The sequence below is a fragment of the Salminus brasiliensis genome, chromosome 4 (assembly GCF_030463535.1).
Source record: "Salminus brasiliensis chromosome 4, fSalBra1.hap2, whole genome shotgun sequence".
In the NCBI taxonomy this organism is placed as follows: Eukaryota; Metazoa; Chordata; class Actinopteri; order Characiformes; family Bryconidae; genus Salminus; species Salminus brasiliensis.
Window position 1 is genome coordinate 29,997,007 of NC_132881.1, and position 144,179 is coordinate 30,141,185.

The 144,179-nt window shown below is 39.4% G+C and overlaps 3 protein-coding genes across 7 annotated transcripts; 1 reads left to right on the forward strand and 2 right to left on the reverse strand.

Moving 5' to 3' along the window:
* Nucleotides 1-9,355: 9,355 nt before the first annotated feature.
* On the reverse strand, nt 9,356-24,568 carry pitx3 (paired-like homeodomain 3). Its single transcript, XM_072676921.1, has 4 exons — nt 24,482-24,568; nt 16,263-16,386; nt 12,915-13,120; nt 9,356-9,919 (listed from the first exon to the last, which is right to left on the reverse strand). The coding sequence occupies exons 2-4, from the start codon at nt 16,369-16,371 to the stop codon at nt 9,356-9,358; spliced, it is 879 nt and encodes a 292-aa protein (XP_072533022.1). The 5' UTR covers nt 16,372-16,386; nt 24,482-24,568.
* Nucleotides 24,569-28,304: 3,736 nt separating this feature from the next.
* Nucleotides 28,305-90,160, forward strand: gbf1 (golgi brefeldin A resistant guanine nucleotide exchange factor 1). 5 transcript variants are annotated; one of them, XM_072677956.1, is made up of 41 exons: nt 28,305-28,560; nt 30,145-30,247; nt 31,245-31,311; nt 60,527-60,658; nt 65,244-65,362; nt 65,505-65,613; nt 65,988-66,048; nt 69,509-69,563; nt 69,914-69,994; nt 72,524-72,668; nt 73,560-73,780; nt 74,303-74,471; nt 74,584-74,795; nt 74,908-75,006; nt 75,122-75,316; nt 75,421-75,613; nt 76,101-76,241; nt 76,339-76,427; nt 76,616-76,818; nt 77,346-77,469; nt 78,168-78,293; nt 79,315-79,397; nt 79,487-79,723; nt 79,923-80,016; nt 80,141-80,317; nt 80,567-80,631; nt 80,714-80,840; nt 81,992-82,063; nt 82,188-82,282; nt 82,407-82,560; nt 82,909-83,134; nt 83,220-83,368; nt 83,673-83,922; nt 85,036-85,238; nt 86,032-86,182; nt 86,416-86,546; nt 86,639-86,740; nt 86,924-87,037; nt 87,546-87,723; nt 87,866-88,030; nt 88,164-90,160. In XM_072677956.1, exons 2-41 carry the CDS (start codon nt 30,152-30,154, stop codon nt 88,415-88,417), a joined length of 5,664 nt encoding a protein of 1,887 aa, XP_072534057.1. In that variant the 5' UTR covers nt 28,305-28,560; nt 30,145-30,151; the 3' UTR covers nt 88,418-90,160. The 5 variants fall into 5 exon arrangements, with proteins under 5 accessions (XP_072534057.1, XP_072534053.1, XP_072534054.1 ...); XM_072677952.1 differs by lacking the exon at nt 69,914-69,994 and adding an exon at nt 71,115-71,150; XM_072677953.1 differs by lacking the exon at nt 69,914-69,994 and adding an exon at nt 71,115-71,150 and having other exon boundaries at nt 85,036-85,226.
* A 1,297-nt stretch (nt 90,161-91,457) lies between these two features.
* Nucleotides 91,458-97,501, reverse strand: macroh2a2 (macroH2A.2 histone). Its single transcript, XM_072677958.1, has 10 exons — nt 97,072-97,501; nt 96,008-96,042; nt 95,447-95,633; nt 95,183-95,289; nt 93,827-94,021; nt 93,548-93,649; nt 93,301-93,400; nt 93,030-93,119; nt 92,742-92,916; nt 91,458-92,119 (listed from the first exon to the last, which is right to left on the reverse strand). The coding sequence occupies exons 3-10, from the start codon at nt 95,616-95,618 to the stop codon at nt 91,954-91,956; spliced, it is 1,107 nt and encodes a 368-aa protein (XP_072534059.1). The 5' UTR covers nt 95,619-95,633; nt 96,008-96,042; nt 97,072-97,501; the 3' UTR covers nt 91,458-91,953.
* Between the last annotated feature and the right edge of the window lie 46,678 nt (nt 97,502-144,179).

Here is a 144,179-nt window from a genome sequence, read left to right on the forward strand (position 1 = left end):
ATAAATGTGTCCTCATTGTGCCTTTTTGAAAATTAGGTCTTTTACTTGTTTAGCTGTTCACTGTCACAGACTGGGGTGCCCAAACTTTTGCATGTCATTGTGTGCTTGGTCTATGTAAGGCCAAATACATTAGGGTCTGATTGTAGCCAGTTCGAAGCTGTAACAAATGTCTGTAAGAAACTGTGAATACTGGAATATTCACATCACTGACCTTGCTCATTAAAATCAGCCATGTGCATCTGATTACCGCTTGATATCTTGGGTGACGTTTGATTATTAATCTCTAAACATCTCAGGGTTGATTATTCACTGTGGGTTTGTTTGAGTGTCCTCGACTTGTTCTGAAATGTGCCTTACACCTCAGGCTACACGCCAGGCTGCGAGATTGAGATTATTTTAAAGGTTGGACTGTAATATTAAGACTAATAATTAACAGATTTGGATAACCCTTGCCTTATTTCACACTGAAGGGATCAGGGCAGGTATAGGCAAAGATACACCAAACAGTTTTCTTTTTATAAAATACCAAACACTGTATTTATCAAATATAGAAAATACTGTTAGTGTATCAAAATAAAGTACAAAATGCAGCAGCCACGCCATGCATCAAAATGAACTTCTGTATTTCTGTTTAAAAAAAAATACTACAAATACTTTTCTATTGGCCAGTTTGATGTATCCCTTCACCAATAAACTGATCCAGAGCTTTTCTCTATCTAAAGACACATGCCATAAACCAGTCAACGGATAAAACATTCAGACTGGCCTGATCCCTACATATCCCACATATCCCTGTAATCATCCAGATGATGATTTGTTTTAAAGAAACAGTTTAATGTTCAACTAACAATTTGTTAAAGACTCAAAATTGTATCTTAATTTATCTTCCTGTTTGGGGATGAAGGGCATAAGCAGACAACTGCTAACACTTCATAGCTACTAGTTTCATACCATTACATGAATGACTGCCTGACACATCATTTATATGTCATATTCATAATTAATCATTTGATTACATTAATATATATATATATATATATATATATATAACATAGAAATTATGTGTCAGGCAGTCATTCATGCAATAGAACTTAAATGCATGCATCCTATTGAAAAGCTACTTCAGTTAGGGTACAATCATTTAGCAAACGATTCTTTAGTTATCAATCATCTGACACCCATTCGGAAGTCGAACATTTGAGCACTTCATTAATTATTCTAATTAATCTATATGTTTTAAATGTGACCAGTAATGTAATCAGAAAGTAGCAACTAAAATTGTCCTGGACTCAATTCAACTCTAACCATTTACCCTACTGAGAGCCGCGGAATGCAGGACTCGCCAATATCTACGAATTTTCTTAACTTTATTTTTGAGAACAATCCTATACAAAATGTATACACCAGAGTCATGTTTTTCAACTGTAGAATTGTTCACAGCTGTTCTCTTATAATGATGGATCTCACTGTCCTCAGAACATTGGTGAATTGATAAAAAACTGCATTAGTGGGTTTTGAGAAGAGTTTTTTTTTGTTGCTAAGAGTGGTTGGTGAGTAAAGCCCAGTGATCAGTTCTCAACAAGCCTGGGCCTGGGTATAGTCACCTATCTGTGCATTTTGACGGTCACATAGATCTCACGTCTCACAGAAAGTCTTTTATGGTATTTTGTATTTTGTACTGAAAAAAAACCCAAAACACTCATATTTTGATATTAATGTATTTCAAACACATGTATCATAAATACTGTCCGTCCCTGAAGCTGGGTTGGCTGTGGCCTAGTCATTTCCCATCTTCACTTTGAAAGAGGAGCTTTGGGAGCTCAGTGGAACGACATTTGGTCCAAAAACCAGCAGAGAGCCTCCAGAATCCCTCTCTAAGACCAATATGTACAATGGGCAAAAATGTACGACTCAACAATGCAAATGATCAGAGGGGGGAAATGGATAGGTTATGGCAGAAGAGCACGCTGGACTCTTTTCTAGCAAGCTCTGGAACCAATTTGGAGTCGCCTGTTTGGTTTGAACAGTCCTGCAGCTCCAAAGCTGGAGGTCTAATGCCACTGGCTCCTCCGTGTCTGCGTTAGTGATACTGAAGTACGCTTACTGGCCGACAGATGGCAGCAAAAGGCTTGATGAGTGGAGCATGTGGGGAGCAGCGTGGATCAGACCTGATCTCAGTTCTTCATCCTATCGCTTGTGTGATCGTCTGAGCTCTGTGGCTCTGCTGTCTGTCCTGAGCCATTTTACACGAGACAGTAATGTCAATAAATGAATGAATGGAGGCTGATATAGCTGATATATGGTAGGCCAGCACAGGTTAGCTAGCTAAGTGTCCCTTACAGTATGGAAAGCATAGAAAGTAATTGAGTTTGGTCATATAATTAGGCTGCAATATGCTCATTTCTACACACTACAGTTGATGTAGCTAATTAATGGTGGCTGCAGCAGCTTTGTGCTGTAACTCTGGCCTGATGTCTGTTTACCAGATGTGCATTTCTCTTCATGGTTTAGTCCAAACATCTCACTAGGGCTCGTTTACAGCTGTAAAACTTAAGCAATAACATTAAGTCACTTCAGATCTGTCTATCTAGCTGTGACTCTCTAGCTAACTACAGTTGTATGCAAAAGTTTATGCACCCCTTTTCTTTAAAAAAAAAAATATATTTTTTTTTTCTTTAGGAAACGAACCTAAATATGATATTTTGCAAAATATTTCATTGCGAAATGAAAATGTATATAACGTGTTTAACATATAGATATAGCATGTAAGAAGTGTGTTTAGTACAGCAAATTAACAGTAATTTTGTATTAAAATGTAGAGAAGTCTGGGTTCTCTGTAGAGTCACATGCACATCTCTAAAAAACATTTTACTTTCAATGGAAGTCAATGTAGGAAAAGGTTTTGAGCATTTGTACTGGTCCATTCAACAGTAATTTGCAAAAGATAACTGCCAGATTCCCATGTGTTCTTTCACATGCCACAAGTGAAAAAGGACAAAAAATGAGATACTAGGTTTTTGCATGATGATGACAATATGCATCTATTTTGTCTTAGAAATAGGAAAGTGTCCAAACTTTGTACAACTGTATCTACTGTATCTTGGTGAAGACTTGCCTCTGTCTAAGTCTAATTCATCTAATGAATGAATGTAAAATATATAAAGTTTGTAACTAGACAAGAGAAAATCCGTCTATTTGCAACAAGACAGGGCAAGCTGCTGGGTCTGAGCAAAAGGCTGAACCATCTTAAGGATTTACTTCTGGAATTTTAATCCCACAGTGCATTACATTTGGAGGATGGTCACTGGAGGCAATGGCAAGAGCCCAAGAGGAGAAAAAACTACCTGCAGATAATCAAAGGCAATTGGAGGCAAGCAGGTATTTCCTTTGGATTTTTTTTTTTTTTTTTTTTTTTTTTTTTTTGAGGGATGAAAATACATTCATACTAAATTGAGTTAAAATAAGTTCAGATGTGCAATAAATATTTTAGCATGGCAGCTCATAACAACAGCTCATAAAACAGTTTGTCTAGTTAATAATTCTGGAGAGCCACCCTGACAAACTTTAATTTCTTTAATCCTCATTTAGAACGTAGTATAAAAAAGAAATGACATTTCTTCCACTGTGTTTTTATTTTCAGCGCTAATTATCATGATTAAGACACTCTGTTCAGGCTTCAATAACTTTTATCCCATTTTTCATATTCATTTCAGCGTTGTTCCCTAATGACATGAGTTCACTGTACCATTGATTAAAAAAATGTAATTAAGTTGAGACTTCTAACTATATGTTCAATTAACGAATTAGGCCAGTGCTTCTTGACATGAAGCACAATACCTTTGCTGAACATGAGATGGATTAACTGTTTTGAATGGAAGAATTCATATAAAAGGTGTATGTAATTTGGGGCCTTTTATTTTGCAAATTTGCTAATGATTTTGGCACTTTTAACCATAAGATTATGCATGAACTGGTGTGAACATATTTGATTTAGCTAGAGACTCATTTTATACATTTATTGTTAATTAACAAATGTAGTCCAACCACTTTATGAAAATGTGCTTGTGTTTTTAGGTTCTGAGTTGTTGTTTTTCATGTTAATATTCTTGTTTTTTTAGAGGGTCTAACAATATATTAACCAAAAAGGTTTGGAAATTGATTGCAGAGGTTAGCTACAGAGAATGAAATTACTATCATAATCAGTATTGTTGCAAATGAGACACAGCCTACTGCAATTCAATTAAACTTACACTGAAGTTAAAATATTATTATGGACAAAGACATTATCTTAATTATAAAAACATGTTTTAGAAGTCTACTTTCACACTAAATTGAGTTCAGATAAGTTCAGATGTGCAATAAATATATTAGTATGGCAGCTCATACAAACAGCTCATTATATTGAGACATGACAGTTTGTCTAGTTAATAATTCTGGAGAGCCACCCCGACAGACTTTAATTTCTTTAATCCTCATTTAGAACGTAGTATAAAAAAGAAATGACATTTCTTCCACTGTGTTTTTATTTTCAGCGCTAATTATCATGATTAAGACACTCTGTTCAGGCTTCAATAACTTTTATCCCATTTTTCATATTCATTTCAGCGTTGTGCCCCATGACATGAGTTCACTGTACCATTGATTAAAAAAATGTAATTAAGTTGAGACTTCCAACTATATGTGCAATTAACGAATTAGGCCAGTGCTTCTTGACATGAAGCACAATACCTTTGCTGAACGTGTTATGTAAGAGATGACTTCTGATAATGAGCTTTTTAAAAGGTTTTCATTATTTCATGACTGCAAGTCTTGGTGTGACAAGTTCCATAATATCCTGTTCTTGTAGACCCTGTGATGTACTTTTAGATGAAAATGAATACTAGCATCCAGGTCATAATATTAGATCTGAAGTTTGTACATTTACAAGTAAATAGTTTAAGCATGTTTTAATGTTGTTAATTGTGTGGAATGGCTCTGTATGTATCAAATAAGTTTATTATATTAATTTGTTTAGGCTGTAGTAAAATGTATGTTATGAAATAACATGGAATAATAACCTGCAACACATTATCTCCCTTATTCAGCTGTTCTTTAAATAAGTCTTGTATCTTTATGCTGGCAGTGAGGTTTTTTGCCCAGTAAATAACTAATATTACAATAAATACAAATAACATTCATAGAAAAAGTGGAGATTTTGATCACTGTGTTCATTACAAAAAGGTCCAAATCTGTCCCCATGAGAGTCTAGTATTACGTATTGTTATCTTTTAACGCCTTATTTGGCGAATTATGTTAAATATGTTCAATAGCGTGAGCTGGTAATAGAATTAGAACAATTCCACATGTGACGCTGGACGTCCAAGAGGAATCTGGAACAAGCTTTGTTCTTTTAACTAGCTCACAAGATATGAACTACCTCTTTCAAATGTAATCTTTTACTAGATTTAAAGTTTTTCATTCTTGCGGCTGTACAAGCAAAAATACTGAAACTGCAGAGATTAATGTTTGGCTGCCTATAAACTCTGAACAGTACTATATATTCATAATGAAATATTAATATTAATGTGTCAATGAATACAGACATCTGTCCTATAAAAAACAGTGTTTTGGTTTGTTTAACCATTTCCTTAATTGTAGTAAAGGAAAAACACTTTTTACTGCACTAATATTTGTTTGCATTCATCATTCCTAAGCTTGCTTTGGTGTCATAGACCTTAACAACAGTACTGTGTGTGTGTGTGTGAGTTTGTGTGTGTGTGGCTGTAAGAGGAGAGGGGAATGCTCGCTGTTTCTGAGGTAATCTGTTGATTGTAATTGAAGTGAAAGACGTTTAGTCACAGTCCTGCTTGTATGCCTTTTTCAGACAAACAAGGTAACTGAAGACTGTAATTACATGCTGTGTCCGTCACTCAGCATCAACTACAACTGCTTTGGCTGAGGAGTGATATGGATTTTCTTGATAATGTGTTATTAATACAAGTATGTGTAAATATAATGCTAAATATTATAATTATTATATTTACACAACAGAACAATGCTGTGTTACTGTAAAGTAGTTAAAAAGTAGTAAAAAAAAGTAGTAGAGCTGGTGTGTACCTCTAAATTAGGTCTACTTAAAGCATCACTTTTTTAAGTGCAGTTTCCAATATGATATAAATGGGCTGTTTCTAAGCATGCGATCTCGCTGTTGTAGTTCATGTCCTTGAAATGCTGGCTGTGTCCATGCAGAAACACAGCAGTGAGTGTGTCGGTGAGCAGCTTTAGTTTTTGAACAAGTACAACTCCATGGCACAATCTGAAAATAGAGCTTTTACCTAGCTTTATAGGTAGGCGAAATCTCTGAGGTGATTGTTACTACGCTCACCAGTTAGAAGGATTTTTCAGAGCATGGGTCATGACCATTGTAAATGCGTTCTCTTTCTGGTTCACAGTCTGTTGTGTGGAGTAAACATTGGGGACTAGAGGATATTTACCCTCCAGTGAGATATTGATTCAGAGTGTTGAGAGAGGATCATCAGTGTGACCGAGCCTCATCTCCGTCTGCGGAGCACACTCGCACAGGCAGCTCTTACAGTCGCACACACAGGCTTGCCGGCAGGAACAGTTGAGGCTATTGTCTGTGACCACTCATGTTAAAAAGACGCTTGATCTACAAATGATTTGGAGTTCATAATCTCCCAGGTCTCAAACAGCTACAGTACTGTGCAATAGTTTTTGGCAGTATCTCAGTAGTAGGTGTGTTTTGCCAGTAAAAACACTATGACTTGGTTTCCTAGATAGACAGAAATTAAGCCTTGTCCTTCAGACTCGTCATTTAGAATGCTGTGCAAGGACTGGGCTTAATCCCTGTCCTTGAAACTGACTTTACATAAGTTTAGAAAAAACACTAAGAAACAGACATACAGTACAAATACAGTACAAAATAACAATAGCTTCTTATTTCCAAAGACTATACTCATGCCCATGTAGAAGAACACAGGTTTGACTCTAGTCACTGTATGCATTTGTTCAGTTTTACCAGCAGCTCACCTGATTTACCTTAATGAAGAATTAATTAGATAAACTAGGTCATTGAGGGTGATTTTACTTATACTGAACCTCAAAGAGAGGACTGAAAATCATCAACACTGTAAAACACATTTTTTTTACTTTGTAAAAAACATGTTCAGTGTCAAAAAGTAGCAGCTGAACCAGGTTTATCCAGCTCAATTAAATAGTTGGAGTTTATCTGTGTTTCGCTCAATTTTTATTAAACCTTTATTAACCCTAGTTGAACTGATTTGTACCACATGATGCATTTTTATGTTTCATGTATTATTATGTTTGATTTGTTTATTTACTTTTTTTTAACAAATGGCTGTTCATATGCAACTATTTTCTCAGATGTCTTTTGTACATGCTGTTGTATATATGGTCCCTTTGTGTCTGTGTGTTATTGAAATGTGCTCTACTGTTTGTTATGTTATGAGATGCAGTGTAAAAAATAACATCAACTTAAAATGATGGAAAAGCTGACATCACAAATGTTACTCTAGAAGCCTGTGAAGTCTTTTGATCTATTTTTATTCTATATTGTGAGTATCTATGGAAATATGAGAGGATGTATGATTTATGGAAACAAATCATTTTGCCGTCATGATTTTTTTAAATGATTATTTTACAAATGGTCATGTAGGTTCGAAATAACACGTTTGCAAATGTATCCAGTTTAAGAGTTGTTGTTTTCGTCACTGGAGTCGATGTAAATTACATAAAAGTCGAAGTTATCTATGCGGTGGAAACTTGAAGTCATATGTAAAAGTAGCTGTAAGCGTAAATCAGAATGATTGGTCTGACAGAATTTACAATCTTTTAATGAAACCTAATTTTCAGAACTAGTTCCCCTCTGCTGCTGAGCTCTGCTCTCTGTAAATCAGTGGAGGAACTGAGCTGAAAGGTCTGGAGCAGTGTACGTTTCTGTGAACAGCTGAAGGAACACAGGTTTAGTTTGGCTGTGGCTGCGAGGCTGGGCAGTCCCCACAGTTGTGACACTCTGGAGGGACGCCTCTTATGTGCTTATGTAATGTTGGCCCTGATTCCTCACAGCAGAGAAGGCACAGCACCAAGAACCCCCCCCCCCCCCCTTCCCTCTATGCCCAATGTGGGATGTTCAGGAGAAAGTGCCGGCCACGCTGAAGACCTCTCCAAGCCTGTAGGTCAAACAGATCAGTGACGAGTCAACAGGAACATGTATATCTTTCCCATCTCCCACTCTCCTTCTCCTCCTGTCCGGCTGTATGCCATCACCATGGCGCTTAGATAACGTTGCTATGGGGTTGCAAGGACTTTAAGAGGACACTCCGCGTAGACTACTGTTGACCTGGACCAATGACACATGTGACGAAACATATTTGGAGAGGCGGAATTCTGTGTTCTTTCAGTGTGTTAGTTACTCAAAACAAATAATCCTTTATTTTCCTTTTAATGAGACAAAGCAAGCTACACCAAAAAAGCTTGTTTTATAACAACTGCACTCTTACATACATTATTTTACAGTCATAGACTCCCTTTTTAGAACACCACACAAAACTATATATTCAATGGCTTTTTTTTTTAAAGAAGGTCCTAATTTTCTGGGTTCCTGCAAAGCTGGAACATATTTTTTACTCATGTATCATTTGTTTTTTTTCTCTCAAACTACTCAATTGCTACTTTTCATCTTCCCATTTGACAACAACCTCTGACCCTCGACCTCTTAACCTAGGTGAATGGAATTCACAACAAAGATTAAAATTCCTAAGGAGGTACTCATGGCACAATGATCCAGGTTCTGCTCTTGAGGAACATGCTTATCTCATCTTTAAAGCACTATGTCGTTTCATAGATAGTTGTTGTTTTTTTTTCCCGTCACATACAAAAACAGAAAGTCCATTATGTACATCCATCCTTTTGCCTGTATTGCGAATGCATGAGCCTTGCTTGTTGATGGTGAGAGCATTTTGGACATTTTAAATTGGCATAGGGTTTCATACCAGTGCCATGGAGTCCTCTTCCTTGTAACGCATTCTAGTCATGCAGAAGAGAAACTGTAGAGATCCTTCCCCCGCCCCCCTCCCCCCTTAACAGTTGGTCGGTTCAGCGTCAAAGTCTCAACATATTCTGATGGAGTCCTTTGAGGCATGGTCCAGTGAGAGTTTGTCTCTCGGTTAGTTCCTTGTGAAGCTTATTCCTATGGCGCTCAGTCTTGTTCAAAAAACACATTTTCTTAAGCAGTCCAAACTGCTGGCTGATGCCTCAGAATTCAACGGTGGGTTGGATTGGGAGTGGGTTTGAGGGCAAGACGGGGACACTGGGGTTCCGACGGGCTGGAAGGGGTTCATACGGGCCGGTCCACAGCGTACTGGCAGGGGCTTAAGTTGGACACAGGGTTCTGCACGGCTGGATATGCAAAATTGGCGTGCTGCTTGGCTTTGAGCCGGAGGCTGGCCAGGCTGGAGTTGCAGGTGTCTCTGTACATGTACGGGCTGGCCGTGGTGGCGTAAGGGCAGGCGGCTGCTGACACTGCCGTGTTGAGCGTGGGGCTGTTCAGGTTGTTCAGGTTCCCTAGGTTATTCAGGCCTGATCCTGGCACCCCTGTCACTGCGGAGGGCACCATGGAGGAGGCCATGTTCATGGAGGGGATGGAGCTGGGCGGGGAGAACATGGGTTGGGAGGACAGTGGACTGACGTTCATGGAGTTGAAGAAGGGAAAGCTTTTGGCCGACAGGGGGCTGCTGGCCAAACTCTTGGTAGCCCAGTTGTTGTAAGAGTAGCCCGAATACATGTCGTCATATGGCTGCATGAGTCCATTGAACTGAGCACCAAAGCCATTCTTGCACAGCTCAGCCTGCTGGTTCCTCTCTCGCTTTCTCCACTTGGCACGGCGGTTCTTAAACCATACCTGGATTGGGCAAAGACCAAAGAGTCAAAAGGACATAATGGAATCTTTTTATTTAGGTTTTATTATCAATTACTATATGGTTTATTCTGGTAAAGTGTTTTATTTTTGCATAAAAAAGTTTTATTGCTAACCTTACAATAAGCTTATAATAAAATAAAAATAAACATTATAAATATGTTTATATGTAATATATGCTTATATAAGTATATAACTGGGACAAGGTGCACCTTTATCACACTTTTTGAAAACAGTATTTCAAGGGGAAATTACAGATGTAAAAAAAAAAAAAAACGTTTTTCATTATAAAAGAACTATGCATTATCAAACCATATTAGCTTTGATTTATTAAACTAAATTATTCTTATTATGAGCTTCGTCTGTAAGAACAGAGAGAGGAGGGAGAGAACTTCCTTCATATTAGTCAAATTTAAGACCCTATTTTTAGAGGATGTAGGTGGATTAAAGTTTTAATTGCAAATTTTATAAGAAAATATTGAATTTAGCTCTTCAAAATTTGTTTTCTTAAGCATACACTGAGCTGAATTGAAGAATAAAATGAAAAGGTAAAATCCAATTGTTATTCCTAATAAAACCTACAGTATTTGAAAATCTCATCTAATGCTCATTAATAGGTGGACTTTTGATGATATTATGGTTTCATCTCTGCACTAAGAGTCAGACAGTAAAACGAGCAAATAGAAAAATGTAATCTGAGTGAATGACAGAGATCTGTTTATATGGTGCTTACAAGGGGGTTGAAAGAAAGTAGGTCAGTATCGCCTCTGCGGAACACTACTATACACTACTATGGCTGTGACCAATGATTCATATGGACAGTGGAGCTAGAGTGCAGTATACCACATGACTGGATTGTGGTTGCGTGTATTTTCAACACACATAATGCACGTTTATTTTAAGAGTCAGGGAATCCCCTGCTCTTTGAAACATTCTCCTTTTTTCCAGTGACGTTCATGCTTGGCAATGGTGTTTAAGGCCTCACAGAAATAACTGAATGTCAAATGTTAGCTGGATTGTCAGACTGGCTCTGGTCTTTATTTAGATTCTCTGCTATATTGTGAAAGATTCACTCACCCATATGATACAGTACAGATGTGGCCTACAGCTAGTTGTCAAAACTGGACTTTAAGACTTTATCTATTTCTTAAGTTCTCATACATACAGAAGATCATAATACATAACCGACAATATAACTCCAAGATCAGTAATGCATTTTTTTAATACAGCCAAGTTACTCAGTGACCAGCAGTAGCAGCATGACCAAGGTTTTCTTTAACAAAATCAATCACTACTCTGTGTGGTCCTGTGGCTAGGCCTTCAAAGGCAGCCTGGGTCAGTTTGGCTTTAGGTCAGGGCCATGATTTAGGCTTTGAGAGTGTATTAGGAACACATTCTCATTCAATTGCATAAATCAACATGACAGAGGAAGCATGTGGAATATGTGGCGGGAGCGAGTGTCCAGCTAGGATTAGTGGCATACATGCACGGTTCAGAAGGCCACTGATAGACATTAGGACAGGGGCAGCTCTAGCCCTGTTGTTCTTTCAAAATAACAACCAAGACTGCATGCTATGTGACCTTTCCTCTGTCCAACATGAATTTGATCCATTAGATGTCAGGCAGGCGGGAAGGCAGCGACTGTACTGTCATCCATCAGCCCAGGAGCCCACCTGCTTTATACTTCTACCTCGCTTCAATAACCAGAACTGCTGGCTGTGATTTGAGAGGAATAGCACTGGATTTGCACATGACTTGTGTGTGTTTCTATATGAACACAACTGTATGACATTACACATACATGTGATACAGACAAAAGGGATTTCAGGTCAACTGAAACAGTCTCACACTGTTTGCTTTAGCTGACTTGGCTTTTTTCCAGTATTAAAGCATATTTTATAATTCCACATTACTTAAGCATAAGGTCTTAAATTGATATCCCTTGGTTTAGAGATGCATCTTATTATTTATTATCTCCAGTGTATCTATATCTACTTAAAACCACATGAGAACAAACATATACAGCATAATCCCCTTAAATCTTATCTGAGTGATGATGTAGCTGATGGAGAATATGGAAAGGTGCATTCAGTTTGCTTGACAATTACTTGATTCAAAAGTGAACCTCATTTATTTGCACATTAAATAAAATGTCAATCCAACACTGTTTTGCCTTTCAGCTGAGATATAAACTGAGAATAATTACAATAATATGATGTATTTCTATATTTGGAATGTTTTATACATTTGAATGAAGTATGTTAAGCAATTTATCAATTGGACTTAAACTTATAGAGTCACAAACTGAATCCTTGTACAATTATAGTTATTTCTGTTCTATTATTTTCGCAGTACCAATATTCAGTACCGTTTTAATTGAACTATTGAATAATTGAACTAGACCTGCACAATAAAAAGAAGCTATCCTAGGTATTATAGGATCTGAAATAGAAACTATTCTATTTTATTCTATATGAATCAAGTTTTGAATTAAGTACACTTAGCATTTTTTTGAACCACAGTCAAACTCAGGGATTCAGAAACTGAATCACTGTACAATTGTAGTCATTTCTATTCTATTCACAGCACCAATATTTGCTACAGTTTTGATGAAATGCAGATATACATCACTGGGTAGGATAAATATCACAGGGCTTGCTATATATTATATTGCTATATTATATCTGAATAAAATACATGCAGATTTTTCAACCGTAGTACAATTTAAGGACACAGACTGAATCACTGTATAAAAATATATTTAGCTTTTTCTATTCTGATCACATCATTACTCAGTTGTAATCAACTATTACTTCTTGTACAATGACAATAAAGCAAGTCTATTATGTCTAATCTGTATGTTATATTTATAAAATATCACTCACAGTAGAACCAATGAAATCACGATTAAGCTAAAATCATCATTAAAATGTCATTTGAATTTTTAATTAAAAAGGTGATTTTTATATAGGACACGTACCCGCACTCGTGCTTCTGTAAGATTTGTCCACACTGCAATCTCCTCTCGTGTGCTCATGTCTGGGTAGCGGTTCCTTTGGAAGGTAGCCTCCAGTTCTTGGAGCTGCTGGCTGGTAAAATGTGTCCTCTGCCTGCGCTGCTTCTTCTTCAAAGACCCGTCCTCAGGGTTTGACTCATCTGTCTGATTCTGGTGGGATTTTTCTGTGTCTGTGTTGAACCAGAATAAAAACAACTGTAAAGAGGCTGAACTTTTGTGTACTAAGATATATTTGCACTGAAAAAAACATTGCTCTAAATAGACCTAACTCCTACTACCCTCTAAAATACCAATGTGCCTAAAAGGAAAAATTCAGTCTACATGAGAGAATGTTTTTGCTTGAAAACAAATCCCACCAAAGATAAAGGACTAATGACTGACACAAAAGCAAGGTAAGGAGCTGGACCAAACACTCCTTTGTTATGTCTGGGGCAAAATCCTCTCTCTGTGGGCCAGGGTTCTGCAAACTGAAGACCTCACAGAAGGGGCTAAATTAGCTGGCCACATAATCCCAGGATCAGGCATTAGTGACAGGGCAGGTTTGGAGCTGTTTGGCAAGGACTTAACTGTAGGAGCATTTCTAAATAATAAGAAGGATTTCCAACACTCCATAGTGCCACAATAAAGCAATATCACAGAGCATTATCACATGCCAAAGACAAACATAAAAAAAAATACTGCTACTTATCTGTGTGGTGTGTGGATTGTGTTTTACTTTACGAAATATGTATTGTATAGATGTGCATTTATGTTAATGTGCGTTTATGTTTATAAATGTTCCCAGTTTGGAAAAGTGTATGTATTTATCATTGGAACCTATGTTAATTACAAAGAGTTTATCTGTGCTATGAAAACTTTTAATAATTAATTCCCAATCTTACAATGCTATTTTAATAGCAAAGGACATGCTATGCTTTAATAAAGGACATGCTATGCTAATGCTATTCACTAAAATAAAATAAATAAAAATATGCAGACGTCTTGTAGAAACATAGGGAAACAAAACCACTAATAAACTATGAAAAAAGAAATGCACAAAGATCCCAAAGCCATGGAAGTTTTTCTTTCGTCCAATTACTACTAAACAACATAATTAACATTTATCTTTTTTATATCAAATGTGCTCAGAAGTCTTCCATTTTGAGGGTAAGTTTACATTTTAATATATACTAATATGTTTAATATATACATGTATCTCATGACATGTTGAGCTCTAAAATGAGCTCTAAACGGTGCAGTTCTCACTCCTTTCCTTCCAATGCTTTCTGTTTTTTTCTGATGGGAAGCTGTTTTACCATTTTGATGAAAGCCTGCTGGCTTGCTGTTATGCCTGCAGGCTTGTTAAAGGGAGATTTATGAGTGGTCGCCATGTCCCTCCTCACATTTGGCTCCAATTAAACGTGAATGTATCTGCAGCTTCTCCACTGTCCTTCACTGTCCACAGCATTATTAGACCAATGTTAGCTCATAAAGATGTTTGTAACTTTTTTTTAATATGCCAAATATTCTTTACAAATGTTGAAGACGCATTTTTGTTGCCATGTTTAACAAAATAGCAGCTTATTAACTGCAGGCTGTTGTAAAGTGAATTGTCGCTCTGGGAGGTTTAATCACAGTGTTTATTTAAAGTTCTTATTTATTATTTTATGAAAAGCAGTAATATCTTTATGGGGGATTGTGTCCCCCACTATGGGATTTCAGTTTATGAAAATACACATCAAGTAAATAATCCAAGCAGTGTGGTTGATCTGGAGCATGGTAATGCCAGCAAAATGAACTTTAACTACAGATAGTTTTACTCTGCTTTCCTAATGATCCTTGTAAAAGTTAGTTCTGTTCAAAAGACATTATTATTATTATTCAGCATTTCAGTATGATGACTCAATCTTTTGTCTGACATCTTGACCTTATGTTGAACTGCAGTCTCAGTATTACATTTTTCTCTTTTCTCTGGTTGTTAATAGGCCCCACTGTGTTAAATGCATCTGTGTTTTAAGCTCTCTTCAGTGGGCTCCATAAACTCAGATGCACCCACCTTTCATGTCAACCTCTTATCACTGCCAGAGATTTATTTCTTTGAAGGTCTGGAACTTGATGGCATTTGATAACTGAAGTTTTCCAGCACAGATTCTTAACCTTTATGTTTTTTCTTGGCAGCGTTTTTTTTTTCTTAACATAATTTCAGCTCATCAATATTTCAGTTTACTGATAAACTGATAATAAAGTCAAGAAAAAGTGTTGTTAAGAATTAGCAAATGTATTTGACTGAAAGAATGGAAATGAATTAATTGTTTTAGTGTTTTTTATATTTGTTTATTTGGCACATCAACATTAGAACTTAGTTAAGTTTAGTACATCTGATAAGCAAAGTGTTGTACACAGTTAAAGTTAAGGTGATACAAAGGGGTTTGAGTGATGAAGAACCACTTTTGGCTCTATAAAGAAACATTTCTGCAAAAAGAATGAGTGAAGAACTTCCAAAGGTTTGAAAAAGTGGAGGCAAAGGTTCTTCACATATCTCTTTAACAAAAATGTTTATTTAAGAATCTAAAAAATCTTCTTCTATGGCATTACTCAATTAATCTACTTTAACACCTTTATTTTAAAAGTATAGGTTTAGAGCTGAGCATCTTTCTGCTTAAATCTGTGAGTATCATCAACTCTCAGCTCTGGGTCTTCTGCTAAAAATGTTTATTTAGGTCTGGAAAATGACTACCACTGTCTTAAATATGTCAGTAGTCACTTTGAGAAATCACTTTCTCACTTCTCATTTGTTTTCTACAGATAAACCCTTTTTTTAAACCCTTTGTAACCAGCTTCTGTACAAATATAATCCACTGAAATCTCGCTCTAAACTGAAAATAGATTAATACTATTCATTTTGACGTTGGCGTGTTTTAAACAGTCTCTAACTCTTTTCAGAAACAGCATCTGCGTTCAGTTACTTGAACATCATCAGCTGCTGAGCTGAAAGCCAAATGAAAGAGCTGCGAAGTCCTAATCAGCTCCAGGGTTATCAGAGGTGCCCCGAACGCGTTCATATTCCTGTTTAAAGAGGGTCGTGATGAATGTCTGCCGGGTGCAGCACTGCGTATCCTGGTTATTAAGAACAGACCAAAATGCTGAACAGAAATAACGGAATGACTTTAGTTTAGTTGCCAATCAAATTCTCTCAACGTTTCCTAAACGTTGCTAAAATAAAAGCTAAACTACATTACAGACAGATGTGTCCCCAAACGCCTGCGCTGTTCTCTTTCACGGTGGGGATATTTGTGGTTAGGGAAAGGTGTATGTGTGCCTGTAAGAACTGACCGCTGGTGTCCTGGCCTTTGCAGCTCTGGTCATGCTGAGGAGTCCCGGAGTCGGAGAGTGACAGCGCGGGGCTGCGGGCTTCGGCCTCCGTCAGCAGGTTAAAATCCATAACCCCCTCCAGACTCTGCACACATAGACAAACAGAGACAGCGTTAGAACAAGCTAGAAACGAGTCAAATAGAGCTGTGTTCTGAGGACAGTGCTCTCATGTTCAGCGGCGATGGTGAAACTGTAGGGTTATAGAATTAATAGCGCACGCGGTTTATTTAGGTCCCATTAATAAGCTCAAAAAATAAACTCACAAAAACGTTCAAATCACACTAATTTAACGCGTTCCAGATTTCACTGTCCTCTAAACTGGCTTGTAGTGAAAGTCTGCATCTCGTGCAGCTCCAGACTGGACAGCCTCTGCTTCAGTTCATTTCTAATCCAAGTCACATGAAAACAGTAGCTAATTTTAGACAAATATAGACGAGTTCAGCTCACACTCCTAAACCAAGGCAGGCAGACTTGTATTTGATTGCACACAGCGCTTTAGTGTAAGATTGTAAGTCGCGCGGAAATCACACAGTTCCACTGGATTGAGAAATGAGCCGTTGAAAATGGGATCAACCCTGGGACTGTCAGCGTGGCGAGATATAAAATAGAGCGTAAAGAGAGCGCGGGAGCAACCGTTCTCCTGTTCACTAAAACCTCAATTTAAGTGAAGTGTATTTCACCCAAAAATAATACGAAGAAGAATAAAAAGGAAACAACCCAAACAGAAAAAACAGCCTTTCATAAATCAACGTTAAACTGAAAAAAAGAAAATGCCACGACTAGACAGCTGTATATATTATTATTGTATATATAATATTCCGTTCATTATATTACTGTATATGTAATATATCGTCTCGAATAAAAAAAAAAACCTCTATATCTCCAAAAACCAGGAGAAAGAAAAAATTAACTTTCAATGGAAGTCAAAAGTAATTTTAGATTATTTTATTAATTCATTCTTCAATATTAATTCTTAATATTCTTCAACGAATATAAAAAAAGCGAAACAAATGAGATTATATATATATATATAAGAGACAGTACACGGCCGGCGTGCTTTATGGTATATTTTACTATTTATATTTTAAGCGCAAACACACGACACCCCATCTTTAAATAGCAGTTTCGCGAGGAACGATGGTCCGTAATAGAAGCTAAAATAACAACTCGTATATTTATACAACAGCAGTTAACACCTCTCATATGGGAGAGAATCACTCCCTTAGCGCTCCTCGGGACCCGCTGTGAAGGTGGAGTGAAGCCCACCGCTCAGTTCGCCTAAAGGCTGCAAAGAGCCAGCAGATCATCCTGATCTTAGAAAGCGCACTCTGCTCCACTAAAGCGCACAGGAAATTAAACAGAACTGACCTACCACTGCATAACCACGGATCTAACCTGGCCATAACCCCTCCAGCCCACTGCAGAGTGGCAGAGAATGAATAAGGAGCAAAATGAAGGGATCCAGATGACCTTGGACTTGAGAGAGATGCTATTAAAAAGTTATTCTTAAATTTCCCCGTGACGCTCTGATCTGCCCATAAGCAGTTTATTTAGTTCGTCATGAGGTGAAACAGGCATTCATAACAACTGGAACAACTTTTACAAAACTGCACCAGATCCATAAACTCACTGACCGCTGCTCTGTAGGTCACGTCATCTAAATCTCATGGCCGTCAGAAACATCAATTTTGTTATTTCAGGTCTTTACTTCACTCTTTTTTAGTAAAGATCCTGGCTTTTTTGAAAGAAAGGTAGACAAGGCCTTAATCTTAAAAATAATAATTATATTATTATTTATATTTATATTATATATATATATATATTATCCCAAGCAATGTATAAACCAATCCAAAATGCATAATAAGGTCATAACAAATAGCGTCATTATAGATAATAATGTAATACATACGTGCTAAAGAAGTTTGTTAGCAAATGAATTGCTACAAAACAAACACTTTTACTGATATATATATATATATATATATTTAATTTATATTTTGTTTTGTAGCAATTCATTTGCTAACAAACTTCTTTAGCACGTATGTATTACATTATTATCTATAATGACGCTATTTGTTATGACCTTATTATGCATTTTGGATTGGTTTATACATTGCTTGGCATTAATTGCTAATTGGTTATTCCCCAGTTTAAAAGCATTTAAAAATGATGAAAAAATGAACACATGTCTAAAATACATATTTCATTATTAGAGTATAATGCAGCCAGTGTGTTCTACTACAGAAAGTCGGTGCTCCTGTGTACAAATACCAATAAAAATGCTAAACATGGCCCCATCAAATAAGTCCTGGTTGTTGGGCAACCATCAGTAAACACGAAATATGTTAAATTATGTGAATGTACGAAAAAAAAAACCCAAAAAACAATTGCTATGCATAGGGTTAAGATGATCTGAACATAACCGTGTTTATTTGAATGAGAAATCATGTAGTGATCAGTATTCACAAGGTGGACCCCCAGGGTGAAGATTAGCATGTGATGAGACCTGACAGAGAGGGAAAGCTCACATTGTTCTCAGAGTCAAAAATAATACCTACCACACTGAATGTAAGAAGATCTAATTGATCCTGTTTTCATTTAGAAACAAGCATCTTCGGCCTTCGATAATGAAAAAATGTGGCTTATGAGATTACTGTCTATTGGCTTTCAGGGCCAGATTTTAAGCTTAAACTGAGACTAAAGCTGAAGAATCAGCACTGGCATTGCAGTTTAGTCCCAGACAGTGCTCAATCTAAACAAGGTAGACTATAAAAGATTATACTATACTTAGACATGGACCAATTCTAATATATGGGAAATATGGTGATAATATCAATGCTGAGACCAGCCATGTGCTCACACACCACACACACAGATGCCATACACTATCTATATTCTTAACAGAGTCTGTGATTGAGCTCTTTCGGTTAAATTGTACTGATGATGTCATTCTCTTCTCATTCTCAGTTGTCTGCACAAGCAGCATGTCCTGATTTCTCTCTCTGAGCTCAATGAGATACATAGGTTTGGTTCCTAATGAGCAGTGATTGATTAACTGATGTGGAGGATCAGCTACAAACATCTCATGAAACAAGAGCCACCTATCATCTCGGATTAGTGAAAGATCTAACAGGAACGCATTTAGTCCAGTTTTAGTGAAACACAGCACTCTCACAAGATTTTAAAAAAGACCCTCACTCTACACGAAGGTGCCTAAACAGTTTGCACATTCAGTTCTTCTGCTGCATCCCTTCTAAAGACCTTTTTAGTACCTAAGAATTCTTTTAGTTTGAAGAATGTATTAAAGTGGCTATTAAAGCTATGGACACATAGCGTTCGAAGAGACTGACAGGGGTCTCAGGAGGAATGCTCAGCTCATGAGGGGACTTGGTTACATCCTGAACACACTCGTAGGCGCAGAGACCAAAGTCCCCTCCTGTTTTTAATCTGGCTGGAATTAGTAGGTGACGTGTGCTAGTTATTTAGTTCGGAACAAGGTGTGACTGCCCCCCGCGGGAGGCGCAACGTTTACATTACAGCCACATTAACTCCACACGGAGAGCGGCTTATAGTGCAGCCTCCTTTACTATCCTCTACCACTGCTAGCAAGAGCAGCGATAAAGGAAATCACATTAAAGCGTCTATATTTCAACTCTGACAACGAGCAGTTTACAAGACGATTCAGTGTCAGTATGTGGAAAACACACACACACACACACAGAGAGAGAGAGAGAGAGAGAGAGAGAGAGAGAGAGATAGGGGCAACGTCTTGACCTGGGTTCACCTTAAAAGTCCGCTCATGGCTTTAGCTGAAACCTTTAGCGCCACATCTGAGGGCAAATAGTGATGACAAATATACCAATATATTCAATAATTAAAAAGTAAAAGCGACCCTAAACGATGTTAGAAATATATATAGAAATGTAGAAATATACACTATGGTATATAACGGTATATATATAAATAGCATACCTGGTTAAATTACACCCTGAAGATTTTCAAGTGTAAAAAAAAAACTAAATCCCCTACAGAGACACAATACACACAACTACACATTTTATGTTGCACGATTACTGATTCTTTTCTAAATGTAACCTCCGAAAATATAAAAATCTCGAAACAATATTTATTATTAAACGTAGTATATCAAATATATCGCACTTTATATTTTGTTTTATTTATTAGTGAATTCTATGAAATTACGCACTAATTTCATAGAATTCACTAATAAATAATTGTTCTTTAAAATGTGTATATTACAATATTTTCTGTACAGTATTGATGAACTTAGTTTCACAAAATAAACGGATTTGTATAGTGTCCACATTTTTCCGTTATCCAGCATAATACTAAATATAAAAATATTAATAATGCAGTCTTGTCGTATCCTCAGTTAACAGGTCTACGATTATTTTATGATATATTTGATATTTATTCTGTGCATCAAAACCAGAAACATTAAACAAACACAGAAGTTTCAGAAGATTCAGAAGTTATCTACTAAAAACACATCTTCAGGCCGTTCCGCGGTTTTGCACCAAGTCCTCAGAACGTTTAGTTTTTTAATCTATTTGCGCCAAACACAGAAAATATATTACATAAAATATGCATATTAAATAAAATCGGCCAGAGAAGACTTTAGCCGTGTTCAGGTCTGAACACGCTTCAGTGTTGAGATGTGAACACGCTTCAGTGTTGAGATGTGAACACGCTTCAGTGTTGAGGTCTGAACACGCTTCAGTGTTGAGATGTGAACACGCTTCAGTGTTGAGGTCTGAACACGCTTCAGTGTTGAGATGTGAACACGCTTCAGTGTTGAGGTCTGAACACGCTTCAGTGTTGAGATGTGAACACGCTTCAGTGTTGAGATGTGATCATGTTTGTGTTGGGTACTAAACACGCTTCAGTGTTGAGGTCTGAACACGCTTCAGTGTTGAGATGTGAACACGCTTCAGTGTTGAGATGTGAACACGCTTCAGTGTTGAGATGTGAACACGCTTCAGTGTTGAGATGTGAACACGCTTCAGTGTTGAGGTCTGAACACGCTTCAGTGTTGAGATGTGAACACGCTTCAGTGTTGAGATGTGAACACGCTTCAGTGTTGAGGTCTGAACACGCTTCAGTGTTGAGGTCTGAACACGCTTCAGTGTTGAGATGTGAACACGCTTCAGTGTTGAGGTCTGAACACGCTTCAGTGTTGAGATGTGAACACGCTTCAGTGTTGAGATGTGAACACGCTTCAGTGTTGAGGTCTGAACACGCTTCAGTGTTGAGATGTGAACACGCTTCAGTGTTGAGGTCTGAACACGCTTCAGTGTTGAGATGTGAACACGCTTCAGTGTTGAGATGTGAACACGCTTCAGTGTTGAGGTCTGAACACGCTTCAGTGTTGGTAGGTGAAAGCGGACCGGTCGCCCTCTGCTAGTACAACCGTTTGCATATGAGCATATCGATCTCATTAAAACATCTATCTAATAAGAGAACAGATAACGCGCAGGAAAATCCTCTCATTTTTCAGGAGATTGTCGAGTCCATCTGTTGGTTGGACAGAGGCAGACTAAACGCATTTCCATGCGCTGCGGCATTAGGCTGGGAATTATTCATAAACGCGTCCAGAATTAATTCCTGGGATTAAGAGTTGATTAAGATGTGTGTCACTTTGCTGTCTGAGAACTTATTAAGGGCCCACTCGAGCTGGCGGCAGATGGAATTTCTACCCAATGTTTGTAGATGTTAATTTCTACCCTCCTAACACCCATTTGCATTTGCCCGTGTGTGTTAAAGCGCGCCATTCCCCCTCGTCTTCTTCTCCTACTTCTTTTTTATACCTCTGCGTAACCGTGTAGCACACACACACACACACACACACACACACAGAGAGAGAGACACTCGGAGTGCTCCTCTCAAAATAACAGCGCTCGTGTTTATACACGCTTTATTAAGATTTGGACTGAATTAAGATTTGGTAAAAAAATGTTATTTTTATAGAATATTGCATCAACACGCTGCCCATAATTCAGAAACAAAACCAAACCAGAAAGAGAGATCAGAGATTATGAATGAGAGTGAATTATAACCTCCAGTGGGATGTTTCTACATGACTGCTCGAAGCGGCGCAGAGAACTCATCGAGCTCTGGGTTGTAGCTCTCCTAAACTTTTCCAGCCCAATTACGCAACTTTGAGCTCCCTCCACGCTCCCTCACCTCGGCCGGTGGTCTTTAGCGGTGAGTGCACATGTGGCTGTAGAGTAGGATCAGGAAAGCTGTCTGTAGGACCCGAAGCACAAATGGCTAAAAGCATTACTAACTGGAGGATGGAGGTGGTCTAATCCTTGTAGGATAGAGCTCAAACACGCCCTGCGTGACCCTCTATTAGACTTTATTTACTTTTTGCAACCTACACAACTAACGCAGACTGAGCACCGCTGACGCGTGTAAAGTACAGTGCTTTCACACTCAGGGCTTTTGCGCGTTTTGTACAAACCTTGCCTTCAAAAACTAAACCAGTGTGAGACCCCAGGAAACTGATTTTCCAGCTGCCAGTAAGAATTATATTCAGCAGCTGATAAAAACCACAGCATGTCGGTGAAAATCGGAGGCTCGAATCAGCTTTGTGTCAGATAACAATTATGTATTTATGTATTTAATTTTCATTACATAAAGCTGTCCTCTGATTATTGAAAAAAATGCTTCCTGGCTTTTTTTTGGCTCCCCGATGATAATACGATGATTTAATTATAATTTATTTAGAATCACTTTAAATATCGATGCTTTCGTTTAAACAGTATGTAATAAAACAGCAGCACTGGCAACGATAATAATAATAATAATAACAACAATAATAATAATAAGTAATAGGTCATATTGCGCCTGTCGTTGTTTGCCTATTTTAATGTAAATATTGTCAAAGTCGCGCAGGAACCTTACGAAAAAACTTTAAAAAAAAAAGAAAAAAAAAAAAAAGAAAAAGATTTTGTCCAAAGACAATTTGGAGCATTTCTACTGGTCTATTCAATATCAAATAATCACAACATAAAATTTTCAAATTATGTCAAAAAATGTGAACAGCAAACAGCAAAAATTGAGAAACGAGGTTTTGGCGTGACAGGGACGAAACGCTGATGCACATGTTCGCTTCTTCCTGCAGTGCAGAGCTTTTAATTCTCCTTCACAGCAGTTTTACTAAAAGCTACTGATAATAACTTGTTTGAATTGTAATTCCAGCTATATTTAAACATTCATCTCCTAAATAAACAACCCAAAGGCACGGGAACAGTTGCAGTGGAGAGTAGGTAGTATGTGTGTGTGAGTGTGTGTGTGTGTGTGTCTCAGGCGGTTCCAGAGCACCTGCCACCTATCAATTTGAGCAGATCCCGCAAATATTTTTGACCTCTGAAATATTCGCACTCGGAACAATAGAGTCGCCGGTTATGACAGAGAAAACAGTATTTTAATCATAAATTAATTATTATAAAAATATAAAATATAAGACATATAGCTTAAGTTAAAAAACAAACGGCGGGACAGGAATGTTTTATAGACGCGTTTTAAACGGTTTCCTCAAAGAAATGAATTAGCACTGAGTTTATGGCTTGTTCTGGACATGATGTTCCCCTCTGACTGGACTGTAGATGCGCTGAGGCTGGAAATAAACTGAACCCAAAGCCGGCTAATTCGTTTCAGTTCATCTCAAATAATTAAAAAAATATATAGATTTATCTACACAGAAAAGCGGTTAATTATTGACATGAACAACAATTTAACGCGTGAATGAAGCTCGTTTTATAACGGAGCATTAGCTCAACAGTAGACTGCGCAACCGGCAGCGGACTAGTTTAGCCACAGTCTGTCTGTCCGTAACTTCTAGACTATTCGGCAACTCCAATCAGTTTCAGCTATCCAATCCATTAGACACGAGATACACTGCCTGAGTCTGTACATTAACTGACTGGCCCTGCATGGATGGAGAAGCTGTGTTATCTGCTGTTGCGGGCCGAGAGTTGGGCTGGATGCGCTGCTGCTCCAGCGGTGCACGCGCCTACAGCGTCATTCCTGTCCAGCGCAGTCTTTAATACAACACCACGAGGCGAGACGACCACAGCCCTTCATTCCGACGGGCTTCATCCTTCTGTAAAGGAGCATCACAGAGTTCTCTGCAGACAATGCGGCTTTGTACTTACATCAGATCCCGCTTTGGTGCAAGTAATCCCCGCCAAACGCAACTTCGTCGTGGCTGAACTGCTTCTGTCCTGCACTGATGGAGTCGTCAGCCGTCATGTAGAAAGTTCCCCAGACTGCAAACACGCCGAAAGCAGCCGTTTCTCCCTTCTCGCGCGTTTGTCTGTCATAAGGGCTGCAGGAAAAGTGAATGTTTGATGCCCACGCAGAGGGGGGACTGACTTTATGCTAAATATCTTGTGCGACAGGTCCACGGCAGAGAAAGGACAGCCCACCTCTCTCTCTCTCTCTCTCTCTCTCTCTCTCTCACTCTCTCTCACATCCAGCCACGTTTCGCGCTCTTACAAAGGGGGTAGGCTCCCACAAGCAAGACTGCAAGGCTGTAGATTGGCTTGTCGAGCTCGTTACGCTCAGTCACGTGCTGAAACATTTTACCAACGAAGTAACGCTCGGTTCTTCTCATTTTGTGGACGTTGTGGACCACTTAAGTGAAAAAGCAAGGTTCATTTTAGAACTTCTTTGAGCATCTGAGCCAAAATATGAGGGGTCTTTCATGTCTGGATTTGAAGGACAATGGCAGAGCCAGAGGAACGTCACAAATCACTTTAGCACATCTCTGCTGCAACCACAGATCAAAGCTTCAAGATGAATTTTTGAAGACGATCCTAAAACAGTAAATCACGAGGGACAAAATCATTTGCGTTCAGAAGCCAACACTCAGTACTCCATCAAATTCTCAGTGGGTCTCAGTTGTGGGAAACCAATTCTACACTTAAAATGAATAAAGCGATGCCATAGAAGAAAAGGGTCTTCACCAGTTAAAAGGTTCTTCACACAAATCTATGACAAGCATGGTCCTTAACGGAACCAAACATGGTTCTTCTGTGGCATGGCTCAAAAAACGTTTTGTAGCACCTTGATTTTTAAGGGTATAATGGGTCTTGCAGTTTCCCATTCGCATTGATGATTGTAACGACCCAGAGTTGCATTGTGGACTAATAACTAATAACTGACATATAGGAACTTTCAATGGTGAGTTTCACAGACCAGGTGCTCTCCAGTTCAATTCTACAGAATTCCTTCCGAATAGGTTTCCTTTGGAGAATGCAATGTAGTGTTTATCATGTCATCTGACATACAATATATGTCCACATATTTATGGACACCCCTTCTAACGAATGTATTCAGCTACTTTAGGTGTGCACAGATGTGCAAATGCACACACAGCGCTCGTCTATTCTCTGTAGAGAAGTATTGCCAATAGAATAGGACTCTGTGGAGCTGATAAACATGAACCTATTGGCACCGTGTTTAAAGCCAGGCGTGGGCTAGAGGGGTATAAAGCCCCCAGTGGAACAGTGTTCTCTGGAATAATGATGCTCCATCCAGTAGTTTTGGGATGAGTGGGGGAGTTAGGAATGAGGTAGGGTGGTGATCATCCAACATCCTGACCTCACTACAGTTCTTGTTGCTGAATGCGGTTGAGTCTTCACAGCAGTGCTCCAAAATCTTGTAGAATGCTTTCCCTAGAGACAATTACTCAACAAAACTCCAACAAAAGCAAGATACACTTTTTAATACCATGAATTCAGAAGAAACAGTAAATGAGCTGGTGTCCCCATATGCTTTTGTCTGTATAGTGCAAAGGTCCTGTGTGTTATACCAGTGAGAACTTTAAAAAAAAAAATCTGTGTAACAATAAACATTTTCTTTCTTTTTTATATTTTAAATAACATGTTTAAGAGGACTGAGTTTACATTTTACTCAGCGTGCAGAAACATCTTCCAAAGTACTCTGTTTAGACTTCTATTACCATTGTTCATGCATTTTCAGCCCACCAACACCCCCACAATTTAGTAAAGGTCTATTATCATATTACCTCAAATAATTAAAAATTTGTCATTACAACTTATATCAGCTTAAAGTGTTAAAAAATTGGGATTTTAATGTATACTATTAGAACCTTGATGATAACTTTAGCATTTAGCAACTTATCCTTTCTTGGATAAGATTGTGCTGAAGCACTATCCAATGAGAAAACTGTTTGTCTTCAAAATACAATTCAACCAGCCTCTCAAAATCAAGAAACTCACAGTAACATGTAAAGCACTTTGAGATTTTGTAACTAAAATTAAAAAGTGCTATAAAAATAAAACAGTTTACAGTATTTTAGATCCAATGGCAACTTTTTCAAATGACAGTTCTTTTAAATATGTTCTGAATGAACATGTAAAACCACACATGCTTAAGTGTACTGTGAGTTTCCTGTTTTGGAGTTTTTGGTGGCTTAAGGCTTAAGGGACTGTGTTGAAATCCAGTGAGAAGCTGCAGAAGAACAATAAGCTTCTCAGAACTAAAGCTATTGGCAAACCTTTTCCGTGCACAGTCGTAGTTTAAAGAGCTTCTTACACACACACACACACACACACTGTGTCCTAACTGTACATTAACCCACTGCTCTGTTTTTTTAACAAAAGAGCAGCTATTCCAGCACCATAGGCTGGGGCCTTTTAGACTCATCTCATCATAACTGGCTGCTTTTATGACCTGGCTGTCATCCCATGTGTGTACTGTGTTTGATACTAGACCATTGCTCCTGTGTGACTCCTGTCTCAGCTTACACCAGCATCTAGTAGACATATGCACAATGTGGCTTGCATACCCATAGCACAGCAAAATTCTAGTGTATTGTTTCCTACAGTTTTCAGTTTAGTTTACATCAACATCACAGTTTGTCTTAATGTCACAAAAACATTACATTTTAAATGCCATTTGATCATTATTACATTATTTTTCTCAAATTCTTGAGTTTGTTTAATTATGTGTAGGGTACCATGGGCCTAAATGGCCCCTGAGATGAAGGCCACTATGGATTTACATATATACATACATGCACCAAACATATATGTCCTGTAATATTTTTATAACAACATAATAATACCAAATAACATTTTCATAATATATAATATAATCTCATAATACTTATTGAACTCACAGACATTTAGCAGTGAGATATACTGCCAACAAATATATAATAAATAAATGATTTAAAATAATGAAAGATATTGAGGTAATCAGCTATATTAAGCTAGAGACTACAGGGGATCTGTGGTGCCATACTTGCTGTGCCAGCATGTGAAAAAATACTCTTTTGCCCCAGCTGCTATTTTAAATCGTATCTAAGTCAAAAGAGGGCTCCATTACTCTCTCTTTTAACACAGTTTGTGTTAATCCTTCAATGTATGCAATGTGCAATATGTATGCATATATTCCACTCATTGTTTCTTTTCTGTTTAATGACAAATAAAATTACTGAACCTTGACCTTTCATATGAACGTGTCATGCCTTGCATGGTGCAACCTGTGCAGGCTACCAGTCTTCTGCTCAGTGCAGGATTTACACTGCTTTTACTGCTTGTTTACCGCTGGCCAGCTAATGGACAGCGAGCTGACCACCCCAATAGCCACGTATGATCACGTGTAAGAGGAAAACACTGATGACGTCAAAGTGTGATACCGCTGTAGCGCACTCGTCGCTGGTGTCGTTCAGCCAACCTTGACTGGGTCCCCTTGAGGTGGGTGACGTTGATCCGCCTTTCATTCGCCTGAGCAAATACAACGCCGTTACCGGTGAGGTCATGTATGAACCTACATCGACTTTGTCGTTAAATGCATATGTATGTTCACTCCTCGTGAAAAAACGATATTAAATGTATGTTTTAAACCTTGATGTTCTCGTCTGTGTGAAACAGCTCTCGCACGCGATTGGTCGGCGTGTGTGTCACTCCAGATGAGAGCAGCAAGTTAGTGTGCGCTCCGGGCTTTTCCACGTCAGTAAGTTTACTAGTGCCTCTTGCCGAACAGAGGGAGCTTATTTACACCCTAAATCAGTGCAGAGAAAGCCGGGCATGGCGTGAAATTGTTCGGACTGTGAGGCTTTATTTAACGTCATTTTCTTTTCATGTGCGTTGTGACAATAAAACATTTACATTCAGTTTTTATCGGTCTGCTAGCGGTTTAGCCAGCTAGCCACATCAGTGGAAAGCGTACTGAACGCCATTTTGGATTCGCATCCGGACAGGTATGGGATTTTATGTCCAAACTGACACCTTCATGTAGTGAGACAGGTGCTAGTTTGATGACCACGGTCAGTATTAGTAGTTGCTTTTGGAAAAAAGCGCAGTAACGTTAACTGACAAGCCGTCTGATGCCGTAGACGACTGCTGAGCTGGCTGGCTGGCTGGCTGGCTGTCGTTAGCAAGCCAGAATGAACTCTAGCATAGCTCAAGCTGTGTGCACAGTGCCATAAAAACAGTGTTTATCGGGCAATAAACACGGCAAATATGTTAGTTAACAGTCAGAAACGCAAGGGCTGGGAAAAAAGCCCACTAGACTTGGTCCTGCTTACATTTGTCAGCTGTCAAACTAACCTAGGCCTGTCCAGGTAAGCTAGCATGCCAGATTAGCATGCTAGCTACATTTGCAACAGCTAACCTATCTGGCCAGCCAGAAGAGCTGTTCCTCACTAGATGTTTTTGCTCGACTCATTTCTTGTATTGCTCAACTGGAGCAGATCAGATCAGCTGATAACCGATGGCTGTCAGGCTTACGTTGCTAGTCATTATGCTCGTGCTAGCTAGCTAACTAGCTGCCTGGCCTGGTCTCGGTTCTGTCAGGCTACACTTCAATGAATGCAGTTTGCTCAGTATGTCGTCAAAATGTAGTTGTAGTAATAAACAGGCGTGTTTATTAGACTCCTCATGCCTCCAGTTTCTAGGCCATATTGTGATCTGTCTTTCAGTGATGTTTTGCGAAGCACTGATTGAGTTGGTGCTGAGGGTCTAGAATAGACAGCATTATGAAGTTTGTTCATGGTCTTGCTGTTGCCCTTTCCCATGTGTCAGTGTCCTGTGTAGATTAGGTAGGGTTCACCTTTATCATGACAAGGTTGCTCTCTTATATGCAGATGATTTATTGGATCAGGTGAATCAGATTAGGCTGAAGAGCTAAACGTAGTAGACGGTCCAGAAACTCTTAAGACTGTAAGAATAATGCATGTAAATCTGTGATGCAAGATCACATCTTGTACAGAATGTGAACATTTGCAGTCCAAGCATTTCAAGTCGCAATGTGTTTGTCTTATTATTCTCTTAGGGATGGATTATTATGGAATCTGTGCTGCCTCAGTCCTGCAGCTTAACGTTAACATCTTAATTGGTCTCCCATAAAGCTTCTTCAAATATATTAAACACAGTGTTGAACTGGTGTGGTTTTCATAGTCATACCTCTTGGGCTGTGTTTTGGCAAGAACCTGGCGACTTAGGAAATTTATCATATGCATAAAATCTGAGTATAAGATAAATTTGGGGTCTGGCAACAGGGTGCAAGACTGCTCTCTAGCTTTCAAGGTTTAAAAACAACACAAAATGAACCACTGTCTGGCACCAGTCTTTTCATAGAAACTATTAATTAAAACTCGATATCTGTATTTGAGAATCAATATCTATATAATCTCACACCCAGAAATGCAACCATATGCATTGCTAAAAGTTAGACCTTGGCCTAAAATATATTAGCTTGTAAAATGACAAAATAGTAATTCAATAGTTGTGTTATTACAGTCACAAGCACATAGTCTAACCGTGTTCTTCTTTTTTACTTCTAGATTCACTATGGTGGACAAAAATATATACATTGTTCAAGGAGAGATTTCAACTGTAGTTGGTGCTATCAAGAGAAACTCCAGATGGAGCACCCACACTCCACTGGTAAGTTGCCCTCTATTGTGAAGCGTTGAAATAAATCTAATGTGTTTTCAATGAGTTCCTGTAAAAAAAAATCTATCTATAACGTTTTAAGCACTTCTTAGTTGTGCAACATATTCAAAGATAGGTTAAAGGGTACGGCTTAACTGTACACTCACTAAGCACTTAATTAGGTGTAAATGTAATCATTTCTCTCCAAACAGCCTGACCACAGTTTTTACTGATTTTTAGGAGCATTTTTATGCGGCAAATCTCCCATTCTATCACGTCATGAAGGTTTTCTACTTGACTCATATATGGTGATTGGGAATGCCATTAAAAAAAAACAAAAAACACTGGACTCATTATCATATTCATGAAACCAGTTTGAGACATGGTCAGCAACAGTACTCCAATAGGCTGTGGCATTCAAGCGATGATTGATTGGTATTAACAGGCCCAAAGTGTGCCAAGAAAACATTCCCCACACCATCACACCACCTCCGCCAGCCTGGACTGGATATTTTTCTTTATTAGACAGTTTTGACCATACAGTTTTGAGTAAATGCAAACCAGCCTGTCTCTCCCCAACAATCATGCTTGGCTCAAAATCATTGAGATCAATTTTTGTTTCCTGTTGAGCTGGTCAGTGTGAACATACCTGGAGTTGCTGATCCAAATCTGCATTTAATGCACTTCACTGCTGCCATATGATTGGCTGGTTTAGTTAATTGCCTGAATGAATAGGTGTACAGGTCTTCCTAATAAAATGCTTGGTGAGTGTGTTTCGTGAAACTTCTTGATCTGACTATGTTTAATCTAAGTCCTAGGATGTGCTGTGAGTCAAAGATGTACTGTACATCAGCTTAGATAAATAAATAATAGTAAATAGATCGTTTTTGATTGTAAGCTCAGATAAAGGGAGCTCTCTCAGAATTCCTACAGCTTGTGAAGTTTTTGTCAGTTTATTTTAAGATACATATTGCTGCTGTTTTTGCTTATTTGTGTCTTCTTCCAATAGGATGGAGAGCAGGACCCACTCCTCAATAGCTTCAGTCAAGTGAAGGATATCCTCAATAGTATCAAAGGTTAGACTCATGTAAAAATGTTATTGTAAATGTCTTTGTTTTACTCTCTGTCTGTGCCATAACATAAGGAACAAAACAAATTAAAATGAAAATACATAATTTAAACAATCAATCAATCCATCAATCAAGTAAGTACAAAAACAGAGATAATTAAATAACAGTAAGTGTGACATTAATCTCTTGACCCTGCGTCCTCATATGGGGACATAGCATTTCTGCTTCTCTGCACCATGATTCTACTTTTTTAAAACTTTCACCCTTTGGCCTTTTTTGACCATTTTGACCCTTTTTGCAAAAACAACATCCTTTACAAAGACTAAGTTTAGTTTTTATACTTGTTAGGTCTTACCTATCCAAAATGGGAGAAATTAAAAATGCACACCAAGCAAAGGTCTCAGTCTCAAGAAGTTAATCCATAAACATTGAAATGTTTTTTTATGTATTTAGATATAGATTAATGTTTCTAAATTTATTTACTTACAGATTCATTTATTTCTATAATTCATTCAGTATGCTAATTAGGTCCACCTGTTGATTAATCTTAGAAAAAGCCTTGTGTTCGAATTTTGTATCCTGCATCACCTGACCGAAAATGTATAGTAAGCTGATGTGGAAAACCGCTACAGTTGATGTTTTCGGCTTCGTTGCTGTAGCAGTCTGGTTTGGTGATTGTGTAATTATTAGTCCTGATTTGTATATAATGCTTTTCGCAGCTTCTTTGTGCGTCTTGTTTTTTTTAGCTTATTTCTTTTCTCTACCACAATCAGTTAATTTTTTATGCATAAAACATATTTTCTCTCTAAAGATCAAAATGTCAGAAACCACACTCCCTCTTGTATATATGAATGCTCTCCCGTTTTATAGGACCCTTTAAATGTGACCAATATATGTATACTTAATTTCTGAGAAGTTTTAGGACTATTGTGGGCCTATCCTTCCAGACCTTTACTGCAGGTTAGCGGGGTTTGTAATGAAAATATATGAATATGATAATTTATATTTGAACGTAATTCAGTGTAAAATAGTTAGATTTAAATGTTGTTTATGTCAGATGTGGCTATTAACATTGTAGATATTTGTTTTCTCAGTAAACAACGCATATCAAACCATGAGACAATTTCTTCCAATTTTGAAATACATACTGTAATATATTCAGTTAATCATTACATCTGTGACTTATTTAAAATCGATCTAATCTATCTTTCTATCTGGGTCTGTGAAGAGGCCTATATTGATGCCATACTTTAATAGTTAAGCATAGACCTGCCTATTTAGCATTCACGCATGTCCCCTCCTTCCACCCCCTCCCCCCTCCCTCGCGCCACAGTATTAAAAGTGGATTTAATCAGGTGTGCAAAATATCCACTGAGAAAAGGGATGGCATTTTCAAGTTAGTCAATATTATCTTCTCAGAATTTTATTGTTGGACTTTTAACTCCACCTCATTATTGTAGTAGGTCCCATCGAAACTCTATCAGTGTTTGTTCATTTAGTTATCTAAATGCCTCATAATGAGCAGGACTGCCAAAGTAAATGTTATGCAGTCTTGTGCAAGTGTTCATCTATTTAATAAAATGTAAATTCTCTTACTAATAAATTCTTGAAGGGATTTGGCTGAAAGGGTTCTAAAATTATGCTTTTAAAATTTGGCCCTTGACTGATGCATCTGCCTGCATCATCTTCACATTTCATTTTTGTTTCATACAATACTTATCATATTATGATAAAACTGAATTAGTAAAATTACTATGTAAAGAATGTGGCATTTGTTTAAACCAGCAAGTTGGAAATGCAGAGTAATTGGTATGAGGCGGGTCAAAATACACCATGAATCTTATACCTAAACCACAGCAAATGATACAAGTAGTTGTGAAAAAAGCAATGTTTGGAGGATCTTTTATTTTTGTTGGACCTGTAATTTTTGTTTTTATTTTCAGGGTTACTATTTGATAGTTTGCAGACTTTAAAATTTTAAACAATTGATGAATTCTCTTTCGAGTGGTCAAAAGTAGCGTCTCATTTTCTGATAACACTGTCTTCTATTTTCAGACCTGTAGCAACACATTGAACGCAGATGCATAAACTGCTGTGCGAAAACAAGTAAAAGGACAAAACCAGGATTCTAGAAGTAAAGAACTAAATCTAGAAGACCTGTATAGACTATATTTACATTTACATTTACATTTATGGCATTTAGCTGACGCTCTTATCCAGAGCGACTTACACGGTCACACGTATTACAGATGTGGGCCAATGTAGTGTTAGGAGTCTTGCCCAAGGACTCTTATTGGTATAGCGCAGCATAGTCACCCAGACTGGGAATCGAACCCTAGTCTCCCACATGGTGTGGTAGCTCACTGACAGCTAGTGGACAGCTAGAGGTGACTATGCTGTGCTACACCAATAAGAGTCATTGGGCAAGACTCCTAACACTACACTGGCCTCTGTAATATGAGTTACCTTGTAAGTAGCTCTGGATAAGAGCGTCAGCTAAATGCCATAAATGTAAATGTAAATGTGTTATCTGTTGCGCCACACCAACCACTATGTACAGATGCTGTGCTGAGTGTTATCTGAAAAGTCACAATATAATTTAATTTTTTGTGCAGAGTGTTTAAGCGAATGGTTGTTTTTTAAGTTACAAGGCACAGAGATTAATGTGCTACCGATAGATGCAGATCAGAGGTGCTGGATGCCTGGATCACACAGGACAGCAGAGTAATGCTGAAAGAAGGCAGTTTTTCAGTCAAAACCACCTCCAAGCTAGTGAGGGCGAGCCAGGTCTAGCAACTAAATCTAATGCTGCAGACTGGCAGTACAGTGATTTATATTCCACATCTGCTGCTCTTCATCTAATTAAAACAGACGAATTACACTGTTTGTAATAACCTGCAATTGTTCAAACACTAACTTTAAATATTACTTGATATTAAGCACTAACAAAGCATATTGTGCATCACGTTTAAAACATTTATCATGATATGATAAAATATCAGCTCTAATTTCACCTTTTAAACATTTACTGATCAGATTTAAGATGACTTATGGATTTATTAAGAACTTGATAAGAAGGACATGATTAAAGAAACTGTGTTTTACTGGACATTTAGTGACTTCTTATCATAAGGATAATAATGCTTACGATGTAACCACGATCCACATTCAAACCTGAGTTTTCTTCCTGAGAGTTTCTTTCATGTTGGAGGGAAGAACGTTTTGTACAGATTAGTGTAGTGTCACTTCAGTTTGAAGTCTGAGTGGTGCCTTTCTGTGGCGTGGTCCCCCAGTTATTGAGGGTGCAAAAACTGAAGCTAGGGTTAATACAGACATCTGCTCTGTGCATTAGTTTGGAAATGCCCTGTTGATACAGTGTCAGCTATAGTTTCAGATTTAATATGCTGTGTAAAATAAACTTTACTCAGTAACTCGCCATGCATCTGAAGAGTCACGGTCAGTGTGCCCATACTGATCAATCCTGTGGAATTCCTTTTGTGAAGTGTGTGATAGTTGATGGTTGATGTGACATCCTAGCCCATCTAGCTCAGTGGTGAGGCTCTGTCGCCTCATACCTCAGTCCCAAGCAGCAGCTAGACAGAAGTAATGAGAGAGTTAAAGGGGTAGAATAACTCTGAGGGATGTTGAGTGTTCATAGGAAGCTCTCTCTCTTGCTCTCTCTCTCACTCTCTGTCTCTCTCTCTCTCTCTCTCTCTCTCTCTCTCTCTCTCTCTCTCTCTCTCTCTCTCTCTCTCTCTCTCTCGCCCTCGCACGTTCTCTCTCGGGAGCAGTGTTAGATGGACAGGAGCGGCTGTGTCTGGGGCCTGGGAGGAATCCGCCATGCTTTTTCACCATGAATCCCCCCAGCCCCCCTTAGTCAAGTTAATGCTCATACGCAAAGTTACGTTTGCGCTTTTTTATCATTTTTTCCTTTTTATTTATTTATTTTTAATAGTTTCTTTGAGCTGGGTCAGTTATCAGTAATTGTGCCGTTTGTTCCAGGCTGCTTTTATAGATAATTTATTAATCTTAGATTACATTGATGTGCATTGGAATGTTTATGTATAATGTGTAGTCCTACATTATGGATCATGTCGACTGTCAGACGTAGGCTTGTGTATTTAGGATGAGGTGCATTTCCTGGCTGTGAAAACTGCATCTGGAGTTTCTTCCTCATTTAAGAGCAGAATTTGGGAAAAGAACAATATATTGCTAGTCTGGCCTCCAGAGAGCTCCTTTCTATTCTGATTTTTTTTTTTAGCTTTAAAGACTACTGCTGAAACCTGAATGCTCAAGGCTAAGCAGGATATTTTGGGTCTTAAACCAACTCTTTGGTTAGTTACCTGGTCAGGATATAACCTATTTGCATTTGAACCAGTCATTCACAAGGTGGGTAGATTTAGACTTCAGTATTTTGTTTTAAGTCATTTTATTTTCTTGTGTCTCGTGAGTGGTGTCGGGTAAGTCACAGTGGTCCAGCTGTCTTCTGAATGAAAGCCCATTAATTCTATTCACACTGTGGCCATTTTATCTCTTCCAACAACAAAAGCCTCCGCCAAAGGAAACGTGGATTAGTCCCAGTGGTTTCCTGACCACTTTCTCTGCCTCGATAAAGGTTCTGTTCTCCTTCCTCTGTACTAGCCTTATGATTGGCAGGAGCATGTGCCATGCGGCGGCAGCACGCAGCTGTAAGTATATCATCTGCAGCTTTGGTTGGGTAAATATAGCAGAGGGACTTGTCAGGATGGGAGATGGATTGTTCTGGGAAAGGAAGTGTTGTCTCTTCTTCCACTTTTGGAGCAGGAACTTTTTTTTTTTTCCTTCGTATTTCTGAAACAAAGAGTGGCCTATTCTGTCATGGGTCTCGAACATTGCTTGTATGTTTCCAGCTACTTTTTCTTGACCCAGCTTGGTCGTATTAACAGGGAGATGGTGAACACCAGCTCATTTTCCAAACATGTTTATGGTGTTAGAATTGTAGACTTTCCATAGGTTTAGAGCAGAGATGTACACTTGGAAGACTTCTGAGGTACTTATTTAGCTCCCCCCCCATTCCTTTATGCAGGTGACCATTAACCATAACTTTTATGACTTCTGAATGAAATTGAGAAGGGCATGTTTCTTACAAAGTTAGTGTAAAATTATGCATGCAATTCTTTTGGGTGAGTATTTTTGTGGAGGAAGATTTGATCAGATTAGATGATCTGTCTATTAAGTACTCAAGAAGTACTTTTCATCATTGAGATGCTGTAACTCATATTATTTTTCACTGTTGACAGGGGGTGCCCACTCCTACATGCATTTGCTAATCCAGTGCACCTCTGGAAGTACAAACAAGTGTGATAATGTGACTACTGTATGTGAAAAGAAGGGTGTTGTTTTTCAATGAACAGTTTGTACGCTCTGAAAGACCGACCCTGTCCAGGTCATGGTAGGGCTGTTCTCTAGATCCCTTGCATTTACAAGGAAATATTGGATTTGAGATGTCGACAAACAGCAGATTCAGATTCAGTGGCAAGTTGAATAATATCTGTCGTACGCTCGAATAGTGTGCTACTGAAGAGGATTGTGCGGCGCAGAAAACGGTGTATTGATTGACACCAAGATGTCGGCCTGTTCTTGGCTCACATTATTTCTTTCTCCGCTTTTTATGCAGCAGCCAGTCTCAGCCTTAGCCCGTTAAATCTTTAAATCTTTCTGCTTTCTCTTCCTCCCCCTCTGCTACAATGAAGGTCAGATTTTTGACAAGTCTGCAGAGGAAGCTGAAGGGCTAAATCCCCTCATTTTTATTCATACAAATACAGGTTTGAAGACTGCATGAGAGCTGCTTCTGATTGACAGCTTTCTTTTAACCTGTTACCCCACCTTCATTTCCTTACATCTTTTTTTTCCCCCCTTTTCACTAACAAAATTCATGAGCACATCCCTAATTGACTAGAATCACCTGAACCTCATGACTGATGGGATTCTAATTGTGCTATAGAGTGCACATCATGGTGCTACTTTTCATCACTGACCATTTGGCCTTTTTAATAATTATCCTGCTGTCCCTGAACAAAGGACAGAGCAGAGATCACTTGGTCAGGTCTCTTGCTTGATCAAATTAGCTGTCTCTCTCTTTTTTTTTTTTTTCTTTTCTTATTCAGAGCTCTGCATGCGCCCTTGGGCTACCTCAATCAGCTGACTCACAGTAGTCTTACTGTATGTGCAGTACTGCCTCTCTCTTTCATACATCCATAAAGTCCATAAGTTAGGTTCTGGTCGCAGTTCATATTTTTCTTCCAGCCCCATAATCTCCAATATTTCCGGTGCAGTTCTGCATTTAAAAATGTTAAAAAAGGTTTTTGCAATTGTCACTTCTTAATTGTTTATAATTTCATTTATTGTTCATTTCATTTTAGCATTTAGCGTTATGACACTAACATTTTCTCTGCTTCATGGGTATAAAAGAAGATGGGAACGTATGCCTCTGTTCTAGTGTTTCTTTCGCAGGTTGGCACATGCCATGTGGTGTTTGTGATCTGAGGCTGCTCTTGGCAGTCTTGCTCTTTCTCTCTCACACACTCTTTAGTGGAGCTCAAGGTCAAGTGTGAGCTGTCTTAGGTTCACAGCTGTGCCTGAGTGAGGGCTTCACTCAGTATGTGGGTATACCCTGCACTCTGGAGGCCCTTTCTGCACTTTTGCTATTTGATATCTGTACATATATCTTACCCAAATGAATGGCAAGAACGCGCTTTGGCAAACACGGAGTAAGAAGACGACCCCTAACTCAGATCACTCATCCACGTATGCAAATATGTTTACTCATGGTGGCATTTGCTGGGGAGAAATGCCCTTGGGTGAATTCTTTGAAGAGGTCGGTTGAGGAAGCTGTAAAGTGACTATTTAGGATCCATTTTCTTCTTTTGTGTTTTGCATAGCTGTTGGGAAATCATGGCCTACTGAAGTAAGGCCATTTGTTGAAATGCTTGAACGCTTAAACACCTGAATGTTTGGTTGGGTCCGTGGATTTAAGCTATTGCCTCAGCAGAAATTGAGATTAATCAGACCAAGCTATGCCTTTTTCAATCTATGTTTCATTCAGTGTTGGTGCATCTTTAGCTTTCTGTTTGTGGCTGACAGAAGTGGAGCCTAACCTGGTCTTCTGCTATAGCCTGTCTGCCTCAAGGTTTCACAATTTTGCATTTTTAGATGATTTTCTGCTCACTGAATGAATGAGTTACTGTATCCTTTCTGTCAGCTTGAACCAGTCTGGCCATTTGACCTCTCAACTAGGCCTCTCAGTCTGCTGACCTGTCCCTCACTGAATGTTTTTATTTATTTCTTCATTGCACCATTCTGAGGTCAAATCTTAGTGCTGAAAATGTCAGGGGATCAGGAGTACTATAAATACTTAACCCAGCTTGTCTAGCCAAACTCTTTTACACACTTTTACATTTTTCCTCATTCTGTTGGTTTATGCGAGCATTGACTAAACAAAACCCTTCCTTTTATGTTCAGAAAATCATGTTGTTTGTCAGGAGAATAATTAAATATTGTCATATTGCCAGCCTCTACATTACATTGTCTCTCAAAACATCCAAATCAAACCTTTTACCAACATATATTTACCCATAACCAGCATGTCTCTTGTGGCAATTATACTGACATGCATGTAAGACCCTCGGAATTATCATTATCCTCTTTGTTAAGATGAGGGTTTAAGGCAGGGCCCCCCTCTCTCCCCCACTCTTTTAAACTAGCACTGTAAATGCTAGAGAGATGAGACGGAGGCCTTGACCTGTTGAATAGCGAGAGTTTGACCAGAAAGAATTTACAACTGCTGTCCCCTGAGGAGAGAGGCCTCCTTTTCATTGGTCCAAAACTGGAGTCAAGGGTCTCCATTACAGTGTGATTCTCAACTGTTCCATGCCAGCAAGCATGAAAGACACTGAACTCGTTTGATGCCCTTTTATGAAAGTACAGTGAAACTGTAGATGAATTGGTTTGCTCTGTAGTATAAAGCATCCATGCAGGTTATAAATGTAAAATCATGCTATGATTTGCTTCTGATACGGCCAATGCTTATGTACGGTGAGAGCTTTCATGAGAATAATGCTGAAATGAGTGAGTGCTGTTGCTCAAGTAGGCAGGTTGTTCTATAAGCCATTCATGATCTTCTCAGTTAAGCCAGAGGACTATGTTTGACTGCTTGGCCCCTCTTGTAAGTTTATCACCCGTGCAGAGTGTCCTATTGTCACTCTAGAGATGAGCTCACCGTGGTCCCTGTGTTGCGATAGTAAAACGCTCTGTCAGTTGTGATGATGAATGCTTGTCCCCTCTCTGCCAGGCAGCCACCCAGCACTGGTTAGTAGCTGTAAATCTGGCCAGTTAACAGTGCACTAACCGGGGACTGACAGGCGGGGCTTAGGCCTGGTGTGAGGAGGGGATGCAACTGTTGTCCTGTTTCAGAGCCTCTCAACAATGTGCTGAGTGCATGGAGAGGCCCAGCACAACCATTAATCATGGATTGGGTCTGGGAGAAGGCTAGCAGAAGAGAATTGTGGGAGGTCCGGATGTCCTGTTTGGAACGGCGGGCAGGAATGGGGAAGGTAGAGAGATGTATGCCTGCTGCAAGGTTAAAGCTGATGGACGTTCCACTCATAGGGTGCCTAAAAGGTCCAAAAGCAGTCATGTTGCAGATTTCATTGGAGTGGCCCAGCTAAAGGGCTGCTGTTGTGTTTAAGAATATTTTTTCTCTGGAGAGTCTGTGTATGTTGTGCAAATCACGTACAAAATCAAACAAATAAAGGGAAAGAAAAATGCTAGGGTAGTAAAAGAAAATGCAGCGTTTACACTCTGCAAAGAATATTCATGAGCTCTGCTTGCATATACATATTGTAAACTACATGATCACACTAGAAACATCAAGTCATCATTGTCAAGTCAAAATTAGGGATGTCCTGATCAGGTTATTTTGCTGATCCGATCCGAATGTCTTAATGTTTGTAGAAATAATATAGCCACACAGTTTAAATTATAAATACTAGATTATTAATGCTTATTATTAAAGAAGTAGGATCATTTTATGTTAAGTAACATGTTTTATATAGCCCTGGACTGTTTTAATTGGTTTAGTAATTACTTTTTTTTTTGTTATCCCTGTTTTATGGTGTATTTAATATCTTATGATCCAGTCTGACTCCCCATCCTGACCACTCATCTCCCAGTTCCTTTAAAACACTGCAGTCAAATCACTGTGTGTGTGCAGTGGTACACGCTCTGAACTGATTGTTGTTTGTTGACTGATGTAAAATAAGTGTTTTATAGTGAGGTGAGTGTGCTATGATTTGGGTATTAGTGTTCTGAATGAGCATAATCATTATCATACATATGATTATAATCATAGTGAAAATGGAAATGGACAATGAATATGTGTGTTTTTTTTTATTTTTTATTTTATTTTTTTTAACCTAATGAAGACATTTTAGTCAACGTAATGTAAGGAAGAAATATCTGTAGTACATTTAACACTTAGAGATTAAAAGATTTTAACTTTTTCACTGCAAGGTTGATGGTTGATAGAGAACAATAGCGTTTCCACATTAAAAAGGTTCATCAAGGCATTCTTATGAATGATTTCCTCCGTTTCCAACCATGCTAAATGATGTAGCTGTTTGTTGATTGGTTCAATGTTTGATGTGGTGGGTTTATTTATTTATTTATTTTGGTAATTTCATTAAATTTTCTTGCAAGGTCAGCAAACCAGTGAATGCAGTGCAACCCATCGTTCATCCGAATGTCAAACAACTGGTAAATGTTCAACAATGAGGTGCTGGTCTTCACACAGCTAAACTGGATAGTACCATAAATACAAGTTCAGATAAAATTGATCCAAAGCTTAGGTTAGTTGAGTGACCTGTGATGAAGGTGCACAAGACTGAAATGACACCAACCTTTTGGTTTTGGGTTCATAGCCTGCTGGCTCATGTCAGCTTAGCTAGCCAGCTACAAGTCCAGTCAGAGCTGTGCACCACTGCAGAAGTTTGATTCTAACTGGCTTCTGCACGACAGACACAACTCCAGACTATAAAACTTGTGTGGTACAATATATGGAATATTGATAAGCTCTTGGTGCTGTGGTCTGTTGGTTTATTAGTGTTTTGGTACTCCATAGTAGATGAACACAATACCACTATGGAGGAAAAACTGATTTGTACCTCTTGGCTTAACATGCTCTCGAAATAGTTGAGCTCCTTATGTAGAGAGCAGCTAAGATATGCAAATTTCTTCAAGTTACACTCAGCTTTTGTTGAGGTCTGTTCTAATCCCTCATCAACACAGCAAATGATTTTAAGCAAACAGAACTGCTTAATTACTTTCTGCTGTCTGAATTAATATTGCCCTCGTGTAAATAAGAATCCTCCTGTCCTCTCTTGGAGTTCAATAAAATGTGCAGCAGTGAATAAAGCACCACAGTATCTTTTCCACATTGCTGTCTGATCCATAGCAAGCCTACCTGTCTAATGAGAGGTCCCCTATAAAACTGCTGGAGAATTTGGTGGTTTGGGTTTTTGGAGGTCATATTTTAATGTTCTGTTGAGCTAAATCTTAAGAGGTGGTAATTGGAATACTACAGGCTGACTTGTGAAAGTTGTCTTCACAAGGAGAAGAGGCCATTGCTTCTAAAGCCACACTGAGAGCTGAGGACATTCATAAAGCGAGGGTATTATGGCTGGTTTTTAGTAATTTCAACACCTCTGTCTTCTCCCATCTGTTTGTCTGGGTGTCCACTCTAAAAACAGCTCCAAACCTCGCTTGGTGACACTTAGACGGGACAGCTAGCATTTCCGAGATTTCGCAAGATTTTCAGGATGATCAAGTCAAAGTCATTTTTGGATGTGCCAGATGTGGGCTTTTAAATGTGTAGAATAGACTGCTATGTTTAACCAGCACAGAAATGTGGAGAAGGGGTTTGGAGGCTGCTAATCTTTATATAGTGAGGTACGTTTGTGCACCTTGGCCCAGGTGATTTATATTTTTAATGAATCACTGTGATGAAGTTTGCTACAGAATGATAATCCCAGCACATCAGTCAGGTGCCAGGTTAAAGTTAGTTAGGTGGTTAGCTGGTCTCCTTTCTCTCCAGCTTCAGCATCTTTTTCAGCATATATATATATATATATATATATATATATATATATATATATATATATATATATATATATATATATATATATAAATTAAACACTACTTAATCTACTTACTATGGGTTAATTAAGTTAAGTAAAAGTAATTAATGGGTGATTCTTCAGTGCAGTGCATATTATGTATTTTATAATTTTTTTTATTTTAGACATTTGACATTTTTAAACATTTCTATCTCATGTAATAAGTTTCGCCATTATGTCAGGAGCAGTATCTTTCTCCTGTTTGTGTACTTGCATGTGAATGCTACATATGCTATGTTGTCATTAACTATTCCCAAAATTATTACCCGATTTTCTTCCTCAATTATGCAATTCACTTGTTAGTACTTTCTTACTATTACATATAATTCTCTCGACACATGCCTCCTTCAACACATGCACCATCTGCTGCTGATGCAACGTCACCAGGCAACTGACCCGCATCAAGAAGAGCGCTGGGTACCCAGCATGCATCTCAAGCAGACACTTTTGTTTATATATATATATATATACACAGTCAAAATAGTAACTACTTGTCATTGTGCTAGCCTTAAGCTAATGTGCTAACCCGGATACACTTCTGGTAGAGAGGAAGCGATTTTTTCAGAGAAGGGATGCTCTGCCTCATCTTCAAGTTGATATTAAATTTAGAGGCTCACGGTGAACAACGCAGTACAACGTGAGGCTTAACCAAGAAACGTGTGTCGATAATTCTGTTATTCTATGAACAAATTCTTGATTTAACGTTACATCAGAGATTCCATGCATTTCTACGGACAGTAAGGAGCTCTACAGTGCACAAAGGTTGTGTTGAGAATTGAGAGACCAATCGTAGGCTAAGCCTGGACAGATGGGGAATGGAGAGGAGTTGGGGGTTTGCAGAAATAAGGGCTAATATTAGTATTGCAGAGGCAGTGCCTTGCTTGTGTGGCGTTCAGTTCTTAAGCCTAGGGCGTCCTAGTGTGAATCCCAGACTGCCTTTATGGACAGGGCTAATAAACCTCTCTCTACACACACGCGCACACCCTGCACACAGCTGCTTGTTATTTCATGCCCCATAAGGGCCCTGTGACCACGAACATTCTAATACACATATCCAATTAGATAGGCATTGCTGTGTGCATTCAAGTCCAACTGTTAGTCTTGGTTCACCACTCTCACACTCTCTTGTGTACACACATACACAGACTGGCAGTCATTTTGGCACATAAAATTCAAACAATGCAGTTGTCATTTCAAAACTCGAGAAAGTAGCGCTCTTCTTTAGTCTCTTTTCTGTGGCATGTTCTTATGATCCAGTCTCATAGGGTCTGTTTACATCGATGTTGATCTGCGCCATATGCTAGACTAGACCAGGTACTTCACCAGGCTTCTGTGACATGATTTTGGCTTCCTTTTAAAATGCAGCATTTTCCCCTGCAATTTATAAATTTTTTATATATATATTTTTTTATACTAATGACAGCCCTTTAGGGTTGTTTTTCTCAAAATTAGCGTTTCTCTACATTTAAAACCACAATTCTTGGATTCTAGAATACCTCCTTTTATTGATGTTTGCATGTTGATTCTGCACAATAACCTTATGGATTTTGCACATAAGGTTTTTAAGTGGATACAGATTTGTAAGACCAATATTGTATTTTCAGACCAAATCAAATCAGATGTAAAGGTGTAGAGGTGGTAAAATAAAACTTTGCATAAAGCATTGTCTCTTGTAGTAGTAAATGCACAGTACAATATCACAGATATTTTGTGATTATTAGGGCCACATACTGTAAGAGCAAATAAATATTTGAATGAAATGCATGTGGGTGTGACTGTTGTAGTCGCCCCGAACTGTCACCGGTAAATGTTGTGTGATCGGCACAGTCCCACTGGGGAAAACGTGGTACACTGTAGCTTATAGGTATATGCGAAAATTAAAGAATGTAATGCGGAACCAATTTTCACAACCATGAATTCTACCCGGAAACCAGTTCACCACGCTTACAATGCATTCCTGTTAGCAATGACATGCAGGGCAAGCATGGTCACACATGTGAAGAGCGCTGAGCAAAGGGATGCTCATGAGAATTGCCTTAACGCTGTCTAACCTGAGTCATGTTTGTGTGGATATTATTGTTGCATGTTAGTCCACATGCTTCTTTCACTGACAGTTGTGTATCTCTCAGCACAGCCAGAAAAACCTACCCTTTAGTGGTGGCTGTAGTAGTGTTGCTTTAAGCTGTAAAATGATCTAAATTACACATTTTAAAAGAAAAAAGTTACTCTTTATCCCCTCTATGTCATGAGGGGTGTAAAAGTGGTGTGTACCAAACCGTTACACCCATTGTAGGTACTGGTATAAACATTCATCTTAAAGTTCATTGGGTTTGGAGAAAATGGAGCGATTTGTTGATTTTGCTCTTCATTTTGTTGGTTGTCCTAATATTCATTTTGAATTGATGGCATCACCCAACCCTATGCCAGACGTATTTGGTGACGACAAACAAACATTGGCATTTCACAGTCCAAGAACTGACCGTTGGCCAGCTATATGTTGTTAGGCAATATATTCTTTTAGCACCAGTGTTTCAAGAGCTTGAGTGTCATTGGCTCTGCGCTCATCACCTCATTCACTGAACATGATCAGTTCATTCCCAATTACACTTCAGTGAAATCCTGTGACAAAATTGGCCTGTATGACCAAAAGCCTTTGAACCCCCGCCTCCCCACAGACCCTGACAGTCGGCATAGAACAGAACTCTGGCAAGGGCAATAACATTCAAGTGGTGGCCTGGCATTAAAAAGCAGCTCCTATTTTTGGGCAACAGCTGGGTTTGAAGCAGAGCGCCATTGTAAAGGTGACATGGGTCAGAACTTTCTTGTTGGCGTCAGGGGTATGGAGGAGGAACAGGCGCTCTCGGATGATTAAACAACTGCCAGCCATTCAGGGAGCGCATAAATATTCAATCGAGAGAGGTGACGTGAGGCCAGTCCTTTAAACCTGTTGACGAGCCTTTCTTAAATAGAATGGGATCAGCGCTGCCGATTACAAATTTTGACAAAAGCCGGTATGCTGACAGGGGAGGGAGACTGGCTGGGAGGTGGCCCCCGCAGCTGACGAGGGGACATGCTAACAACCCAGGACAACAAGGAGGCGATGACTGCTCTGAAAGCAAAATAGACCTGCCGATATAGTGCCGCGCCAACCCCCTCCCTCAACTGCTGCTCACACTTTTTTTATTGCCTCTTGTGGTTCAATGCCAGCCTACACAAATGGGGGTTTGATTCTTTCCTGTTTGTTTAAAGATGTTGGCTGTGTTTTAACGTTGCTTTTTATATTATTTTTTTGACAAACCTCTTAAAAGGTACCACTTGATGTGGTACCTTTTAATATGATTTTGTTTGCAGGTATTGCATTACTTTAGTTAAGTTTTGATCTTGTGATCTCAAATGCAAACTCCTCTTTTAAATAGGATATTGTAATAAGCATTAATTGAAAAATGCCACCCTCCTCTGCAACATTAAAATGTGTGTGTGTGTGTGTGTGTGTGTGTGTGTGTGTGTGTGTGTGTGTGTTCTAGTGGTGTCTTTTGTTATGACTGGTTGTATACTGGCATGCTTCACCTTCCTTACTGAGCAACACCAGTATGTACAGGACAAACTCTAGCCATTTCAGTTATGCATATAAGCCTGTGTTGGGTTTAAACTGTAAAAATTCCTGTTACACTGGCTGTGGTGGCAGTCGCTATGAGTGATGAAATCCTGACCCTCAATTTATGACCTGGGAACACTTGCTGCGTGGCAGCATGTCTTGCTCTTTAAGAGATTGGGGTGAGGTCACAGCAAGCTAACTCTGTGCTCCAATAGGCGACATCAGTGCTGTTTAGTCCAGTATAGAGCAAGACTAATCCAGAGCTCAAAGCACAGATTCATCTTTACTCAACAGCAGTGATGTATATGTCTGCTCTTAAAACGGCAATACAACACACCACTGTAGCCTTCAGGGAAAAATTAATGGTTAAAGAGCAACCAAACAAACCACCCGGTCATTAGTCACAATGAGCTTTATTATGAGAATACAATTGGATATTGTATGGCATTTATTTATTTGTTTGTTTATTTATTGGGAATTTAAGTCATGCATTTCATTCATTTGTTGAATAAGTAATTATTTTTATTACCTTTTAAATGAACCAGGAAAGTCTTGCTGAAATTAAATGTACTAAATCTTTTTTTTGTAGTTTCCTGGCCAACAAGGGCACCAATACATAAAACAAGTTGTTTCCAAATAGACAGAATACTTGCCTTGCCTAGGAAACCCTCACTTAAAATGGTTTCTTTTTCATTTAATCTTGGTCTGTCTAATTTTATTCACTTAATTATTTTGATTGGTTTTGATTGATTTCTTTCTGTAGAACATTCCTGTCATAAGGGGCTTGTTTTCATAAAGAAATTGTTTTCAAAGATTGGCACATTCAAAAGGGACTAATAATAAAGAATTATTCTTTTGAGACTCAACTATATAATTGCTGAGTTCTTTGACCGAATAAAAATATAAATATAACATATACCAGATTTTATAGAGTCTAAGCAGTAAGTAAGCTGCTCTTTCATAAAGAACACTGTGTAATGGTGGTTTCTGCATAATAATTGAAAAATCACATTTGGTACATCCTGACAAAGATGAAAAATAAAAGAAATAAATAAGTAGTATTCAGCCATCACACAACATGCAGAAACTGTATATGTAGCTTCCTTTTTCATTAAATTTCCTATAAATAAAAAAAGAAAAGGATTAAAATAGCCGGAGTTTGATTTAAAACAAATGCACATCTCAAACGAATGGAAATTTGGTGCCAGATTTCTTCTGGATGCCCCATTTAACATCAGTAAGAACTGATTTGCCAAACCAGGTATGGATTATAATGATGAATAACCCTAGACATCCCTGAGGATGGCTTTGGAAATGTTTTAATGGACATGGTGACAAATGTAAAAACACTGCTTTTGTGTTATAATGTTGTTTTTATTGTAATATTAGTCTTGACACTGACAAAATAAAGAACCTTTTCATTCTGAAGTTTACAGGTGCATAAAGCTTTTGCAAAGTACTGAAATTAAATGAAATAAAAAATAGACACGAGAACTTTACTTTCCTTTTTTTAAGAAAATAAAACTTTTGGCTGTATACCTTCTTAGCTGCAGTTTTCACTTATCTAGGATTAAATCTAACCCGCTGGCCTTCTTCTAAGGCTAGAAGAAGCACTGACCCTGACCTTAACTAGCCTCATATAAACACACGTGGGTGCTCACAGACTACCTTAACTTCAGCTTCCATTACCTTTCTTAAGAACTGCAAACCTGCCTCATGGACTCCTAACCTGCCATACATTCAATGATAGTTGATGTACAGCAATTCAACAGTGGTTCCTGACTTAACTCAGAAATTGTTCAGTTTTTTAACTTTTAACTCAATTCCAAATTGCTTCTGAATTTAGAAGTGTTTAGAACGGAGCCTCTGACCTTTTTTTCTCCTGGAGATATTTTTTTTACTTAGGTGGCCTTAAGTATTAATGGATATTGACAGTTGAGTTCTTGCTGGGGTCAAGAGTTCATGAAACAGGTTCGTAGTTCTTGACTGAGATTAATTGAATCACTGCAGAGCTGCTTTGTGGTATGGTCAGTTGTGAACATACCGCACTATTAAAACAAACAAAAAAACAAAGTATTAAGTATTTAATTAAACAGTTTGGCAATACTAAATTATAATACTAGCATTAAGTAACAGTAAATCTCACATTAGTGTTTATATGAGTTTCTATGATTATGATTTTAGCTTATTTATCTCTTATCCAAAATAATTTTGCTGCCAGTTTATTTATTTTACTGCCTTCAACTAAACTTCATGCTGTTCTAACGGTCTCTGATAGATATGCAGTAGGTTGATGGTCTCATTTGTTCCAAACATTGTTCACTGACCTGTTATTGCCCATCTCTTTCTCCTACACGTTTGACCATTTTCTTTTAAGGTGACAAAGGGGATAGCCAATTGTTTTTCTGTTTATCAGAGGTGACATGACCAGTGGCGCAAGTGAGTGAGGAGGCCCGTTGTTGCCATAGCTAAATATACATCCCTGACAGCTTCATAATGGGTTCCAGGAAGTTCAGTCGAAAATAAAAACAAAGCAACATTTCTAGCTGATTGGTTCTGAAAGGCCGTTTTTCCTTGCTGAATGGGAAAAATGTGGACTTCAGCATTCCACGGCAGTGATGCCAGTCGGATTGGATAGGCGCAGCCTTGCGTGTGCAGAACGAACGGGGAGAGATGGAGACGCAACAGACTGCAAAAACCTGATTTATGGGAAAGTGTTTTGTCAGAGGGAACAGAAGCAACAAAAACAAGCAATAAACAATAAGGAGAAAGATAAAGAAGTAAATAAGTTTTGAGAGGAATTGATTGGATTTTTTTTTTGTAATTTCGTTGAATGCTGTTGTGTTCTGCTGATATAAACCATCCTCGTATCAGCTTTTGGTCAGCTGTAAACTGTATCTCGCTTCAATATAGGCTCTCAGAGCTCATATTTGAGACATGATGCATGAAATACAGCACAGTGTTGTGGGAAAATGTGGTTTTGAAGGTAGTATCCTCCACTTCTTTAGGTCTGGTTTGTATGTTGTTATACAGCAGTCACTCCCTTGTTCAACAGGCATCGCCACTGTCTGTGCCAAGTGAAGGCAGCATACCCTGCCATTTATCATTAAGGTTATGTACGTGGACGTTTTGAATTTGGATGCTTCTCGTTGTCGATGAATTAACCCAGAACAATGCGCTCCCACTGTGCATAAGTTATGTGTTTGGACCGGTGCAGGCAGCTGCTCTTGTGCCCATCTGTTACATTATCCTGGACTTGTGTGTTGGGGTTGAGTTAATGTACCTGGCTGCATATTAAATAGCCACATCAATAAACAAGCTCACTTTCATTTTAAAAGTACTGTTTTAGTTCACCCTGGTGACTATTGTAATGTATGTGTTTTTTTTTTTTGGTGTAAACTTAAGTTTAAATGTAATTTCCTTAATATGAAGGAAAGCACAGAGAGATTTGTCTTAGCCTCCTTTAGGTTTGTGCTCATGAACCCTAGTCAGTTTCTAAAGTTAAAATTTGGTTGTTTTGAACCCGTCAAGTCTGTGTTGATCTACTGAGTGCAAAGACTGATCTAAACATTGTACTTTTAGTGAGCACTGGCACTTGGAACTAGCAGAATAGTAGGAGTGCTTAAAAAAATGACTTCTTAAAAATAACTAACTATGCTAGAACTCCGTTTGTACAAGACATTCTCATGTGAAAGTGCAGCTCGAATGTTTACAAACACCTATCTGGCAATTGCTAACCAAGAAGAATTTTGTCATGAATTCATAAAGATAATGCACTCCCTGGCTCAGGGCCCATGTGCTCAGCTGTCCCACATTACCACACAGTACGGTGGAAGAGCCACTTAACGCTGCACGGTTTAAAATTACCGCACTGCTGGCAAACGGCTGCAGTGTTCTCCTCCTCCGCCACTTCTGTAAATTGTGTTTGTATTTCTTTTTTGACTCTCCGGTTTTGGGTAAATTATGTGCTGAGCGATGTTTTATGACAAACAGCAAGCCCCAGGGAAGTGCACTTTAGACATCACTCGAAGCGGCCGGGATGGGATGTGAATTCGGCTGGAGTACCTCTGTTTTTTTTTTTTCTTCTCCCCCCCCCTCCTCTTCAGACTCTTAGGGGCAGTTGAGGCCAGGCATGTTCAAGTTGGTCAGTGGTTTATTCATTTATTTCTTTTTCCTTCCTAGTGGGACAGTATTTGAGTGGAGAAGCTGAGCAAGGCCAGTGTCTGTCTTCGGCCGTCGAGGGTACATTGTGGCCTCTTTCTCTCCTCTCACCCTCCCCCAGTATGCTGGGCTAGTTACAGTATTGCAGACATGCTGGCCCTCATGGGAGTAATTTATGACAGTTGTCGCCTTGGTCTGCTAAGCCGCGCAGGGCATCGCCCGCCACTCTCAGAGTAGCATTTCAGTGCCCCGCTGAGGGTAAACCTGATAGGCTTTAGTGTTTGCCCACTGCGGAGACCCTGTGGCATCAGTGCACAGAAATGTTGTCCCTGGGCCTGTGTTGTCCAAAGTCATCAGCTGTTGCCATGGAGAGAGAGAGAGACTGACACTTAGAAGCACAGCACTTCTGTCCTGAACGCAGTGTTACCCTGGGAAACCTACGGAGAACTTGTCCAAGCTTTTCCCAGTGGACTTCCAGTTCATTTCCCACTTCTTCAGTGTAATGTAGCTCTACCACTGTCAACAAATTAGATTTTAGACAACTAAGCCATTGTTCGCGTAGAGGACATACTGTCCGGCCTCTAATTATATACAGGGGAGAATGTAATTAGTTTTTGTAAAATTAAAGATACCGTATGTTGTTTGCCAGGTTTTTAGTTACAGGTGTAAAATTACAGTTATTACAAGATTATTTGCAGTAATAAGTACTTTCACATTGCAGTGTAGCTGTTAAGTCACTAAGGGCCAAGATTAAGCTTAATCTTAGACTACCAAGGCTTTTCAAAAATAAATCCTAGACTAACCGAGGTCCGTGTCCAGGAAACCGACTGTTACTGTAAACTGGAGCTAATCTTCTTCATGTCATTTTTAAAAAAATACAATTTCTAATACATTTTAACCAGTGTATCTTTCCTTTAGTATTTCACCTGACAAGTGAGTGTCCACTGAGCACTGACCACTGCAAACCCTGCAAGCGTCTTCATTAATGCTCTTAAGCTCTATTTGGGCTTTTTCTCCGCAGGCCTTACAGCCCTCTGCCCTATCACACGACCATAGCAAACTGAAACAGCTCAGATTAAGATTAATCCTCCTTAATGCGCCGGCTCATAACACAGTCATTAGGTGACTTGAGCCTAATCCAGCCCACCTAACTGCCATGCTTTATAAAACACACACATAGGATTTGCTGTCAATGCTGGGAGACTAAAAACTGAGCATTGTGTATAAATGCAGGCCAGTTCAACTAGTAACACTGGTTAAAGCAGCAGAGAGTGGTGTTGGAGAAGCCATGTGTAAAATTAAATAGAAATTCATAATTAAATGAAGTTTATATATTAAAATAGAGAATGGGAGTTCTGATCCTAGGTTCCACGCTCAGTGACCGACAGTAGTCAGTAACCTCTTGTGCTGAAAAAACCTCTCTGTACCACGCTGCAGAGAACTCCTTCAAATGGTTATGTAGGAAAAAGCTCTGGTGGAAAAACCTCAGACTGAAGCCTCTGTCTGTACCTGAATCCATGCCCTGCATGCCCTGGATTAGTGCTTCCTCTAGCTCGATCAGCCTGAACACTGTCCCACTAAATATATTTAATTGTAAAGAACATCTTTAGTCCTGCTAACCTGGATTTAGTGCAGCAGAGTCTTAAAAAAAAGAGAGAGAGAGAGAGAAGAAGAAAAAAATTGTTTTCATTAAAATTGTCGGAAAGCAGTCTATAGCCTCATAAGCCTCATTCCACCTTGCATTCCTTACTCTATACTCTAACAGCCAGTTTGCTTGGTAATCTGTATTTACAATATACATGTATTCAGATACTTAGATATAGTTCTCAACAGTGTATTAATTTTGGTTATTTTAAGCTGCTGTAATACTTTTTAAAAACTAAGTGGCTTAAATGGAGTATTTCTTTTTATTAGAGATTTTGGAATTTTCTAAATCCACCCAGAACAACACTTAAATAAATCAGTTGAGAGCCCTTGTATATGTGTGAGTGCTCAATATAAGGGTGAGAACTTTGTGGAAACTTGATCTTTTTCATAGGGCCTGTGATATTGCTTGCGCAGTTCAGAACAGACGCTAATGAGATGAAATGTGATATGAAAAAAAGATGCTTCTCTCTTTTTTTCAGCCCATTAATTACACTTAGATGTTAAAGCACTGTGTGAGTGCCCAGCTTTTAGTTCTTTAGTAGTTAACATAAAACGACCCCCCCCCTTCCCTTGTCTTTCTCTCTCTTTTTCCCTCTCTCGTTCTCTCTCGCTCTGTGTCTCCCCCACTCTCTCTTTGTGCTTTCCAGACTCAAACAGCAGTGTAATTCTAGGCAGGGCTTGTTTTAGTATGCGCCTCGCTGTCTGTGGGTATTGTGTCTTGCTAACACAGTAGCTGAGGCCTGTTGTCCAAATCTATAGTGCATGGTTGCAGGATTCTCTCATACCCCATGGGAATGCCATTAGTGGAGAGTTGAAGGAACGCAGCAGGTGAAACAAATAAGGCCCAGATTTTTTCTCTCTCTCCCTCTCGCCCCCTCTCGCCCCCCCCCCTCGCTCTCTCTCTTTCGTTTGCTTCCTTTATTCTTTATTTTTTCTCCCTTCTGTGAGTCCCCCCCCCAATCATCTCTCTCTCTCTCTCTCTCTCTCTCTCTCTCTCATTCTTTCCGTTAAGTTGTGGATGGTAGTAGTCATCAGGACGGGTGTGAAATGTGCTCAGAGCCAGAGCATGTGTGGCAATTTATCCTGCAGTGCTGTCCCCTCTGGCGGACTTAACCCCTTACAGTAACCCACTACAACATCCTCTATCCCCCAATACTGCTCAAGACACATCAAGGCTCGCTGAAGCTGCAGGTTCAAAGGCTGGGACGGAAAGTGTGGGACTCGCTCACTGTTTGGTTTCCCTCTAAATAGAGGTGCTAATGCGGAGCCACCTCGGATGAAGGGCATACCGCACTGGCATATGCACAGTGTATCGAAATAAAACGGATTGAATTGGATTAGATCGCTCTGCTCTTGGCGTTTTTTTCTGAGTGTGTGTGTGTGTGTGGGGGGGGGGGGGTGACTGCATTCAACAGTTGTACGGCCAGTTGAAGTTGGGACTAATCACTGAGAAAATCTCAAGACTTGCATCACACTGTTCTTGTGTTATTGCGTAAAACATCACATGCAGAAAATCTGCTGCTAAAAGTGGCTAATCAGTGGATGGCTTGATATGAGTAACAGGTGTCACTTACTTGCTGCGTTAGAAAAAGACAAAAACCATTTAAGTGAGAATTTAAAATGAATTCTTTGTTAGTCATGGGTCTTAGATAACATATTTAGGAACTAGGTTCAATCTTTTTTCAGTCAGTTATAAAAAATATTGTGTCTGAAGTGGGTTGGACTTAAAGAAATTCACCATTATGGAGGTTCTGGCCCTCGCCTGGATATTCTTCTTATTAACTGATATTTTAAGTTCATTTGTTTATTTTTAATCCATTTTAATCTATTTTTTATTTGATATTTATTTTAATTTAATATTTTTTTGTATAAACATATGCATTTTAAAAAAGTTCACTAAAACCCACATACATATGGATCCATTGGAAAAAATTGGTATAGCCATGAAATTCCTATGTGAATAGGGAATCAAGCCTCCAGTCTTCTGCATGTGGGGCAATGTTGTCCACTCTTCTATCCATTTATCCATTTAAGTGAGCTGAAAAAACAGACCCATTCAGCACTAGTAGCTACACTTGCCGGTACGTCAGACTCATGAATAATATTTGCATTTGCCTTTTTATAAATGAGAAACTGGTTGACTGCTAATGTGTCATGCTCCAAGCGTGAGCGCATGTGCAGCCCAACTGAAGAGTTCTCACCAGCCTCATGAACACAGGAAGTAACCTTCAGCAACACATTCTTCAGGAAACGTAGTAAGAAGACACACACAGACAAACATACACACACATTCACTCAGCGGAACTGAACAGTGTATGCCTGCCATTCTCTCGAATGTTTTAATTCAGCATGATAAAACATCCGTTATTTATAAGTTGATTGAGCGGAACGTATCTCGGAGCAGAAGTCCATCCATCACAAGCCGTCTGCAGACTGTGAAACACATTACTGTATGTCCAGGCCCGCTCCGCTGTGCCAGAATAATGTGGCTTCTGTGCAAAGTATGCAGCATAAAAAATACATTTTATTTGCAGGATAACAGGTGCAAAGCGTACAGGGGTCGGATGCTAATGAACTCATGGTTGGTGAATGCTTCATGTTTTGGAAAACTTGCTAGACTTATGTGGTTGTTACTCCAATGTTAATTTAAGTGATGAGCTGTTCTCATTTGTTTGTCGTATCATTTTTTTAGTTTAGTGAATTGAGAATTGTTTTAGTGAAGCCAGAATTTTTGGCATTAAATTTGATTCTTGTGAGCGGTTATGATCCAGAATCCGAATGTAATGTTGGTAGACCTTCGTGTTGGAGCATTGACAATATGAGGGTAACAGTGCTTTCAGTCCACAGTTTGATACAATGTCTGACACTGGAGGTTGGAAGAGTGTGGCATACTCCAGGGTTAAAAGTGCAGTAAAATTGAGTTTAAAGACAACATTTCAAATAGTTTTAAAATACAAAATCTAAACGTCTGTCCAATGTTTTTCAACATAATTCATGGTCTTATCAGAATTATGTCACAGCTGTACAGTTTTGCATTATGGCATCACACTGCCCCTAATTAACAGCTTGTTGTAACATTGAGGAGTCAGTTATGCACCCTGCTTGTATGTTTAGGTTTGAGTTATTAAAATATATTACCTTAATCAGTCTGACTCACCAAGTCCTTGTATATCAAAAAGGACAGTTTTACAGGAGAAGGAAAAATCGGCTTTACTTTCAGCAGAAGTCAATGTATGAAGATGAAATTTGGAGACCATGTAAAGAGCAGCTGCCAGATTCACATTGTCAAAACTACCTCATCTGGAAAACCAGATTTGTGCATGACAGTGAGGTTGTTAATTAATCTATAACAAATGACCACTTTCACTCATGTTTGCAGTATATGGAATGAAGTAAGTGAGGGTAATGGATTAACATGCTGCACATTCTTCACATAAACTATTTATTCTCCCAGTTCATTCTCCCAGCTGCAGTGTTTGAGCCCAGTCGAATCAGGCAGCATTTGAGTGTCTGGTCTGTATGAGTCCAGAGGGCAGTTTGAACAAAGCCCTTCGGGTCAAAGGTGAGGCACAAGGCCGCTGTTTGTTGTTTTTTTTCCCCTCCCTCTCTCTCGTTCAGGGAATTTATTTATTTTTTAATATCGGCTTTAAGGTGTGACGAACAATGGTTTGACGCACAGACGCTCATTGACGAAACCAGTCGAAGCATCTGATGAACTAGAAGAGAGAAAGAAAGAGACTTTGGATTAAGGGAAAGACCTCGCCAAACATGCCAGTTGTTCGCCTGTGTGAATGAAAGTTTGAGCAGTGGTGTCGTTTTCCTTACACACAGTGAGAGTTCTTCCATGTGGCCTGTGTGCACAGCGAATAGCTTTCTTAAGACATCATCCGTACACCGTTTTGCTGCTCTCACCCCATTCTTCATTTAAAATGAAAAACGATCACTTCTGTTCACTTTTTTTTTGCCTTATTCATTGTCCCGTTTCTTTGTGAAGGGTCCAGTTTTGTTTAAGGATGATGTTTGTTTGACGTGAGCAGAAGAATCATGTAAATTGGCTTTTGTTCTTGCTGACTGAGGGTGAAATGCCAAGAGAAACCTTTCACTGTCTGTATAAATGTATAAACTCTATTTCATCCCTTGATAGAGGAACACTGTTGTGATCTCACTATGTAAGAAAGAAGCAGTGTTTAGTTACTTTGGTAGCTCCTGGAAAAGTTTTAATTTCTCTGGGGCTTTCAAATTGCCTGTTTAGGTTGTGCGGAGCATTGTTCAGAGCGTTGATAAAATACCGCTGCGGGTCGTGCGGGGCGGCCATATGGAGTTCCATAACATTGTTACATCCTAATTGCCCTCTTCGACAAGTGCCAATTTCCTTCAAGAGACGGAGGAGAGAGGTGAGGGAACGGTGGTGGGGGGGGGGGTTGCCGCCTTGACATGCGTCAAACTCCTCCCCGCAGATGGATCAGACAGTGGCTGGGGCCGCTGCAGGCAGAGATGAGAGGTCTCTCTGGGTTTGCTTTAGTCTTGCTGGCCTTGTTAGAGCGTCCCCTCTCCCCCAGAATTAAAGCAGACTGCTGGAGAGGCCCCAGCTCTAATTCCAGCAGCAGATCAATAACCATCAGTGTTTGGTTTTGGGCTGCTGGGTCGGTCACGGGGTGAGTTAACCCCCCCCCCCCCTTTTTACACCCACACATACACCCACCCCTCTAGACTCCTCCCTTCTCTCTTCTCCCACCGCTTGCGGTCCTAGCCTGTATGGCATGTTAGTTTGAGAATTTTCACACTACGTCAACAGTCTCGCAACTGGGGCTCCACTGGTGTTCAGTGCAAAGTTTGAGAGAAACTGAAATGGTTATGTTCATTTATTAGAACAGTCCCATGGTTGAAACATATTCCATCTCTAATAAATCAGCTTCATATGTCCTTGAATGCCTGTACAAATTTACAAAAAACACAAAACACAAAATCATGAGCATTTATTTACTTTGTTAAAACATATACTTAGTCTTAAATCAGTGGACTGAACTGCTTTTAAGCTGGATAAGGTCACTTGGCGCGTATGATTGGCTGAAATATGTGACGCAGCAGTCTGACAAATTAAGTTATTCATTCTTTTGTGATTCAATTAAGCAAATACAAAGCGCTGCCAGCTCCAGTACTCTCAGCCCACCGCTGTTTGTATTTCTAGTGGTGTAGCCTAATCATGTGCTACCCTGAATAGCTCTTGCTTTCCTCTCCCTCTCTCGCCCTTACTCTCACACTCACTCACTCGATCAGTGTTCAACACTTACTGCTGTAAATATACCTGCTTGTCCAGTGTTTCTGCTCAAATCGGAATTATAAGTAATAGGGAGTCGGTGCACCCTTTGCTGCAGTAACAGCCCGGTAGCGGTGCATTTACATTCCACTAGATGTGTATTTGATGGAGTTCGGCAACAAGAGCATTAGTGAGGTCAGGTACTGCTCTAGGAAGATTCGTTCTGGATCACAACCACCACTTACTCCAACTCATCCCAAAGGCATGCGATGGTGCTTCATCACTCCAGATAACGCAGTCCCACTGCCGCACAGCCTAGTTCTGGGGGGCTTTATGCCCCTCCAGCTGACGCTATGCATTGGGCATGGTGACCTTAGGCTCATGTGCAGCTGCTCCAGAGCATCCCATTCTCTTGGCAATGCTTTGCTATGTGGCCGCACAATTAACTGCCTGTGTCAGCAATGGGTTAACCTTAAAGTTGTTGAAATGACTAATTAGAAGGGGTGTCTGGACCATTAGTAAAATCTGCAAATAGTATGACTGGCTGATTTTACCATTTGTAGGTTCCAGTATCTTCTGGAATTTTTTGTTTTCCCCTTCCAGTGCACGATAGATTGGTGCAGAAGATCGGCATTGTGAATCGAACGGGTCATCGTGTACATTTTGGTGGATTAGACTGTAGTGATTAAAGGCTGGGCTGAAGCCTCTGATACAATAGCCGGAGCTGTCCTGGGCTGCGAAAACACTTTACTTTGCGTTACCATTAAGCCCGTTCTGCTTGAGTGACAATGGATGTGCATTTGTAATGTGGGGTGTAGGCACCTTCTCCCGTAGGTGCTCCCAGGAGGCATGGAGATTGCTGTGCTCAGGGGTTTATTTGCCGAGGTACAAGCCACACATGGATGCGCGCAGGCCTGGAGTTCAAATAGGATCCAAACCAGACGCTGATGTTTCAGCTCTGGGCTGTGCAGGTCGCAGGCTAACTGACGTTAACAGGCCTCATATTTGCTGTGGAGCAGAATCGGATAGGACTCTTATTATTTGTGGCCTTTTTTTGTATTTTCATGAAGGACCTCTCTGCTAGTTACAATGAAACAAGATGGAGTCTTTTGGGAGATTGTTAGGAGGAGCAACATGCCATTGCCCATCTCAAGGAGCATGTTCTCCAAGGACACTCTCTTGCACTCCTGCACGCATCCACTCATTCAGGTGGGCCCACAGCCCTTAGATGCAATATACATGGATGGGCGAATGACTTTAATCCCCATTTTATTTTAGCCGATGGCACCCAGAGGTCACACTGGTTATTGTGGGATTGTCTCACCATCATGCTCCAACACCTCGATTTCTTTATTTATTTACCTGTGTGGCCCTTGAGAATGCTCTGAAGTACAGAGTCATATTTATCCTTTATTTAAGAAGATTAGAGAGAGAGAGAGAGAGAGAGAGAGAGAGAGAGAGAGAGAGAGATATGATGGAATGCCTCTGCTTTGCTGATGGCCTGCCAGATCAATACAACACAATTGAGTTCTCGAGTCCGAGAGACTAGCAGCGTTATGGTGGCACTTACGGGGTGATCGCCTCTGATGAAGTCTTTATTAGGCTCTATTGACAGATTCATTTGAGCCCTCTCCCCCTCGTGTGCCCTCTTCTCTCCAGACCCCCCTCTCACTGTAAAGTAATAGCCTTTAAGCCTGCTGCCCACCCCCACCCCCCCTTAAAAGTTTCAGGTCCTCATGATATGATTTAAGACAATAGAGTTATTTTGCCCTCTTGTTTTTAAAGCTTACTGAATGTTTCTCTGGCTGCTTTTCAAAGTTACTTTTGTTATTCTTGTATGGTCTGCTTTTTCATGGACTTAAGTGGAATGTACTTGAGACGGCTGTTCTCAGATACTGCCGCACTGTCAGTGAATTTTCACTGCATGAATCCGTTTAGTTCAGCGCTGTGCCGAGAGTATTCCCTGGAGAATACAAAGAAAACATTGAGTCTGTATCAAAAAAAAAAAAACGAAAACAAAAAAGATTTGCAACTAAAGATTTGCTTTTGGAAGCTGGTCTAAAAGCAACCTGGCCAAGGATAAAACAAAGTGTGGAAATTTTCAAATTGTTTCATATTTGATTTCCAAACAAGCCGCAGGGATATTAGATATCACGAGCTAATACTCGGTGGTCACATGTGCACTTTATAAAATTGGTTGAGGCTCGTCTTGGGCTTTGAAGTCGCGAGTTGTTTTTTTGTGTTGGGAAAACTGTTCTGGAGAGCCCTAATCCTAGCGGTATTGCTATGGCAAGCACAGCCCCAGCCTGGCGTTTTCAGCGCCTTTCGTGACTCGACTAATTTTCTCATTGTTGTTTTACCTGGCTTGTGTTTTGTAACCTCTCATCCCCCTCTCTTGCCGTTGCTTTCAGAGGGGCTGCTCCCCAAGCCCTGGTGGATTGGCCCGAGGTGCTTTCCCATCCACAAATGCAGCGCTAAGTCGGACTCTGGAGATGAAGTGTGTTGTACCCTCTGCTGCAGCTGTGTTTTGCTGGCTCTTTGAGCTTAGGGCTTTATGTGTGGGGGGCCTCTGTTATTTTTCATAAGAACCCATCAATAACAAACTCCATGGTTATAGGCCTACCCTGCATATTACATGGACGTTCCCTTGGTCATCCCCCCCCCCCCCACACACACACTTGTGTTCGTATCTTGAAATCTTCAGCATGCAACATGTCATTGATGTGGACAAGTTATATATGGCAAAATGGGTTTATATAGTGCTGATGCTATAATAGAACACTTTACAACCTTCACAAGAGGTCTTCTTTATGAACAACTGTCATATTGTATGCCTGAGTTTCTTAATCATTAGAGCAAAATGTATCCAGAGGAAAGCTTTAGTTTTCCAGGACAACTCTTACTCTGCCAAGCACTCACCAGTCAATTCAGTCATTTTCATTAATGAGAAATCCTGTGTTCTTTTTTTTCCCCCCACTGCTTTAAAAAGCTCTTGGAAATTGAGTTGTAATAAGATATCCTGTGCTGCTAAGGTGAATTAAAACTGCCCCAGGAAATCCCTCTCTCTCTCTTTCGCTCTCTCTTTCGCTCTCTCTTTCTAGCATGTCCTCCCCTGTCTGTTACTCCACTCTTTAGTTTGAACATTCAACATTGTCTTTAAATAAGTAATTAAAATTATAACTGTGCACTGTTTTTGATGGTAGGTCATAACAGGTCGTAATAGTATGGAATTATTATTACTGTGTGTGTGTGTGTGGGGGGGGGGGGGTACTCGTAGTCTATTAAAACGGAAGTGAATTAACAACCTGATCCTTTGCCATCCGTTCATGTCTTGTGTGGTTTATCTTTCAGACCTATCAGATGTGGAGCCCAATGTGTTTCTACGTCCCTTTTTGGAGGTCGTTCGCTCTGAGGATACGACTGGACCAATCACAGGCCTCGCCCTCACCTCTGTCAACAAGTTTCTGTCTTACGGCCTTATAGGTAAGCTTAGTTTTCTTCCCCCTCGTTTGATTCGAGCACCTAATTGCTGAGTATTAGCTGCACAGTTTAGGCTAGATGTACTGTTAATTAATTGTAAGTAAAATACCATTGCTGTTATTAATCTCTTTATGTCTTTTTATTTATGTGAAATTCGGGCTTGATTGCTAGTACTGTAAGTTTAAATGTTATGCTGTAAAATCAGATTTGGGGCATTCCTAATTTTATTTGTGCTTTTTGCTTTTCCATGGACATGGCCACGGTTTCTTCATCCTAAACGATCCAGTGTGGATCTGGGAAATTGGTCGTATATATTTTAATATCTAATGTAATTGTCTTATTGTTCATTTGAGCAGTAATAAAAGGCTAGTCGTTCCTAGCTGTTATTAAACAGTGAGGAGTGCTCTTTGTGCTACAAGAGTGATTAGCACAGTCTGTCCTCAGCCTCACCAGAGAAATATGATGCGTTGCTGCCAGTGACTGTCAAATGTGAAACCAGCACACAGCTCCAGATGTTAGCCATCCATAATTGTTCTCCTATTTCTCATAAATAGCTGGAGTTGTTGAATAAATACTATCACAACACTTGTCAAGCAGCTGTATGGCTTACACAACAAAACACATAGATGGATCGCTCTGGAATGACCTGAAATGAAGCACGTGCGTGCAGGAGCAACGTTTTCTGGATTTAAGTTCTAAAGAAGAAAGTTGCACACGCTATGTAGTATGATCTTTAAAGCGAGAGACATGAATGTCCTTTAAAGTGTTTTTTTTTTTTGTCTTTTGTACTCTGCAGTACTCTCTTGTACTCTTGTACTGTAATGGGGGTTGTATTTACAATTAGCAGGAGTGAATGAATGAATTGTGAATTCATGACTATGGATGAAATGCGAGGCAGGAAGTGAACAACGGCCGTAATACATATTCATTCCGAATCCAGCACCGCTTCCTAATCCCCTCCCACATCCAGCATCTCATCAGGAGGTTCACAGGGACGGGTTTCTATGGCAACCAGCCCAGTGGCTCTCCAAATGATGTCCTCTTCGTGCCACAGAGGGATCGCACACATGCTGACGCAGTGTGTTTTAAAGCGCCTTCCGTCAACCTCAGCTTGAGCCTGACCTGGAGTTCTCTGTGACCAGCCGTGCCGGATATGTCTGATCGCAGTTCATGCTTTTATTCCGTGTGAGGGACAGTTTAGCGTTCAAACGTTTGGAATTATCCGTTATCAAGTTATTTAGTTGGTTTATATGCAGTAATCATTGATACAGTATAGTATTAAATGTTATGAACTATACAATTAAATGTATTTTTAGTCATTTTCCTAATTGGAAATTTAGAAAAAAAATCCTATATAATAATTCCTGTATATTCCTGTTTAAATTTAGTATTTTTTTGTTTTCCTGATTTAGTTTTTTTTCCCCTATATAATATCTTCTGATTTTTGGGAGAAATTTTCACTTGAATGCAAATCTTACAACTCTTACAACACGTCTTGCTCACTTGCATTCTTTTTCGTGCCTTTAAATTTTTTCTGCTTTTCGTTCCCATTCTTTTTTGTTCTACCTTCTGTACCATCTAGCACGCATACGCACGCGTACACACGCACATAGAGCAGCGTTAATCCCAGGTGAACACTCTTGACAAGCATGACATATTAATGCACTTGTATGAGTGTGTGATTAAATGACCTTTCGGCATGTGAGAGATTGTATGCTGACTGACGGGTTATGCTCATTCAGTCTCCTCTAATCTGCTGTGAAGAGTGACATTATCATTACTCCAAATTAGCATTCCACAGACGAAACGCACACCACTCTATAGATCACCCTTTTATAGCACTACTACACCCCATCCCATCTCAGTGTAATTTCAGCACAAGCAAATCCTAGCAGATGGCGTTCGTTAGCATAGGCTAGAATTCGGGCTATATTGTGCGCACACTAATTCAGCTCTTCAGACTCTAAAATAAACAGGAATAGTGGACTGTTATTGGTTGTCTGAGGGAGGGAGTTCAGAGGCCTGAGGTCAGTGTGTTTTATCCTGTAGTGATTATTGACTGTATGAAGAACACTGCCATCTACTGGCTAAAGGCCGACCCCTCAGCATGTTCAGCATTCTTGTCTGCATGATGGGGTTCTTTTTGATTTCATTTTTATTTATTTTTGATCTTTCTGCAACTAAACCAACATAGACTTGACAAACGTGTGTTTTCATATCCGTTAACTTTCTGTTTATTGATGATTTTAGAACTGAGCCTTGCCACTAGTGTTCTAGCCTCCGCTGGTCTCCCGAGACTTTGCAGCATGTGCTTTTTATCAGGCCTGACATGCCCACCATGCTGTCTTATTGTCTCTCCCTTTTTCTGCCTCTGTGTGTACAGTGAGACCTGAGCCCTTCTAGCACGCTGGGGGGTCCGCATGTGTGTGAAAGTTCGCTTAGTGAGGGTTAAATCCCCGCAATCTCAGGCCTGAGGTCGACTGGCTCTGGGGGACGGCCACACTGACAGATATCCACATCCCACTTTTCCTACTCTAAATTTCCCACTCCCCTTTTTTCACCAAAGCAACTTTACTGCTCAGACTTCTTTACTGATGCTGCTGGATGATGTTGGATAGCCACACCACAACAGAAATGATTTTACAGAGTTATTTTATATGTATAGTTTCTGAAAATTATTTTAAAAATCATTTAAGAATTTGGTAAAATAATTTAGTAACATAAGAATGATGTAAATAACTGCCACCAACTCCACTGCTTTACTGATGGTGATTGTTGTTGCTATTCACAGGTTTTCTGTAGTTAAGTCTAAATCTGTGTTTTATTACTGTGCATCTGAAAAGCATACTGTGATGTACCTTACCATGATAATGCTAATATAGCATTGAACCTCATATCTCCAAATCTGCAACTTTACAGGAGAAGGAAAACAACAATCTTCTTAACTGTCAATGTTAAGTTTTTATTCCAAGCAATTTTGAAGCATTTTTTTCTTTTGGTTCATTCATCATGAATGTTGTTCCAATGTGAAGAAGGACTGTCAAATTCGCATTGTGTGACACCACTGATATTTCCCACCACTAGCCTTCATAGGGCACATTCTTATAGTGGCCGTTTTTAACAAGTGTAAAATTCAGACAGAGCAGATATTTATGAATAATATTTGAAATTTCATATAAATTAATTCATTAGTTGTAAAGAGTAATTATATAGTTGTGCTGTTCACTGATGAAACAAAAGCCTACAAACTATTAAAAGCCTTAACTGGCGTCATTACTGATGCATAAGCTTATATTGGGAAGCGTCATGCATCAAACATATTTTCACTTGATGGAACTGCTTTCTTTATGATATATTGTTTGACTGTGTGCTTTCACATTCTCTTTTACTGTGCGACAGCTGCTGGAACACCCCCCCCCCCAAACACACACACACACACACACACACACACACACACACACACACACACACACACACACACACACACATGCACCCACAGTCCCCCAGCCGCACCCACACTTCTGTTATTTCAACAATGACTCTGCCGCCTGTCTGTGTAGCCTGTGCCAACTGAGGATTAGTATTTTAGATGACTTCTGATGTTGTGCTGAATAGCCCATGGCTCCGGTTTCCGTGGAGATTGGGTGTTTGGGAGAGGGTCTCATGTTTGTTGTGGGCCTTTCTTTAGGAGTGCGAAATTCACTAGAACTTATATTTCTATTTTACTAAGTAGTCTTAAGAGCAGTTATTTTAAAAAAAAATATATATTTTTTTTTTACATATTTCTAAAAATGTTTTCCTACAGCCAGTTTAAACCTTGGACAATTTTCAGTTAATTTTGTATTCATTTTGTATAAAAAATAATTATATTATAAAATATATAATAATAATAATAATAATAATAATATTATTAATAATAATAATATATATATATATATATATATATATATATATATATATATATATATATAATATAATATTATATATATATATAATATAATATTATATATATATATATATATATATATATATATATATATATATATATAAAATAAAATTTTTGTAATTGACCGCTGTTTCACTCTGGATGAACCAGAGAGCAAAGTGCCACCCTGTTTCCATCCCTTGCTCTTTTGTCTCGCTGGTAATAAGTGGAATGTGCTGTAGTGTCGGCGGTCTACCTGCAGCCGTGGCCCTGGTTTCCATTCCGGGCAGCCTGTGCTTATTAGTTAATGAAATGCTCTTTAAAGGCGATGGGAAAGAAAAGCAGCCTGGCTCCAGCTTGCTATCTGGCTCAGCTTAGGTTTCAAAACACTGGCTCCCGTTGCCTAGACAGCCAATTTACCCACCTGCCCACAAAGAACACATCTGGTGATTAGATGTCAGATGGCTGGGAGGGACCCTCCACGTGGAGCACTTTGAATAGAGTAAGGGGGGTGGGGGTTGTGGATTGAACTAGGCTAATTCACAAAGATTTACTGCGTGATGGTCATGTAATTTTGACACGTCAGCAGTAAACAGAGACGTTGCGTAACAGTCATGGATTCGTTTAACACACTCTTTTGCTTTTTACCTCCAATCTTTGCAGATGCCAATCATGAAGGAGCGGCAGAGGGGATCGAGAACATGGCCGACGCAGTCACTCACGCTAGATTTGTGGGGACAGACCCTGCTAGTGATGAAGTGGTACTTATGAAGATCCTCCAGGTAATGGATCTTCCTCCCTTTAGATGTCCCTCACAAGAAAGTGTCTGAAAAGTTCCAGCACCTAAAAACCATAACTATTTGTTGCTAGCAGCTCAGTTCAGAGAGGGATTTAATACAGGGTTTGACTGTGTGTGGTTTTCAGGTTCTGAGGACTTTGCTGCTGACTCCAGTGGGAGCCCATCTGACGAACGAGTCTGTGTGTGAGATCATGCAGTCCTGCTTCCGCATCTGCTTTGAGATGAGACTAAGCGGTGAGGCCAGAAACTAAGGGCGCAGTGCTGCCTTCGGAACGCTTTCACTAACATTATCTCTAAGTGAAAAAGAAAGCCAAGTATATTTACTGTTGTTCAGTTTGTTATTACGTTGACATTTTCTGCTGATTTGTTGGCACAGTCGAATCTTCAAACGCTGACCCACTGCAAGCTAGCCCACTTCACAGCTCCTTCCCCTCCCACCCCCCTGCAAACCAGTCCCTGAGCAGGGCAGTAATAAAGCCCAGGTCTAATCCTGGCCAAACAGAGCTGGACTCTCAGGCCCTGAGCTGCTGCTGTCTCGTCTCCTCTAAAATAACCCTACACTCACACACACTCATTCTGTCTGTACTCTCTCTCTCTGTCTTCCACAGAGCTGCTGAGGAAATCGGCTGAACACACGTTGGTCGACATGGTGCAGCTGCTCTTCTCCAGGTAACCAGAGAAAACGAGTGAGCGAGAGATATGGAGGGGCATGAGAGAGAAAGTCAGAGAATTGGGGGAATGGGGAGGGGGTGGATGGAGATTAAGACAGAGTTGTCTGCTGGGTGTAAACATAATCAGGCTGAACCTGAGACCGAACACAGCAGGAACTTGCTTTGTGTCCTTAATGGTTTCCAATTCCACTCTCTGACGCTCCTCTAGATTTTCCTCTTCCGACACACAAGGCTGTTGGCCAGCCAAAGGCTAATGAGATTGCAATGTGACTGACAATGTGAACATACCCCCCAACACCAACCCCCCCCCCCCCCCCCCCCCCGTGCTGAACCGTATAATTAAACTAAAAATCAGAGTATTTCACAAATACATCACAGTACTATACTATGTTATCCCTTTTCAAACATTAACCCTTTACCCAGTATGGTCTTAACAGTGGGATTTGCCATGCTAGGCCCTGGTCAGTATGGTCTCAGCTTCGAACAAGCACCAATAGGCTTTAATTCCACTACTATCTAATCTATCTGCTTCCCCCAGCAAGCAATGTGTCCCTAACACAGTGCTTAAACACAACACCACCTGTAATCTGTAGGTTTGCTGGTCATACTGGCTGCCCGCAGCTGCCCTGCTGGCTTAAGCTCTGTGTTTTAAGGAAGCCCACTCAAAATGCACTCCTAAGAAGGCCTTCCTGTGTTATTTGCTGGAACAATGAGGAAAATGTCTGCTTTGTCGGTGCACTTTTTGAAATTTAATCATCTCATCATACAACCTCAGTATTAAATTTCTACCATTACAATCAGTACATGGCTGTTTTTGACAAACACAGCTTCACTCACAAGGCTGAAGTTATTTACCAGCTTCTTACTGGAATTGTCAGTTCCACCTTAAACAGTTCAGCAGTAAAAAGTGTCAGAACGCAACTGCGGCATTGTTTCAAACTTTTGTGGTGTTTTCATCTTTAAAGCACTTTATATCAATCAGTTCCAGAAAGCACATCAATCAAAGCCATTAAAAGTAACCAAGTGTATTAAAACATGTTAAAAACAGCTATAACATGTAAAATTCCACCTGATTTGTGATCTGATCTTGTCCGCACAGTTTCTGCCTGTTGATTCTCCACACTGTTTCACTGATGACGTACAGCTGAGTTGCTGAGTAATGGTCAAATTCTTGAACTGCAGCTGCTCATGAGCTCAAAAGAACTCCCTTGCGAAAGGGTTGATGGAGCTATGAGTACTGTACTTCAGGTTAAGATAGTGTCTTAAAAACCTGACATAGCTTGCTGTAAATGATCTGGTTTGTTCTGTTGTACTTAAAATTACACCAAAAGGTCATTTTACACCAAATCTTACACTGATGACCAAGCAGAAACCAAAACATTTCCAAAATTTAAACATAAAGTTTATTCGGTCCTGAACTGCACTTTCAAACCAGTCTAAAGCTCCTACTGAAGGACATACACATCAGTTCACTGTTCGCTAGTCATCAGTTCAGCTAAAATTAAGCATCAATATTGTTGTCTGACACCAAAACCAGTAAAGGCAGTCGTGTCTCATTGTATCTCCCACAAAGCCCTTTTGTCTGGCCGCAGGCTGATGTAGATTCAGGTCTGATGTCCCTTATCTAGTACACTATTATGCTGCTATAAATGTCATCTAATTGTGTGCGGCACCACTCGCTCCTGCCACACAGGTCATAGTGCGCTGCTTCTCTAATGCAATAACATGATTATGGGATGGCATTTATCAGAGGTGCGTCTCCGTGGAGACAGCACTTGTATTAGACTTCCAGTCACATCCCACACAGACAAGGGAATGAGCCTGCAAAGCAACCCGGTCTACCATCTGCATATAGATGAGCACTGTATATATATACACACACACACACACACACAAACATGCTTTGTCTCTCTTACCAAACAAAATCAAGAGATCACTGATACAATTTATTTAATTTGTGCCTGTTTTATGAATGCATGCAATATAGTTTATCGTCACTGTCACGCAAAATCTCATGTATTTCCGTTTTTCACTTTTTGATGTCTTATGTTTTCTATGTTCTGTCAGAATTCTGACAAAATTGGAGACTTGGAGTAAAGTGTTTGTACATTGATTTCCATTGAAAGAGCTTTTTCCTCCTGCTTTAAAGTGGCTTTAAGGGTTTTTTTAATGGCAGTGACAAAATATTTAGACATAATTACAGTGTCCTTTAGATGAGCACCAGTGACTTGTTTATATGGAGCTTTGTGATTAAACACATTTTAGTGCCTTTGCTATGCACACACACACAATTGCCTCCACAGTGCTTGCATTATTGCTGACCTGGACCCTCTTGGCCATGTTGTCTTCATAATGAAGAGTTGATGGGTCTTACCAATAAGTGTGTATCTCTCTGTGGGAGAGTGTGCACGCACACTGGCGGGAGAGTAATAAGCAGTGAATGAGGGGTGCCCGAATACGAGTGTGTGTGCGTGGCACACACAGAGAGAGAGAGAGACGGAGTAATGAACAGCAGATCTTATTGAGTGCTCAGGAGGAGGCTTAAGCAGCCTGCTGAAAGCATTAGGGATGTTAATCTGTTGGACTCACAGATCATCCAATAATCGAGCCAGCAAGACAACACTCTATTAACGCAGAGCAGAGTTAACATCAGGCCCTGTGTCTCCCAGAATGTGAGAGGTGACGGCTTATTGCGGGCAAAGCTGCAGTGTCCACACAACGCATCATGTGAACATCATCTCATCTAATTCAACTAATGAGCAGCGCTGCAGGTCAAAAAGTCCTGACTCATGAACAAAGATACACGTATTAACACTCGGCTGAGTTTTGAGGGCCTCTTGGAACGACCCATTCAAGACAACTTTAATTTGCTCCAGCTGGACAAGATCTGCATTGTCTGTGTTTTTATTTGGACCGCAATGACTTTTTAAAAATCCTGACATGTTTGCAGGCATTCGCACATTGTATAGCCCATACTGCTGGATTAAAGGATGTGTATTAAGCTTGGTTTTTTACTAAACAGCAGCTTTAGTTGCGTTTTATCATTGAAAGTCCAGATTAAGGTCCAGATCCGAGTTTAGCGCATATGGGAAAGGCAGGGCTGGACAATAAGGATCAATTTTATTGTATTGTGATAGATTTTGTTATCATGATACACAATATGCTTTGCTTATCAAGGATATTGCCAGTGCTTAAAGAACATTGATCAACTGCACATTTTTTTACTAACAGTGTAATTAGTCTGGTTTCAGTGGATGAATTGCAGCACATTTTGAATGATTATCACTCAGATATTGCATTTGCATTTGAATCAAAAGGCTGGGATTTTTAAAATTTTTGAAAATTGTGTTTGAGAGCTGAAATTTTCATCAAGCTTCTGGAGAATCTAGGAAAAATGCTAGTCTTGCCAGTCATACTAGTCATCTTTAAGCCTTTTCTGTTGCTTGTTCTTTCCACAGACTTCCACAGTTTAAAGAAGAGGCTAAAAATTTTGTGGGGGCTAACATGAAGAAGGTAAATATGAATGCTGTGTTGAGTGACGGAGACCCTGATGGCTTTGTCTCAGCTGCCTTTTCTCGTCCCCTGTGACTCATTCTCAGACCTGCCTCTCAATCTGTTAACCTTACTCAGTTCAGTGCTAAAACACAGCTCTCCTCCTTTGCCATTAGCCTGTCATAACCATGTCTTTTATTCCTTCTTTATCTTTCTTTCTGTCTTTCCTGTTTTTTTTCTTTACTTCTTTCTTTTTCTTTCTATCTTTTTCTACCTTTTTTTGTTCTGTACTTTTTATTCTTTTCCCCTCTCTCTCTCTTATTTCCCCTCTGTCTCTCAAAATTCCTTATTGTGCTGGTTCTCTTCTGCAGATCCCAAGCTGTATCTTGGACACACAGGATCTTATTTATGCAGATCAGCCTAGAAACACCAATCAGAGGGGTTTAGAGAGGGTATCGTTTATTTATATAAAGTAGGAGCAATGACTGAGGCTTAGCTAGTGCATTGAAATACACTGGGAAGCATGGCTTAAAGCAGTGATTGCATGAGGGTGAGCTCTAAATGACACTGTGTAGAGTAGTAGTTTTTTTAAGGTCTGATCCTGGCGTACCACTGCCCGGCATGTTGTCTGGTTCTCTCTGCTTTAGTACACCCAGTTTACCTCAGGAAGGGCCTGTTAATTCGTTTTTCAGGTATTTTGGGAGCAGTGATACCCTGGTGTAAGGGCTGTGCTATAAGGCTTTGCACATATATAGTATAACATTGTTCATACTTCATTTACGAACGACATTCTTTTTTAGCCTTTGGATTATAGCGTATTTGAATAGGCAAGTGTCTGATGGCCGTACTACAGTCTTATTATACATTTCACATCTTCTAGCCTATTGTATATTTGCGGATTAGTTAAAGCTTTGTAGCATCATCTGTACTTCTATAATCATTGTGAATCTGGGATCCTATGTCTTATATTCTTATTTTAAGGTGGCGTTCTCTTTCAGTGTGCTCTCCGAAAGAAATCATATTTGACAGTCATAGTTTTTACTCATCTGATTTGGTGCATAATCTGTGCATTAATTGTCTTCATGACGTAGTTAGTGGCCCACTCATAGTGAATGAATGTGTGTGTCTAAAGTGTGTGCTGTAGGATGTGATGGTACTCTCTAAAGGATATGACGGGTTCCCCTCTGTGTGTTTGTGATTATGGCGTATTTGACCGTTTCTATCATATGTATAAATATATATATGTATGTGTGTGTGTGATGGAGAGGGTGAGGGTGAGAGAGCGATGTTTGTGTATGTGTGTGTGTGTATATATATATATATATATATATATATATATATATATATATATATATATATATATGTATGTATGTCTTCATGGGATTTGCATGTGTGTTATCTTGGTATGTAAATAGAATGCCATAAAATGGCCATTCATTAGGGTGTGTGGGTGTGTGTGTGTGTTTGCCCAATGCATGGTGTAGTTGTGTATGCACTCTCCTGTCATGCCTCTGTGCTCTCTGCGCTTGTGTGTTCACCACTAATCCTGGGGCCTGCCCCTTCTCTCCCGAGGCTTACAATATCTTATGGAAAAACAAACGAGTGCAGGTAAGGAGAAGAGACTTCAGTCACAGATCAGAGTAACTGTACTTTTCTCTAACCTTCCAGCTCTCTCTCCGTCCTGAGCCCTTTTAGTTTACATCGCTTCAGAGAATACTGCACATTTCTCTTCTGTTTCAAAATTGAGTACAAGACAAATCTTTGGACACATCTGACAGTGTATTATTTTTTTGTTTGTTTGTTTGCAGTGTTTGAAATTTTTTTGATCTACAAGCATGTAGGGCTCTTGGTTAGAGATGCCAGTTTTCGAATGCTGAAATAATTAACAGATTAAGATATTTTCTCTGGCTTCTTGTGATGCTAAGTATTGTAACTCACCATCTTGGGAATACGGAGAAAAAAATATACAGGCCACACTAGCTTTACCAATACTGTAAATGGTGTCAACTTCGTGTACATGTTGTATTTCATCATTCTGGATAGTAAACAAATGTGAAATGAATAATGTGAATTGGTGACTAGTCTGGCTGATGTTTTCTTGGACCAGGAACAATGTAAATAGGAGGAGAAAATGTCTACAGCCCAATTAATTACCAATCTCACATTTTTGGGCAATAAAACATTAATTTCCATGCTTTTCAGGAAATGTTTTGTGGTATTGAATGTTTCTGTCTCTTACTATGAGCGCTATCATGTTAGCCAACAGTTATGGTTAATTTTAGAACAATTTTGGACTTATTTTTACATTTTCACAGTAAACGTAATATGTGTTCATGCAAGTTAGTCTATTTCATTAAGATATTTCAAAGTTGAAAATGACTGAAAATGCTGCACATCCCGATTAGCTTGTACTAAAATCCTGGTTCTAAAACAAATGGCTAAGATACATATTTTGAAATTTGATAAATGGAAGTTAATGTGTTTCATTGTTTGCCCTTACACATATGGGCAGTTTCTGTCGTTTTGTCGTTTTTTTTTTCTTGGACTATTTTTTTTCTAATGGTAATCAAATAGACATTGAAGAATACTGAAGGATGTTCAGACTATGCCACAGGCTTTGTAAAGTAGAAGGCACGGAGCTGGTCGTTTTGGAGCTAGATGCTTTCTCAAAGCAGAGTATGTCACTAAAATGTAATATGATGTGCTGGGTGACGAAGTGCTTCATTTTCTGTAGAATGAACTGATTGGTCATGCTTTAGTTCCCATTAGATATACAACATCATAATGTATTATAATCCTGAAGTTCAGCATGTGTCTGGTCTGTGCTTGGTCTTCATGGCTGATCTTATTAGTTCCTCGCGCTCATTACCCGAGCGTACCTAGCCAATGCTTTCTTTGCGTGAATGTGGGGTGTTTTTCAAATGAAAGTACTGTTCTGGTTTGGTATTCAGCAGGTCTATATGTCATTTGGTGTTTTCTAGTTGAAGATGCGTGCTGGTGGAATGAGTGAATCATCCAAGTGGAAGAAGCAGAAGCGTTCTCCTCGTCCCTCTCGTCACATGATCCGCAGCTCCTCAGGACAGATGGACCAGGCACAGCTCACTACTCTTAGCAACAACCTCTCAGGTATACCCTGGTAAACTGTACCAACTTGTTCTATTCCATTATTTCTGTTTCATTCTGTTAGTCTATTTTTGAGAAGTCTGAGAGTAAAGACTTCTGAGAGTAAAGAATCAGCTCTACCTTACTGGACTGCAATTTACTTTGTGTCTTTGTGCTTAAGGCTGGCCATCAAAGCTCGACACGTTTCACCTCTATTGAGAAATGGTGCCATTCAGTACCGAATATTAGTACCCAGACATTCTGAATGATACCCAGTCCTATTTGTGGCCTGTAGTGTGGCTTAGCTAAATGCTTCAGAATGTTGTGGTCTAGAGTTGTTACAGTCCTGCATTGTTGCCAGATACTGAAAAATAAGTAACTAGAGATGGCAATGCTTTTCAGGGAAAGCTTAGCATCTGATGACTAATATATGGAAGAGTGATATGATGACTACTATTTTTATCATTGGCCCTTTTGGCATCCCCCCAAGACTTTACTGACCTTTTGTTGTACATAACAGACAGTTTTGTGGACTGGGTGCGAAACCCTTTGAGTAACTAAATTGCTGCGCTCGTTTAATCACTCTGTTTTATGGATCAAAAAAAGGGTACTTAGTCTTCTGCTGGTGGTGATGATAGAGCCTCTGCATCCCATTCCATTGCATTTTGTTCCATCCATATTATCTGTCCTGATTTTCTCTTATTTGCATACTTTCAATCACATGGAAACTAATGCCTAAAGACAGCATGATGCAGGATTTACTTTTTGCCCCCTGTATCAATACACCTTAATCAACTCATCAGCTGGTTATTATGCTGTTCATGAGCTAAATCACATGTCTGAAAGCAAATGAAACACTAAAGTGTGCAATGGTTAAGGCATGCAGAAACCATTTACACTGTTCTGTGCCTGTAGGTGGAGTTCCCTTTATTGAGCAACAGAGTGGTGGCTCTGCAGCTCTGCCAGCATCAGACAGCGTAGCCTCCTCCATCTCCAGCCCTACTACAGACAGTGGCCTGTACAACTGCTCGAAGACCACCTCTAAAGAAGACCTCACAGACCTGGAGCAGAACAGCTCCACAGCCACCACTCCAGGCACAGCGTCCAACACTGAGCCAAGCCAGCTGGACTTGCAGGTAAACCTTAAGCAGACCGCCATGAGCAAAACTGCTCCAGGGCTAAACCCACTGGGATACATGGTAGAAGCAGTATACTGATTATGGCCTTTTTTCATTCCTCTACTTAATTTGCCACCACCATCATTGAAGTTTTATCTGTGTGACATGTCCTTTTTTATGCAGCTTATTAATCAATAGAATCCTTATTGCTTCCAGAACCTGTGGTGGTTAAAATGACAGCAAAAATATGTAAAAATCACCACGTATTATATAGTACCTGTCACACATGAATCTCGCATCTCCAAAATGAGCTTTACAGGAGAAAGAAGCATTTCTTTCATTTCATTGAAAGTCAGTGTGAAAAGCTTTCATATCCATACATTTTGAAGCATTTCTATTGTAAATAAAGAGCAACTGTCTGTTTCAAACTGTTAAAAATCTAAAGAAAGGGGATTCTTGACTAAACATTGATTTGTTGTGACAACCCTAAAATGGTTTCTCTGCGAGAATTACTGAAACTTGTGGTGATGTTGTTGACAGTGTGATGGTAAGCAAGTGGAACGCACTCAATCTGCCTCGGTGGAGTCCATTCCTGAGGTCCTGGAGGACAGAGATTCGCTGGCAGAACAGTCTGACTCTGCGTCAGTGCATGACATGGACTATGTTAATCCCCGTGGAGTGCGGTTTACCCAGTCTACTCAGAAAGAGGGTACACATTATGCTCAACTTGCTGTGAACTCTCTTCTGTGGTTTATTTTAATTTGTGAATTCACCCAAACCTGTAAAAAAGTATATATAACTTGTAGTTCTCTTTACCTCAGGTGCTGCTCTTATCCCTTATGGACTCCCATGTCTGCGAGAGCTCTTTCGCTTCCTCATCTCGCTCACCAACCCTCATGATCGCCACAACTCCGATGTGATGATGCACATGGGCCTGCAGCTGTTGAACGTGGCCCTGGAGGCCACACACATTGCTCCCTACCAGTCACTGCTGGGTCTAGTCAAAGATGAGCTCTGTAGACATCTCATTCAGGTTTGACTTCTCTCTAAGAGCTTTCTTATGTGATTTTTGCATATGTACTTCCAGGTTTATTTATTTGTTTATTTATTTAAAGATGAACAGCAGTGTTTTTCTCTCTTTGTAGTTACTGAGTGTGGACCGAATGAACTTGTATGCTGCTTCCATGCGAGTCTGCTTTCTGCTCTTTGAGAGCATGCGTGGACATCTCAAGTTTCAGCTTGAAGTATGTGACCTGCACTTGCACATCAGTGACAAACATAATCTTTATTTTGTTATGCTTTATTATGTTGTAAAAATGTACATTATCTGAAAGTGATTGACCTCTTTATCCACTGTAGATGTATTTGAAGAAGCTAATGGACATCATTACCTCAGAGAACCCAAAAATGCCCTATGAGATGAAGGAAATGGCCCTTGAGGCAATTGTGCAGCTCTGGAGAATACCAAGCTTCGTCACTGAGCTTTACATTAACTACGACTGCGACTTTTACTGCTCCAACCTTTTTGAGGACCTTACCAAGCTGCTCTCCAAGGTAATCCAACTTATGAATTCCAGGCAGCTCCTTAACCTTACATGAATAATAAGCAAGACTTGGTTAATCTGATTGATTAACTGACATTTAAATATTCTTTACAGAATGCCTTTCCAGTGTCTGGACAGCTCTACACAACCCATCTTCTCTCTCTTGAAGCGCTGTTAACTGTAATTGACAGCACTGAGGCCCACTGTCAGGCTAAAGTGATGAACAGTGCTGCTGAGCAGGACCAGTCAGAAACATTAACAGTTGAAGGAGAGACCACTGTGAGCAGTAGCACAGATGCAGCAACAGGTATGAAGACCAGCAGTCAATGTGATGCCCTTCAGAACTTGTGAAATTGGATTAACTGTCTCTACTGTCCAGAAAGGGCTTTCTACTAGATTTTGGCACATTCCTATAAGGAATTGATTGCATTCAGCGACAAGAGCATTAGTGAGGTCAGGATGTTGGATTATCATGACCCCACTTCATCCACAGCTCATCCCAAAAGTCTTGAATGGAGCACAGACATTCCAGAGAACACAGTTCTCAACTCTACTACTCCACAGCTCAATGCTGATGCCAATAGGTTCATGTTTATCTGCTCCAGAGAGAGCTTTCTATTGGCACTTCTTCTCTACAGTGACTAGACAAGCTGGGTGTGTTAGCATGCATTAGAAGGGGTTTCCACAAACATTTGGACATGTACTGTGAGGTGCAATTTATTGTACGTTTATTGTCATAGATTGTTGTCATTACTGCTTATTTAAAACAAACTCTTTCTTACTCTTTCTTATAGATTCTGTCAAGGTGGTACCTGATTCAAACGAGCAGACTACAGTGGAGTCTGAGGTGTCATCAGTATGCCCTCCTACCAGTGGACCTCTAATGGCAGAAAAGATGAGGCTGGGAAGGCAAGATCAGGAGGAGTCTGAATCAGGTAGTGTTCATTATGTAAAACATCAAAGTATTGTAGTAAATTTGAATGCCAACAGCACAAAGTAACTTATGATTTGAATGTTTCCTCAATGTTTCAGCTGAGAAGAAAACTCCTAAAAAGCCTCACCGTTTTTCCAGCTGTCTTCCAGACTCTCAGGAATTGATTGACATCAAAAACAAGAAAAAGGTTGTCTAGAGTTCTGCCCATAGAGAACACAAGTAGAGCTATACAGTAACACTTTACTTGATAGAATAAACACCATTTAAAAATGATGTGTTGTGTGTGTTAGTTTATGTGAAACACTATAAGCAGCTTATTTGAGACCTTTTTAAATTGAAGCGGTGAAGTTTAGCTTTTGTCCTCCGTGTTTGCAGCTTCTGATCACAGGTACTGAGCAATTCAATCAGAAACCTAAAAAGGGCATCCAGTTTCTACAGGAAAAGGGCCTTCTCAGCAGTCCTATGGACAACAATGAAGTGGCTCAGTGGCTTAGAGAAAACCCCCGCCTGGACAAAAAGATGATTGGAGAATTCGTCAGTGATAGGAAGAACATGGAGTTGCTCGACAGTTTTGTTAAGTAAGAGCTGTGTTAAAGAGACTTTAACGTAAATGTTGTGCATTGACTTGTTTCTACTGCTTGTAGTTTAGTCTGTATGTCTGTTTTGCACTGTAATTTATATTCTAGGTTAGGCGTTATTAGATATTCTAGGTTAGAAGTGCTACTATGTTTTGTAAAAATGTAAATAAACTGTATTAGGATTGGAGCTAAAATGCAGTCGTTTTTTTTAGCTATGTTGTTTCATGGATATTATGGTTTAGATCCTAATTAGAGTCCAGATAGATGCATTCTTAATAAGTAAATTTCCTTATTTCTCATTCGTACAGATTTGTTATGGTGAACATGAGGGAAAACAAATTAACTAGCATTTTTACCTAAATTTATTGTGATGCTCCAAATCATTGATGATAGTCTCAGTTGTTGCTACTTTGGGTTTGCCAAACTGTGTGTGCTTTGTGTAAAATCCCCAACTCAGAACTGCAGAATTGATTTTTATTTATGTATTTATCATGCCATTGCTTTGTCTCCCCTCCCTCCCCTTTTAGTACATTCACCTTTCAGGGGCTGCGCATAGACGAGGCGCTGCGTCTGTATCTGGAGGCTTTCCGCCTTCCTGGCGAAGCGCCGGTCATTCAGAGGCTTTTGGAAACCTTCACGGACAACTGGCATGTGAGTCAGCTGCCGCACACACACACATACGCCTTGGCAGGGACACACGGGTAAACTTGAGCAGACACACACACACACACACACACACACACACACACACGCATGCATACTGTAAATAGGTTGTAGGTTAGCTGCTATCTCACTCACACTCACAATTATTGGGACACACACACCCACCCACACACTTCTTCCATTACCACACGCTAAGGCAATCTCAGCCACCAACTGGCCCCATCATCAGGTAATTAGTGACTGTAGAAGCAACCCAGTAGAGATTAAGGACAGGCCTATTAGTCATGCAGGTAATCGGGGAAGAGGAAAATGTTTCATTGGGAAGCATAACAACCATTCTACAGCAGAGACACGGCTAAACCACTGAAGAGAACATTCAGAATGTGCTTCTTAAATAAGTAAGACCGCTCTCTGTATGACCTGGAAAGTATTCGTAGTAATGTCTTTTCTTAGTCTCGGTCATCGGTCACTGCAAACGAGCTCACATCATCGTACAAAATAGACGAACAAGGTCTTCTCTGTGGCCACTATTTCTCACAACTAGAGTGGGTTCCCTGCCTGACCTTTTCAGAACTGTTATCTTTATTTTAGTAAGAATTCTGTACAGGTGTTTATTTTCTTCTTAAAAGTTACCCGTTACCCAGTTTTTCCTTTGCCCATTCTGTTGCTCTGTTTTCTGTGTCCAGAAAGTAAATGGAAATCCCTTTTTGACAAATGATGCCGGCTTTGCCCTGGCCTACGCTGTCATTATGTTGAATACGGATCAGCACAACCACAACGTCCGCAAGCAGAACATCCCCATGACCATAGAGGTGAGGACATATGCATGCTGCACGTACATGTGCCCGAATCAACACTGACTTGTAGTCTCTAGTTCATACACACTGTGGAGATTTGCACATCTCTAAAAGCAGTCACTGTCAACAGTCACAAAACACACAGGCTATTATAGAAGCGTACATTAAGGAATCTGCTCTACATAGGTCTAATGTTGAGGATAACTTTAAGCTTACTTGTCTCTACGTAAACAACTGGTAGCTCCATTAAGTGTTTCATGAGGTTGTTATGCCCTGTCGATTAATCAGGCAGGGCAGTCATCGCTTGAAAGGAAGGGGTTAGTCTATATACGCATTTCTGTTTTTAGATTATCCAGTACATACATTGTGAAGAAGTTTGTGCTACATCCAGATGTGTTTACAGAATATTTTAGCACTATGATCGTTCCGAAAAAACCCACCCACAAAGGGCTGTAGAAGCGCATCAAGACCTCTTGGAACCCAATCCTAAGATATTCACGCCGCATGCTTTAGGGATAAGTGGAAGAAGTGAGTTCAGAGTGAAAGTGGAGCTCTTGAAGCTGAGAGGTCACGGTGCTGTTTGGCTGACAGTGTGAGTCCAGCTGTCTCGTCTCTAAAGCAGCTATAGTGAATGTCTGGACCAGGCCTCTGATATGAAAACCTTAGACCCAGCTGGCCCTTCCCCCGCTCCCCCCGCTCCCCCCCTCCCCCCACCCCCTTGTTTATTCTTTTGTTTATTTCTCTTTCTGTTCATCCCTCTCCCTAGGGATCTTGCTTTACCTGCCATTAAGAAGGCATGCGGTAAAACAGTGGCCTAATGCCATCACTCAGCAGCGGATATGTGTGTGTTTATTTGAGCTGAGTTTGGCCTTAGACCAGTCAGCCCAACACCAACACTTGAGGGACACCAGCAGCAGTAAACCCAAGGCCCATTATTGGATTTGAAAGGCGATAGGAGGCTGATGTTGCTGTAATTAGCTGGAATGAAGGAATTTTAATCTATTTCTTCCTTTTTATTTTCTCCCCTTTTTTCTAGCAATTCAAGAAGAATCTGAAAGGTGTGAATGGTGGTAAAGACTTTGATCAGGACATGCTAGAAGATATCTACAATGCCATCAAGTAAGACTTAATGAAGTTGGAGGTATTTTGAACTGAAAGTACAGGTAAATAGATTTTTGTAATTAAAATTGTGCATGGTTGTCCTGCAGGAATGAAGAGATCGTAATGCCTGACGAACAGACAGGTCTAGTAAAGGAGAACTATGTGTGGAGTGTGCTACTGCACAGAGGAGCTACATCTGAAGGCTTGTTCCTCCACGTGCCTGCAGGCAGCTATGACCATGATCTGTTCACCATGACCTGGGGCCCCACCATTGCTGCCCTTTCTTATGTGTTCGACAAGAGCTTGGAAGACACAATCATTCAAAAAGCCATTGCAGGCTTCAGGTAAAGCCATGCCCTTAATTTCAAGTTGGAATTTTTAAAGAATCGTTAATCATAAATGAATTCCCAAACTAAATAGTACATGTTTATCAAATGGCTTATCACACCAGGTGTTTTTCCATGCACAGTGAACATTCTGTTTAGCCACAAGTTTTCACCACATTAAGATTTTTTTTGTTTGTTTTGTTTTACCCCATTCCAGGAAATGCGCCATGATTTCGGCACATTACGGTTTCAGTGACGTGTTTGATAATTTAATCATCTCACTCTGCAAGTTTACCACCCTCAGCAGTGAGGTAAGACCAGCGTCATTTTAATGACTAGTCTCTTCATTGTGAGATCTGGCACCTTTTCGAGTGAACTCGGTGTGTGAAATCAGCCCTGGCTGTGTTGGTGACGGAATTTGTTTTGTGTGCTCAGTCTGTGGAGAACCTGCCCACAGTGTTTGGCAGCAACGGGAAGGCTCAAGTAGCAGCAAAGACCGTCTTTAACCTCGCTCATCGTCATGGTGATATACTGCGAGAGGGCTGGAAGAATATCATGGATGCTATGCTGCAGCTCTTCAGGGCTGAGCTCTTGCCCAAGCCCATGGTAGAGGTGAGAGAAGAGCACTCATGATTCTGATGTATTCTTCACACCTAAGGAGACCCAGACTGCTGTAGTTGTATAGATGCAACGTTTCAGAGAGGAGTTGCTTTTTCTTTTTTTCTTTTTGTCCGGACTTGTAGAAGTGTGATACACCGCCATCTACTGTCAGAAAAAAATTTATGATCAGATCTTTTTATGTCATGAAAAGCATAATATCATAATCATCAATGTCATTATAATCTTCTGTTTCGTTTGAAGGTGGAGGATTTTGTGGAACCTAGCGGAAAGATTTCTTTACAGCGTGAGGAGACACCATCAAACAGGTAAACAGAAAAAGGTACTTTATATCCCTATACAACTTAATGGTGAAGCCTTCATAAGCATCACAAATGCTGTATTTTTCAGGGGAGAATCAGCTGTGTTGAGTTTTGTTAACTGGTTGACGCTGAGTGGAGGAGCAGAGCAGTCAGGACTGCGGGGTCCCTCAACTGAAAACCAGGAGGCTAAACAAACTGCCCTTCTATGTATTAAGGTACATATTGATTGTATTTCACTGTATTTTGGTAAGCCTATACTCTAGATACACTATATGGGCAAAAGTATTGGGCTGCACCCTGCAACTATTTATTTATTTATTTAATTTATCTGATTTATTTTTATTTATTTTAAATTATTTATTGATTAAAACAATTGAATCATTTTAATGGGGTGGGAAATGAATTATATCTTAAAAACTTTTATTTTTTGCAACAAAAAATACCTCAGTGTTACTTTGAATTATTTCATCACAGAGAAGATATATACTTCACTAGATATATAATCACTAGAAATGTATTTTTGCATCAGTGTAGTGCAAGGAACATAATTAAAATAAAAACAATTTATTAATTAAATTAAAGTAAAAAGAAAAATAGAAAACGGCAGAGTAACTATGTTGAATGGCCTATGGTGCAATGTTACATTACAATAACTGCAGCGTAGTGCAGAAATGACTTACCTTCGGCCCATGTTAGGATGCAGGCCTTGTGGTGCTGTAATGTTGCCGCGTTGACCATGCATTTCTGAGCTTGCGCTTCAAGTACTCGTGCATAGCAAATGTACTCAACTTCCGTCTTCACTTCGCAAAGTTTACAGGGCACTACAATGTTTGGTCTCAGTCCAAAATACTTATTTTAGATGTCTGTGGGAGTTTGTTTTTTTTGCCACAGATTGCTTTCCAGGGAAATCCATGCCTGCATCCCAAACCACACTTCCATAATTTGCTTATTAAAAGACTGAACACACATCGAATAGTAGTTCCACCTCGTCCCAAAAGTATTGGATAGAGCACCATCATTCCAGAGAGCACAGTACCCTTGCTCCACACCCTTCTAGCCCAAGCCTGGCATTCTGTATAGTGCCAATACATTCATGTTTATCTGCTCCAGAGAGTCCTATTCTATTGGCAGTACTTCCCTACAGAGACAAGACAAGCTCTGTGTGTGTGTGCATTTACACATCTTTGTAAGCAGTTCAGTGTAAAGTAGCTAAATGCATTCATTAAAATGGGTGTCCACAAACATTTGAATATGTAGTGTATTTGATCAGAAATTGTGACTTAGCCAAGATTTTGAATAGTGTTATTCTCTCATTCACGCCTGTCAATTTAACTGAAGAGCTTAATACACTGTGTGTTCCTGACAGCAATGCGACCCAGAGAAACTGATCACAGAGAGCAAATTTTTGCAGCTTGAGTCTCTTCAGGAGCTCATGAAGGTGAGACCTGTTCACTTAGTCCTTCATCATAAGCCAAATTGCTTAGCTTTTATTGCTCAAATAACCTATGTGAAGGAGATGTTTGCTTAATTGTACACAAGTTTACTTAACTTATGTGTACCAGGCTCTGATCTCCGTGACTCCCGATGAAGAGACCTATGACGAAGAAGATGCTGCTTTCTGTCTGGAGATGCTGCTCCGCATTGTTCTGGAGAATAGGTACAGTGGCCCTGAAGGATTATCTGAGGAGATGGTGCCTGTGCACATTAAACATTCTGGGCTGCCAAGAGAAAAGATTCTTTTCAGACTTTTCTTGTGGCTAATGATGTCTGTGTGTTTACAGGGACAGAGTATCGTGTGTGTGGCAGACAGTGCGTGATCATCTGTATCACCTGTGTGTGCATGCTAACGAGAGCTGCTTCCTTGTCGAGAGAGCTGTGGTGGGACTCCTCAGACTTGCCATACGCTTGCTGCGCAGAGAGGACATCAGCTCACAGGTATTAGAAAGACTGTGCAGTGCTGGCAGAATACGGATATTGGTATTATATTTTGCTTACATTGCATTTTGCAATATGTTGAATTTGTGGGAAATCAGTACTGCCACGATTGACTTGCAGTTTTGCCCATCATGATTTATTTTTGTTGCATAATGTATGCCATGATTAATCAAAGCGCTCTCATAAATACTCATCTGGAATTGGCATTGATTCTGCAGTATCAGTATTGCAGAGGCAAGTACCATTTAGCCCTAATGTACACAACAGTTTCACCAGCAAAACACCTCTACATATATACACACAGTCACTCTCACACTATGATGTGTCTGCTTGTCCCAATGTGCACAGGTCCTGCTCTCCCTTCGTCTGCTGTTAATGATGAAGCCACACGTGTTGTCCAGAGTCAGTCGAGAAGTGGCCTATGGTCTACACGAGCTTCTTAAAACCAACGCTGCCAATATCCACTGCACTGATGACTGGTACACTCTCTTCTCCCTGCTGGAATGCATCGGAGCCGGGGTTAAACCTCCTGCTGCCCTTCAGGTCACTAGCACCAACCCAGACAGCGACACAGGTAGAGAATAAGATACACTGCTCTGCTGCAATTCAGAATGTGCCCTGTGCTGATAACTGACCTAAAAATGCACTGTATTCTCCAGGTGCTCAGTCTGACAGTGAAATTAGCTCGTACCACCAGAGTGAAGTCACTCTGGACAGGGGCTATACATCAGACTCTGAGGTCTACACTGAACATGGCAAGTCCAGAATACCCCGGTCTGCTACAGATGTGGATGTGGGCTGGCTGGTGGTAAGCAAATGCATACTAATCACAGTGTTTTTACTTTTATACTGCCCCTTTTCTTTTTCTGTTGTAGCATCACTTTTTTTTTTTTTTTGCTTTATTTTTTTTACCATTTGTACCTGTTTTTAAGAAGGAATGAAACCTGGAGACTAGATTAGTAGATTAGTTCTCAGCTCTTTTTTTTGTCTATAGACAAAATACCATCTACTTTCTCCACTGCATCTTTGTAGAACTTACAAAAATGTTGTTTATTCATGAAGCTTGTTTGTATGTGTGTTTATTTTTTTTTTTGCGTTATTTTTTGTGGTAGGTGGGTAAAGATGATTTGGATGGCAATAAAGCATCAGTTGCTCCAGGCTCCAAACCCCAGACCCCATCTCCAATCAACCAGTACAGTCTGACCCTGGGACAGGATATGGGCCTGCATGACACCAAGTCCCTCATCAAGTGTGTGGAGTCTCTCTCTTTTATTGTACGAGACGCTGCACACGTCACCCCTGAGAACTTTGAGCTTTGCGTTAAAGCTATTCGTGTGTTTGTGGAGGCCAGCCTTAATGGAGGTCAGTGTATCTTCCCGCTGTCAGCTACACTTTGTCGTCTGTGTTGTCACACTCATACAACACAAAAAGGCAGTCAGTGTGTAAAGCGTTTATCGTTTTATTGAGTTGAACACATGACTGGTTTTATGTCTTAGATATGAAGTCGGACTGCAAAAATATTCCTTTTTTGCATGATGAAAAAGAATACTTCCTGATGCCTGCTATTTAACCCCGCCAACGTGGCTTTGAATTCCGCTCAAACAGCTGTGGCTTCAGGGGGTTCAACACCTTTCCTCAAACAAAATCTCAGTGGGAATAGAGCAGGACCATAATTAAAAACGTGTGCTGTCTCACTCTGAACTGACATCATAATTCTGCTTCCTCTGGTTTCATTTCAACCCAACCTTCAGTGTGGCATTTTTTTTTTCTCCAAAGCCTCATATGTGCAGATTGACTCCTGTGGGATTAGGAAGTCTTAGTGTAGTTCAGTTCCATAGCACTGTAATTGGATGTGTCAATGTCTGGAAACTCTTTGGTGGGGTGTTTTAAGCTGTGCTCTAAGGGTGAGTCATTTAACTCGGGGCGATCTAGCTGCATGACTTGTATGCCCTCACTCCATTTATTTCTCAGTCTCTCAATCCAAGCTATCTTCAGCAGGCTTAGTTAAGACTCATTCAGCACTTTTTTGGCTCTGCCATTAGTCGTGGCCTTTTCATTGGTCAGAGGGATCCATGTACTTCTGTAGATACCTGCTGTCAACGGGGCTTTACAGCCTCGCTGTGAAGGCGGCCTGATCAAAGCACCTAGTTTTAATCTGTGGTGCGGCTAATGGAAAGAGTGCTGTGAGCAGGCAGTAGAGGTATTCTTTGTCCTCTGTGCACAGGAAGCAGAGTATATGTTGATGTACTTCCAAGACAGCCATGCTATTAATGAAATGTATTGCTGTTGAAAGATAAAAGATGATGTCCTCCTGCCTCAGATTATTGAAAGGGCAGGAAAGACTGTTAGACAAGACAAAACATTAAAAAGGTTTAGTGGTTTGTTTGAATTTACTCATACCTCTCTGTCTCTGTCTCTGTCTCTCTCTCTCTCTCTCTCTGTCTCTGTCTCTGTTTCTCTGTTTCGCTTTCATAGGTTACCGGACCCATGAGAAAAAGAAGAGCCATAAATATGACTCAAAATCCAGTCGACTGCGGAAGAAGCCTCGAGAGAAGGAAGGTGTGTCTCGGCGGACGAAACCCACCAGTCAGCGGCCATCACGTTCACACAGTGATGATGAGGAAGACGAGGGTGTGCCAGCTAGTTACCACACGGTGTCTTTACAGGTTAGTCAGGACGTAAGTACCGCAGCCCTTTCCCTATTACTTTTACCGGTCTGTCATCATGCCTGCCGCTGGGGTCCTTTAGCTGTGCAGAGTGGTGGGGGCTTTTTCCCTTCTTTTTTTTTTCCCCTCTTTGTATTGCCACTCAAATGTATAAAAGTACAAATCAGTAAGTGATAGTCAAAAACCGTCTCAGATTTTACAGTAAAAAAGGAAGGATCTATTTTAGGATCTATTTCTGTTCAGTAGATGCTGAACAATTCATACAGTTTTAGGGAAAAGTAAATGAATACTTTGGAATTACCTGGATTTTTAACTGTATTTTGTTTTTACAATTAATGCAGACATTAAGGCGTTTCCAAAGGGTATACTTTTCCTGCAACTGTATCTTTACTCCTATAAGTTTATTGAATACATTCTCTGCACCATCTGGATTTGCTTCCCAATAATAAACAGACTCATTTCTATTCCTGTCTCTAAAATCTTCTGTTCTTGAAAGGGCTGATAAATTCTAAATGATTAGGGACTGTAGGAAATATGAACACACAAAGGGTAGTTAAAACAGTGTGCCATATTTCACTTCTATTGTGTTCAATTAGTATCTATTGAAATCCTGTGCTGTATTTCAAATTGGTTTCATTGTGCTGCCATTCCACCCTTCTTACCCATTGATTTATAGTTGATGTATGTCATTTTTTTCTCAATGCACTGAGGGACCTGTTATTAGCTTTGTAAAAAATATTTTAAGCCATAAAAAAATTGTGTGGAAAAATGAATATTGTATGGTTAAGGTATGCCTCTTCTGCAGCTGTTAGATCTGATGCACACACTGCACACACGGGCAGCCAGCATCTACAGCTCCTGGGCAGAAGAACAGCGCCATCTGGAGACTGGCGGCAGGAAAATTGAGGCCGACTCTCAGACTCTCTGGTCCAGCTGCTGGTGTCCTTTGCTCCAAGGTCAGGCATACTGCACTCTTACATGGTCTGTAACATGGGAACTTTATACATTTTTAGTAAATCTACCAAATTACCTCAGAATCCTTTTTTTTTTTTTTTTTTTTTTTTTGAAGAACGGAGCTGTCCACATCACAATATTTGTAGTAGTATTTTATAAAGTAAATAATACACTGAGGCACACATCCTAAGATTGCATAGAGAGAAGCAGAATAAATAACTGAAGTCTTCTGCAGGTATGGCTTGGCTGTGCTGTGATGCTAGGAGACAAGTCCGCATGCAAGCTCTTACCTATCTCCAGAGGGCGCTACTTGTACATGATCTGCAAACACTTGACGCTGTAGAGTGGGAATCCTGCTTCAACAAGGTTAGCTAATGCTCCTGTTGCATGACGATGATCATAAATAAGTTAAGTACACAGGAGTTTGTGACTCAAAAGCTAAAACCATTCTGCCATAGGTTCTGTTCCCATTGCTGACTAAACTCCTAGACAACATCAGCCCAGCAGATGTTGGGGGCATGGAGGAGACCAGGATGAGGGCCTGCACTCTGCTCTCCAAGGTCTAATTGATATTTTATGCATATCCAAGCATTTAAGTATCTTGTGCAAATGCATAAGATATCCATACGTCAGACGATACATCACAAATTCGAAAGTAAAAAAGGGATTGTGTGCTGCTGCTCGGGAACCTCTGGCTAAGGCCTGACACCTTTAGAAAATGTTTGGTCTGCTGCCTTCCTCAGGTCTTCCTCCAGCATCTTTCACCCCTGTTGTCTCTGCCCACGTTCGCTGCTCTCTGGCTCACTATCCTTGACTTCATGGACAAGTACATGCATGCTGGCTCCAGTGACCTCTTGGTGAGAAATATATTCAGTCACATGCTCTTCTTAGCATTGTAGTATACACAGTGCAGTCTTGAGGGTAAAGATAAAGTTTGTTGCTTGGGCAAATTGTACTGCAGAAGCTTGGATTTTAAAATGAAACTGTGACTGAAGTTGAATTACACAATATCAGCTTTAGTTCAAGGCTTGCAGTCCTTTTATATGTAGACTATATACAGTCTATATAGACTATATACTACAGTTACTCAGGCAATTGGCTGCTTTGTCAGGGTGTTTTGTTCATTTTTAGTGTGATAACTTGTGGTGTAAAAAATAAAAAAATTTAGTAGTCTTTCCAAGCAACATAATAGTCAAAGATGAAAATAAAATAATAATTTATTATACAAATAGTAATAATAAAAGTAGCATTTGCAAGCAACTAAATTCTCAAAAGTAATAATAATAAAACTAAATAAAAATAATAATAAAAATTAAGTTATTATAATAATTAATAATTAATCTTTTATTATTGTTGACTGTGCAGCTGGAGGCAATCCCTGAGTCTCTGAAGAACATGCTGCTGGTGATGGACACTGCAGGCATCTTCCACAGTGCAGACTCTCGTACAGGTTATTCCGACCTGTGGGAAATCACATGGGAGAGGATTGACTGCTTCCTGCCACACCTGAGACAGGAGCTCTTCAAACAAGCAGTTATGCCAGGTAAGGATACACACACACACACATTCTGATTCACCTTCACCTGTAACATGCTGTCCCTTCATTCTGCTTTTGAACTCAAGGGTTCAAAGATGTATATGATATGTGGATCTTTTGTCACTGCCCCTCCCCTATATATGCGCAGAGCCTGTCCCTAGCATTCCTGTTGAGCATCCTCCACCCCCTGCACCTGTTTCTCCTGCTTCTTCCCCTGTGCCAGCTCCTGCACCAGTGCCAGCAACCCCTACAGAGCCAAAGACCCCCAGCAGACCTGCATCACCCCAGGACATGCCAACACCCAATGCCAACGGTGAGCCTAAACAGGATGTTGGGCAAAAATGTTGCCACCATCCATGTTAATGTGGTTGGTCAACTTAACAATAAGTTTCTCTGTATATGTTTTTCTGTTTCCTTACATGCCTTTTTCTTTTAAACTATTACAGGAACTGACAGATCATCACCAGTGCCCCCCTCCACCCCACCTGCACACACTACAGTAAAGAGCACCTCAGAGTCACCACCCTCCCTCAGCCAGTCTCCTCTAATACTCCAGCCTTTAGCCTCTCCACTGCAGGTGGGTGTGCCCCCCATGTCCTTGCCAATTATCCTTAACCCCGCCCTCATTGAGGCCACATCGCCTGTACCACTGCTACCACCACGGCCATCCGAACCTGCCGATGCTTCAGAGGTCAAATAGAACAGTCCAGTTGGGCCTCAGGCTTCTAAAGGAGGACAGCAGAGGACTGGAAAAACTCTTTGCATTAACATTCTCCTGCTTGTCTCATGACCAGGACAGAAAAAAAACGAAATCAGGCCAAGCCATGGTAAGAGAAATGGAGAGCTGAAGAGAAAGTGAGAGGGATTTGCATGCTCCTCATTTCCAAACCTCAAAACATACCCTCCCATACGAAGGTATAACAAACCCAATGCTGTTGTACCTAATGCCCTTCATTGATCCAGTTTGCACAGGTGATATTTATACAGACTAGGCATGCACAACTGGAACATGAAGGACAGGTCTACAGCGAATCAGCATTACGTTAGAGTATTTCTACCCATTCGGGCAGAGGTAATATATTAATACTGCAGTGCTTCAGATTACTCCTGGAATTAACAGAATAATAACAGATAATTTATTTACTTTAGGTTACGCATGACGTGTACTGAATGTTTCGGATTTACAGATAGAACTATGTTCATTTCTGGGGTATAAAGACTGCACTGTGTCAGGAAAATAAAACCATAGAAGTGGCTCTAGCACTAACTCCTGTCACACCACTCAAGATAGTTTCATAGTAAGAATAAACAAACATAATTTATATATTTTTTCAAAGATTTGCTTTCTTAGACTTTTTCTTAGACCATCGTCAGAAATGCTTGCCCTACGTTGGATCTTAAAAATGTCCGCAGTCAGAGTGGTTCCCCTCAAAAAATGGAGGGTTACGTAGTGATCTAATCATTTACCCCCTGATTTTAAGGGGCTACTTGATGCCTTCATAAAAAACGTACTTCATGAACTTCCACATCTAGACCATTCCAGAGTTGTCCTTATGTAAGGTTTATCTAAGATGGCATAAGTGACTGAATGTGCTGTCAGCAGAAATCTGCATGTCAGGTTTTATCACTTTCTTTTTTTCTTTTTTTTTTTAACTCCTGATCGGTCTTAAAGAGATTATGTGGCTTGAGTACAGTGTTGAGGTCACACTGTCTATTTGTTTGTTTCTCATATTGGTGTACTTCAAAGTTCAAACTGTGACCATTTGGGTTTTAAAGGCTGCTTGTCCTGGAATCTTTAAGAAGAAAATGTCATATAAATAAACTCGCTGGGGTGCAGAAATTAATGTTTTATAAATTCAATTCTTATATTCCACAATATTGCACCGTGTATCCCAAAGAAAAAGATGTATGGGAGACCTTTCCTCACTCTGGACTTTCCTGGACATATATATGCTGGATTGAAGAGTAGAAATACACAGAATTTTAATCCACAATATAGCTCAAAGGTCTCAAACAGCTGTAGTCTTCTCCCGAAGGCTACCTTAGCCCTGGTCAACGTACAGCCCTCCATTATGAGCGAGAAATATATCGATTTTTAATTCATATTATTACTATTTTTTTTTTGCAGTAGGCTTGGTTGTCCCCCCTCTTCATAGTACACATGTACTAAATTAGAATAACCAAGACAATCTGGAGCAGCTGAAGTACAGAATCATTCAGGAATCATTCGCTTTATCTTGAAGCTAGGATACCACTGGCTGCACAATACTGAGAAAGCAGTGGAGGGATGGATGCCTTTTCTTTACTTCCCCACAGTCAAGTGCTTTAGTTGTACTGCATTTTAGAACGATCAGGCACTAATTCTATAGGCAACAGGAAATTCTGTATATATATATATGAATAAAATGTACTTTTTACAATGTAATAAATATATGGTGAACAACTGTTTGTGTGGTGATTTCTTTGTGAGCGCGAGCAGCATGCTCCAAATAATAAAAAGCTATAGCTACATTAACGTGAACCTTTGGAATTACCTGGACTTCCTCATTGATGACTAAGAAAATGTGGTCTAAGGCTGTGTTCACATAGCTGGTAAATCTCACACATCTTAGATTTTCCAACCAAATCTGAAGTTTCACACTGTTGGTTTAATGGAAACATAACTAGCATTAAATACACAGTTGTTCTTGTCTTGAGCACATCCACAGAGCAGGCTAGAAAAGTAGAAGTAAGTGAACCTCGGTGTTAGACTTTTCCAAGAGCCATTTGGCAAAAGCTGTTTACATGGGTTTTGTCCATTTTAATAAAGGCACACAGCCTGGTTACTGATCGCTCTGTTATTCTCAGGAAAGACCATGTCGTGATGCAAACACCTTTCAGAACAGTGTTTTCAATGCAGGAAGCTGAAAAGGTCATGCACACCTGATTTAAGTCAAAATTCAACAAACTGTACAAATGAAGAAAATTCAGGACCGTTGCTACTAGGAGTGAGCGTCTTGTTGAGCTCACGCCAATAGCAAAAGGAAAATTTTAGGAAATTGAGGTAGAAGTAGAAGATCTACAGAAGGCTAGAAAACCTTGTTTCTATGTCCGCTATTGGACAAGCACTGAACAAGAATGGTGTTTGTGGAAGGAAACCACAAACCACTGACTGAAAAATAAGGTGTATCAAAACATTTTATAAGCAATGGGAAGGGCAGTAGTCCATGACCTCAAGCTGAAGAGTGCTTGGGTAGAGGTGAATGTTACAAAAGCTGGATCTACCGGTGATTTAATTTAATGGTTCACTTACTTCTTTTTCGTAAAACCAGTCGGCAAGTTTTTGACTTAATAGAAGCCACTTGGCAGCTGCTGAAGCATATTGTTGTGTTTTGAGCCACAAATGCTAGAGATTAGATTAGAAAAAATACCAAAGTATTTACTGAATGTCTTGTATTGTGCAAGTCTGTTGTCACACATCCGCTCTCACATCATTACATACATACATGCATAGTGCATTTTTCCCCTGGTCCCTCTGTCTGATTTAGTGTCATCAGATCTTATCATGTTTTAATTGCCTATATAAGAACAGTTCCTGGTGCTGTACAGATGTACATGGGGTACCATTTTGATACATCACTGTTAAAGACTTTCTAACTAGACACTTTCAGCTGTCACCTCTAAATTCATTCTCATTCTGTTTTCCAAAATGGGAAACCCAACAAATTCAATTAGGAAGGACACTGTGGTTACACCTGACGTATGGTGTAAAACATCTGGTTTTATTTCAAATCAGAATGAGAAACACTTTTTTTCTTAGTAAACTAACTGTATCAGAAACTACACAGGGAATCTAGCTGCAAAACAATGGTCAAAAGTCTTTGTACAACATGGAATGTAAAAACAAGATCAGTCTAAGAATAGAAATGGCAAAAATTATTTTGATCTACTTTAACTGGTGTCATAAAGGAGAACAGTGTAACATAAATGCATACAGTACTTCACTCACAAACAGCCTTGTTTATACACCTTCTGTTCTGAATATACCTATAGTACCTTCAGTCACACTATACGAACTGGGGAAAAACCACCTGCTTGCTGCCGATAGCCTGGATGCTAATTCCTGTCAGCGTAATTATTTTTATTTCATGACCAAAAAATGATGAGGTACAGACAATTTATCTGATGAACATGGAAACAGACTAGCATCCAGGCTATGAAACCTACAAACACAACAAACCCACAGAGGGATGATGATCACTTGCTGTCCATCTTGGCCATTTCCTGCAGATATATCCCGATGCTCTCACTGTCAAAGAGCACAAAGTAAATGTTCTTCAGTGAGGAGGTGGTTGCTGAAACAAAATGGTTTGAAATGGCCTTCAGTATCAGCTGAGCTGCGGTTTGCTTTGGAAAACCATTTCTGGAAGAGATTGAAAAACAAAAAAATCCATGAAATTAAAAAATCAAATACTGTTTGTCACATAAAACCCTGGGGCCTTCCTTTATATATTGATGATGCAGAAAACAGACTGAATGCTCGAGGATTAACAATCCATAGAAACTGGACCTTTTTATTGAAGGTTGCCCATGAATGATTGAATACAGTGAGAATACGGAGCGCTGCATTAGCTCACATTGCTTATTTCCCTGCAGAAAGTCTTGGCCGGATCTTTATGTGCTTGTGCATCCATCATGTCAAGATAAGGTTTGAGCTAAACCTTTATCAGTTGCAGTCACATCTATTTTAACAAACATCAAAAGTAAAATGGGTGTCAGCTGGCGAATTAAGAGTATGTTCTTTCCATAGTCCCTCAATTTGGCTCAACAAGAGTCTTTTTTTTATAACTGCTAATTCCAAAATGAATTAGTGTGATCACTATCTATTTGGCTGTGGCCCTTAAAAAGTAGGGCTAACTCTACAGCATTGGTTGTGTGTTCAAACTCTGTAGTCCTAGTGTTCTCCACCTAGATGTGTGTTTACGAGTTTATGTTCACAGCGTTTCTAAATTGGTTTTAAAATATTCTTTTCACTAGAAGTTCACCTTCCAGCTGGCAGAGATGGGAAGGCCACAGATTTGAGCTTCTTCTCCTCTGCAGCAGAGAGGCAGTTCTTCACCGTCTTCTCCAGCTGATCCTCACACCTCTCAGAGCCCCACTGCGGGACGTTGCAGTGGATGATGAAACGCGCTGCCATACCGCTAGCCTGGCTAACCACGGCTGCAATCGAGGGAACAAGGGGCACAACAGGTTGCAGAGAGAATGCATGGACACTTTCAATTACATAACTCTGTACTTTTTTACAAAAGGATTACAGGTTGCACAAATTCTACCTGATGCAACCTCCAAAGGGCCTTGTGATTTCCTCAGTTCTTTCACAGCATCCAGGAAATCCTTTCCCCCGGCCTTCTCCAGGGCATTACCTGTATCAGACAGCATGGAAGTACGTTCAGTGCCATTTCATTAATTATCTACAGTTAAATGATTACAGCAATAAATAAAAATGGCCCTTCACTGAGAGCTATATTACTACAGCCTATATTCATTACATTTTATAAGGTCCTCATTAATTTGATCATAATCGCCATGCTATTGTCCACTTACCAACGCCATCTTTCAGATCAATCTCTGCATTTGTGGGATTAATGATTCCCTCCACTTTGATATTTCCAATTTTGCTGAGTTCACTCTCTGTAAGAGACAACTGGCACAAATAATACGCAATGTCAGCCTCTTAAACACAAATTATATAATCTCCAGTATATTAATCTTCTACCCTGACAACGTCCATAGATATGATTGCGCTGTGAATATAGAGGTACAATCACAAAATGCACCATTAAATGCAAACCTTTTGTCCAAGGAACAAACTCTTCGCCGAAAGAATAGTAAATCCCTCTCCTGGACCATCATCCACTGTGTTGGACCCCTCTTTGTCGTTCTCTGTAGTCTTCTGCATACAAAAAGGCACTATTTCTAAAAAGAGCATTGTGTTCCTTACAAAATACAACAGTCTAAAGAAGTCTATACAGAGAAAGAATGTGTTTAAAGCTAACACAAAATCACCAGTGCGACAATGTGTGTTCTTGGTCAGTTTGTTCTTGCAGATAGAAGAAAGTACTGAACTGACCCTGGGTTTGCGGCCTGGTTTTCCTCTGCCCTTTTTGGCAGAGGATCTTTTGTTGCTCTTGGTTTGTTTCTCTGTCTTCTCTGGGACTGTCGCCTGAGTGTCAACCTTCACTCTCCCTCCTCTCTTCTTGGAAAGTAGCTCAGGATGGATACGAGGCAGGACACCACCATTTGAAATGGTCACCCCTCTGAGTAGCTGCACAAAAATTACAGATAAAAATATATATTTTGTCTTAAAGAAAACCGAAGGAATTCATTCACGCACCTACTATTTGGTGGTGTTTAATTCTGGGCTGAATGCAAAGATCATTATCAATTAACATATACATATACACAAATCAGCCATAACATTTCTCTTTATACCAAGAAAGGCAGATCCTTGCTCCACTTGTTCCAGAGCAACAAATACTAACACACCACCACCATGTCAGTGTCACTGTAGCCCTAAGAATGACCCACCAACTAAATAATACCTGCTCTCTGGTGGTCCTATGGAGTCCTGACTATTGTCGAACGGGGTGAAAGGAGGCTAATATGGTTCGCATATGGTAAGTGGAGCTGATATAATGGACAATAAGTATAGAGGTGATATTACTGTTATGGCTAATAGGTGTAAGTTTATTATGTAAGTAATTCCAATATAATAAAAAATAAAAATGAGCTTCTGACACCTGTTTTGATGGAATCCATTGTTTCTCCCTGGCCAATTAAAATGTTTGTGTGTAGAGTTTATCTAGACTGATACCTGACTAACAGGATGTTACAGTGATATTAGTAAGATACCTTAGATAGGTTATCTGAGATGTCTCGAACCATGTGATGAAGACAGTTAATTATTAATGTATGTGGGCATTTGAGGGCTTGTTAGCTGCACTCTGCATGTTTTATACCTCTGTGTAAAAATGAAGAACTGTTCAAGCACAATGAGAACTGTCATCATCATTCAGCGGGGCAACAGCCAGCATCATATAATTTTGTTCTGTAGTATAACTGTATTATAACACTCTGCACACATCACCAAAATGTGTTTCTTTTATACACGCGGTTTTACCTTGACGTTTTAATGCTATCCATTCTTGATTCCAGCTATATGACTAAACCTGTATTAAGTAAGTAGTAAATGAATATACGATCCACCTGTTGATTCACGCCTGTGGAGTGAATCGTTTTACAGATATGAACATTACCTGAAATAGCCTTTTACCATTGCTTTCACTTTCTGAAAAAGTGAGATGATGACAGTTCTAGACAGCTTGTGTTCCTGGTAACTGCAATGCTATGCTAAGACCATTCTTCCCCTGCCATGAGAAGCAAAGGTTAGTTTTTAGGCTGCTTTCTCAGACAAGTGCTACTTTACCTGGTTCAACTCCTCATCATTAGCCACCGCTAGCTTGATGTGCCGAGGAGTAATTCTGCCTTTCTTGTTGTCCCTTGCTGCATTACCAGCCAACTCCAATATTTCAGCTGAAAACATAAATAAAGCAGAGTGTAATAAAGCATTTAAAGCTACGTAACAATCACAGCAGATTCTTCATATGGTACTCAGTTCTTATCAGGGCTTTTCAGGTCTGAGATTACAGGTATTAAAGCTATATGGCATGACAAAAAACACTGCTCTCACCTGCCAGGTACTCAATGACAGCTGCCATGTATACGGGCGCACCCATGCCAATGCGATACTTATGGGTGCCTGTGCGCAGATACCTCATCATTCTCCCAACAGGAAAAATGACCCCTGCCCGGGCTGAGCGGGACAGCTTGGTGGTCTTCTTCTTCCCTCCTCTGGCTGACATGCTGCTTCAGATGCACTATGAAGAGAATATTATAATTGTATATTACATGTTTTAAGTACAACGGTTTTATATTATAAAATTATATTCTGTCAAGTAGTCTCAGGTTGTTCTTTAGTGGCATTTATCTTGGCGCTGTCCCGCAAAGACGACCTTACTTTTTGATCTAATATGAATCTGGTAGTTCATTTTTACATTGTGCTACAATTTCATGATCAGTAGAAATGCTCCATGGAGGTACGAGGTGTGACAGCAGCGAGATAATATAGATGTCTTATCAGCATGTCACACAAAACAATATATATATATATATATGATGTGCTGATAAGGAAAAAAAGGGGATGTGTAGACATAAAATACATTAGAAATAGTAATAGTAATGAACACCTCACCTCCTACTGGCTCACAGTGTCACTGGTTGGATTACCTGCAGTAGAACAACAAATACAGTTGAAGCCTATAGTGTAGTGTTACCAGAATATCACTTTCCACGTGGAAGAACACTGGAAAATCAAGTCTGCTTGTCCACACTAACCATGACAAACCAAGTAATAACTCTCATCATCATTTTTAAATACTACTGAATAATAATGAGCAATTAAGAAGACAGACATGCAATCAGCTGGACTGTTTACTGCACAAGTGCCTGGCACATAGCTAAAAAAAATGTGCCTGTAAAGGGTCGAGGACCAGCCTACCAACACGTTCCTACTGCCATCAGACATTTCCACCTATCCATAATTCAGATTTCACGCTGCTCATGTGTCACACTGTGACACCCGGAGGTGTTTTGCGGTTTTAGTAAAATCATCAGCGATTCTTCTTGCATTAGCCGTGACAGGTTAAACACTTCTTCATCGACATGTTTCCTATCGCTGAGGGTAAAAGTGGCGAATGGAGGATTGTGAGGAGTAGGGCTCTGGAGCTCCTGCGAGTGACAGGCATTACAGGCGTTTCACACCGCAGCGACCTCACACAGCCTGCAGCGCTTAAAGGCATCGTGCATCCTTAAAAATACAAATCACACGCAGATATAAACGAACAGTGAGGCAGTGAGTCTCCTACGACAGAAATGTGAAAATACAGACCCGCCTCCCCGCCACTTCTCTATCTTACACCCAGATCTGCCTTCAGCCGAGCTGCAGCGGCTACGTGGGCGACATGGAGAAGACGACGAGCACGAAAAAGGCCCAGGCTTTAACTTCGCCGCTTTATACGACAAATAACACGATGTGCTGCTGTTTTATCAAAGCGCCAGGTCGAAGATAGGCCGTAACCTTTGGTTTAAAGCCGCTCCACCCATGAAGCGACCCCCATTTTGTTTCAGCACGGCAGTGTACAGTAACGACAGGCTACGGCTAATCCGAGCCGAGCGGGCGGGCATGGAGGAGAGGAGCTCTCCGCTCCGCTGCAAACCTTTAACCGACGCTCTGTTTTTTTTTCTCCAGGAATTTACCTGTTGTCTCCAACTAACGCCACATATAAAAGGCAGATATTTCTGTAGACGACGCCGCGAGGAATTCTTGCTCTTATTTGTCCGTATTGTATGTCCTTATGTTGAGCCCCTCTTCTTCCTAAAAAAAAAAAAAAAGAAAAAAAAAAAAAAAGAAAACTACAGCCAGTACCACCGTACAGTCGATGGAGGCAGGCTCATGCTACTGACGCTAAGGGGAAAAATTCAGCTCAGGAACGACAGACTGAAACGCCCCCCCTTGATAAAGGCCATTTGAGTGAAGACCTAAAATTCATCAAGTGTTTCTGAGCCTAAATTAAGTCGCCATTTTTTGATCCACAGGTCCCGTAGTCGCAATGACGCTAAACGGGGCGACGCAAATCCCCGTGAGCCACAGACCAGGAGAGCCTCTGTCTAACGCTGGCACTGTGCTGTGCTGTGTGGACCCTCTCTGAGAAACACCCAGTGAAATCAGGAAGCTCGGAGACGGAGGCAGTACATAAACACGCTCACTGTTTTACTACTGATGTGGGGATATTTTTATATAGACTGTAAGCTTCTGTGGTGTTGGACTGTTATTATTATTATTGCCATTAGTAGTAGTAGTAGTTGTAGTAGTATTTAACGCCTATATTTTAAGACATGAAACCCTAAAAATTGTATATCTGACTTTTATTTGTTTATTTTTGTATTATTTTTTTAACTCGGTATTTCTTTTTTGCACATCTAGAAAATTAGTTTGTTAGACTGTTAATTGACTTATTGGAGGACAGTTGCCTACGTGTATTTTCAATAAGGCCCAATGGTTCTTTGGTGCAGTACTGAGGTTGTACTACAGAGGGCAGTAGAAGACCGTTCCTGTGGGGTTCTTCCCAGAGCTGTGTTTACAGTTGCCATGACTGGTTTCTTTAACTACAACAGAGGGAACTACAAGAGTGTGTGTGTGTGTGTGTGTGTGTGTGTGTGTGTGTGTCACAAATAATATAAAATAACTGTTAGATAAAACACCAATAATAATAATAATACTTATTATAATAAAAACAGTAACAGTAAACAGTACCAACATTTAACATATTTGCTCGTAACCTCACCTCTGTAGACCAAAGAAAAAAAATCCATATTGTCCAGTTATACTAAGTACAGAGTACCACTAAAAGCTGATGAAGTGTTAAGGAAAATGATTATTACTGTTTACTGGTAAAGAACAGTGCATACCTTGTATTCTGAAGCCCTGAGACCTGCCAGGTGGCTAGCAGTATGTTAGAAACATGCAATTTGCAGATAACACACAGGGTTAGTTGAGGTTATAATAGACAACGCTGGTAAAATTAGACAGCATGTGCATGCATTGTTTTCTGTGGTCAGTATAAACATGTCCGGAAAATAATGTTGCTATCCAAATACAGTCAGTTTTACCATATAATGAAAGTCCCCCCCAAAAAAGTGATATTTAAGAAACTGGTCGAAAACGCTATGCCTTATCAGAGGCAGAAATAGTGGCGAATGTGTGCGAGAAAGTTGAAAAACTGAGAATTAAGTTTAGGTTATGATCTTTTTAACAACAAAACGAAAACCTGTCCCAGACAGACCAGACGGAGGCTGTACATTTCTTGGCCTAAAATTAGCCTTAGTCATAGAGGAAGACTCTGGATCCTGTTTAGTAAATGAATGTCATACTACATCCAAGCTCAGTGGATAGTGAACTCTGCAATATGCATTGTGTGGCAGTTTCTTAATGCTACCACAGAGAATGCCTGGAAATGATTTCCCCAGCCCTCCAATGCTCTTCAGGGGCATTTTTCAGGGGTAATGTGCATCTTGTCTTAGAAATGGCCCAGGGGGATGTTGGGAAGAGGGGCATGCACACTCTTAGTCAGCAGCCAGACCGAATTATCTAAACACCTGGTTTGAGCAGTCTAAACAAAGAAGTCTGGTGATGATTGGACTTGGTCTATAGGGGCCCTGGCACTGGCTTTCATTTAGCGAAGAGTAAAGATAGCACAACCTATGTAGATCATGTTCTGTTCATTATTTAAAGATACTATATGATGTGCTGATAAAAGAATTTACCTGATGAATAAAAATAAATTGACATCTTAAAGATATATATTTTATCTGCAGTCTCCATACTTATCAGCCAGTACTACAATCACCTGTGCAATACAAACACTGTAGAACGTACAGACCTGAACACCTGTTTGTTCTGTTAAGCTCATGGGTTTTGGTTAGATCTCAGCTGTCTGAATATGCAGACAGGGTCTCTATTTCTTTTCTCTTCTTTATTTTCCAGATGAAATGATCAGAGGCTAAAACAAATGTAATGTAATAAATATTTATAAATATTAATAAATATGTATCTACCATATGCCTTTTAGCTTCCCACTTCTTTTTTCTTTACTGTTTTCTGCTTTTAACTGATTTGATTTTATGGCACAACATTAAGTGGTCTTTTTTTATTTAACTGGTGACATAATTTGGTTTTACTTAAAAACTTCAAATATATATGAATAATTATTGTAATATATATGAATATTTCACTTCATATATATATTTATATATATTCTAACTGATTTGATTTTATGGAACAGTTTTATTTTGTTTTAAACAATGTCAAAATTAAGTGTTCCTATTTCCTTTTTTTTTTACCAGGGGGGTTAAATACACTATATGGACAAATGTAACACCTGCTCATTCGCTGTTTCTTCTGAATGCAGTAGTATATAGGGTATTGCATTTGTTGGAGTAACAGCTCTACAACTCATCCCAAAAGTATTGGATGGAGCACCATCATTCCCCAATCAGCCCACACCTGGCATTAAGCATGGTGCCAAATATGTTTATCTGCTTCAGAGTCCTATTCTATTGGCAAAACTTAGAAAATAGACAAGCTGTGTCTGTGTGCATTTGCACATCTGTGTCAGCAATGGGTGCAACTTAAAGTAGCTGAATGCATTCATTAGAAGGCATTTGAACATATGGTTGAACATTGATACATAAACATGTACTAATTTACCAAAACCAATAATCAGCCTCAGTAGCCTATATTGCTAAATCATCTCCTTTCATTTCAATTCATATTCTAAAATCTGAAAAAGTAACCACTGTTTAGAGGCACACATTATTATTTATCATGTTCACATCTGAACCTTTCAGTGCCTTCTGTTTAGCTAGCTACCACTGCTAGCATCATGCTAATTTCTTTTAGCACCCTAATGTTAGCACCAATTTAGTGGTAGTCTTTAATTTTATTTTAAGCTTAAAGACAGAGAATTTCACTTATATGTTGTAAATGTTTACAGTGACAGTTTTTAAGTATTGAAGTCTGACTTCTGGGCGTTAGCGCAATTAGCACTAGCTACAGAGCTCCTGTTAGCTTTTTTTTTTTTGGGGGGGGGAGGCATGTTTTTAAAAAAAGTATGACAGAAAAACTAACCAACAGAATACAGTAAGAAGCATACAAAGATCTGACCTTTCACTAGTCCGTTCTGAAGTATTTTATGATGAATAACTTTCCAGCCGTGATTTTGTTGGGGTGATGTGGGTGAGCGCTCTAGTGCACAGACCTAGCTAACTAGCTAACAGGTTGGAAGAACGGGGTAAGTATGAATGACCGAAATTAAATGATGTAAATAGGATGTGTATAATGTACTTACACTTACTTTTATAATACATATTTGCTGTGTTTTATGTTTTATTTTCTTGCATAAATGTTTCATCTCATCTTTACTACCCCCTTCCTTTCAATTTTTTTCCACATATATGTGTTGTACATTGCCAGTGGAAATGTCTATATTATATATATATATATATATATATATATATATATATATATATATATATATATATATATATATATATATATACTATATTTCTAACATATTTAACATATGGTTGTGTAGCAAGCCTTTTGGGGAGATTCCCTGTTATAAATAACATTTTAGATCTTAGTATTAGTGCATTAGGTACAGCATGAGGCTCAGAGACAGCTTCTACCCCAAAGCCATCAGGCTGCTGAACAGCCAGTAGTACAGTGTCTCAGTCCAGTCCATCACAAAGCCATCTCACCGGCCTCATCACACAAGATATCTCATCACAGCTCCACCCCACACAAACACACTGCACCCTGCACTAACTTACTTACTGGGACTGTGACCAACTGCTCGTTCACACTGCACCACAGTAGTGTAATCATTTTACAGATTATATATTAAACCCGTACATTTTAAACAGTAATGCAGTGCAGTGCAGTAATGAATGTATAAAGTATGTATAGTGTATGTGTAGAGTGTGTACAGTGTGTGTGTATAGTGTATGATCTGCAATACACACACCGTACATACACTAAACATACTATACACACGCAATACATACGCTATGCACACTATACAAACACTGTACATACTTTATACATACTTTATAGTATTGTATATGTACAGTGTATATGTTATATTTGCATTTTGTATATATTTGTGTTTTTACCAATGTGAGGGACTATGCTCAGTAAGTTTTTCACTCACCTTTACACCTGTGTTAATGTGATGTGACAGTAAGCCTGATTTGATTTCAAACAAACCCAGATGCATAGGACGTCGAGTCCTAAATTAAGGTGCAATACTTCTGCTCTTGTTTCAAGCCCCCCTGTGTTGTTTAGTGATATGTAAGAGCATGTATTTATGCGATACATCGTGTTCTGACCTCTGGTCTTCTGGGTGGGATTTCCCTCCCTGTGAGAGTAACTGAGCTAAAGGAAGCACTGTGTTTCCTCCGCTATGTGTTTGCACACATCCATCACACAGGGCTGGGCGCAGATCCTGTTCACCTACGCTGCCTCATGTAGCTTCATATGACCAAAAAGGGTGCAGGAAGAGAATGGTTGAGGGTTGTTCCAAGCTTATTTATGGCGCTCTTCCAGGGTTAGAGACGACAACAAAGACAAGGCGCAGCCTCCAAGTAGTGTGTTTAACAGGCTGAGTTAAATAATAGAGGTATTCTTAGAATAGACGGTTCGGTATTGCCCTTGCAGCTCTCACTGCCACAGTTTTTATTTATTTTGGGTAAACATTAGGTAAACATTAACACAGCAGATCCGTGTGTGTTATAGGCCTGTCTGTGTTTTATATGTAAAGGTCTTGCAGGTAGAAGGGAGCACAAATTTGGTAAATTCTGCCCAATCCTGAACATCACAACCCATGGAGTCATTTGCAGGAGCACTTTCACCAAGTTGCTCTAGGGAGGAAGATGTATTTTGCTGACTGCTATCAGGCTTCCAGCATGTTATGTAAACCCAGCCTCTCAGAATGAACAAAAGGGCAAACGCAATAATTCACACAAGCAATAATAACACACTGCTGGAATTGTGTGCACATAATTGTGTTTTGCATATATATTTTTTTTTTTTTGGCACACATTATAATTTTTTTTTTTTTTTTACAAGAATCCATTAGCCCACATCCAAGTACACACCACTTCAAAAGCACTAATAAATATACATACCACCAGATGTCTTCTTGTGTATTGACAGTGTTAGATGTGTAACAATACAGAATATCATACTGAACTGTCCATTCACACAGGTCTCTAATTATACCGTCAGATTGGAGTTAATAAAGTACTCTTTTCAGTGCTGATTATATTGCATGAAGCACAGTTGTAAAAAGTAAAAGTTCAGGCATCCTTGGCCAAATGACCTATTTTTTGTTCTCTTTTTGGTACGCAAGTGGTTCACACAGCTACCTCTGTAGCTAATTAGCAAATCCCAATGCACCGTTGTATCACATTGAGTAACATATTTAATTTTTTTTTTATTGTGCAAAGGTTTGGATACCCTAAGCCTTGCAAAGGCTCTGACTTAATTAACAACTCAGACTTGAGGTATGTTACCAAATGTAGTTAAGAACTGTCAACTGACTCAAGCTTTATAACTCTCTTCAAACCTGACTCTAAAATCAGATGTAATTCATGTCCGCAGTGAAAAGCTACAAGAGGATAGCCAAGCATCTTTAATGCTTGAGAAATGACAGTTCAGGCGAACTATGGAGGTCAAGGTGAGCTCTGGAAGAACACTCAGAAATTCTTGCTAATACTAGCTGATTCAAGAGTGGTGGTGCAGCATTCAACTGCGCAGTGCAGTTTGCACAAACAGAATCTTCATGGTCGAGTCACAAAAAGGAAATCTTAGCTGTGAAATCTAATCTACACCACACAACTCAATCTTAAGTACAAAACAGCTAGAGAAGCCAGCTGAGTTTTGGAAACAACAGCCATGCACTGATGAAGTCCAAGGCCTCAAAAGAAACTGCATTTCCATATATATTTAATGCTCCTCAATGGTTTTGCTCGATATGACAAAATATTGTAGCTCAATTAATATGTGTAGCATGTGTAACTGTGCTGTTTTCTAATGTGTGTAAAATCTCATTGTTTTTTGCTACTTTAGCACCTACATTTCTTTCTGGGGTAAAATACCTCCACACATCTAAATCTACACTGTATCTACATTTCTCTTGAATGAACAGATCAGATATAAGGTTGTATTATACTGTATACATAATTCACTGTGAATTCTTTATAATGTTTTAGAGATAAATGTCTTATATACCACTATATTCATTTCACTAAGAAAACATATCAAGTGATTCAGTGCTGAAGCACATGGACTGGGTTCAAGTTGTTTCCTAGAAGCGTTTGCAAAAACTCCAAACCACACTTAGGTGGCACAGTAGACAGACAGCTGGAGATGTTGTTACTGTCTGTTTGCTTTAAACCTCCTTCAGTAAGCAGGTTTGGCTTGATAGTGCTGGATAGTGCTCTGTCAAAGTGATACGCAGAAACGACTGGTGGATCTAATCTGAGTTTTATATTCCCTGGAAGTGTATTGCACCACAGATGTATTGTTTTATTAACCATCCATCATAGTGACAGCTTTGTGCCCAGGTACTGAACACATTCATACGTAGGCCGCCCCGCTTACTTGATTAAACTTGATTAATTTACTGACCTCAGCAGCAGTTGGTTGAGATTTTCAAATGAAATGCTCAGTATTGCCAAATAGTATTTTTGAAGATTTCTTCATAGTTATATTACATTTATGATTTTAAAAAATCATTTTTTTCCTAAACAATATATTTGTGAATCTTTGAAAATGCATGCTTTGTTATTGTTCAGTAAGTGAGAAAACACTGAATATCATATTATCAAATATAATGATCAAATGTTTTCAAAAAATCTGGATATACAAATGTAATGATAAACACTCCAGAGAAATCATTGTACAGAATCTCTAAATGAACCTTTCATTAATTTTCTTATCCCCTTTCTCCTGGTCAAGGACTTTCCAGGAACAAACTGGTTACAAGGCAAGAATGCCCCCTATACAGGGCACCAGTCTACCACAGGTTACCACATGCACCTATTCACTTGCACCCTTACACCTGGGGCAATTTAGCATAGCTGATTCACTTACCATGTGTTTTCAGAAGGTGTAAATGAAAACAGAGCACTCAGAGGAAACCCACACTGACACAAACCTACAAGCCCAGGCTCCTGAAACGGAAGTCACACACACTACAAATATAGCACAAATCCAGTTATGGCCAAGATATTTAACATGAGGCTAGGAATGAACATTCTTTGAATTCAGGTATTCCATAAGAAAAGTATTAACGTAATAAACGTAGCTCCACTGAACTGTCAGCAGTTCCAGTTCTTGCCTTCTCAAATGAGCTCTAGAAAAGAAAACTGTATTTACTTTGGCAACGTTAAAAAACATGAGATTTCAATACATGGAAGTAACAAACCATAAACCTCAAACTCTGTTGTGTCCTCTTACAAGAGCCAAACTTACATAACATATGGCTGTAAAATGGGCCAGTTCCAAAACCTCAAAATGCCAAAACCCCAAAACTGTTATGTAACAGTTCTGATGAATTGTATTTATACTTCCAAAATGTACATACACCCAGCGTACTAGAGAAAGCCTGTTGAGACACAAAGGCCACTTTGGGAGAATATAGAAGCAAGGCTGAAAAGGCTAAAAGCTTATGATAGCTGACTGAGTGAAGCACTGCTGAAAGAAGGATGCAAATTAACAAAACATGAGGATATAAGGAAGGTTTTAGTCTTGTTCTGGTGTTTTTATAATTTGTAGTTTGAGAATACAGGTCATAAAAACAGTTAACAGTAAAAAATTTTGAATAAAAAAGGAATTACAGATTTTGGTGGCTGTTTGCTGTCTTGTCATTTTAATTTTTACTTTTAAAATAATTTAATATTTACTATTTGATGTCTATTATATGCAAAAGTAACATCCATTGATTAATTGATGCATTATTGATGCAATGCTTTCTGGAATTTTATGCTAAGGAATGAAAAAAAAACTCTAGATCAGCATATTCACACACTAGTGACCTAATTTAACCTGAATGTTGTTTTGGAGGGGTCGTCTTTGGGGAACACACTGTTCTGCCAGAGTCATTATAAAACCCCACTTGCAGACCCAGACCCCGACCCCATCATGCAGCCACAGCGTGGTCACCTTGGCCAGGTATTTTTAGGCTTCAGGCAGCAGACGGTTGGGCAACGGTGTCTCTTGTCCTCCAAGACTAAAAGGCCCCAGAAAAGACTATCCCAGAGGACTGTGCACAGAGAGCGCCCCTCTGTTCACAACCTCCCCCTGTAAGCCCAGGCTGAGCATAAGGCAACTCAAGAGAGCCGGAGAGCAGAAGAGGGGATTATACAGAAGTAGCGAAAGAGGCCAGGAGAGAGACGGGGTTGAATTACACTCAGACAGGCCTGTCGTGTCAAAATAGGCCCTCAAAGTGGCGACAAGGCCCAGGCCACCGACCTTGCCCCCTTTGCCAAGCCCTGAATTCCTGGCGAGTATTTTTAGAGATGGCATTTAAAGTTGGCAGTGCATCAACTTCTAGACTTCTACAGTATTTCCTGTTCCTGTTGAAGATGGAGGTCTGGGACACAAACACCCACAGAGAACACAGCTTCGCTAAAAATAACGATTTCTCAACTGCTTTTTATTTCACTCCATGTTCTCTCTCTGAATTACAATTCTGCACTCTCATACTTCACTCCCAAATGGAGGAATCAAAAACTAAGATGAGTCTTACCATCAAGATAAGTTAAAACATGGCTTAGATCGTCCCAGAAGAACAAAGTGAAATTTACATTTAACAGAAAACACTTTTCTACTTATTATTTAACTGCTAAAATGAAAGCTCTTGAAGTGACAAAGTTCGGTAACGCTTTACTGAAGGACATCTTTCAGAAAGCTACATCCCATGTCATACGACTTTAATGACAACTAACATAAATTTACATTAAAATTAGCATTAGCATCAGGTGCCAGAATGCTGTCTCTGTCAAAGCCTTTACCTCAGAAAGTGTTTGATTTGGTGTAATTTGTTTATAAATGTGTATTATATATAGTCAGTTATGTCAGTTATCATACAAGGGTTATGTAGATGCTTTGTAGCCTTATGAATGCTACCCTTTAGCTATACCCTAATTTCTTTATTAACATGTTTTAAAATGCTTGGTACCCAGCTTTACAAAAACGTGCAATTTTAATTAGAGAACTTCCTGACTTTCGGACTTGCCTAGATAATCCAATTTTATTTTTGTAAAGTAATTATACAGAAGGTGGCATGGACCACAAAAACGGCCTTCTTCAAACACTTTAGACTTTACAGAGATACAGCCATGAATTTTGGGCCCCTGAAAAGATGTTACAATGGGCCCCACAACTGTAACAATTCTGCCAAATTACTCAATTAATCAATTTTTAGGACCCTGTCAATCGCAGACCCTAACTTTTTTCACCATATGGAGTCCCTGGCTGTAGATACAAACAATCCTCTACAGACCGAGTCTGCTATTCTCCATTGGATGAGAATGGATATGATCTATTTCCATTTCATATCAATCCACCGGTAGCTTGTCACTCATCACTCTCACCTAATGACTGTGCTGCATTAGAAGAATACCCCTGTCTCTTTCCATGCTATCTATACTAGAGGGAGATAAATCACCGGACATGTGAAACATGCATCAGACGGTTTCCCTGTTAACAAGGCTGGCGTGACTGAAACTGTTCTTACTGACAATTTATAGTGCCTGAAATTTGTGTTGACAGAGGCTTCTATGACATGGACTAATTAGCAATGAAAAAGGCGAACACGGAAAAGGGTTTCCGATTTTATGACCTGATGACAAAGTCATGGAATGTTCTTTCCTCTGTCACTAAAAACAGCATGTTAAATTAAAATCTATGACTTTGTAATCGATCATGATGTCTTTTCCATTGCCTTACAATTAGACGTATAAATCTAGTTTTACTCTGACACTTTAACGCCAAATGCATTACGATTCATACATCAGGGCGTTATGTTTGTTAATTAAGAAAACACAAATACAGCTGGTCTCTGATCAACAGAGTGAATTGTTTTGGAATGAAATTCTTGCAGGCTTACTGCAGATCTTTCATTCACTTCCACCTGTGTTTATGTTTGTAGACACATCTGCCTTTGACATGAAAACGCGCTCTAACACTCCTAATCCATCTAAATTCTCACAGAGTTCTGCCTGCAAACTGTTTGCCAGTGCTCATTTAGGACCTCTGCGGCAGAACATGAAAAGTTGGACTCCCCGGCCTAGAGCTCGCTCTGTGCCTGGAGGAACGTGTGTCACTCTGCGTGTGCCGGAGCAGGATTTTGGGCTTTGGAACTGCTCCACTTCCTGCTGCAGCGCTGCATGCATCTGGAAAAGAAGTCTAGCCCATAAATCAGAGGATCCATCGAGATACACCACCATGGGCTGGCAAAGGAACCTTTGCCGCAGAAACGGGGGTCCGTCACGAAAAAAAAAAAGTGAAAAGTTATTGAGCAGCGACATATAGAATTGCCCTCACAAATGCAGATGTTTCTGGAAGCCAAGCTTCTTTCCCAGCAGCGACATCTGTTTTAATGCTTAGCCTACCTTCTTTACCTACCTCAGCATTATGACTCAGATATTATGAAACAGATATAAGAAAAAAAACTGATGAAGGACAATGAAATTGATGAAGGTTTGGACACAAGAAATGGGACGTCATAGCTCAGTGGTGACTAGAAAACCAGGCATTCAATTAGGCTTTACTGTGTTGCACTTGAATGAATGATGAGGCCCTCTGCTACACTAATAACTGTTTACCTCAGACATAATCAGCTGCCATTTTCTTCTGGTTCACTCTATTGGTCCGTGGCAGTCGAATAATGTCAGGTTTACTAACAAGTCTCTGGACGTGTTCACATGCTGGTATTTAGGCTTTTTATTTATTGGCTGAGCACCTTTGACGGACAGTCATCCCAACAACATTGCATAACAGGGTTGGATTTCAAAGGCATGGCGGCATGGCGACACACTTGCCTCTCATGTGTGCATCCCTTTGAAGCTCATGTCTAGTATCCGATCCAAACAATACTTGGTAAATATAGAGGCTTTAGCATCAGGTATTACACACAACCTCAGAGCAGGTTTTATGTCTCTCCACATTAAAGGCTGAAAACTGTTCAGCAGGTAATCCTGAAACCGAAAAGGGAGGTAACACAGTTGGAGGGTAAAGAGAAATGCTGCACAACAAGTCGTAAAATGAGCCACAAAATAAAATTTGGAGATGCATAAAAGTAAATATATATACATTACAAAACATTTTGACCCACTAGTAGATCTGGGGATTTTTTAAAGTTTTAACCTCTTAACAATCCAAGGCTTGTTACATAGTAAGGTGTATTATTCATTAACTACAGGGACTTAGTTATCTATACAAACTTGTTGGGCTGTTCTCTGTTAATATAAGTCTGTAATAACACAATCGGCCCGCTGGCTGGTCATAGGCTGGTTAAATAGATTAAATGACTTCAGAATATATCAACTACTTTATTAAATGAAAGAAAAAGAATCTATGTAAATGTATTGTAATGTTATTTGTTTAGCATTAACACACTTACTGTCCAAATAAATGTTTTTACCTACGTAGGAGCATGACTTATGCACTGCATTGCTCATACTGTACTATACCATGTATCTTTGTTATTACCCAGATTCAGTGTCAATTCTGCCATTTCTTCTTTCAGCACAAAAGGTGAATGCTTCATGCTGAGCTCTGGCTTAACCAGTTCTGTGTATATCACTATAAACACTGATGTCATTGTTCATGACCCAGCAGGGGACATTCTAATATAAGACCGCTGGCCCCTCTGCCTGCCCACACACACACACACACACACACACACACAAAAAGACAGGGACATAAGCTCCACTTACTGTTTCTGGCCTCTTTTTTTAGCCATGGCCAGCCCTACGGCACATTGAAACCAGTCTCACTGACCTCGGGAGCCACACCGAGAATGGAGAGGAGGTTCACAGGCTGTGTAATCCAAGAGAAGTCCTTGACCCCCAGGGGAGGAAGTGTTTATATATGCACTGACCTGGGCTCCAGGAAGATGGTTCCAGCAGACCCCGCTGTGGTCATCAGGTATGCAACTCCCCAATTCCTTTAAAGGCTCTGAACCAGTGCAAAGCAGGCCTGCTGTGGCATTTTAATTCAGCCTGAGGAGAAGGAAAAAAACCCTGGAAATAATGCACCTGTCCCTCAGCCACCCCGAAAAGGGTTTGTTACATAAACATCTCTCCAGCGTAGGGTGCAATGCATCCTCTGATGAACATTTTCAGAGAAACGGCCCTCACCACAGCTTTGTTGTGCTTGCCAGGTCAATACAGAGCTTTCACAAACTGGGACAGCATGAGATGTCACTGCCAACTCATAAACTGAATGGACCCTAGACATTAAAAAAACACAGCCTAGACATTTTGATGAACGCAGTCTAAGACAAATGGCTGCTAAACTGTACATTATAGGGTGGCAAGTGTGACAGGAGGAGGTTAAAGACAGGCTGCAACTGTATGGTATTTATTTACCTTATATAAAAGAGTGATGTCTATCATTCCCAGTGATTAGCTGCAGGTGAGAAAGGTGGAGCTAGGGCCCATTAAATCACCAAATCGTGTTCTTCCCAGGTGGGAAGACATGTGACACAAACATTGTTAATAGAGTGGTACTTTTAAGGTTCCTGAAGTTTGGAAATTGAACTGTGTACTGTATCCTGTCATACTTATGTCATTTATGTATTGGAAGAATAAATGAATTGTACATTTATATGTTAATATGTTATATGTTACATATATTGAGGCAACAATACTCTTTTGGTTCAAGCTATAAAGTGGGATTCCGCAAGGTAAAATAGTCCCATTCAATCAGTCATCTCACTGCTAACACACCACCAACAGACTGTGCCCTTCAGTCACTACAGTCAAGGAACAGTTCATACATTTTAGGGTAACAAGCAATGGCCAAAACATTAGGTGATGTTACAGTGGTAATGTTGGTGATGTTTTATTAATCCCATAGTAACACATGTTGCTGAAACTGATCCAATTAAGAGTTTGCTTTTATGTGAAGCGGCACTTTGTTTTATAATCACCTGCCCTGTATTTAAATCATGCCCCCTCTGATTGGCTGAGTCAACTTACCTATCTAGCAACACTTCTAAACAGTATTGCTCTGTTCTACACCTACAGACATTCGGGACACAGTACGAATAACAGCGTGATGTCCTCAGCATTTAACTTTTGTTTCATTTTCATTTGTGATAACTACAATCACAGCACAGTAACAGTAACGGTACAAATACAGGAAAGGCACCAGCGTCAAACATGTCAGCTTATATGTATGTAAATTATCATTTATTTTGCCTGTCTTTTAGTTGTGTAATTATAAGCTTGCTGCTTTGTTATGACTTGTAATTTTGTCTTGCACGCACTGGTGGTGTTGCTAGGTTGGTCGTGTATGTGGCGGAGTAACACTTGAAGAGCTTCGTATTCAATATTTCCATTATCGTACAATATTGGCACTCCTAGAATGAGAGTTGGAACTGACTGTGGTGTAATTTTATATATATTACTACAATTATAGTATTAGAACCATTTTCTTATTCAGTTTTAGTATTGGAACCATATTCATATTTAATCGTAGTGTTAGAAGCCCATTTACACTGTGAGAAAATTATGATAAATATCGACCAACTGGATCAAGTTAATATTTTCATTTTGGAGGTATTTCTTATTACACTATTGGAAAAAAAATGTTTAGATACCAATGTTATAATGTACCCTCAAAGGTTCAATATAGTCCGTAAGGTTTATATGCCTTTTTATATAATGAAACTAATATTATATGGTATAGTTATTTCCCTAATCAAAGGTACCACCTCAGTGACAGATTGGCACCTTCTTTTATAAAAGTTTACAGTAATGTTACGAGTTTAGGTGTAACATTGTTGTATTGTAATTTTGACAAGGTCTTACTGCATTATGCTGCTGAAGGTAACTTAAGCTAGAGGGAGACAGAGGGGGGGAAAGCGTAGTTTTCCATTTCATTGTGTAACACTTTTTTAAATCCTTGCAATGTCCTGGGCATGTACAGCAGTGAGGCCGCAAAGCTTCTGGACACTGTAAAGCCTTGCAGACATTGATTTATGTATACAGCTGTGAATTAGTGGCAGAGACACCTGTGCAGTCCTCCATCAGCAGCCATTCCCACACTGAGAGACCCCATGCTAACCTGGGCAGGAATTTCACCCCACAGACCCTTGTGAGGTCAAAAGGTAAGTGTCTTATGGACAAGCTTCATCAATTCTTTAGACTGGTCTATAACGAACCTCTGTGCTGTTCACTGTCTAGCCGAAAGAGTGACATACACCATACAGCTGTATGATTTAATTAGCAAAAAGTGGTACGTGGGTTTAAAATAATGTTGTGTGGGATAGAACAGTTTAGCAGTAGTAGTTGTGTAAGGCCTCAGTTTAATGCATTCAGTACTGTAGAATTCCTTTTTTTAAGCTAAAAGCAATACGACATGTCAGATAATTCTCAAGTCCTTGAGCAGCAGCATGATTTGTGGATCATGACGGGAGGCGTTTGGCCCTGTTGCCCTGCAGGAGGTCCAAAGTGCCTCTGCAGTCTTCACACACCTTCAGCTCTGAGAGCAAAAGCATCACTACTTCAACACATGACCAATGTTCTGGCCTCAAAAGACACTTTCATCATTTGTTCCAGACTATGTAGACTGAACTGAAGTAAACATATGCACTGCATTTTGCACTGTTAGCAGCATGTTAGCAAATAACCCTATATATAACTTTAATAACATGTATTTTATAGATATTAAATATATCATATATATATATAATATATCATTTAATATATTATACTATAATATGTTAAATATATAGGGTGTGTGCATTCTTTCTGTCAAAACATTTATGTTATGTTGCTTTGCTGAATTTTCTTTTTTTTTTTTTTACATTTTACATTTTTATGCTCTTGTCATTTTTTGCCATTTCTTGACATTGAAACAAACAGAAAAAGTACATTTTGATTATTCACTATATGAATGAATGGGGTGCACATGCTTGTGCACCTTTATGTCACAAATATACAAATACACGAGGAACACCCTGGTGGTTGGTGTGGCGCAACAGATAAAACCACTAGCTGCCAGTGAGCTATTACACCATGTGGGAGACCAGGGGTCGATTCCCAGTCTGGGTAACTGTATGCTGTGCTACACCAATAAGAGTCCCTGGGCAAGACTCCTAACACTACATTGGCCCACCTGTGTAATACCAGTCACCTTGTAAGTCGCTCTGGATAAGAGCGCCAGCTAAATGCCGTAAATGTAAATGTAACACCCATTCAACCACATAGGGTACTACAGCAACAACTTAGCAAGATCCATAGCAACCACTTGAGACACCATTGCAACCACCTTTGATAGCTAGCAGCCACCACAAATGACATTAGCAACACCACAGTACCCTCTTAAATTGAAAAATAAAGCTTTTTGACTTAGCAACCACCTAGCACACTTGACTACATGAAAGATCAGAGCAACCGCCTAAGCAACCACCTAGGATTGCCTTACCAACATCATAGCACCTACTTGGTGACAGCTTAGCATTCACGTTAGACACCTAAAATATTGTAACAACCAGCTGGGATACCAAAGCAACCATCTAAGAAAAAGAACGTTACTCTGGTGACCACATAGCAACAGTGTACCAACTGCCTGTTACGATTACCATTCTGAGTTTTCTTCAGGAAATGCCCATAGCTCTAGTCCTACTATGTATGAGTAGTGCACATATGGGTTCTAGTATATTAGTAGTGTAAGTATATTTTTAAATACTAATGCAAAATAACTCTAGACATCTAAGGGTTAAACCTCAAGCATTCATTTGCTAAGCTTATGAAAGTCCTGGAACCTGTCTAATTCTGTTTAGTTCTTTTAAGCCCAAGACACGAACACAGTAAAAGCATCCTGTGTATAGTAAGATCAGTCAGATCCACCATTGCAGTCCCAACACATTTATTAAATGTCGTGAAGATATATAGGAGTCAGTCAGCTTGTTTATATATTTATAATCCTCAGACGTCCCATCTGGAGCACATCCTGTGGTTCTATTCACCATAAAATCTAAACGAATGCTCTGTAGGCCAAAGTCAGATGCAACAGCAGCTATAGGTAACCCTGAGTATATATGGAGACCGAGGTACTCTTTGCTGCCAAAGTAAATATGATTTAATTGCAATTCAGTTGGAGATATTCAAGAAGTTCTCTAATGTCATTTAATGGAGCAGAGTGAATTAATAGTGATGCTGACCTAATCACCCAGGCCGCATGTCTGTCTGGTCTACATCACGTTTATTTGTTTCACTTTGTGTGTTCCTCCTCCTCCTCCGAAGAAATGACTAAGACAGACACGTGGAATCTGGAAGAGGTATATCCTCCGAAAAACAGTATGGTGGCCACACACAGATGTTAAAACCGTTTTTAGATGGAAGTTGTGCATGACTAATTTAACCCACTGCTCACAAATACGGGGGGAATCTGTAAGCCTTTGACCACTGTACAGATTTCAATGAGTCGACTCGTGATATACACCATTTGGTTAGAAGTGGTTGTAATTATTACATTAGCGGTGTGTTTTGGATGTGTTTTGGTGTGGAAGAGTCTATTCCTTTCCTCTTCCACCTGCCACCCACCTAAAGTATCATTTGATCTACATAGATCTCTACCAAACCTGCACCTTTATAGTCATTTCATTTACAGATGACATGCACTAAATGGGTTTAGCTCACATGCTCTGAGTATAGTTTTCACAGCAGGGCCATTCGCGACAACGTCAGTGCCTTTTCCTTACGTTCCTCCATGCTTTTTCCCCCATCTCCTCGCTAGGCCTCCAGAGTACTCGGCCACCGCAGTGCTCTGCAGCAAAGCTCAAAGCCTTCCAGCTTCCCTGCGCTATAATTACGGCCTGGGTAACGTTTCAAGGGATGTGCTCACTTGAAAGCTTTTCTGTTTCTTTTTGAAATGATATACTGCCTGTCCTGTGGCCCTCAGAACTAAGAGGGAGATGAAAGGTCCGTGCCAAGAAAGGCTCTCTGTCAGAGACGCATCCTGACCACAGAGAACGTGTGACGTCACTAGAGCTTGACCAGCACGCGAGGTAGTAGCAAAGTCTTTACCTCCAACAGATAAGTGAGGACAGAACATGCAGCTTGTTAATCGCATGTATGCTATGGTGTTAATCACAGTGTAGGGAATGCTTACTGTTAACTGATGATATAATAATAATTGGTGCTGATTTCTTATCTTTCTTATTTTTGATCGTTGAGACTTGTCTGCCATAGTTAATATAGAATCTTTGTCTAGATTGGAGATTAGCTTCTCAGGGGTCGCCTAAAGGAAGAACCTTCAAAAGTATCATGTTCTTTTAAAAGTGTGACTTGTTAATAAATTAAAACTTTGTCCATGCAGCTGTCATTATAGTCACCTTTAAATCATCCTGAAAGTTAGTTTCATTCTCCTTCTGCTAATCATCTCTGAGAACATCCTACCACCCAGATCAGGTAAATGCTTTATTGAATAGCAACAGTCAAACATTTTCCCAGTGGAAGACAACACCTGCCCAGAAAATTACTGAGATGTGTATCCAGGTGTGACTAAAATGATCTGACCACCAGAGTCCATTTTCTCAGGGGAGGAAGAAATAAAACAAAGACATGACTGATCTAGCCAGGAATACATTCACAGAGTAGCACTTTTACAGGAAATTTCCCCAGAACCCCATGTAAATGTAATGAAAATTGAAGACAAGCATATTCAGATTTAAAACCTGACAGGATCAAACGACTCCAGACTGAATGTGTGTTAAATAAAGACATGATAAGACCTAATTTTAACAAAACAGAGTGTGGGCATTAAATAAAGTAGAATCGTCTTATTGGAAATACTATGTAAGATAAAACCCAAGTGGATTAACCAATGGCATGGGGAGCTTGCTTGCCTGATGACTCTCTATTGGACACTGATGGTATATGTAGCTCTTGCCTGTACTTTGAAGACTCCTCATATCTCACATGCCGAACATTGGAGACAAGTCGCTGCAGAAGGTGTGAATAGCTCTACCGGCGAAGAGATGGGAAATACATACTTGACTCATCAAGCTCACCAACTTGCATGCTTTTTGGGCCACAGAATTAGAATCACAAAGCTTTACAGTCTTTTGATGGGTTTCAATGATTGACTTCCTGTTTCTGTAACTCCTCTGAGACCTATGTACATCATAATCCCTCGTCACATATTTGAAATGGATCTTGAGGAGTTGTGTGATCTGTTGGCACCTTAGGCTCATTTAATCCTCATGAGGGAGGCAAACAATTTAGGAGTCAGCTACGTTCTATTTATTTGTTTACTATTTTTTGTTTTTTTTATATATATAAATAACAAAACTAATTTATCATGTTGTCCTGATGACAATTAAAAGTATAACAAGAAAGTATACAATATTACTAACAATTTCCATTGTATATTTGACACTGATTCCACCAGACTGAATTGTTTTACAAGACCTAGTGCTTGTTTACAGGCCCTGATGACCTTTACTTCAACATATTTCTGTTGAATTTAGGCTGTGATTGTGATTATCTGTTTGTGGCAGATTTGAGATAACATTAATACTTCTACAGGAATAGTCCCAGTGCAGGGTCTACGGCTACGGACTTATGAAAGTGACGACTGAGCCCCCGGAATCAGATTCCATATCCTTGATCTAAAAATATTTCTAACATTTATAGCACATACTCATGATTAATTTCTCCTTACGTCAAATTAACCCCACTGAGAATTCTGTGGCTTTTGAAAAAGAAAAGGCCTCTCTTGATGTTTTTCACTCAGAGAGCAATGAAAGTTCATTAGCTGTATTTGGCTGGGCTGTTTGAAGGTGAGTAACAGGAGGCGAATAGTGGAAAATATAGATCATAAGTGCTGCGGCAGATGTGTTGTAATGGTTTCTCGGCAGGTAAGTAAAAAATTCGGTCAGTGAGTTTGTCAGAAAGGAACAGAAAATAATGGAAATCAAATTAGATTCTCTTATTTGGTCTTAAAAAGTATCATTTTTTAAAAACTTTATTTTGGATTTGATCTACTGTATTGAGGTAACGTGTATAATGATTATTTTATACTGTATGGCTTAGAAAACAGATGTTCTTATACACAATTACATTAAAAAAATGTTTACGAGTCAGCTGATATTATCTGAGCCTCTTTGCTTCTTCTCAGGTTATCTTGGTTAACTTTACTTGGTTAACTTCATTGGTAAAATGAGACTGAATACAAAGTAAAGAACAACTCAATCCAAGAAGTACAGGATTCAAAATATTCCCTTGATTCATAACAAATTTTATGTCATATCCAATCCATATCAGATGAGAAGGACATGTATTTGTGCATAAAATTCATGACTTTAGCCAGGTCTAATAATGAGTTCACCAGAGGGGAGTTTTCCCGACACTGTGGCTGCAAGTAAACGTGAATGGCATAAAAGTGGGCCCATGTCTATCTTTAGGGCATAGTTCAGCTATAGGCATAGTTCTCCTAGATGTCTGGGAACTATCAATTACAGGGCTTTAGCACTCCAAAGGGCTAGTTGTTCATTCCCCTTGGAAAAGGATGTTTGTGTTGTCTGTCCACGTACTGGACAAGTGTTTCCTGATTTGCGCTGAGAAACTTCGGTGAACAAAAAAAGGCTTTTATGGAACGATGAGTGAGCCAGGTCCCAGTAGGCGCTGAGCTCCATGTGCACTTGAACCAGATTTTTTGCAGTCCAGAGTTGTAGGGAAAGCTCAGTTTCGCAAATGCACCAGCAAATGCTGAAAGTATCCATCAGGAATATTTAGTGCACTCTTTTTTTCTCCAATTATCTCATCATTTAACTAAGCAAACATTGGAATGGAATCATGTGGACCACTTTTATTCCAGAGATGCAATGTCTTTCTTCACTTTGGTGCACAGTAGACCATGAGGTAGTTGCAGTAGGGAGTTGACTCACTCCACCACCAGTACTGCACTGTTCTTAATGAGTTCCAGCGTCCTTCCCAATCTCCATTCCCGATCTCCACCCTTTCTCTCTCTTCTCACAGTAGCCTGCCTTACAGTGGGCTTTAGCACCATCGTGACTGTTAAAGCCATCAGGCTCTGCTATTCAGGGGAGAATAAATCATATTGTAATAACATACGTCAGCAGGTAAGAGGAGGGTGGGTGGGTTTTAAGCTACCTGCCATAAATCACCTACCGGCTGGTTGCTGAACGTCCACATTGGTGTGGAAGTGGACTGGTAATCCATGCTGCCCCAGGGTCTCCCTGAGCACTGTATGATTTAGTGCTGTGAGAAATTTTGAGGGCCTTCATCATCCTTGCCCTTCAGTTTAGAACAAGACTATTTACTTAACTACATTACCTTAAAACACAGATGATTAACGGCAGAGGGCTCTGTTGTGCTTGAGATGTTGACAAAATCATTATAGTCAAGTCAGATCATAAAAACCTGTCATGAGGGACAAAGGAAGTCCATTTTCAAATGGAAATAGGCTAAATCACTGCTCATTTGTATAATGGACTCTCAGTTAACACAGACTGCAACACTTCTTTCATATTAAGTACATGGATTTGAAGATTATTTAGATCTTGATCCATCATTTTTCACACTTTTGCTCCTTTACAATGGCAAATGGACAGCACAAGCTGCTGTATGTTTGTTTCTTGTAGAAAATAAAGTCTTGTATTAATGGTATTTGTAGGTGATTTCAGATTTCCTTCTAACCTGCAGCAGGTCTGTATAAGCAAGAGAGCACTGGATTTTTTAGATCCTTTGTGCATTCCTAGCTTTGCTTTTAATAGTATCTGCCTGCCAAATTGCTGCACTAAAAGAGATATATTTTAAGGACTAAACAACCTATTATATGGTGCAGTGTAATATGTGTATTTACAAGTCATTACATTTACATAAGCCATGAATAATTACATTTTATAACAGTGCTTTCTTCAACATAAGGTTTACTGGCTACTTGTTAATGGCTTGAGTGTTATTTCATTGTTATTGAAAATTTACTTTATGTGGAAGTTCTTCACCTTTAAAAAAGCATCTGAACACTCCAAAAATGGTTCTTTACAGATCCATTGAAAGTTTTTTTTTTTTTTTTACCTTAATCAAACCCAAACCCTGACCCTAACCCAAACCCAAACCCTAACTCTAACCCTAAGGTTAAAGCCAGTGGTTCTCAAACCCCAGGGAGCTCCACAGAGTCAACATGGTTGCTCCCTCTCTAATTTGACAACCGGTTCTTCAGGGAACCAGAATTGGTTCTTCTATAGTATTATGCCAAATAACCTTTTTGACAATTTAAGGTCTACAGAAAAAAACACATGTTTAAAACATCTTATTTGATTCAAGTGTCTCAAAGAAGACTACTCTGAGCCCCTGAATAACATAGACATCCTGCTTTTCTGGCTGGGGACCTGGCCTGGGGTCTTTAAAGTACAATAGGTGGCATTGTTGTAATGTGATGTGATGGAAGTGTTCATCTCTTTACCATCACCATGCAATGCTCCGTCAATCAAGTATCTGCTGGACCATGTAGCAGAACATGTTGAACATCAGAAAAAGCCTGTGGAGACCTCATTCCCCCAGAGTGGGGGGACTGACAGTGTGATTGACAGTCTGGACTTCATCAGAGGGAAAAGAAATATGTTTGAAAACTGTGTGCGGTGTGTTAAACTGATAGCAATGTTGCTAAAAGCGTAGTATTTAAAAACAAAAAATTGGAAAACTCAAATAGACTCTGGCCCTCAGTTCTCCATCTTGATTTTATATGAATTATAAAAGTAAATACGTTAAAAATATCAGAATAGTATGACATACCCACTGATTTTACCAAAACTTATGATTAAAGTTGTTCATTTCTGATTTCCCAACTATCATTAAACAGTGAAGTATAATGAAGTGAGGAGTCACTACCACCTCCATTGTGGTGCTTGCTCATAAGAGGCATGGACCTAGATCTTTGTAAAGTGCTTTGTGACAACATGTATTGTGAAAGGTGCTATATAAATACGCATGAATTAAACTGAATTGAATTCGGCGCAATTCACCCTGGGACAGGGAGCCAGTACCACACACTGTACCAACAGAGGAGCAATTGAGCATAATCAATTCACTTACCACGTGTATTTATGGGAGAGGCGTAGAAACCTAGTTGAGGTTTCTACCTACTCTACCTAGAGTACCTGAAGGAAATCCGTGCAACACATAACCTAACTGCGGTGCCACCGCTCCGCCCTTTGAATTGTGTTGAAGCCACATTTGAATCGTTCAGAAGACCATTGTTTTCAGTGTAGTCGCACCTTTAGTATTTTTAAGGTCCAGTGTTTGTACTATACTATTGCTACCATGCTTTGAAAAGTATTAAAGGTGTAGATGTCAGAGCCATCTAGCTACAAAGATCACTTTCATTATGACCTCATTTCTGTTATTTGTCCCTGAGAAACATTTGCACTTAGACAAATTGCAACAAAGTCACATTTTAATCATGCATAAAAATGGAGAAAGGCCTCTCCTGAATGCTGCAGTGGCTGCTGCCCCAGAGCCTGCAGGTTTCACACAGTTACGCTTTGAAGTCTCACCTGCTCTCACTTCCTCCTTCCACAGGTGCCTGAGAGAGAGCAGAGGACAGGTTTACACGAAGACGGAGCAGAGACCCAGCGGCCTGGCTCATAAAACCCCAGCTTTAATCCAAACATTCGATATCTCCTATAAAAGCATTACTTCAGCTCACATCTGCCCCGCATGTGAGATAGACTGCTGAGGTCTGTGTTTGCGCATAAATGCTGTAACAGAAGAGCTTAAGGCAGGTGTCAGATCGGCAGTGTGCAGGAGCAGTAGTGTTAAGTGTGCTGGATGTTTTTCTAGCCTTGATCCCTTACTGTGGACTTATGCATTCCGTCCCAGGCGAATGCCACATATGTATATTCTTTCAGAAATAAGAAATATGGTCAACATTTTAATATTCCGAGCTACAATAAAAACCTATTTAAAATATCTGTCTTGTAGAACCTGAGAAAAAAAAGAATCTACCATCAACAAGAAAGGAGCTGTGTACACAGTTCCAATGGAGAGTGATAGATATATATAAAAGCATGTAAAATAAACACTTTTCTTGCTCCCATGCATTCACATTCATGCTGTTGTGACAAATAGAAGCACTTAGAGGGCACTTTTAGGAACAGATATTTCAGTCCTGCGCTCAATTTGCTGGCTAACAAAACATGCCCACAGTGTTTTCTACAGCTTTTTAGACCTTACGGCACTATGATTAATAGCTGGAGCCTGACCCATGACCATAGTGTCTCTGCTGCTGTCAAACCCTGTCATAACAGTGCTCCTTTCTGGTCTGTGGTGATTGACGTATTTCGAGCAACAAAGGAATCAGACCGACCTCACATGTGGCTTCTGCTCTCACTGGAGCCAAAAAGCAGCGGAAAAGAAACAAGCATGATTTAAAAGGTACAAGCAAACACCTGCTCAAAAGGGTGGTCTTTTGTTTAAGAACCATGTTGAAATTGTTCTGGCTATGGATCATGGCAAAACACACCCAAAAATATCTGAGACCGCATGCTCAAACAGACTGCTCAGTATTTAGTATGAATGGACATTGTCATCTTTTTGTAGGTCATCTGTGGATCCCAGGTCAAACTGGTGCTCCTATAGGAGCTTATAGCTGTAGTGACAATCCCACCACCAACAATGAACCTACTTTGTATCTTTGGAGCAGATAAGGGGTTCTGTAAGATGCTGTGTATGGATGAAGTGAAACAACCAGCTTCCTAACTGTGAGAAACTGTTCTTTGTCCTTGCATAAAAGGCAGTGCCTCAGGCAGGTCTTTCATCAACAATACCTCCATTGACAGCCACGCTTGCCAGCTGTTTTCACTTTTGCTTTAAAAGTAGACTATTTAATGCTTTAGCATGCGGCTCTCAAGCTGTGATCTCGCAAATAAGTGATGGACCTCGTCCAGGTCATCCTGAGCCAAGACTCTTAGAGGGTCCCTCTTCTACAGCTGAGACCAATCATAGCAACACCTACACATTCACCTCAGAGCACACACAGCAGCGCCTCAGCCTCTTTAGACACACTTCTACTGCATGTCTTCAAGCTTTGGGCAAACACAATTAGCCAAAGATATTGCCAGCAGAAGGAATGTATTTAAGAAGGACTGGCTTTTACAGCAGGTGCATGATGATCCATTACAGATTGGAGCTTTGATTCTAGCCATTTGTGTGTGGCAAATTCTTGTCCACACTTTACTGTTACATAAATTAAACATTGCTCATCCTTCTTTGATGATGTTAAAGCTGGTGATTAGGCATGTTTTAATTGACCATAAGCACCTTGACTTGAGTTTCTGCTATGCTTGAGAAACATGGTGAGTAAAGACAGGCTTGCAATTGTGAAATTTTCCACCCACACAACTTTTTGTTGGGTTATTTTCAGAACTGGGATGTTTAACATGGTCTAGTCACTGGGTAAAAGCAAGGCCCCAACCCTTCCACTCCTGCCAGGTACAGAAACACCATTACTAGTCAAAAAACAAGCCCTTTAGCAGCAAAGCAGTTGACTTTCTCCAAGATTTATAACTCAAACCTTTTGTGGAGTCAATCAAAATAGTAACTTTAGAAGTAAAATGTTCATCACTTTGAGGCAAACATGAACTTCACTATCACACCACATTATGCCATTGTGGCTAATCAGGTACAGCTGTAGAGGGAGAGCAAGAAAGATTGACTGATTCTCCATGGATTACAACAACACATCTGGGTACTTTACCCTTGAGTAAAGCCACTGACCCTTTTGGGGTGAAAACAGTCGTTCCAATTTGAATAGCTGTAAATACAAAATTCCAGGTCATTGAGAATTGAGTTGCATAAAATGAGAATTAATTGCTGATTAATTGCTATTAGCAGTCCAGGCAAACAATTACATAGTTGCCTGGTCAACATCTATACCCTGAACAATTCAATTTATTTATTAATTTAATCAATGATATTTCAATTTCCTATAGTTTTATTATCATAGGCCTTAATGCAACATTCCATTATGGTGATAATCATGTCATAAAAATCACTTCACTTGACTGCAGTCAGTGCTGTTACAGGCTAACATTAAACTGGGATTTCCTAGGCTGTTCACTAGGTTCCATGTTCTGCTCTTTCAGTGCAGCTTCAACATTCAAGACTCTGACTTTTAACATTAAAACTGTTGACTTTAGCATCATTAACAGACCTGTGAAGTGTTTGCCACAGAAGTACACATACTGACTGGTCGGGTTGCACAGTTTACCTTTATCATCCTCTCTGCGGGTGGCCTGAAGCCCCAGATCTCTCCGTTTGCTGTCCTTCGCTCTTTGGGGAAGTATGGAACCTAGGGTTTGTTTTCTTGTTGGATGAGTAAAATGCTTTGCAGCAGCTTTTAGGCACACTATTATTTTCAATTTGGTGGCAGCAATACGATTGGGTTTGTATTCATCCAGAAGTGGGCGTGGTTGTTCGGACAACAGGGAAGTGATGCAGTCATTCTACAACTAAGCGTGTGAATGTGAATGTAAAAATGCTTTCTAGGCTATTTGATTGTGCCAGGTCCTATAGTGACCAAGGCATATGGCTGAAAGTGATCCAAATCAGGACCTTTAAGAGTGTGTGCTCAGTGTGCTCTATAGGTGTGCTCTATAATTCTCTTTTTCTGGTAGCCAGGTAAATGTTTTACATAGCACATCAGAATTAACAGTGCAACAATCAAACAACTCATTTAGCCTAATTTAACCCTGGAATAAGGGCCTGAATTTAATTGGATTAAGTTTCAGAACAGAGAGGCTTCGCCACAATCACAATTTAACTTTCAGAGATTTGAAAATGGAGTGAAGCAAAACATCAATAAGTAAAGCTCAAATCTGGATTTTCATTTAACTATGTTTTGTAGTATGTTATATTTGTTAAAATTAATTATCACTGATTATTCCCTAACAATAATTTGCAGATGCATGTTTTAACCATACTGTTCATTATTGATAATATTTATTTATTGTAATGCCATGTTATAAAACACAGTTTTACCTATATTTCTTTGCTGTCTAAAGATTTTGAAGGCTTTGTTAGGATGACCCAGTGGGTGGGGGAAGGTTAAGGAGTGTTACTTGTGTGACCCTGAGTGCTGGAACAACTGGCATGATTGATTTGTCCACTTAGGGAACTGCTGGGGTGAAATCAGAATGTGTCCCCAAGGAGAGCTATTTATCTGCAACCTTAGGTACCTGCAAAGAACCATACATCTTGAGAACAGAAACTGTGCATGGAAATTATAATTGTAATACTAAAAGGATACTTATTTATCTATACAGGAAAATGCTCCATTAAATCATTTGTTGATAAATAAATATAGATAGTGACCAGATTAGTCAGTGGTATAATGTTAACTAGTCAATTATTTGGAGCATGAAATGCCAATTCTCACACAATGCTGCTTTAATAATGCATTTTACCTAATAGTTACCTCATCTCCTCATTTCTGCTTACCTCCAATTTACATCCAGAGCTTTTAGAAAGGGAGAATCGCTGAAGATAAGAGTATGAGGGATGACACAGAAAGCATCAGACAGACAGCTCATTAGCATTGGCATACACAAAATCACACAATGTACCCTATTAAAACTTACTAAATCACAGGTGGTTCTTCCAGCATTGTTAGTTTTCTTACTGGACAGCACTGATTGAGCACACAGAGCAGATAAGACCACTTCCAACAATCTGCATTCTGCCTCTCATTTCTGAACAGTCAGTTTCTGAAAAAAGCATTAGCAGCATGGCCTTCGGGCCCTATTCAGTCATAACCCCCGTCAGTATACTGGGCTTTATTCAGGGTACCCTTTCTCACGTATCTGACTGAAAGACAGGCCTGCATTTTTGCGATGTTTTCACAACAAAGTGGAAAACCAGATCACTGGTGGGAAAATAGCACTCTCACTATTGAGAGTTTGTTTATGTTGGGTTACATCAGCAGGAGGTCAGCAAGGTTACAGATGTAACTCCAACTGATGTGGTGACACCACGGATTATTCACAGATCCTTTCCAAGAGTTGCAGTGGAATGTATGGCAAAAACTGAGAATGTTTTATAACAGGGCAGTATACGTCAATCTTCAATCTTCTTCAAATTATAATTTATATGCTCATTACCTCTTTTTTATTGATTTTTTAAGAGGCCCATTCTAAAGCTGGGCCTCCCTGTCTGAGAGCAGCTGTCAATCCTCTGCTGAGATTTGAATGGTTTACACAGCAGGGAGTTCGGGGGCATGGAATTAGGGATGCTCCCACCACTTTTGCCATGATGGGCTTTGCAGGTTTGGGAATGTGCAGACAGAGAGAGATGTTTGAGGGTGAGGCTGCGTGACGTTTAGGCCACAGATAGGAAGACTGAGGTTAAGACTGGAAAAGCGATCATGAAATTTGATAGGCGATGTAATTGAAGTGTCTTCCTTTTCCAGAGCATTGATCTGTCCCTGTCTCTTTACTTCTCTTTTGAACTTCTTAGAGTGTGTTTCCACCATATTTAATGTTTTAATCATTCCTCTGCCTGTACCCACCTGTCTCTTGCTTTCTGTTATAATCCTCCACATAGAGTCTCACAACCTCTTTAGCAGTACAGTCCATACCGTTTTCTCTGTCATCCTCTATGTATTCCCCATACTCGCTTTATCTTCAGCCATTCCCTCTTTCTGCTTCTCCTAAAAGCTCTGGTTTCACAGAGGATGTGGATGTGAGGTCAGCAGAAGTGGGTGGACGGCAACTATTGATAGCTAGCTCTTCTTACACAGGAAAAGGATCTCACTGTGTGTAAAACTGTCACCCAATGGATGATGGGCGAGGGAGAACCACTGTTGATGAGGGTATGATGACTGGAATCCAGATAAGCCCTCACAATATAGACTGGGTGCATAGTTCAAGTGTATAATCCTTCCTGTCATTTTCTTAAAATGGCCATTACTTCAGGTTTTATGGCCTGTTTCTGCAACTCAAAATGTGTGTTTTAAATTAGAACCAGTAAAGTCCTGCCTTTTACTGCCCGGTGGAAACTATCATTTAGACATCACGTTTAGTCGCCTTTTTACAGCTGTTGTAATAATTTGAACAATATGTGATTGATAGGTGTTCTCCAAAATGTTCTGCTGCCTAACCTAGTCAACAGATCTCTTAGAAAATCTAAGTATCTGTTGATGGTTTCAGAATCTTCTTCCTCAGCTACACGGTTACATGGCATTCAGCTGCAACAGGTCTACAGAACTTTAATGATGACCCGGTTGGTATTTGAGTGGGTTGAGAATTTTTTGGGGCAATATACACTATATGGACAAAAGTACTGGGGCACCTACATTACACCTGCAGGAGCTTTTATGACATCCCCTTCTAAATCCGTAGGCATTAACATGGATGTGGAGTTGCCTCCTCCATTTACTGCTTTAACAGCTTCCATTTTTTGTGTGTCTGTTGAGGGCAAGAGGGCCTGGTTGGCAATATCCATTCTAGTTCATCCCAAAGATGTTCAATGGGGCTGAGGTCAAGTCTACATTTACGGTATTTAGCTGATGCTCTTTTCCAGAGCGACTTATAAGGTTATTTGTATTACAGAGGGTGACCAGTGTAGTGTTAAGAGTCTTGCATAAGGACTCTTACTGGTGTAGCGCAGTATAGTCACCCAAACAGGGAATCAAACCCCAGTCTCCCACATGGTGTGGTAGCTCACTGACAGGTAGTGGTGTTATCTGTTGCGCCACACCAACCACCAAGTTGACTTTATAAACCCACACCAACCCTGACTTTATAAATCTTGCTTTGTGCACTGGGGCTAGAACAGAAAAGGGCCTTCCCCAAACTGTTTCCACAATGGCAAATAACGTAGATATTAATAATAAATAAGTGACAAATAATGCTTCCCAATCTTGACGTTTGATGGGCGAATCTGAGTTTGGCGCATGCCAGGAGAAATATATTTTTTGTGCTGATGGTAATAAAGGAGGTTTGGAACTCTGCCGTTATTGAGTCAACAGAGCATGATGATTTTTATGCACTATTTGCCTCAAAACTGTATTCCCAAAAAGAATGTCTATTGACATTGTGTTTGTGTTTGTTAGCCATATAGTCCTGATCAATTACATCTGAAGTAAATGTTGTTCTGTACACTAGATTATTTGCAAACATCCTTTCAGATTTCTATCTACTGCCTTATGGTTATTATCTATGTTAGTTTAGCTAGGGTGACCACATTGGTTTTCTGGGGACATACAAGCATCAGCCCTGGTTAGGATGTTGTGGCCAGGGGGCTTCCAGTAGGCCTAAGTTATATGACTGTGGCAGGGTGTGTGTATGTGTGAGTACCAAATAACCAATATGGCCAAATACTATCACACTATCAAAGTGTATGTCTCACAAGTCTCAAATAAAAGTGGCGACTTTAAAACTAAATGATGTGAAATCAATGCAAAATCCTAGACATTCCCCCTGATGCATTTTTTAGATCCCAAAAAGGATGTTCAGTCACCTTCATTAAGTCATTTATTAGCTCTTGTAAAATAGTTTCAAAGCCTTTTAACTCACCAGTTTGCATCACTGTTATAATAATATTTGTCCATACTACCCTGCTCTGGTCAGGATTCAGCTTTCTGTTGCTTTTTACAGTTAGATTGACTTTTCCTATCTGTAAAGCCATTTGGCTCTTCTGATTCACCTTAGTAAACACTGAAGGAAAGATCATCTTGCTTTTGTTTGCTTTTCCTCATGCTGTGATCATTCTCTGTGGCCTTCTTTATTTCCTCCTGGTATGGGTGTTATGTTTCTCATGCTTCATCAAGGTCAAAGGGTTATGGCGGCATGTGAGGCAGAAGCAGCAGAATGGAAGCTCCATCTCCATGCTTGCTACCCTCCTTTGTCTCCCCCAGGGGGAAACACAGTACCCCTGAGGGCTGGAGTCCCACTGCCCCCTTTAAGTGCTACTAGAACTTCCTGCCCTGGCCTCACTTTGTTCTGCACTTGTGAGAACAGGGGCTGCACACAGAGCATGCTCTCCACAAGCATGTGTTCTTCTAATTTGCCTTGATATCTGCCAGATGATGAAGCCGGGGCCAAACGGCAAGCAGGGGGCCCCCTCCTGACAGTATGTTGTTAAGGACAGGATAAGCTCAGTCTGGAGAGTGAGACGGTGGAGAGTCTAGAGATGTGTTCTTGGAATGAAGGCCCACTTCCACTTCCTGTACCATGGAAATGGCTTCAGTCACCTGTTTCTCTGTGAACCTGCATCTGTTCAGAGGGAGCACGTAGGTAACAGTAAGGAAAAGTCATACACTTGCGAGGAACATATGCCTGTAAGCATTTTGATGATCTATTGGCTATGTTAAACAAGTCTTTTATCACTTCCTAATAGATGTGAACAAATGTATATATATATATATATATATATATATATATATATATATATATATATAATTATATATATATATAATATATTTATATAATTATATATTATAAATTATTTATAATTTTCAAAATTTGGATCTAAATCTTTTCAATGTTTGGGGTAAACAAAGCTTTGAAGATTTCAGCTGAAAGTCCAAGTTCTGAGCCATTTCCTGTTGGAAATGAATGACCAAATGACTTTGTGTTTGAAGCTGACATAGAGGCAATGGATAGAATTCAAGATTTAGGTTCTGTATGCAATTTTCACTTCTCCAGCAAATGTGGGCCTACTCAAAAATGAGTATAAACTAAAAAACTAATATAACGTTTTTCACTTCGAAACTTATCCCACTAATCCAACTTAATTCAGCTTACCTCACCAATTACGCTCTTAGTCTTTGTTTATTCATAAACTCATAGCATCTTCATGCTCTAAATCTGTGTTAAAAGTTCATTCTCATGTTTCCTAGTGCTCTCTTTCGGTTCCCTGTTGTATTTGATCCATTCACATATGGCTGTTGTTTCCTGATGAATTTTCCTGGGCTCAGACACTTGAACAGGATCTTCACTTCCTCGACTGAGTCTCGGGTGAATGTCAAATGGTGACACGCAGGGCCTTTGTAGCATCTATCTTCCTCTGTTCCTCTGTTCTCCAGACTTCCTCAGCCTCCTGCACTGATCATTCCAAGATGATACTTCACCAAACAGATCCACGCATCCTCTGTCTGGCTGCTTATTTCTGCTTGGTTGTTTATTTTACAGCACTTCTCTGTCTGTTGGTGTAGTGATTATTAAGAAGGTGGCCACCTCCTGTTAGTGCCAGTGGTTGCTTAAGACCTCAGCAGAGATCCAGAGTGTATCTATAACTCACTCAGTTCACCACTTCTCTCTCTCCTGCAGCTGTCTCTGCAATTATACCTTCTCCGTCTGTCTGAAAGAGATGACACCGTCTAGCAATCAGCATTCTTCCTCTGTTTAATCATTTAGTGCTGATGTCTGTTTTAGCTTGGCAGTTAAATGGCTCATATTGTCTTCTATACCTTTTTTTCAAATAGAACAAAGCTTATTAAGCTCTTTTGCGAAGTCTAAACAGTCTTGATATTAATATAATTAGATTATTAATACAATTGTACTATATGTTCAATTTATACCTATGTAATTAAATAATATAAAACAGATAATAATCACATAATTACATACAGTGGTATGCAAATGTCTGGGCACCCCTAGTCAAAACTTCTGTTACTGTGAATATCAAAGTGAGCAGAGGACTAATTGATCTTTAACATTATGATACAATTTTCTATATATATTTTCAACATTTTAAACTAGATTAGTGTGTTGTTTTTGCTTTGTACAATTGTAGAGTAAAAAAAGGAAAAAAGCACCATGTGAAAGTTTGGGCACCCAAAAAAAATTTAGTTTTACGATAACTTTTACTAAGTTCTCAGGATGTTTAGTCTGTAATGTTACAGAAATAATGTTCCAGGACTGTTGTAAAAATGTGTGACAAGAAAATTCAAAGAATTAACATACATTACTTTTTGAAATCTTTCTACCAAATGTGAAACACCCATATTCAATTGTAAGCCTAAACGAATCAAAAGGTTAAATAGAAACACATAAAACGGTTAAATAGAAACACTCTAAAAACCTCCAGAAACCTTGTTCAATAAATTGAACACATAATGTTCCACTAACCAAACATTTCTAGCTGGTTGGCATATTCACAGTCATCAATGGACAACCTCAAGAAGCACACACTGAAAGTGTTGCCATGACCTTAACAGTCCTCCAACCTAAACATATTTATAAATCTGTGGATAGACCTCTAAAGAGCAGGCAAGACAACCTAAATTCTCACCGAACTAGAAGCCCTTTCTAAGGCAGAATGGGCTTTTCTAAGGTAAGCTTTGGCAACAAAAAGCTTTTACAAGTTGTGATACTGAACTTGCCAAAAGGGGGGTTACTAGGCACTGACAATGAAGAGTGCCCAAACTTGTGCTTTAGGCCTTTTCCTTTGAAGCTGTAGAATCTGAACTGTTTGCTATGAGTAAGAAATAATTCAGCAAAATGTAAGAAGCAGATTGTACATGTCTCAGAGGACCTTAAGGGTTAACATGTCTAAATATCAGTGCAAAGCACAGCATTGCATTTTTTTTTGTCTGGCTTTTTATGTCTCTGAGATGAAGGCTTGATATCACACAGACATGCAGCTATGTCCCACCATGATAGATGCTCTTGAGATTTTCCACGAGAATGACCTTACAGAGGCATCTTCTGTACTTCTGATTATTTGAAACCATGACCAGGAAGCAATTTGTTAAGGTTAGGAAGTTTGGACTTGAGGTCACCTCAGCAGATATTTCCACTTAGCTCACTCCCAGGAGCGTAGAGCCACGGGTTTCATGCTATGAAGTTTCCTGAGGGTGGAGAAAGAAACAAAAGACACTATATATATCCAAATGAATGAAACACCCACACACTGCATATAGATATGTGCAGTGAAGGAAATCACCACTCTGAGTATGTCCTTGTCACCATAGTTGAACCAAAAACTTTTTTTTAGGTTTTTGCTAATTGTGTGCTTAACCTTGGGAACTCTTTGTTTAGACCACAGACATTACCTGAAGCAGACTTACACTGCACATAAAGATGCCTAAACCAAGTGAGATATTGCTAATGATGGTTCCAGTGACCCTTAAGTAAGCGTTGTGGTTTCAACTGTAAATGTATCTGCATCTCAGCCAAAACGGATCCTGTTTGTAATTAAGTAGTCTGGACCTTTCACAGGACTAAATAGAGTTTTCAACATGGTGATGAAAACGTGTTTAATGTTTCCCCTCTGTCTTCACAGAGCTTTTAAAGACCTGACCCAGCCGGTGAAGGACTGGAGCAGGATCTGAAAAAAAAAGACCTGAGCAAAGGCACGGGAACACACAGCTCGGCTATTAAACGCTCTATCAACTACTGACTACTCTCCATTGTAAAATCACTGACGATACTGATTAGCGTGATGAATAAATAATAAAAAAAATATTACAGAAGGTCCAAGGACAGTGTTAAGAGTTTGAAGACATTTGACTTTTTATTCATGAATGTTGGACAGTTTTTCCATTCTATAAACACAGTGAAGTCCAAATTGACCTATTCCACCGTCTTCTTTCATGACAACTGTTCCTTGTTTTTTTTCTATTCTCAAAAATTACATTCAGTCGAAGGAGTTGAGGCTGGAGATCTGGGTTTACTACATAACACTGAATTTCCAGTTTAAATGCAGTTTAAAACTATGGATTGAAACTGGTTATCTACATCAAATCTACATCAATTTTCATGCGAACATTAACTTGATTACACAACTAAAACTAAATGCTTACAAAGTAAATATCATTTGAAAATGCACAAAGTTCCTCAAAAATATAACTGTTTCTTCATCAGGTTTAAAAGAGTATGGGCTGCAATCTGTGAAGCTTGTGCAGATGCCACAAATATGTGTAAAAATACAGGAAAGCTTATTTTCTCGCAGTTGTTCATAAAATCAGGACATGCTGACATGGACTACTAAAAAGAGCCCATGAAGCCAAAACTTGAGTATGTGTCTGTTGCTCTATACATGTGAAACTGTAGTTTAAGAGTCAGATGTATATTAATGAATTAAAAAATGTGTATGGGAACCATTCTTGTCTTTTGTCTTGTTTTTGAGATCCAAAATAACAAAATCCACCCGGGTAAAGCAAACAGTGGAGTTTCTGTCACGTAACTGGCTTGATTACAATGCTTCCACACACTCGCCTGTGAGAAAGCAGTTTGACTTAGGGCGGTTTCACACCTATTGTTCATTTGCTCTGGTCCAACTCAGTTAATGGCTTTGTAAACTTAGACCGTTTCCCATTTATTTGGTTTGTTTTCACACAGAGAAAAATTCAAGCGCACCAAAATGCGTCACAACAAACCACATGAGAACGTTCTCTCTGCTAATTGGTCAGACCTGTCTGGGGCAGGAGCTAGAAAGGAAAAAGGTCTTGTGTTCTGGCTTTGTGCATAATTGTGTGCAATTTACATTGGAGCAATGGCAGAGCTGGTATTTGTTCAAAGCTGTGGTAACTGTCTGGGCAGCACACCAGGTTTAGCACAGACTTGTGGAGTACACCTGATAGTTGGGTCAGATCGAGGTCAGTTTACATTTACACCACAAATGAATCACTCCAAAGGGTAAAAACGAACCATAGTCACCAAGTGCAGTTGTGAAAACGCCATTAGACACCATCTGCATGTCCTCCCTGTATTGGCAGATCATTAGCATGGTCTTCTTCACAGACATAGATGCTAATAAAATGTAGCCACTCAGTAATGTCAGTAATGAAGATTTGTCAGGGGGATGGTTTTAGCTATGTATACCTATGTGAAAATACAGAGTATATTACTGAGAGAATGCACAACACATGCAGACCATGATGCCGCTGATGTTGTTGTCTAATTTGAAGCTTCTGTTCCGCTGTAAATGATTCTGCAGTTTTATTGCCTCTTATTTTTATTATTCTTATTAGTATAGGGGAGCCAAAATGTAAGAATAATGAATGAATTAGAAGTTAGAACTTAATCTTCAGTAGACTGTGCTTATGTGTGCCCTATATGTTTTTTAAGAATGTGTACTAATGAGGCTTTGAGTGTTGTTTAAAGATGTCATGGTACACTCTCAGTACTTTACAGTCTTTATAATGTGTATATACTTCTATTCAGCTACCCCTTCATCTGATGTCAGTCTTATAATGTATTTGACATTCACATTCACCACAGGATGCATGAATGGATAAATTCAATGAGTATTTGTTTCCTATGGCTTTCGATATCCCAGGTGTACAATTTTAAGTATACAGTACAAATACCATCAACTATGATGTTGAAACTGTTTGTGGGCTGGTAACAAGCCTAGCACCACCCCCCAACCGGAACCATTTTCACAGTAAAGGAGATAACACATTTTGCAGACAACAGATGATTTGTTTGTTGGGCCTGTGCTCTCACTCTTACTTGTTTCCATTGGTTATAGATCATTTTCACCAGAGTTTAATATATATAGAGGTCTAATCCGTCAGTCCCCCCTATAAATGTTCAGCTTTAACACAAATATCCATCATATCTGAGTCTTTCATGTCTGTTTCATTGTTTTTCAATTTGCTGGTTTGTTTTAAATGGTCTGGAGGACCTGTGTCATGTAAAAATGAATTTTCCCAACCTAACCTAAAAAACGTATATACAAAATATTTAATTTAATATTTTACAGCATATAACCTTTAAGATTCATGTCATCCGAACCTCTAAAATATTCTGTTGTAGATACATTACTTGTTCCGATAGTTATAATAAATTTATACCACTGTAGATTATCCAATCTAAATACTCTGGGGTTTATTATGCAAGCCATGTCTAAATTCATTTGAAAGGGGGGTTGAGAAATGCTGTGAGGATTATGGACTACTCTGTGTTGCCCAAGGTTGCACGGCCAGACGGTCTCTGTAGAGAATATCTGTGTGCCCTCGCTTTGATGTCTCCCCTACCACCTCAATCCACCAATGATTTTACAGAAAGGCAGGAAAAGTTGCACAGTAAGGGCAGGAGAATCACTAAAGCAAGAACACAGGCATGGGCTGTCATTAAAGACTGCATTAGAGCTAATGGTTCCTCCATATGCTTTGGGTTTTAGCCCTAGGATAAATGGAAAATAATTAAAACTCAAAAGCATCTCAGCACTGAAAGTTTAATGACAGATGTAAGGTCAGTTTGGTGATTCAAGAGCAGTGACTCATTCAAGATGCTAGCCATTACGAGCATGATTTTGCTCTGTTTAAATAAATGAACCTTTCTTTCATTAGACCACAAAGTTAACAGCATACGCAAGCTGCTGTTTGATATGGCAAAGTACAGATCTGTCATCAGATGAATGCGCTACCATGTTTTTTCCCCTCTTGGCTGAAGGAGTGTTCCCTAACTCCATCACAAAGAAAGGGCTGCTTAGGTTACTCTAACAACTAACAACCGGTCTGGTAATGTTCCAGAGTGGTAACAGGATAGATAACACATCTGTTGCTGCTGCAATTTACTACAACTAGTCAGAGAGGACCTCAGAAAGTAACCGTCCAGTGTTGCCAGGAGTTAAAGTTGCAGTTATCAAATGCACGGGTTCTCCATTAATAGACCTTCTAATTGACCGCAAAGCATTTGCAAGAAGATATTTTGGCTCCTGGAAATTCTGAAGAAAACAAATAATACAGTGCTGATGACTTACTGCCATCCTTGGTAAATATAAAGTAATAATAAATTGAAATTATTGACAACAAACAACATAAAAAGCATGAAATGAAACTACTGTATGTTACAGTATAATTGTACTTTTAATTACAATAAATAGCCTTACTAGCCTATATGACCAAATAATAGATACCTGTATGTGTCCAGTGTCCTTTTTTTGTAAACAAAAATATGGTCACTCTAGATCAAATACTTTTAAGATGGTGATCAGGACACATTTAATTTTTGACTGGTACTGTATGGCTAATTTATGTTACATAATGTACAATACATTATACAATTACAAGTCACTGCTGGGACAAAACCTTGCATATCCAAATGGTAAATCTACAGGAAATACAGAAGAAACATTTTCAACTTTTTATATAAATATGAATCATTTTATTGGTCACACAATGTAAAGGGCAGCTGCTGTATTCAGATTGTATAGATACATGACACATAACGTAATGTCACAAGATTCATTTCTGTTTGTCAAGTAATCACAAGATTTCGACACATATCTGGGCCTTTCAAATAATGTAAAATGTAAAAAATCAACAACAAATACAAGTTTTCTACTGTTTCAGAGAGTGCAATATGTGATATATCTGGTGGTCTAGTCAGTCAGTCGTTATAATTCAAAGGGTTTTCTCTCCTAAAGGCCCGTGGTCATTGGTGGTCATTGGTATCTGCAGGATATCCCTAATATCAACAGAAGTGCCACGGAAACACCATTGTTTGTGCTTTGCTTGTGTAAAATTGAAGATTATATTGTTTTAACCTGCGTCATGTCCAGTGTTTCAGATGACTTATTGACCCTGTGTCCTTCGGGACTGGCTCTCAGCACACTTGCCCTCAGTAATCAGTATCAGCTAGATAACGTCAGCCCTCTCCATACTCAGTTCACCTAGGAGTGGTTACCACATGCTATTTTGGAACACCACTGACATTAGTTGTATGAACAATTTATAGTCATGATAGGGATCACTTCCTTTTAAAGGCTCTCTGTTCATGCTTGTGCAATATTGAAGGAAGAGCTCTTGTGAAGGACCATGTAGTCTTTCTTTTCTGTTACTGTACAAACTCATCTGCTATGTGCTTATCATGGCTTTCTAAATAATGAAAACTTATTCTCTCTAAAAAAACTTTCCACTTTTTTGTATAACTGATAATATTCAGAAAAACAGAGGGAACTCAAGCTACTCAAGACTAATAAAATTGTCATGATTTGGTAGTGCTTTTTTAAATAAATGCATATTTCTGAAAGAGCAAAACCACAGTTTTTTGTTTACTGAGCTTAAGGTTAGGTTTTCCATATATATAAGTACCTACACACATAACCATAAACCTACTTCACTGTAGGTTCCACAATTAGTGAATTTGCCTAGTCAATATAATTCTGGGATTGGACTACATAAGTGCAGCTTAGTTTTGGCAAAATGTTGATACATTTCCAGCATTAGGCCTAAATATAAGATCTGGGAATGAGTTTGACATAATTGAAGAAACAACAATGTGGGGTCTGGGATGCTGAACGACACCCCAGTGAAAAATCCAAAATGGCAGAATTTTTCTTGTCTAGTTTGATTGCTCTTACAGAGTGTTCCTTGACACTGACCAAAAGGATGACAGAGAACTCTCATGCGGATACTCTGTATGGGAAAAATTATTTGGACACATGCTCATTCATTCGTTTCCAAGATCTTTAGTGAGGTCAGGATGTTTGATGATCACTACCCCATCTCATCCCAACTACCCAGCATATGCCAGACGTATTGGACGGAGCTCCACCATTCCAGAGAACACAATTCCACCGCTTCACAGCTCAATGCTGAGGGGATTTATACCCCTCTAGCACATGGCATTAGACACTGAGGCAAATAGGTTCGTGCTTATCTGCTCCAGAGAGTCCTGTTTTGTTCTGTACAATATTTTTTCTTTCTTTTCATTCTTTCATTTTCATCTTTTCTCAACATCAAACCACTAGCATCACACTTATAGCTTCCATGATTGACAACTTATTGACTCTTCTCCCTGATGACCTATGAACGTGTGCAAGGATGTAACCATGATTGGTCAAAGCCTGACTTGTGGGGTTGCCAGTCTCCTGAACAAGCCTATGATTGCCTAATCTTACAGACTGACATTGGTTGAAGATTGCAAATTTCTTTTTTTCCACAGCTTGATCTTGATCTCAAACTTTAATAGAAACTATTCAACAATACTAGTTTAATTTCCTGTACCTTTGTTTAACAATCACACCACAGCACATTAGACAAGCATTAAGAATCTCAGCATCTAAGAATATCTGATATGGTTCTGTAATTGTGACTGGATCCAGCATTTCATTATTTTTTTTTACAATGTTACCAGACCATTCATTATCCTTCATCACTCCCCGATGCTGACCTTGACCACGGAGTTCTGCCTACACTACACTACATCTAGTCTTGTTTCTTGCCCAGGGCAAAAGTTCTTTGAAGAGTGCAAAAACATTCAACTTAACCTGATGAACTTGATACTAGCTGCTCATTAGATGTTCTCTTTCATCTTCGTACTGAAAACATGCTACAGGGCAAGATGTTTTCAGACTGGTGGTAATTATGGAGACCGCTTCACATCAGCAGGGTTACCTCTCTACTACTACTACTATACCTCAGTATCAGTCAAAAAGGCTTTCAAAAAAAAACTTCTATTGAGACTTTTCATGATTCATCATGTTTGCTACATTTTACAAGTGTTACACATAATAACAGCAATCATTTTGGGGCATTAAAGGTCAATATCCTATAGTACATTGTACATGAGCTATGTTCTGATTGACTGCCCTGTATTTGACTTAAAAAGCAGTTAGATTATTTTTATTCCACTTGAGGAACATTGCTCACACTAGACCATATACTTGTGTGCAAGATATTAACAAACTTGATAAACTTATACACACATGATTTTGTATGTTTTATTTGTTTTTCTTTTTGTTTTTTGTTTTTTCAAATTTTGTATTTCTACTATTTTTATCAGTTTCATCAATATTTTACTGATAATATTAATATACTCTTTATTACTAATGTGCCTTATTTGCCAATATCTTTTTTAGAATTTTCTTACATTTGTTTCTGAGAATATATGTCAGATTCATGAGGTGTTTAAACTGCATTAAAGTCCTGGTAAAGCATCCAAGGAGGAAATTTAGCATTTGGTGATGTTCATAAGTTCCAGAGTTCACACAGTCATTGACTGTTTTGGATTTGTATCCGTGTATTAAAATGAATCCTTACATTTATAATTATGGAAGTTTGTCTAATTGCTTCCAAATCTGTGTAAATGAAGGGACTGTGTAAACATAATTATAATTTTATGTAATTCTTCATCTGTAAATGTAACATATTTGTGTTAAACACCTTGGACATAAGCTGAAAGTCTACACACATTACATTCAGAGGACAATGGTGTCACTGTCCAAATACTTTTAGACATGACTGTATGTGAATATGAAATATTTGTGACTATATTAAAAATGTGACTATATTAAAGTCTTTTCGTAGCTTATTTCCATATATGTACTGTATAAACAAGCAAATATATGTTTACATACTACACTGAAAAGAAGTTCATAGGCATTTTTTCAACAACTTGTAGTCTTTTGCAGCACATGGTGTTGACAAAACACATTCATTCATATGTAGCCACCCATTTTCTTAAATATGTTTTATTTACAAAAAGACAGAAACATTTGGTTTTATATTGTATGGAGCCTTTACATGGACACAACGTCACTCAAAAGATGTTATCAGCTGAGAATAGACCCAGGGCTTTAGGTCATAGTCAAGTTCACTGACCCCTGGCCTGCTCTGTAAAAAGAAAGACAGAGTAGAAAAAGCATAAGTCAACCCTGTCATAATACAGTAAAACTGAGGTTTTGAACTTACTCTTAATTTGTTAAAAACGTTGTTTACTGCTTAAACACGTTTCTTTCATATGGGTTAAAATACTAATACTTCACTACATGCAGAAGTCCTTTCTAGTTAGACATGACAAACTGCTCTGGTTATATGATTTTGTGGGTCGACAGCACAGCTACAGTTAAACACTTCTCTCCTAAGAATTGAGTCTGTATAAGTCAACATTATAAGAGTAATCACTCTGAGCTCACGTGGAAATGAACCATAGGTGATTTGCCCTGAGGTGTAAGCTTGAAAGGAACAGTTTCTTGACATGCTCCTTCCCAACCCCCCAGCCCACCTCTCCAGAACCCAGTGCACTTCTCCATATGTTCTATTAGAGAGGAAGAAGAGGTTACAATGCAATCAAGCTGTATGATTCCATACAAAGCTGTACGATTCTCTAACCCTCAATGTGATTACAGCACAAAGCTAATAAGAAGTGATTGACAAACCCTCAAAATGTGTTTCTGAGAATGTTTTCATGTTGTTTTTGACTTCATTCAATCATCGCTGAAGGAGAGTTGCGTGCAGTCGCTTGGGTGTAACAAGATTAAGAAGAAAAGGATGTCTTTGAACAGAATTACCACCCACAAAGTGCTGCAGTGGTCATTAATGATAAGTTTAGCACCTGTGTCAACAGCTTGTGCGCCTGGGCCTAATGAGTGTCTATTGTGCAGTTAGGCCCGTCAAGTCAAGTGCAGCATGGCTGCAATTACTTGCTACTGAGGTTCATCTGACGGAACAGTTAACTCCGTTTAGAGTGTTTGTGTTTGTCTCAGAAGAGGCCATTCCAGTGCTTGAAGAAACACGAACACGCCACTTGATTTGGTCTTTTTCAGTGTTTTTCAAAAGGAGCGTCACAGGCCAGAAGAAATGTCAGAGTTGTTTGAGACTCCTGTACTTTCAGCTGCTTAAAGGCAGCCATGGTTCATAGGTGTTTGTAGGAGATGTCTGCAGCATCATTCATTAGCTTTGTTATGTTGTTAATAGAGGGTGTGCTAAAAGCAGGACTTCCCAATGACCCAGGGAGGTTTAGGGCAGGGGGAAAAAAACTACAGCTGCATGATCCTTAACATGGTTTTGCACAGGAATCCAATTAGGACAGCGTCTTAACATAAAGAGAGCTCTTTCCCCCTCACCCACACTCTCTACAGCCCGTGGGGTGTAACAAGAATCTCTCATTTTAAATATTTATGACATGCACTTAATGGCCATTTTATTACACATATTTATCTTGTTCATGCACTTTTAAGGATACAGTTAAAGACTATAGCTCATTTTTACTTTGTGTTAGTCTTCTCTGTTATCACATTATTATTTTGGCTCCAGGGCCTTCTGAGGTCCTGGGGCTTTGTCTACAGTGATTCCAGATTTTGCACCATGTATCCACCAACCCTTCTTGTTAAAGAGAAAAAAAAAAAACTTTTTGTGTAACTTGACTGTATTTGATTTGCAATGCTTAAACCTCTCAGTGTAATACCTTACAAAATGTAGATACGGTAAAATAATACTCCTTTCCTTAAAGTGGACTCTAAATATGCCTGGCTAAATTATCAAGGCATGTGTGCATTTGATTTATTCCCTTTTCTGACTGAGTGCTAACAGATTTTCAGTTGGTTTGTAAGATACAATGTTTTTTTTTTTCTGAGTAAGTCTAAAATCCTTATTACTCTCAGTAGCTTCAATGCAGTGGTCCATCGGTGTATATGCATAAATGTATGTGTATGTGTGTGTTGGGCTTTGTATAGCTATGTGTATGTCTGTATCTAGATATGTGTAGTGGTTGGTGTGGCGCAACAGATAAAACCACTAGCTGCCAGTGAGCTATTACACCATGTTGGAGACCAGGGTTCGATTCCCAGTCTGGGTGCACTAGACCAATAAGAGTCCTTGGGCAAGACTCCTAACACTGCATTGGCCCACCTCTAATATGAGTAACCGTGTAAGTCGCTCTGGATAAGATCGTCAACTAAATGCAGTAAATGTAAATGTGAACTTAAGCATGTCATTGTCTTTCTTTCTCCCTCATTTAGATTAACAGAATACAAATGTTTAATCCTCAGAGTCGGTGGTGGTGTGATATTATTATTATTTTATATAATAATAATAATAATAATAATAATAATAATAATAATACAATAAAACACTTAACCACAATTACATTTTGAATTTAGATATAATGTCCAAATTATGGCACACTATGATTCTACTTATTATCATGTGCATCATATTTTCATGTTAATTTCATGTTTCATGTTATGAATAATTAATAAGACACAAGAAACGTTAAATAAAAGGTAAGACAATTTAGATATGTGATGAACGCAGCCATCAAAGAAGATTCCAGAATTGTTCCAAAGCTACATGACATTGGGTTTGATAAATTCTTGTTCACAGAAGTTCTGAAAATATAGTTTGATGGTTGATCAGATTTAAAGCAGCATTTTGTGAGAATTTGTGTTTTTATGCTCCTGTGGAGAGTGTAATTTACTTTTACTCCACTACTCCATTCCATACGAACCACATGTTCTACACATGCATTTTACAAGTTGAGAGATACAGTAAGGGAAAGTAGCATGAGAACTGGTAACTTAGAGTGATATTTCAGGAGTTTATACAAATATAACTCGAGATATGCTTTGTTACCCAATTCGTACAAGAGGTCTTGTTCCACTACAGTTACATCATGCAGCATCAACGTTCCGGCTCAGAGTGGCAATGACAGAAACACCATTTATTAACCACTTAATAAAAGTGAGTGGAACATTAAAACATTTTTGCTGTTGTTTTAAAGTAGAAAGGCTACATAATGTTGCTTTAATCTACATTGTTTGAGTTATACATAACACAATAACAAACACTGTTAATAAGCAAGGCATTCCAACCTTTAAACCAGTAGGCTAGGCTATTATTATTTATTACTAAAAGATTCTCCATGTTGAAGTTACATTATTCGTTATCACATACATTCATTTCTTCAGACTGACTGCACACATGAGCAAAAATGTGGTGTTAAATCAGTTGATGTTGGTCTAATACTGAGTTCACTGAAAAAGCCCTGACTACAGTCTAAACCACTAAAGCACATGGCAAATTGCACCCATTTAACCTCATCCTGGAAGTCTGCTTAAAAGACTTGACCCTTTTGTTGACCCAGGCAGGACATGATCATTGTCCCCAAGGAGAGGACCTGCTGAGAATCAGTGACCTGCCTGCTATCACAGGTCACTATAGACAAAGCCTGGCACACTAGTGAACACACTTGCTCATCATCATCACACTGCACTGTTTGCTCTCACAGTAAAGTGTGATCCTTTCAAGGTAAAGGACTCCTCTTTTGGCAGCAATCAACAACGACTCTGTGTACATCATGATCATGATATAGCTTTTATGGTTATGGTATGTATAGGTTTATGTCATGTCATGTGTACTCAGATGTTTTTATACTTCAACTGTCATGTCTGATCTGCATTACAGCTGTCAGTGGTCCATCTTATCCACACCCTTCACAAAAAGTATTCAGCAGCCATCTGGGGTTTGGAAAGTCCTGACTTTGTTGTGTTGTCCTTTATACTGCATTTGTTACAAAGAAACATATTTTAAAGGCTTGTACCGTATGGATACTACTTTACAAAAAAACACTACAATAACTAAATAGTATAGCTGACACTTAAAGCAAATCCTTTGGGATGGAGGTAGGGCATCTAAAAAAAGCAAAAATGTAAAAAAACATAGTTGGAAACCTCAAATCAATGACCTTGAGCAATACAATAGACTAACGTAATAAACTATCTTCTAGGAAATGAAGAATGAAAGGGCAGAAGATGACGTGTCTGAACACTGATATACAAGTTTCACAGAAAGGTTAAGGTTATTAATACTATGTACAATTGTGAGAAGAGAAGGGTTGGGTCTGAATAGTTTTAACCCGAAGTAGGCTTTGAAATGTATCGTTAGCTGTTATCATCAAAATTGGTTTATGCAAAAGAATTATGAGTCATTATAGTTCCAGACTTTACGGAAACATTAGTGTTTTGAAAGACCCAGAGACTGAGACACGTGTAAAGAAAAAAAAGGTCCAAAAAGCACCTGTGTTTAGTACATTAAATCATTTATAAAAAGCCTTTAGTCCTCTTTTTGCTAAAATATGGCCTACACCGCAGGTTGGGTTTCTCTGGCAACAAAATTCATACCATTGCTCTCTTTTCCTCCTAACACTAAATATAAATATGGACAGCTGAGGTGGGTAAAGACCGAGTGTTTCCTGAAGTTAGTGTGGAACTTGATTTATGCCAACAAAAGACCAAGAAAGGCTTTAATTGGGTCCAATGATGGCAAACAGAATTTATAGAGCAGCTGCCTTTTATGCAACATGATAAGCTTTTTTTCCTAAAAGCAGTGATGAAGAGGTCAGCAGAAAAAGCAGTGCTGCTGTACTGCTCATTACAATTCTAACAGTGAGAAAGTTCACAGGAAACAGGACAATGGATGTGTTTTAGGTGCTGTCCAAAATGAATGTGTTCAGAACGAGAGGCTTTAGCCTGGAATTTCACTGATCCCTGCCAATCTAATTTGTTTCTCGAGGCATCTGATTAGCCTTTCAATTGCTGTGATTACAAGACAAGCGCTCTTGTTTTCTCAGCTGACATTCAGTGGAATCTAGCTGCAGGCCAGCAATTAGCCATCCTCTGCCCTCTAATAGCAAAAACATGGCCCAGCATCTAAGCACTGCCTTTTAACAGGATTTCGCTGACTATTCCTCTGCAAAAGGCCAAGTTTTCATTGCATTTTTAGGATGTTACTCATAATTGTAGTTATGTGCGTGTCTGGAATATGCATAAGAGTTTGCTAATGGCTTTAGTGGTGAAGCGGTCAGTTCTGTCAGTCAGTCAAACTGATATTTTCTCTTTGAAAACGTTTGGGTCTTTTTATTGATAGGCACCAAAATTGGAACCAAATGGACAATTTTGTTTAGCCACATGGAAAAACTTTTTTTATTATTTTTAAGCATTATAACAAGAACATTTTTTTAAAATTATTACAACATATTTTGTAATTATTTAAGTGTCATACTGGATAGTGCTGACAGCACAGTGGTAAAGCCAGTTGGCTAGGGTTAGCTTTTAGCCTGGCACGGATACCCCCTAACTTTCCCGGGTTTCGTAGCAACCCAACGTCACATTTATTCTGATATCTGGCAGTAGTCTGGCAGTGATGGTCATGCTTAATAGCGTTGCTGATAAACATACTGGGAAAGATTGTCTCAGAAAACTAAATACAATTGCAGCATAGGCTCTATATTCTCAGAAAGCGGCCTATTTATTTATTTATTTATTTATTTTTCAATTTAATGGCATTCAAATCACACATGAAAAATGTATGAATATTGTATTTGTTGTTACAGATGCATTACGCTGCTACTGCTTAGGTACATACATGTGTATCAACTTTAATCAAAGATTTTGCATGTAATTACAACTGTATGAAAAAGCACACAAAAAGTACAAATACACATCCTAACCCTTCCCTGGTTACACATGCATAATCACATGAGGGAATATACTGTTACAACTATATATATATATATATATATATATATATATATATATATATATATATATATCTGTATAACTTATCTAAAATGAATTTGATACACATCCATTTCTTTGGCTGTCCGACTGTAATCTATAGAAGCAAATATGTGACTAGTAGTTACATGTTGTTGCATGGATTATTAGTGTATACCACATAACTATTAGAGACACTTAACGTAAAGTGGGACCAAAAGTCATTGCCTCCTTAGCTACTCAAACAACAAATGAACCAAAAGTAACTGTTGATGAGGTTCAGCTGGTTGAACACATCCAGGTTCAAA

Coding starts and splice junctions, on each gene's coding strand:
- pitx3 (XM_072676921.1), bottom strand. CDS start 16,371: ATGGATTTTAACCTGCTGACGGAGGCCGAAGCCCGCAGCCCCGCGCTG. Junction 13,121..16,262: donor CAAAGGCCAGGACACCAGCG/GTCAGTTCTTAC, acceptor GGTTCAACACAG/ACACAGAAAAATCCCACCAG. Junction 9,920..12,914: donor TTACAGAAGCACGAGTGCGG/GTACGTGTCCTA, acceptor TGCCCAATCCAG/GTATGGTTTAAGAACCGCCG.
- gbf1 (XM_072677956.1), top strand. CDS start 30,152: ATGGTGGACAAAAATATATACATTGTTCAAGGAGAGATTTCAACTGTA. Junction 66,049..69,508: donor GTGCAGCTGCTCTTCTCCAG/GTAACCAGAGAA, acceptor TTCTTTCCACAG/ACTTCCACAGTTTAAAGAAG. Junction 82,064..82,187: donor CTCTTCAGGAGCTCATGAAG/GTGAGACCTGTT, acceptor TATGTGTACCAG/GCTCTGATCTCCGTGACTCC.
- macroh2a2 (XM_072677958.1), bottom strand. CDS start 95,618: ATGTCAGCCAGAGGAGGGAAGAAGAAGACCACCAAGCTGTCCCGCTCA. Junction 94,022..95,182: donor ATGATGAGGAGTTGAACCAG/GTAAAGTAGCAC, acceptor ATTTTTGTGCAG/CTACTCAGAGGGGTGACCAT. Junction 92,917..93,029: donor CCCTTTGGAGGTTGCATCAG/GTAGAATTTGTG, acceptor CCTCGATTGCAG/CCGTGGTTAGCCAGGCTAGC.